A 143088-nucleotide genomic window follows, 5' to 3' on the forward strand; every position below is an offset into this window, starting at 1 on the left:
ACGTAGTATTGCAGCTTAATGTGTGAGCTCCATCCCTGGCCTTACAGCTATGTGTGTACATGGGGACATCTAGTGGTGGAAAGTAGTATTGCTACATAACAAAGCCTAAGGAAGAACCTACCATTCAGTAAGTGCTCCCTTCTCTTATTAGTGTACACTCCATACCTCAGACTTCCTTTACTGTGAGTCTTCTCTCATCCAGAGCTCTCACAAATTTCTCCACCCATGTTGAATATGGTTCATGTTGCCAATCAGTGGTGTAAGTAGGGGGGTAGCACCCAGACCCCCTCCCACCAATCCCAGGACACTCGCCAGGCACATTCTTCTATTCGGCCTTCGTGTTGCCATTGCAGTGTTTCTGGTGGGCCCTATGGGGACCAGAGAATCTTTCTTCCACCCACTAAAGCAGAGGAGCATCACGTTCCACAACCAGTGATGTAACTATAGAGAAAGTAATGGGGTTCAGGGGGTCCCCCGACTGCAGGTTCTGAGTTTCTTCTAGAACTGTAGAGATCCCCATCCCTGATTGTTCTTCTACCTGACAGCGAGTGGGTGAGTGGGGAAAGGAAGGTGGGTAGTGGGTTGTGGTGAGCCCCTCCAAAGATCTCTCTATGGGGGAGACCAAGCGACGAATAGTTATGGCACAATCCATATCTTCAAGATGAAGAAGGTGAGGGAGGGGCTAAATGACTGCCAGTCTAAGGCCTAAGCAGCAACTGCCAGCTCTAGAGTTAACTCATTACACAGGAGTCGTCTCCAATAGGCACCGCTCAGTACAGTTCCCTCTGTGTCTGACGTTGATTCTAAAGTGGGAAGGAAGATTTTTATCAGCAGTTTATTGGGCCCTGTCAGTAGTACAGACCCAGTATATAAATGTGATGAGTAACTTAGATAATAACCCCCTCCCCCATACTGACTTGCTCAGGAAGGGGAATCACAGACTGGGCCGATTATTGGACTAATGAGACTCTGGGCCATTGTTTCTTGTTCTGATCTGATGAGAAGAACCAGAGAAGGAAAGGGAAGGGCCCTGGATGTTTCTAATTCAGAGGGAAATTAAAGGCTTATGAGGCAACAGGATAAACCAGACTGGGAAGGTCGGTACCAAGAAGAGGAAGTGGAACACGATAAGGAGGAAATAAGTTTGGGTTCAACAAGGGGCGACACAATAATAATAATCCAGAGGCAAATGTATTGAATTGGGCCACAAAACTCCCATCTTCTTCTTCATCATCATCATCATTTATTTATATAGTGCCAACAAGTTACTCAGCGCTTTACATTAGTTTATAATGAACAGGCAACAAATGGTAAATAACAAACAAGGGGTTACAGATATAATAGGATTAAAGGGCACAACACAGGAGAGTTTACAAACTAAAGGTTAGGGTACAACTGAGACATAAGGATTTTAGATATAATTTTGAGATTAACGATACAGCGATGATTGATTAATTAAGGTACATGATTGTGGGGTTTGAGCAGACTAGACGTTTGTTAACTTGATCTAGAGTTGTGAGTGGACTGTAAGATCATCTGATATTCTTCTCTGAATGCACCGTATGTTCTGTCTGATGAGATCAGTTTTTTCTTTAAAGAAATTAATGGAATGGGCTGATGGAAATCTGATAGGGACTTTAGATTGTAACCTCACTGGGGCAGTGGCTGATAGCAATGTGATAGGGACTTTAGATTGTAAGCTCACTGGGGCAGTGGCTGATAGGAATGTGATAGGGACTTTAGATTGTAAACTCACTGGGGCAGGGACTGATAGGAATGTGATAGGGACTTTAGATTGTAAACTCACTGGGGCAGTGGCTGATAGGAATGTAATAGGGACTTTAGATTGTAAGCTCACTGGGGCAGTGGCTGATAGGAATGTGATAGGGACTTTAGATTGTAAACTCACTGGGGCAGTGGCTGATAGGAATGTGATAGGGACCTTAGATTGTAAGCTCACTGGGGCAGGGACTGATAGGAATGTGATAGGGACTTTAGATTGTAAACTCACTGGGGCAGTGGCTGATAGGAATGTAATAGGGACTTTAGATTGTAAGCTCACTGGGGCAGTGGCTGATAGGAATGTGATAGGGACTTTAGATTGTAAACTCACTGGGGCAGTGGCTGATAGGAATGTGATAGGGACCTTAGATTGTAAGATCACTGGGATAGGGGTTGATGGGACTGTGATAGGGACCTTAGATTGTAAACTCACTGGGGCAGGGAATGATGGGAATGTGATAGGGATATTAGATTGTAAACTCACTGGGACAGGGACTGATGGGAATGTGATAGGGACCTTAGATTGTAAGCTCCCTGGGGCAGGGGCTGATGGGAATGAGGTAGGGACCGGGATACAATGTAATAATTATTAATGTTATAAATCTGTGGTTAAAGGATAAGTAAACCTTTAAAATAAGTGAATATAAAACTGATGAGGGGTCTATTCTAAGCACTTTTACAATGTACACTCATTATTTATTTTGTTTTTATTCCAAGATATTAAGGGATACATGTGCTGTTAATATGAATGAATTGTGTTCCAACAGCGCCACCTGCTGGTCAGTTTCCCACCAGTCTGACCAGCAAGTAGTCAAGGAAGTTGTCAGGAGAAAGAAAGAGACTGATGTTCTTCTGCTTAGGAATAAAATTAGAAACCTTTCTCACATCTTTCCTAAGCAGAAGAACATCAGCCTCTTTCTTTCTCCTGACAGACCCAGGACGGGGCTCTTTGTTTTCTGGACATCGGCTGGACAGGTACAGATAGAGAGAGGGTCTCCAGACTCCTACTAAGAGGTAAGTACTAGGTACTTCAGATAGACAGGGATACTAGCATTGGTAGCCCAAACCCCAACGAGGAGACAGTGATCTAGAGGTCGTGGCTAAGCCAGAGACAGGACAGAAGTGATAGTTGAAGGACCAGTAGGACCAGCCTGAATCCGGGACGAGGACATTTCTCCCTACCTGGAGTAGCTGAGGGGTGTGAGGACCAGGAGGAGGTGTAAGGTCCTAGAAAGGGATGTCCATTGTACATGGGGATGTGAATACACTAGTGGAATGTTCTGGAAGCCTATCAGTGAATGTGTTTGATCCTGTATGTGAGAACCTGGATGTGAGTGAAGAATAAAGTGATTCTGGTTTCTGTTACTGGGAGCTGACTGTGCCTTTAAGGGAGTACTACCCCTGCAAGTGATTTACACAATGGACTGTAGAGGCAATGACTAATGGCTGAGATTGGAGCATTTGCAGCCGGTGATATGGACTGTGAAAGAGAAATTGGCAAACAGTGACTTTCCCTTTACACCAGGGACAGAGTTCAGTCACTATCTGGTGCCATTTCTAAAGGATTTAGATAAGATCTGGAACATGAGAACAGTTTTTCCCACAATGGTTAAAAGTAGCAATAACTGACTCTGTTTAACCTGGTCCCAGTCTATGTTTCTAATTAGGGGGGGACTAAAGACAAAAAAAAAAATACTCATACAGTGTCCTTTATTTATATTTTCTAAGAATTATACATTTACTATCAATATATTTGGCCTATATAAAGCTGGTGGGCCAACAGAGACAGCTGTGCATATTACTCTCTCCCTGCATGACTCCGAGCTCGTATAAATCTCTAATTTTCTATTTCATAACCTCTTGGATATCTGACCAGGACCCAGGGCTTTCAATGGTTGTGCAATACTTGTACCACAAGAAACAGTCTCTTCTATTATACATTCAGTACCCCAACAGATCATGGGAGCTCTGTGTCCATGAAGGAGAGACCTGTGAGGGTAGAGGAGCTCTGTGCCCATGAAGGAGAGACTTGTGAGGGTTGAGGAGCTCTGTGCCCATGAAGGAGAGACTTGTGAGGGTTGAGGAGCTCTGTGCCCATGAAGGAGAGACCTGTGAGGGTTGAGGAGCTCTGTGCCCATGAAGGAGAGACTTGTGAGGGTTGAGGAGCTCTGTGCCCATGAAGGAGAGACCTGTGAGGGTTGGGGAGCTCTGTGCCCATGAAGGAGAGACCTGTGAGGGTTGAGGAGCTCTGTACCCATGAAGGAGAGACCTGTGAGGGTTGAGGAGCTCTGTGCCCATGAAGGAGAGACCTGTGAGGGTTGGGGAGCTTTTCGCCCATGAAGGAGAGACCTGTGAGGGTTGGGGAGCTCTGTGCCCATGAAGGAGAGACCTGTGAGGGTTCAGGAGCTCTGTGTCCATGAAGGAGAGACCTGTGAGGGTTGGGAAAGTCTGTGCCCATGAAGGAGAGACCTGTGAGGGTTTGGGGAACTCTGTGTCCATGAAGGAGAGACCTGTGAGGGTAGAGGAGCTCTGTGTCCATAAAGGAGAGATCTGTGAGGGTTGGGGAGCTCTGTACTGGAACAAGGTAGAGCAAGCGTACACCCACGGCAACCTCCTGGAGATAACAGCCTGGTGCTCAGTAATAGAGGATACGGTAACCTCCAATTGAGCCGAGGAACAAAGATGTCGTAAAAAAAGGTGTGTGGTCAAAAATCTATTTGTCCCTCTTTCCGTTTCAAGAATATTGACAGGTATGTCTGCACCCACAAATATATGTTTTATTCATTATCTATAGTTGCATAGTGGGGTTTAGATCCTCAAGCTTTACATCCCAACCCACTTAAAAAGAAAATGACAACAAAAACAAAGCCAATTAAATGCTCCCCCCCCCCCCCCCCCAGGGCCTGATTCTCCGGGGATGAGAAATTCTTTCACAACTCAACATTACTGAAGCTGAACGTCAGAGTTCCCATCAGTCCATCGGTTTTGAACAGGAAGGGCCTGGTTAGTGCGCAACCTGTTTGGCCTTCAAAGCTCTGAATATGTACAGTATGTGACTTTCCCTTTCAATATCTTTATATGCACCAACCTTATGCTCAATAAGTGACTGCTCCAACGATTATTCACTAATATTGGGCCCCCTTCCCCCAGGTTTCTGGAGAGGATTATAAAGGGTGTGGGGTTAAACAGGGGGACAAATATTTGTCATTACATCACAGTGTCTGATCCTTTATTGCTTTACTTCCCCCTTTGTTCCCTCATCCCAGTATTGTCCAGTCTCTTGTTTTTATTACAAGCAATTAGACTGCTAGACATAGATACACATTGGACATAGATACACATTGTCTGCTCAGAGCCAATCAGAGAGCTGCTGATCATTATCCTGTAGGATATCTGGCTGGGGGTCACACAGAGGAAAGTTAATAATAACTCAAGATCAAGTTCCTATAACCTTGTCTGCCCTACACAGATGATTGGCTTTTATTATTGTTCTATAGGCCCGTGGCACACTGGGTGAGTCTCCTTGCCCACTAGGGAGGCTGAATGGCCATGAACAGACTAACATGACAAGGGTCCCCCAGTTCCATAACAAGGTGCTGCCACATGAAGGTACTTCAGTTACACACAATTAACAGCGCCCTGTGCTTAGTAGTTATCTGCATTACTTTCACCTCAGTATCTTCGTTACACAGGACAGGATAAATACAGGGCCAATTCCATGTATAATACCCAGAACCCACAGCAGATAAATACAGTGTCAATTCCATGTATAATACCCCAGAACACACAGCAGGATAAATACAGGGCCAATTCCATGTATAATACCCCAGAACACACAGCAGGATAAATACAGTGTCAATTCCATGTATAATACCCCAGAACCCACAGCAGATAAATACAGGGCCAATTCCATGTATAATACCCCAGAACACACAGCAGGATAAATACAGTGCCAATTCCATGTATAATACCCCAGAACACACAGCAGATAAATACAGGGCCAATTCCATGTATAATACCCCAGAACACACAGCAGATAAATACAGGGCCAATTCCATGTATAATACCCCAGAACACACAGCAGGATAAATACAGTGCCAATTCCATGTATAATACCCCAGAACACACAGCAGATAAATACAGGGCCAATTCCATGTATAATACCCCAGAACACACAGCAGATAAATACAGGGCCAATTCCATGTATAATACCCCAGAACACACAGCAGATAAATACAGGGCCAATTCCATGTATAATACCCCAGAACACACAGCAGATAAATACAGGGCCAATTCCATGTATAATACCCCAGAACACACAGCAGGATAAATACAGGGCCAATTCCATGTATAATACCCCAGAACACAAAGCAGATAAATACAGTGCCAATTCCATGTATAATACCCCAGAACACACAGCAGATTAATACAGGGCCAATTCCATGTATAATACCCCAGAACCCACAGCAGATAAATACAGGGCCAATTCCCATGTATAATACCCCAGAACACACAGCAGATAAATACAGGCCAATTCCATGTATAATACCCCAGAACACACAGCAGATAATACAGGGCCAATTCCATGTATAATACCCCAGAACACACAGCAGATAAATACAGGGCCAATTCCATGTAAATACCCCAGAACACACAGCAGATAAATACAGGCCAATTCCATGTATAATACCCCAGAACACACAGCAGATAAATACAGGGCCAATTCCATGTATAATACCCCAGAACACACAGCAGATAAATACAGGGCCAATTCCATGTATAATACCCCAGAACACACAGCAGATAATACAGGCCAATTCCATGTATAATACCCAGAACACACAGCAGATAAATACAGGGCCAATTCCATGTATAATACCCCAGAACCCACAGCAGATAAATACAGGGCCAATTCCATGTATAATACCCAGAACACACAGCAGATAATACAGTGTCAATTCCATGTATAATACCCCAGAACACACAGCAGATAAATACAGTGTCAATTCCATGTATAATACCCCAGAACACACAGCAGATAAATACAGTGCCAATTCCATGTATAATACCCAGAACACACAGCAGATAAATACAGTGCCAATTGCCATGTTATAATACCCCGAAACACCACAGCAGATAAATACAGGGCCCATTCCATGTATAATACCCCAGAACACACAGCAGATAAATACAGGGCCAATTCCATGTATAATACCCAGAACACACAGCAGATAAATACAGGGCCAATTCCATGTATAATACCCAGAACACACAGCAGATAAATACAGGGCCAATTCCATGTATAATACCCCAGAACACACAGCAGATAAATACAGGGCCAATTCCATGTATAATACCCCAGAACACACAGCAGATAAATACAGGACTAATTCCATGTATAATACCCAGAACACACAGCAGGATAAATACAGTGCCAATTCCATGTATAATACCCCAGAACCCACAGCAGATAAATACAGTGCCAATTCCATGTATAATACCCAGAACACACAGCAGATAAATACAGTGCCAATTCCATGTATAATACCCCAGAACACACAGCAGATAAATACAGTGCCAATTCCATGTATAATACCCAGAACACACAGCAGATAAATACAGGGCCAATTCCATGTATAATACCCCAGAACACACAGCAGATAAATACAGGGCCAATTCCATGTATAATACCCCAGAACACACAGCAGGATAAATACAGTGTCAATTCCATGTATAATACCCCAGAACACACAGCAGATAAATACAGGGCCAATTCCATGTATAATACCCCAGAACACACAGCAGATAAATACAGGGCCAATTCCATGTATAATACCCCAGAACACACAGCAGATAAATACAGTGCCAATTCCATGTATAATACCCCAGAACACACAGCAGATAAATACAGGGCCAATTCCATGTATAATACCCCAGAACACACAGCAGATAAATACAGGGCCAATTCCATGTATAATACCCCAGAACACACAGCAGATAAATACAGGGCCAATTCCATGTATAATACCCAGAACACACAGCAGATAAATACAGGGCCAATTCCATGTATAATACCCCAGAACACACAGCAGATAAATACAGTGCCAATTCCATGTATAATACCCCAGAACACACAGCAGATAAATACAGGGCCAATTCCATGTATAAATACCCCAGAACACACAGCAGGATAAATACAGGGCCAATTCCATGTATAATACCCAGAACACACAGCAGATAAATACATGGGCCAATTCCATGTGATAATACCCCCAGAACACACAGGCAGATAAATACAGGGCCAATTCCATGTATAATACCCCAGAACACACAGCAGATAAATACAGTGCCAATTCCATGTATAATACCCCAGAACACACAGCAGATAATACAGGGCCAATTCCATGTATAATACCCCAGAACACACGAGCAGATAATACAGGGCCAATTCCATGTATAATACCCCAGACACACAGCAGATAAATACAGGGCCAATTCCATGTATAATACCCCAGAACACACAGCAGGATAAATACAGTGTCAATTCCATGTATAATACCCCAGAACACACAGCAGATAAATACAGGGCCAATTCCATGTATAATACCCAGAACACACAGCAGGATAAATACAGGGCCAATTCCATGTATAATACCCCAGAACACACAGCAGATAAATACAGGGCCAATTCCATGTATAATACCCCAGAACACACAGCAGATAAATACAGTACCAATTCCATGTATAATACCCCAGAACACACAGCAGATAAATACAGGGCCAATTCCATGTATAATACCCCAGAACACACAGCAGATAAATACAGGGCCAATTCAATGTATAATACCCCAGAACACACAGCAGGATAAATACAGGGCCAATTCCATGTATAATACCCCAGAACACACAGCAGGATAAATACAGGGCCAATTCCATGTATAATACCCCAGAACACACAGCAGATAAATACAGGGCCAATTCCATGTATAATACCCCAGAACACACAGCAGATAAATACAGTGCCAATTCCATGTATAATACCCAGAACACACAGCAGATAAATAAAGGGCCAATTCCATGTATAATACCCCAGAACACACAGCAGATAAATACAGGACCAATTCCATGTATAATACCCCAGAACACACAGCAGATAAATACAGTGCCAATTCCATGTATAATACCCAGAACACACAGCAGGATAAATACAGTGCCAATTCCATGTATAATACCCAGAACTTGCCCCAGACTTGGGTGCTGAAATCCTGTTCTCTCTGTGATTTCCTAAAGGGGAAGCTGTTTCAGTAACATTTACAGTTAAATTCAAAATTGGAAATGAGTAATGAATGTATTTTGCAAAGTTGACAAAAAAAAACAGTTTTTGGGTGGAGTTCCCCCTTTAAAGCTGCCACCGACTTGTAAACGGGTTAATAAAAAGTACAAGTCAGATTTGGGACTGAGCAGGCCACACCCCCAGCCCCCCCCCCCTCCCATTGAGCTGCTTGTGTAGGAGACTCACTGGCTCATAAACCTGCAACTCTCACAGATTCCAGAATTGCAAGTCCTGGAGTGAGATTGGAGCCTGGACTCCCCGGGCCCCAGACACTGGCACCAGAGTGAGACTGTAAGTACCTGTCTCTTTTCTTATGGCCAGGGAGGGAGAGCTCATTGTAGATTGTGTGCTCTTGGGGTTCAGTCTGTAGATAAATGCCGCTGCATTGTGACGCTACAAAAACTCTCGCTATTTATGAGGAACAAATCAGTCAGACAGGTAGTGTCTGGGGCAGTAAGTACTGGTACTGGTTCTGATTTCTGGAGCAGCTCCAAATGTGACAAGAATCAGGGGGAGAGGTGATTCCTACTGGTTGTCCCTATATCTGGGTAAATGGCCTTTATGTTGGTGCTCACGTATCTGTGAATCAGCAACTTATCCCTTCCCTACTCATGTGTAATGTCTTCCATATGTCACTGGGTATTTATATATAATACATGTGTGTGTGGGTTGTGTTACCTTCCTCCATCACTTCCTTTATTATTTTTAGGAAATTACATACTTGTACTCTACACAGTATATAATTAGTCTCACCACCCCTGCTGGGAGTCTGTTCCCTGTATCTATCCCCCTTTCTGTAAATTATCACTTCCTTATGTTCCCTTTCCCTCTCCCTCCTATTCCTTTACTGTATTAGTCCTACCACCCCTGCTGGGAGTCTGTTCCCTGTATCTATCCCCCTTTCACTCTCCCTCCTATTCCTTTACTGTATTAGTCCTACCAACCCTGCTGGGAGTCTGTTCCCTGTATCTATCCCCCTTTCACTCTCCCTCCTATTCCTTTTACTGTATTAGTCCTACCACCCCTGCTGGGAGTCTGTTCCCTGTATCTATCCCCCTTTCACTCTCCCTCCTATTCCTTTACTGTATTAGTCCTACCACCCCTGCTGGGAGTCTGTTCCCTGTATCTACCCCCCTTTCACTCTCCCTCCTATTCCTTTACTGTATTAGTCCTACCAACCCTGCTGGGAGTCTGTTCCCTGTATCTACCCCCCTTTCACTCTCCCTCCTATTCCTTTACTGTATTAGTCCTACCACCCCTGCTGGGAGTCTGTTCCCTGTATCTATCCCCCTTTCACTCTCCCTCCTATTCCTTTACTGTATTAGTCCTACCACCCCTGCTGGGAGTCTGTTCCCTGTATCTATCCCCCTTTCACTCTCCCTCCTATTCCTTTACTGTATTAGTCCTACCACCCCTGCTGGGAGTCTGTTCCCTGTATCTATCCCCCTTTCTGTAAAGTATCACTTCCTTATATTCCCTTTCCCTCTCCCTCCTATTCCTTTACTGTATTAGTCCTACCAACCCTGCTGGGAGTCTGTTCCCTGTATCTACCCCCCTTTCACTCTCCCTCCTATTCCTTTACTGTATTAGTCCTACCAACCCCTGCTGGGAGTCTGTTCCCTGTATCTACCCCCCTTTCACTCTCCCTCCTATTCCTTTACTGTATTAGTCCTACCACCCCTGCTGGGAGTCTGTTCCCTGTATCTATCCCCCTTTCACTCTCCCTCCTATTCCTTTACTGTATTAGTCCTACCAACCCTGCTGGGAGTCTGTTCCCTGTATCTATCCCCCTTTCACTCTCCCTCCTATTCCTTTACTGTATTAGTCCTACCAACCCTGCTGGGAGTATGTTCCCTGTATCTACCCCCCTTTCCCTCTCCCTCCTATTCCTTTACTGTATTAGTCCTACCAACCCTGCTGGGAGTCTGTTCCCTGTATCTATCCCCCTTCCACTCTCCCTCCTATTCCTTTACTGTATTAGTCCCACCAACCCTGCTGGGAGTCTGTTACCTGTATCTATCCCCCTTTCACTCTCCCTCCTATTCCTTTACTGTATTAGTCCTACCAACCCTGCTGGGAGTATGTTCCCTGTATCTACCCCCCTTTCACTCTCCCTCCTATTCCTTTACTGTATTAGTCCTACCACCCCTGCTGGGAGTCTGTTCCCTGTATCTATCCCCCTTTCTGTAAAGTATCACTTCCTTATATTCCCTTTCCCTCTCCCTCCTATTCCTTTACTGTATTAGTCCTACCAACCCTGCTGGGAGTCTGTTCCCTGTATCTACCCCCCTTTCACTCTCCCTCCTATTCCTTTACTGTATTAGTCCTACCAACCCTGCTGGGAGTCTGTTCCCTGTATCTACCCCCCTTTCACTCTCCCTCCTATTCCTTTACTGTATTAGTCCTACCACCCCTGCTGGGAGTCTGTTCCCTGTATCTATCCCCCTTTCACTCTCCCTCCTATTCCTTTACTGTATTAGTCCCACCAACCCTGCTGGGAGTCTGTTACCTGTATCTATCCCCCTTTCACTCTCCCTCCTATTCCTTTACTGTATTAGTCCTACCACCCCTGCTGGGAGTATGTTCCCTGTATTTACCCCCCTTTCACTCTCCCTCCTATTCCTTTACTGTATTAGTCCTACCACCCCTGCTGGGAGTCTGTTCCCTGTATCTATCCCCCTTTCACTCTCCCTCCTATTCCTTTACTGTATTAGTCCTACCAACCCTGCTGGGAGTATGTTCCCTGTATCTACCCCCCTTTCACTCTCCCTCCTATTCCTTTACTGTATTAGTCCTACCACCCCTGCTGGGAGTCTGTTCCCTGTATCTATCCCCCTTTCACTCTCCCTCCTATTCCTTTACTGTATTAGTCCTACCAACCCTGCTGGGAGTCTGTTCCCTGTATCTATCCCCCTTTCACTCTCCCTCCTATTCCTTTACTGTATTAGTCCTACCACCCCTGCTGGGAGTCTGTTCCCTGTATCTATCCCCCTTTCTGTAAAGCAAAGGCATTTATGTGCTGAAATAATGGGGACACATATGAGGAATTCTGTGCTTTAGTCAGTTCCACCCTCGTAATGTTTGTGCATAATTAGTTCAGCGTGGGCCTCTTGCTCAGATTTTGGGGCATATTTGGGTTGTTCAAGCTGAATAATTAATGGAAAAAAGTGAAAAAGCAATGAATTCCACATTAAAAAAAAGGTTGTTGATACATGGAACTGCTTTCCAGGGGGGGAGGTCAAGGTGAAAGTGGAGGTGCAGCTCCATTATAAGACTAATTCGCTAGTTCTGAGTTTTTATTGGCTGCATAACCCACTGGGTGCAAATACGGCTTTACAGGACAGATATGGCTTGATCTTTAGCAGAATGGGGGGCTGAGGCTTCTGGGATATATTTAGTACATATCAGCCATCTAAGACCCCAGATTCCTGTACCTTCACTAGATCAGATGGGCTGCTGGGAGTTGTAGTCCCACACAGGTTAAACATCTCCAGTCTAAGGCCTTTCAATAGGAAACTGTATTGTATTAGTCACATGACCCACAACACCCTCTTGTTTCTCTCCTGTAGGTGCAGTGACCTGGATCAACATGAATTTGGGGTCCCTAACCCTACACAGCAGCCCCCCATCACTTAACGCTCTGACTGTGTTGGAGACGCTGCCCGGCTAGGTAAGTCTCTTATTTACCCACAATGCCCCGTTACCCACTCACCCAGAAGCACCGGCAGTTTTCGATTGGTCCATTGTTTACAACATGTCACTTTGGCTGATTTATATATTTGACTTTCCACCAGTCGCGCGGAACTTTTCTCTTCTTCCCAAATATTAACTGTTGACGGAACGAATTGTAGCGTTTCGGGCATCTGTCAGGGAAGGCTTTAATCATCTAAATCCAAACAGTTATCTGCAAGCACAATCTGTTTGTCCCTTTCTGCACTCCTGGTTCTGACTGTTGAAACAATGTAACACAGGCCTGTTAAAGGGATACTGTCATGGGAATAAAAATGTTTTTTTTTTTTTTCAAAACGCATCAGTTAATAGTGCTGCTCCAGCAGAATTCTGCACTGAAATCCATTTCTCAAAAGAGCAAACAGATTTTTTTATATTTAATTTTGAAATCTGACATGGGGCTAGACATATTGTCAGTTTCCCAGCTGCCCCATATCATGTGACTTGTGCTCTGATAAACTTCAGTCACTCTTTACTGCTGTACTGCAAGTTGGAGTGATATCTCCCCCTCCAGCAGCCTAACAACAGAACAATGGGAAGGTAACCAGATAGCAGCTCCCTAACACAAGATAACAGCTCCCTGGTAGATCTAAGAACAGCACTCAATAGTAAAATCCAGGTCCCACTGAGACACATTCAGTTACATTGAGTAGGAGAAACAACAGCCTGCCAGAAAGCAGTTCCATCCTAAAGTGCTGGCTCTTTGTGAAATCACATGACCAGGCAAAATGAGCTGAGATGCACCTACACACCAATATTACAACTAAATACACTTGCTGCTTCAGGAATGACATTTTATATTGTACAGTGAATTATTTGTATTGTAAACAGTGTCATTTAGAAATAAAAACTACATCATAAAAATCATGACAGTATCTCTTTAAGCAGCTGCCTTGTGCTAAATTGCAGTGAAAGTCAGACCCAGCCATGCAGAGAACAAACAGGTACAATTATTAACAGAAAACCCCAGGGAGAGGGTCGCTGGCAGGCTGTAAATTCAGCCCCAGGAGAAGGGATTGACTTGCTGTTGGAAACCAGAATGTTAGACAATAGGATGAAAGAAGCGCTCTAATGTTTCCTACTCTCTCTCAGCAGTCAGAAGACAGCAGTAAATCTCAATAAAAACACTTGTAACACTTAACAATGGGACCTTCACGCTCTCGACTGAGTCGCTAAGATACTAAGAGCAAGAACACAACATTGGACACATATCAGGAGTCATTTGTAAAGTGGACCAAACGGGTGCAACCCGCCATGTTTTCTGCACTTCAATGTCGAAACATTTGTTAAGCGAAGATATAGTGTAAAGAATGGGGGATGTATCATTGAGCTTTACACATGACCAGAGGGAGCGCGTTTGAACTAATCTGCGTAACGCCAAACGGCACGGTTAATTGTGGCACGCGGAGATCCTAGTGCCAAAAACAAATGCCCCGGGATATGCACAAACATTGGGGATAGTTACATATAAACTATAAGGCTATGTAGTGTACCTCTACTAATAGGGCATGGTCCAAAAGTCAATGTACAGTCGATGCCAAAAAAAATCATATTCCATGAAGTCAAAATCATTCACAGTAGTCTGATCCCAAATAGACCCCCAGTCCAAGGGCCATGTAATTAGATATAATCAAGAAACAACACAAGCCGGGGAGACTTACTGTTAGTTGAAAAAGGAGCCCAGATGATATAAAAAGTAGAAGATCTTTATTAGGACATATTCAAGCCTGACGTGTTTTGTGCCAAAGGTGGGCACTTACTCATGACTAAGTGCCCGCCTTTGGCACGAAACACGTCAGGCTTGACAACAGAATGACACTGCTTAGAATTAGACAACTTGTTATCTACAAAAATCCCCTCAGTTAAGGAAACTCCCAACACACTGCCATTTAGTGTATAACTTGCATTTATATTATTTTTGCCAAAGTGCATAACCTGCATTTATCAACATTGAACCTCATTTTCCAGTTTGCTGCCCAGTTTTCCAGTTTAGACAAATCACTGTGCAAAGTGTCAGCATCCTGCATGGAACCTATAGTTCTGCACAATTTAGTCTCATCTGCACAAATAGAAACAGTATTTTCAATGCTCACCTCCAGGTCATTAATAAACAAGTTGAAAAGCAAGGGACCTAGTACAGAGCCCTGCGGTACTCCACTAACAACACTGGTCCAATTAGAAAATGTTCCATTTACCACCACTCTTTGGGGCAAATTCACTAAGCGCCGAACACTAGCGTCAATTCGCTAGCGTTGGTCATTTTCGTTATTTCGCAAATTCACTAACGAACGCTGGCGTAAATTCGCTAGTGTTACTTCGCACCCTTACGCCTGGCGAATTTTCGCTACGGACGTAACTACGCAAATTCACTAACGCGCGCAGTGTACTGAACGCTACCTTTTACGCTAGACTTCCTTCGCCACCTCAGACCAGACGAAGCGCAATAGAGTAGATAGGGATTGCTTAAAAAAAAAAAGGTCAAATTTTTTCTAAGTCCCAAAAAATGCTGGCGTGTTTTCTATATTATGGGTGATAGGCTGAAAAAGATCGAAATTTTTTTTGGGGCTCCCGTCCTTCCCCCCTACAATTCCTGACTCATGGCAACTTAACTATACAGTGGGCACATGTGTAGGGCAAAATAAACATTTTTATTAGATGTTTTGAAGGTTTCTCAGGCTTGTGTAGTGATTCTACGTATTCCTCCATTGAAATTTGAATTTGGCGCCGTATGCAAATTAACCATCGCTAGCGTAACTTCGATTTGCTTAGCGAATTTACGCTAGCGCAACTTCGCAATCTTACGCTACCCCTGTGCGCAACTTCGGATTTTAGTGAATTTGCAGAGCGCTGGCGAAACTACGCCTGGCGAAGTGCGGCGAAGTTGCACCTGGCGCAACTACAAATCTTAGTGAATTTGCCCCTTTGTAGTCTATCTTTTAGCCAGTTCTCTATCCAGGTACAAATACTATGTTCCAGGCCAACATTCCTTCATTTAACCAGTAACCTTTTGTGTGACACAGTATCAAATGCTTTAGCAAAGTCTAAGTAAATCACATCCACTGCCATCCCAGAATCAAGGTCCCTGCTCACCTTCTCATAAAAAGAAATTATAACTATATGCTATCATCAATATTTTTGAAATCTCCAAATTGGGTGCAGCAATTGTACATTACAAATTGGGGCAACTATTCCTCATTTTGAGTGCCTTATTCATCAATTGAACAATATAACATTACACAAGCTAAAGGAGTAGGGTTTTCCAATTTGGATTCGGTACAATTTAAAGTGGGAATGGATTTATTCTAGGAGTTGGTAGTTCACATCCTAACCTCCAGTGTTTTTAATAGTTTCAAACAATCACGATGAACTTAAGTTATTTCAAAGGAAGGTTTGCCTGTTTTAAGTACCATAAAAGTACCATAAAAACAGTTGCACTTTTGCCGGTTCATGAAATTAATTAACTTATTTATATTGATTCATCATGAAATGGGTAAAATTATATGTAACTTATTAATGTATTCACGATGAATTTTTGTGGTTTGAGAATGAATGTAGGAGACGTAAAGTTAATAAAATTGATCTAATTAGAGATACTTTTTTGTATCAACACTTCTCACCAATGAACCATGAATCACTGGCCTTGTTTTAATTCCACTGGTGTCATCATGTTGTGCGGTTGGTTGAGTCACTGGCTTTATGTTCAACTGGAGGGCAGAATCATAATGAGAGATTGTACCCCCAGGGGGTAAGTGATGTTAAAGAATGTGTATCAAATCTCATAGACAATTAGTTTCATAGCCCTGTTATTGTCAACAAGTTCATGTGGGACGTTCCTTTGTTCTCCTTTAGGTTTAGAAGATGAGAAGAATATGGAGACTCTTCCACGCCATGAAAGACTGCTGATGTTTTGTATCTTGGTTCTCGGCCTTGTGGAGGGGACGCAGTGCCAAACCCCATGTGAAACCAATGGATTTTATGCCAACTGCAAAGGGAGGAGTCTTGCCGCAGTCCCGAAGGACCTTCCCACTGCACTTGAGGAACTAGATCTGTCCTACAATAGGCTTTTCCAAATAAAAATAGATGACTTTTCATCTTTCACTAATTTACGTGCCTTAAATTTGAGTTATAACAACATTTCCTTTATAGAAAATGGCTCTTTTGCCTCCAATACTCTTCTGATCAACCTCACCCTGTTCAACAACAGCTTAACAGAGATGCCTTCAGCCTTGTTTGAACCTCTACAGTTCCTGCAGGTTCTTGACATTTCCAATAATTTCTACAGTTGCCCTACTCTTGGGGCAGAATTCAGCAAGTTGGAGAATCTACAAAGTTTGTCTGTTGGAGGCCCATTAGTAAGTAAGGTCTTGAAAGGGGACTTTGCCCCCATAAAGAACATTAGCCTCCAGAAGTTTTCATTGAAGACCATGTCCAGCCTTGGGTTTTATGAAAAGGGGGCGTTTTCAGTTCTCAACACTCAAACGTTATGGTTGGATATTGCCCTTGATACAAACCCACAAGCTCTGCCTCTAATTTTAAAGGACCTGGCAGGCAAATCATTTAACAGCCTCCGTTTCCGAAACTTATTCGAGTTTACTTATTATATGGACGCCATGGATGTGTTCTCTGGCCTTGCGGACATTTTCATTGGGGAGTTGACCTTCTACCGTGGGAAATTTAATGAGAACCTGTTACGTCTGACCTTAAAAAATGTGGAGAAGTCCAATGTCCAAGACCTTTTACTGTTGTCTATTGACTATGCTCGCTCTCTGAGCACCAACAGGACAAGCGTAAGAATTAAAGATCTTGGTCTGCAAAATCTAGTCATCAAAGATGTGACTAATCCTGACATCTTGAGGTTTGACTGGACATTTACTTGGTTCAGTAGGGTGAGCCACCTCTACATCATCAACGTCAACTTTAATTTTGTGCCCTGCGATGCCTGGAGTCAGATGGTCAGTGTTGAGAGGTTGGATATATCCAGCAACCGCCTTTTGGCTTCGAACCTTTACAATCTCTTGTGCCAGTACAGTGAACTACCCAACCTCCATACGTTCATAGCTGCAAACAACAACATGCGCAGCCTGTATACAATCTCTTTATTGACATCAACTTGGCCAAAGCTGGACACTCTTGACCTGACGTCTAATTACCTAGGAGCTCGCGATGAGATTTGTACTTGGACTCCTAAGATAACAAAACTCATTTTAAAGGACAACACGCTTAAAGTGGAGGTATTCAAATGCTTGCCCGTGACAGTAGAACATCTAGACCTGTCCAACTCCCTGTTGGAACGACTAGACATGGATTATTTCAACAGAAATACAAACCTCAAAGAACTGATTCTCAGCCAAAACAAGCTTAAATTTATATCTAGAGACTGGAAGTGCCCAAACCTTCAGGTGCTGGCCTTAGAAGGCAACTCATTTGGTGTCATCGATACAGGATCTTTTAAAGATCTGCCAGAGCTCAGAAGGTTGACGGCAGGAGATAATCCCTATCATTGCACTTGTGACCTTTATGCATTTTTCACAGAAACTCTAAATGAGCGTAGAATCATACTTGCTGATTGGCCCCAAGCATATTATTGCTATCACCCACCACAGCTTCTGGACACCAAAGTGGAATTTTACACCCCTGGCCAAGTAGAGTGTGATGTGAGACTGGTGGTGGCTATTTCAGTATCTATTACAGCTGTGGTGGTTATTCTATGCATGCTAGTGTGCTGGAGGTTTGACATTCCATGGTATCTCCGGACAACATGCAGCATAGTGCAGTCCAAATACCGTTCTAGGAGTTTTCGTGATGGAGGAGAACACAACTATCACGCCTTCATCTCCTACAGCCACTCTGATGCTGACTGGGTGAGAGCGGAGCTGCTTTATCGGCTGGAGAACTGTAGCCCCCCGTACCGAATCTGCATTCACGAGAGAGACTTCCTCCCGGGCAAATGGATCATTGACAACATCATCGAGAACATCGAGAACAGCCGCAAGATCATCTTTGTTCTCTCCCACAACTTCGTCAACAGCGAGTGGTGCAATTATGAGCTGTACTTTGCCCACCAGAGGGCCATTGGCCATGCTTTTGAGGACGTCATCTTGGTGGTCAAGGAGAAGGTCACTATGGAAGACCTTCCGAAGAGGTTTCACAAGCTCAGGAAAATGCTGAGAACCAAGACCTACCTTGAGTGGCCTTCAGAGCAGAACAGACAGCATTTCTTTTGGATTCAGCTCAAGAGCATTTTGGGTAAGGTCAGCCCTCCTGTTACAAGCCAAGAGTCCCTGTCTGTGGTGAGTGAAACTGTTGCTTTCGGCTCAGGGACTCCATCTGTAGAACTCAGCAAGGTGACTCTACCGTGCAGCTGATCCTTAACTTGTTGAAGCGTATCTTGTCTTTATGGGGCTTCAGAGGTGACTCATGAGCATGAAACTATACATTAGTTTCCATTTTATATGGATTATAATGTTATGGTCCTATTCATCTTGTGGGATCATTCCGCAGCCTGACTGCACTTACAATAATGAAACCCTTCCTATGCTGATGGAGATATCTCAAGTAACTTCTGATCTCCTGCACCAGACCTGGAAACATGGAGCCTGATGTCTTCTCTCTGGTGTAAGAGTCTTCCCTCATGTTGTTGCTTTGAGTTGCTCCAAGTTACAAGGATTAAAGAGATTGGCCAAGCCCAGGTGGGTTCTTCTGCACCAATTACTTTAATGGACACAATATTCCTTATGGGTTAAAGCTAAGTTCACATTTTCTATTCACTGAGCACTTCGCAATATTGTCAGTCAATCATTCATGTAATGAGAATTTCATACTCACTTTTGTTTTAGGGTTTATTTGGCCAAATGGCAGCTCCAGTCCCTGAGAATATACAGTATTATTGGTTACAGCGCACTGGATGCTGAGGTTAATGGGAGTTATAGTTCTGGCCTCCCAGTCCTAAATCTGAAACCCAGTTAGGGTTGGGACATGTGAGGCTATCAAGGGATGCTGGGAATTGCAGTCCTGTCTATGCCTCCTAATATAAAGGATATGTGTATAGCTGGTTTATATACTCATGAGCCTGTTACATTTAACATTTCCACTTGTATTTATTTTTTTTATTAAAAAAGAAAAATTTATTAGGACCTTTTATTTGTGCTTTATGACTCAGCTCCTACATCCTGACGTTATTTCCTGCTGCAATCTGATTGCTCATGCTGCGACTCCCAGGCAGACAGCAGGAACAATGTGTGACATGGTACTGAGTATTTTCTTTATTTCGGCTATACGGTGCACATGCAGATCTGATGCCAAAGAGCCTAAAAGTCTTCGGGCCATAAGGTTAAAGTGATTAGGAACCCTCAGAGTCCATGTGCTGAGTTGACAAGGCAGGGTGGAGGAAGAAGCAAATACATCAGCAGTTTGTTTTTGTCCAGTAAATTACATGTTTTAATCACTATCAGCAAATAGGATGGTAGCTGCCATGTTGGTCATTTGCTCCTCCCCTTTTTATCTGATGGAGTTAGCAGCTACTGAACCTGCAACAGAATGTAGATCCGTGAGGCTGATAAAAGCTGATGAAACGGTCCCACAATGGGGGTTCAGCCCCCCATGATGCCCTGAGTCTACACCCTTGAGTCCTAGGCTTCCAACACACAACATTTTTCGGTGGAGCTTTATACTGTTTTCAATCTAAGCCCTGCCCCCCCCCACAACTGCTTTAGGCTCCCTCTCCCCAATGGTTATGGTGTCACGGTGGACCCTTGACTATTGATAAGCGAAAATGTCCAGTTTTGCAAAAAAATTCACAAACCTGCGAAAAAAAATTGGGAAACATCAAAAAAAAAATAGTAAAACACTTATCTGAAGTTATCAGATGTTAAATTTTTTTTATGCGCAACAATTTTTTAAGGCGTACGACAGTCAATGGCCGTTTTTCTTGTGGCGACTTTTTTGTCTCACCGACTTTCCCCCCCAAATGCTTTAAAGTCAACGGGCATTTTTGTTTTTCTTACGGTGACAATTTTGTTTTGGTGACAGCGATATTTTTCGTGGCAGATTTTTTTCCCCGTAGTTTCGCAAGATGGCGAAGTGTGGAATTTCGCCTCGAATCCATGGCTGGTGAAAACATTTGCTCACCTCTACCCTTGATTTCTCATGCACCGCTCGTTACCTGTGATTTTGGCCCAGGGGGTGGGGGTCTAGGTAAAAAATATATTGCTGAGGGGCCCAGACCCCCATAGTTCCAGCACTGCCCAATGGTTCCCCTTTAATTCGGCTTTCTGCTTTCCCCGTTCTGCCGCTTGTTTGCTTCCCCCTCTCTGTCAGTTACATTAACTTTCTGCCGCCTTTCTGCATGATCCTGTCTGTAGACCAGCTGTGATATTTGACAAGCACAAACAGAACCTTGTTTCCTTCCCCTTTAATCAGCTGTCAAGAATCCTCCCGTGCTGACGTCACAATGGAGGAAGGTCATGCTCTGGGCACTTACCCTGTTCTGTGTGTTTGCTTTGTGAAGTGCACTGTTGGCTGAAGAGCACACGCTCCTGTTATCAGCAGACCTTTAGCATGTTTTTCTCAATTGGATATTTTGTGCTTCTCGTCCGATATCTCTCTGAGTAAATAATACTCTGGGTGCAACGAAACCAACACATTCACAGGTGTAAATATTCTCACCGACTCTCTCTGTGACATCATCCAACACCTTTATCATGTTCTGGTGCGTTCAGATTATACTGCCTCCCTGTGGGGCAGTCTCTTTAACCCCTCGCTTACTGATCACCATGCTAGTGTTTCTCTACTTGCCATAAAGCAGGGCAAGTAGGCATTTTTTTGACTAGAGAAGAAGCGAGCACAGTCACATGAGTACCAGGAAATACACTCCCCCGTGCAAAGGAAGTAGAGACAGTCACACGAGTAGCAGGAAATACACTCCCCCATGCAAAGGAAGTAGAGACAGTCACATGAGTACCAGGAAATACACTCCCCCATGCAAAGGAAATAGAGACAGTCACACGAGTAGCAGGAAATACACTCCCCCGTGCAAAGGAAGTAGAGACAGTCACACGAGTACCAGGAAATACACTCCCCCGTGCACAGGAAGTAGAGACAGTCACATGAGTACCAGGAAATACACTCCCCCATGCAAAGGAAATAGAGACAGTCACACGAGTACCAGGAAATACACTCCCCCGTGCAAAGGAAGTAGACAGTCACATGAGTACCAGGAAATACACTCCCCCATGCAAAGGAAATAGAGACAGTCACACGAGTAGCAGGAAATACACTCCCCCATGCAAAGGAAGTAGAGACCGTCACATGAGTACCAGGAAATACACTCCCCCATGCAAAGGAAATAGAGACAGTCACACGAGTAGCAGGAAATACACTCCCCCGAGCAAAGGAAGTAGAGACAGTCACACGAGTACCAGGAAATACACTTCCCGTGCAAAGGAAGTAGACAGTCACATGAGTACCAGGAAATACACTCCCCCATGCAAAGGAAATAGAGACAGTCACACGAGTAGCAGGAAATACACTCCCCCATGCAAAGGAAGTAGAGACAGTCACATGAGTAGCAGGAAATACACTCCCCCAAGCAAAGAAAGTAGAGACAGTCACATGAGCACCAGGAAATACACTCCCCCATGCAAAGGAAGTAGACAATCACATGAGTACCAGGAAATACACTCCCCATACAAAGGAAGTAGAGACAGTCACATGAGTACCAGGAAATACACTCCCCCGTGCAAAGGAAGTAGAGACAGTCACATGAGTACCAGGAAATACACTCCCCCGTGCAAAGGAAGTAGAGACAGTCACACGAGTACCAGGAAATACACTCCCCCATGCAAAGGAAATAGAGACAGTCACACGAGTACCAGGAAATACATTCCCCCATGCAAAGGAAATAGAGACAGTCACACGAGTACCAGGAAATACACTCCCCCATGCAAAGGAAATAGAGACAATCACACGAGTACCAGGAAATACACTCCCGCATGCAAAGGAAGTAGAGACATTCACATGAGTACCAGGAAATACACTCCCCCATGCAAAGGAAGTAGACAGTCACATGAGTACCAAGAAATACACTCCCCCATGCAAAGGAAGTAGACAGTCACATGAGTACCAGGAAATACACTCCCCCATGCAAAGGAAATAGAGACAGTCACACGAGAAGCAGGAAATACACTCCCCCATGCAAAGGAAGTAGACAGTCACATGAGTAGCAGGAAATACACTCCCCCAAGCAAAGAAAGTAGAGACAGTCACATGAGCACCAGGAAATACACTCCCCCATGCAAAGGAAGTAGACAGTCACACGAGTACCAGGAAATACACTCCCCCGTGCAAAGGAAGTAGAGACAGTCACATGAGTAGGCAGGACTGCCATTTTTTTGACTAGAGAAGAAGCGAGCACAGTCACATGAGTACCAGGAAATACACTCCCCCGTGCAAAGGAAGTAGAGACAGTCACACGAGTACCAGGAAATACACTCCCCGTGCAAAGGAAGTAGACAGTCACATGAGTACCAGGAAATACACTCCCCCATGCAAAGGAAATAGAGACAGTCACACGAGTAGCAGGAAATACACTCCCCCATGCAAAGGAAGTAGAGACAGTCACATGAGTAGCAGGAAATACACTCCCCCAAGCAAAGAAAGTAGAGACAGTCACATGAGCACCAGGAAATACACTCCCCCATGCAAAGGAGGTAGAGACAGTCACATGAGCACCAGGAAATATACTCCCCCATGCAAAGGAAGTAGACAGTCACACGAGTACCAGGAAATACACTCCCCCGTGCAAAGGAAGTAGAGACAGTCACATGAGTACCAGGAAATATACTCCCCCATGCAAAGGAAGTAGACAGTCACACGAGTACCAGGAAATACACTCCCCCGTGCAAAGGAAGTAGAGACAGTCACATGAGTACCAGGAAATACACTCCCCCATTCAATGGAATTTGAGACAGTTACACGAGTACCAGGAAATACACTCCCCCGTGCAAAGAAAGTAGAGACAGTCACACGAGTACCAGGAAATACACTCCCCCATACAAGCACAACAAGTGACTACAAGGGTCATTTATAAGTGCAATGTTGTGTTGGACTAGTCTGGCTGGACATTGGGAGAAAAACCCAGCGAGCCGTGGACCCAGATCACCCCTGCAGACTGGGGCAACAATAAAGACTACAAGGATTGTAACATCTGTGACCTCACAATTGTGCTGAGAACCCTGTGGGTGGGGGCCCGGACCCCTTAGTCTGACATTGGGCAAACTGCAAAATTTGTTGAAGGAACCGAGTTGAGTTCAGGGCACAATAAGCAGCACAAAGTGCAACACAGAGGACACATTGCCCCCGGATTGTATTATAAAAATATTGGGACCATTACTGGTGCACCCCAGTGATCATCTCCAGCTGGTGCAGTTCCCTGTCAGGTCTGTGACTGGATGCCCAACCACCAACACTTATGGGGCCCGACCCCCTGCAAAATAATATTTTTAGGCCCCCCTACACATAATAAATAACGGATTACTCGCAATTCTTGGAAAATCGTGGGTTGTGTGGGTTATACGACTCATGCCCAAAATGACAGGTCACTGTGTTCTCCCCGGGCCCCTCACAGGGTCTGTCGTCTCTATGGTTACGCACTGACCAAGATGGGCATCAGTTGGCATCATACAAATGCTGAGTGGCACCTGCTGAACAGACGAGTGAAAAAGTTACATTTTTTTGTTTGAATAGGACAACACAACACCTAGAGACACCTGACACTAAACATCCACTAAGTGTTTATACAACATTCCTTACTGATTATACACTTGTTTCCTACAGACCAGAGACACTTTCCTGAAGGGCAGACGCCCAATGTTACAACACACAGAAGAGAAGACAAGAGATAACATTTCAGTTACGTTGGTTCTTTTACTGTATGTTTGGGAGTTACAGTGATTCAGCCTGAGATAAAGCCTAAAATATGTAACAGAACCACAAGCAGAGCTGTCTGAGAGGGGCAGTAGGGGTAAAATTGGGGTATGTACTGTACATAGTGAGCAATAGGGGGCTGCAGGTAACCAGCAAGATGGAATCAGTAAGCAAAGACAGAGACCAATAGAGAAAATAGAGTCAGCAGAGCAAGATGGAGACAACAGGGCAAGATGGAGACAGTAGGAAAAGATGGAGACAGTAGAACAAGATGGAGAAAGTAGAGCAAGATGGAGACAGTAGGACAAGATGGAGACAGTAGGACAAGATGGAGACAGTAAGACAAGATGGAGACATTGGAGCAAGATGGTGACAGTAGGACTAGATGGTGACAGTAGGACTAGATGGTGACAGTAGGACAAGATGGAGACAGTAGGACAAGATGGAGACAGTAGGACAAGATGGAGACAGTAAGACAAGATGGAGACATTGGAGCAAGATGGAGACAGTAGGACTAGATGGTGACAGTAAGAGAAGATGGAGACAGTAGGACAAGATGGAGACAGTAAGACAAGATAGTGACAGTAAGACAAGATGGAGACAGCAGGACAAGATGGAGAAAGAAGAGCAAGATGGAGACAGTAGAGGAAGATGGAGACAATAGGACAAGATGGAGACAGTAGGGCAAGATGGAGACAGTAGGACAAGATGGAGACAGTAGGACAAGATGGAGACAGTAGGACAAGATGGAGACAGTAGGGCAAGATGGAGACAGTAGGACAAGATGGAGACAGTAGGGCAAGATGGAGACAGTAGGGCAAGATGAAAACAGAAGGACAAGATGGAGACAGTAGGACAATATGGAGACAGAAGGACAAGATGGAGACAGTAGGACAAGATGGAGAAAAGTAGGCCAAGATGGAGAAAGTAGGACAAGATGGAGAAAGTAGGCCAAGATGGAGACAGTAGGATAAGATGGAGACATATTTAAATAATAACATTGTATCAGCTATGGTCCCTGTTCAGGAGATGAACTTAAAATTCACCTCTCCTAAGATCATGCTCAGGAATTGGGTATAATTAAGAAACTCTGGCCTTAGAATACCCCCTTAACACCCACTTTATGGTTCCTCCATCCCCTTCAAATAGCAATGCTGATAACAGATACTTGTAGATTGCTTGATGAATGCACCTTCCCTAACCCCCAGATGGATCACGTGATATTAATGGGGGAAAGGATTGTGAGCGACTCTGTTTGTTGATCCACATCCCGTTTGGAGCTGAGAAACCGCACATTCCCCCAGTGAACTTTGTGATACTCTGGAATTCTTTCTGCAAACAGACTCCTGACAGAGATGATTATTGAGCAACTCCCTGCCCCTGCAGGTGCAACATTTACTCTTTGTGTGCCTGGACTAAGCCAAGCCTTAAAGGGGCAGTTGTTATTATGGGTGACTTCAATTATCCAGACATTGACGAGGGTAATGGGATTGCAAGTCAGAAAAAGATAGTAGGTTTGTAAATATGATGAATGACAACTTTTTATTCCAGCTCGTTCAGGACCCTGCATATTTTTAATATATGTAACTAATAAAAAAAATGAAGCTGATTATTATCAATGGGGGGTTGATTGATGAAAACAGAGAGAAAGCAGAGATTCTCAACTGTTACTTTTAATCTGTCCACGCAAATGACGAACCAACTAATGTTACTTTTTTACTTATGTTTCTATTTAGGTCCCTCCTCTTTTTATATTCTTGTCTCTCTTTCAAACTACTGCCTGGTTGCTAGGTTAAATCGGTCCCTAGCAACCAGAAAGTGTAATCGCTGTAATTCCAAACTGGAGAGCTGCTGAACAAAAAGCTAAATAATTAAACTGCCACAAATAATACAAAAATGTAATCCAATTGCAATTTGTCCCAGAATAGCATTCTCTGCATCATACTAAAAGTTAATATAAAGACAACCCCTTGAAGGTTAATTTAATAACCAATTGATCATAGAGCTCAGCTTGTTTAATAGCCTGGGATGAATCCCACCCAGTCACAGAGCTTTAGTCTCTTTTAAATTTCCTCCTGAATGACCCATGCATCAGTAGATATATTACCAGAACTGGGACTAATAAGAAGGAAACCATCGATAACATTAAAATTATAGCCTCACAGAGCAATCATTTTTTGGCTGCTGAGGTCAGTGACCCCCATTTGAATGCTGGGAAAAGTCAGAGCATTCAAATGAAAGCAGATAATTAAGAATCAATGAAAAATAAAAAGATAAGACCAACTGAAAAGTTGCTAAGAACTGGCCATTCTATAACATAGTTCCAGGGGTACCCAGGGTACAAATATGCACTCACCCCAAATCTCCCCCTAACTGACCTTCAGACTGGGCCCCCTTAGCTCATAACAAGGTTACAGATATATAGAAACATTGGGGTAACAGTCACCCTGCTATAGTTCCAGGGGTACCCAGGGTACAAATAAACACTCACCCCAAATCTCCCCCTAACTGACCTTCAGACTGGGCCCCCTTAGCTCATAACAAGGTTACAGATATATAGAAACATTGGGGTGTCACCCTGCTATAGTTCCAGGGGTACCCAGGGTACAAATAATCACTCACCCCAAATCTCCCCCTAACTGACCTTCAGACTGGGCCCCCTTAGCTCATAACAAGGTTACAGATATATAGAAACATTGGGGTGTCACCCTGCTATAGTTCCAGGGGTACCCAGGGTACAAATAATCACTCACCCCAAATCTCCCCCTAACTGACCTTCAGACTGGGCCCCCTTAGCTCATAACAAGGTTACAGATATATAGAAACATTGGGGTAACAGTCACCCTGCTATAGTTCCAGGGGTACCCAGGGTACAAATAAACACTCACCCCAAATCTCCCCCTAACTGACCTTCAGACTGGGCCCCCTTAGCTCATAACAAGGTTACAGATATATAGAAACATTGGGGTGTCACCCTGCTATAGTTCCAGGGGTACCCAGGGTACAAATAAGCACTCACCCCAAATCTCCCCCTGACCTTCAGACTGGGTCCCCTTAGCTCATAACAAGGTTACAGATATATAGAAACATTGGGGTGTCACCCTGCTATAGTTCCAGGGGTACCCAGGGTACAAATAAACACTCACCCCAAATCTCCCCCTAACTGACCTTCAGACTGGGCCCCCTTAGCTCATAACAAGGTTACAGATATATAGAAACATTGGGGTAACAGTCACCCTGCTGTAGTTCCAGGGGTACCCAGGGTACAAATAAGCACTCACCCCAAATCTCCCCCTAACTGGCCTTCAGACTGGGCCCCCTTAGCTCATAATAAGGTTACAGATATATAGAAACATTGGGGTAACAGTCACCCTGCTATAGTTCCAGGGGTACACAGGGCACAAATAAGCACTCACCCCAAATCTCCCCCTAACTGGCCTTCAGACTGGGCCCCCTTAGCTCATAACAAGGTTACAGATATATAGAAACATTGGGGTGTCACCCTGCTATAGTTCCAGGGGTACCCAGGGTACAAATAAGCACTCACCCCAAATCTCCCCCTAACTGGCCTTCAGACTGGGCCCCCTTAGCTCATAACAAGGTTACAGATATATAGAAACATTGGGGTGTCACCCTGCTATAGTTCCAGGGGTACCCAGGGTACAAATAAGCACTCACCCCAAATCTCCCCCTAACTGACCTTCAGACTGGGCCCCCTTAGCTCATAACAAGGTTACAGATATATAGAAACATTGGGGGTAACAGTCACCCTGCTATAGTTCCAGGGGTACCCAGGGTACAAATAAGCACTCACCCCAAATCTCCCCCTAACTGACCTTCAGACTGGACCCCCTTAGCTCATAACAGGGTTACAGATATATAGAAACATTGGGGTAACAGTCACCCTGCTATAGTTCTAGGGTACAAATAAACACTCACCCCAAACCTCCCGCTCCCCTAATGATTAGGAAATATCAGTTATAGAGTCTCAGATCACACAGTCTATAAGTGCAGTGGTTTTGCTGACTCTGCCCAAGTCCAAGTTTTCTATTATATCTCTCAGACCAATCAGAGTCATTACAGGCAGCAGAGCTGTGGATGGTCATGAACCTGGAGTATATTGAATTGATCACACACTGTTTTACCCCACAGATCCATTATACAGACTGTTACCCCATATACAACGTGTCTGTGCACATCCGCTCTCCAGCAATGGCCTATGGCAGCTCCTACTTTCTCTCAGTGAGGAGGATCATTAGTGACAGTGTAAGACACAGGGGGGCTGCTGGGAATACACGGGGGGGGGGGCTGCTGGGAATACACAGGGGGTCGGATCGAGGGGCCAGTGGGTTTGGCTCAGGAATAGTTTGGCCCCAGCAGGTCAGGTCTATACTTGGGGGCCGATTCACTAAGCTCGAGTGAAGGATTCGAATGAAAAATACTTCGAATTTCGAAGTATTTTTTGGGTACTTCGACCATCGAATGGGCTACTTTGACCTTCGACTACGACCTTCGACTCGAACGATTCGAACGAAAAATCGTTCGACTATTCGACCATTCGATAGTCGAAGTACTTTCCCTTTAAAAAAAACTTCGACCCCCTAGTTCGGCATCTAAAACCTACCGAAGTCAATGTTAGCCTATGGGGAAGGTCCCCATAGGCTTGCTAAACTTTTTTTGATCGAAGGATTTTCCTTCGATCGTTGGATTAAAATCCTTCGATCGATCGAACGAACGTTTAGCGCTAAATCCTTCGACTTCGATATTCGAAGTCGAAGGATTTCAATTCGAGGGTCGAATTTCGAAGTATTTTTTACTTCGAAATTCGACCCTTAGTGAATCTGCCCCTTGGTGTTGGGTGCAGCTCAATGTTACTGGGCCCCACAGTAAATACATTTCAGCTTGTCCTGTTCTACTAATATATGTTGAAATTGCTCATTAATTAGATCCTCGTAGACCCCCCGGCAGCCGCAGGGTCTGCCTCCTCTGTAGTTACCCCCCCTGGTTGGAGCCACTGAATTGTTGATCTGAAGGTAAAAGATCAGTTGGTCACATTTCTGGGTGATCTGATAATTTTGGGGTGTCCCAGCTCACGGCTTCTCTTCTCTCCTTTCCAAAGGGCGAGTGTGTCCTGTCCGACCCAGAGACCCCCCCCCCTTCCACCCCGAGAATCTGCTGCAATGCGGTGAGTCCAACGTCCCCTCCCTGTAGTACAGAGTCAGTATAATATATATAGTGAATAAAGTGCCCCCTCTTGTAAAATATAAGGATATTATAAGTTACCGAGGAGTTTCATGACCATATAAAAACACGAGGCCGAGTTATACAGGTCATGGAACTCCGAGGTGACTTCTAATATCCTCATATTTTGCAACTGGGGGTACTTTATTTATTATAATACACAAGTTTCAGTGAGTCATGTGACAGAAATGACATCACTACTCACCGTTTATAAGGATATAATTTACAGGATATTCATGGCTTTTTTGTGAAATATATATATATATATATACGTATAGAATGGGGGCTATTCCTCACTAACTGTCTTTTCTCCCAGAACTGCAGCAACAGTTGGTACGAGACCATCACCTGTTTGTTCCACAACCTCCAGAGCAATGCGGAGCTCTCTGTAACTGTGATGCACCTCATTCATAATGAGAACTATGCACAGCACCCACCCTTCTATTGAGCACCCACCTCTCCTCTGCCCAGCACCCACCCTTCTATTGGGCACCCACCTCTCCTCTGCCCAGCACCCACCCTTCTGCCCAGCACCCACCTCACCCCAAATCTACATATGTTCCAGATGACAGAGATTCTGCACCCACCCATCATTCCCTGCCCCAGTGGAGCTTACAATCTAAGGGGCCAATCATAATCGCACACACAGGGGTCAGTTTTATCAGGAGCCAATGACTTCCATAAAAGAAAGGGGTGTGAATACTTTTGCACAGAGAGGGCGACGCATGGGGCAAATAAAGGCGTTACTGATCAAATAGATATTTATTATAAAGGTACAATCACAGGAAGTCCATTCACAGTCGCCAGCACCTCACTCTGGGCCCTGGGGGAGGGGCGGGGTCGTTCCGCAACTGTCACCCGCTGGTTGAGCAGAGCCATTGGTTTAGTCAGTGCTACTCAGTCCCATGAGAAGAGGAAGGGTTAAATAGTGGGATAAAAGAAGCCGTATATACAATTACATAGATATATTCTTTTAATTAATTAAATATGAAATTCAATTAAAAAAAAACAAAAAACAAACCAGCAATGAAAACAAGAAGGTGCCCCCAAATGAAACAAATGTGGCAATGATGGAGATTGGTTGTGATATGAAGGTGTAGGGGGGATCCAGGCAATGTCAGGTTGGGCGAGGGACCACCCACGGTTACAACACAAGGCACCGCCTGCAACACCCCACTACTGGCCACAAGAAGACTGCTCATTGGACAGAGGTTAAAGGGTAAGTATGAAGTACAGGCTGGTGGATAACCTGCAATTTGGCTTCATTATTGTGGGCTTGGAATGAAACCCTTTCCCCTCTGGTTTCGGCCAACATGATGCGCCGGGTTGCCGCCCGGAGAAATCAGACAGACAGAAATGGGTATGAAATTGGCCAATCCCTACACTTGTAGCTGAACCCTACAATCAACACAAGTGCCCGGGGCAGAATTCTTACCCATGGCAGATAAGTAGCAGCAGCCATGTCTGTGTGTGTGTGTCTGCCTGTGTCTATGTGTATATGTGTATCTGTGTGTATATATGTCTGTGTGTGTGTGTCTGTCTGTGTGTATATGTGTGCCTGCCTGTGTCTGTCCGTGTGTGCGCGTGTCTGTTTAAATCAATGGAAACAATGTGGTATGGATTTTAATGCTCATGAACCAACAAATATCCTAATGACAGTTGAAAGCAGAAACTGCCAACCTGCTTCTCTTCCTGATCTTTTCACTTAACGACCTAGAGGAGGTCACACAGGCCTAAGGATATAGAATATTTATATTCTGCCCCAGCTCAAGCTAAAGCAGTGCTCCCTCTGCTGGATAAACCTTGTTACTACTACTACTACTTCTACTACTACTCCTCACCCACAGTTCCATGATAGCAATAGATCATCTGTTCATCTGTGCTACTCCAGCTGTTTATTTTGCACCACAACTCCCAGAATCCTCCAACTGATCACTGGGAGTTGTAGGTTGGCAAAAACAAAACAGCCATCACACCCCATTTATATGTTACAGCTAAACTCCCAAGAAAGAGCAGCAGAGTCAATGGGACTTTAGGTCAGTTCTATCACCAGTAACTGGTCTGATTTGTAAGTTCATCCCTTGGGCAAACGACTGGATAGAACTGAAGCAGCAATGGAGCTCATCGACGACCCTCTACAGTCACAGGGAGTTGGGGAGTCACTTTGGTCCCATACACTGACCACTCAGCTGCCAATCCAGTTGTTTTTAGGGCAGCCAACACCCCACGTATATTCACCTTCACACATGACTAACGCTGGATGCAAAGACATTTCCAATCGGCCTCCAATTAAAATTATACAAACGTGATCATTAAGAGTTTGTTGTTGATTTTTCCGCTGGTTTTTACAGTTTCTGGTTTTTCAGATGCACAACCAAAGCAAAGGAGATGTGTCGTTTTTTGTTGTTGTTGCAGAATTAAGTGCAAGGTGTAAAAGTCTCGCTTACAACCAAACAATTCCCCCGTTTCAGTGGGTTTGGTGGAGCAAATGGATAGGAAACCAGCACTTGTTTAAACAGGCACCTTGAATCAAATGGCTGTACTAATTACACTACGAGATAATGACGAGGAGGAGAGCGGGGATGTTGAATTCACTGTGGTTTGCTGAAATTAATCTGCTGGATTTCTCTGCCCCAATCTTTTATTTTTGGTCTCTGAGGAGATGCCAAGATCAGAATGTGCCGGCACCTACTTCCTAATCCTTTCCGTAGCCTGCGACGGGTCACTGATTTATGGAACGATACTGTCTAGGAGCTCAATGGTGCTTTCCAAAGAGATAAAACAGCAGCTGATCGAGGCTCATGGGTAAGAAGGAAATACCGGGGACGTTAGAGCTACGCTGGATCCAGTCATTCTGCAGGAGGGTTTCATTTGTGCAGGGAGAGGGGTGTTCTGTAGTACTGGTGGCTGTTTCTCCCTCTCCCCATATTGAGCCAAAACAGGCTCCCCCTCTTCTCGTATAATATACATGCCTTAGAGCGAGGGCTTAGATGGGCAGATTTCAGAAGGTCCATCGGTCGGGGCTGTGGCTACTGAAGTTGTTACTACCAGTCGCCTCTGAATTGGGAGCTTGTCTCGTCGAGTCCTCACCATTCAGACTCTTTCTGCAAACGGGGCATGTGTCATGCTAAACAAAAAGAAAAGAAGGGTAAGTGGAGTAGACCTGTACAATATACACCCGAAGATATTATTTGTTCCAGATCGACTATTTTATATACATGCATATATATATATATATATATATATATATATCTGACAGCACTCCAAGGACGACTTTACAACGTAGTCCATTATGCAAAAAAAAAATGTGGAGGTTTATTAGTGATCCAACGTTTCGGTTCAGTACAGGAACCTTCCTCAGGGTAGTACGGAAACCAAAACGTTGGATCACTAATAAACCTCCACATTTTTTTTGCATAATGGACTACGTTGTAAAGTCGTCCTTGGAGTGCTGTCATTTTCTGCAGTCATTTCTACGGACTGGCACCCAGGCTTTTTACTCTTACGGTTGTGCATTCCATTTGCTTTGCACGTCAGGTCTGAAATATATAGAGACAAGTCTTAAAAGGAGGACTATCACAAAATGAACTTTTAATATAAGCTTCCTCATACTGAAGTGAAAAACTTTGTGAATACAATCAATTAAATATTCTGCATTGTTTCTGAAATAATCAAGTTTATCTTCACTATTCCTCTCTCAGCATCTGTTTCTCTTCATTCTCTCTTCATGCAGCAGTTGGGTGTCAGATATTCACTGACAGTTAGATCCAATATATCTTATAGGGGGCTCCTTTCCTAGCAGATGTATTAGAGGTCACTCAAATAACTGATTCCAGTACAAACGTATCCTTTCAGAGGGCACATAGAGAGAAGGAGGGGAAAGGATTCTTACCAGTTCAAGCCAAGGCACGATGCAGTCTCCGTGGAAGAAATGGTTGCAGGGTAACTGCCTTACTTGTTCTTCTACGGTGTAATCCTCTTTGCACACCGGGCACTCGAGGCCCATCGCTTAGAGAAAAGGAGACGCATAGTTAATACAGAGACTGAAACTCTGAATACAATAAACCTAACTAACAATGCTGTGCACGTGCAATAAGGTAATATGTTAATAACATACATACATTGCCCCCTGAGTGAGCAAATACCACCTCTACAAGTACAAGGTACAGAGCTCTGATTCCATGTTCTATTCCTGTGCTGCTTCTCTTTCCCATGATCAGACCCAACTCCTGCTAAGCCATGGCCTGACAGCACAATATATAGAGAATCAGACCTCTACCTGGGTTAGTAGAGACGGCAGGTCTCGGAATAAAATGTTACCAAGGTTAATGGAATAGACCCCGGGCTTAACCCAGCTGAACTTCATTAATACGCAGAGATTCTTGTATAGAAGAGAATTAAAAGAAAAAAGGTATGACCGAAGGAAGGGGTGGATCGGGTGTTGCTCATTGTTACCTACCCACTTGCTCTCGGGTAACGGTGACAGTTGGGAGAGACACAATCTTGTCTTTGTCGGCTGGAGGAGGACCACTGTTCTCAAGCTGACCCAATAGCTGAAGGAAAAAAAAAAGCAGATTTGAGCTTTTGAAATTCAGAATTTAATGGCAGGGTCAGTAGCCAGAACAAAGGGGACTGTTAGGGGGCTCTTTGCCCTGATAAGATTCTGTATATATTTATTATGCGATATATTTATTATGTGAGATTGTACTTTTATGCACACTAGGGTCAGACACAAACATTACCTGTGTGACAATGGAATCCAGGCCGCTCTGTCCCCAGGCGTAGTCTCCAGGATTCGAGTGTAACATCCCACTCCTTCAAACAATAACAAATGTGGTCATGCTACTAACACGGCCAGCACTGTCCAACACAAAACCTCTGGCGTGGGGTAGGGCAAAATAACAAACAGTTCTGGTTACCACTTGATTGTAAATCCCTCTGTGTTGCTGCACTCACGTTGGTTACATTATATTAAAGGGATTCTGTCATGATGTCGATTTTATTTCTAAATGACACTGTTTACACTGCAGATAATTCACTGTACAATATAAAATGTCATTCCTGAAGCAGCAAGTGTATTTAGTTGTAATATTGGTGTGTAGGTGCATCTCAGGTCATTTTGCCTGGTCATGTGATTTCAGAAAGAGCCAGCACTTTAGGATGGAACTGCTTTCTGGCAGGCTGTTGTTTCTCCTTCTCAATGTAACTGAATGTGTCTCAGTGGGACCTGGATTTTACTATTGAGTGCTGTTCTTAGATCTACCAGGCAGCTGTTATCTTGTGTTAGGGAGCTGCTATCTGGTTACCTTCCCATTGTTCTGTTGTTAGGCTGCTGGCGGGGAAGGGAGGGGGTGATATCACTCCAACTTGCAGTACAGCAGTAAAGAGTGATTGAAGTTTATCAGAGCACAAGTCACATGACTGGGGGCAGCTGGGAAAGTAACAATAAGTCTAGCCCCATGTCAGATTTCAAAATTAAATATAAAAAAATCTGTTTGCTCTTTTGAGAAATGGATTTCAGTGCAGAATTCTGCTGGAGCAGCCCTATTAACTGATTCTTTAGCTTGGGAAGGACTGACTGTCATTAGTGCACTTTGGGCCTAGAAGGGCCTGACCCATAAACAGGTCACGACTATGGACAATCTGACCACCCCGTCAGCCAGGCTCATAGTCAAAGCAAACAGAGCAGTGTCTGTATTGTGTAGTTATATAAAGCAGGGGTCCTTCCATATCTATTACACGGACTACTGAAATAAGAACATGCTGGAGGTGTAATGGGAGACAGTATCACCTCCATCTGGGCCTCCTATTGACAGCAGTGAGTATACACCAGCTGTGAGTTGTACAAATACTGGTCTTACTAGTAAGGTATTAATTACAGGCATTGTAACCGTCCTTACCTGCTCAGCTCTACCAACGTCTCTAGAAAAGGCAGCGGTGTAACAGAAGGAATATGTATAGAAAGTCGCCAGAAATACTCACCAAGAGAGGGGATGCGGGGACCCTGGAAAGGGTGGGTTTGCGAATACTCCGGCAAAGATCTGTTGGATGATGCTGTTGGCAAATCAAATACATTATAGGTTGACATTGCAGCCAAACATAAGGCTTTAAATGACACAACTGAAGTGCTGGAATTGGGGAGGGACACACAGGGACTCCATCCCTCACGTCTTTATTTCTGTGAAATAAAATCCCCTCACTGGGGATGCAAGAGGTTTGAATCCCGGAACTTTATTTTGCTCCTCTCCACTTCTGCATGCAAATAAAATGCAGAAGTAAAATACAATATAGTTAAATATATAGATGATAAAAGGAGAGAACTAGAAAAGTGTAAAGAAGGTGGAGGCATCAGAAAGGGTTATAGCAAAAAGGAAACAAGAAGAAAACAGGGAAAACAAAAAGCAGCAGATTAAAAGGCAAGTAAAGGCAAAAAATAAAATCCTAGTTTTACTTTCTTTAATGAAATAGAAACCCATCTCCAAAATGTGCACCGTTTTTATAAGATACCCGACTGTATGCAGTGAAATTTCCCTTTCATTTATTGCTCTGACTGCTGCACATAGGAAACAGAGGGTCCCTAACTGCTCTGCAGGGAAACGATACTTTCAAACGACAGGGGGAGCTCCCCACCTTACTTCCCAGAACTCAAGCAGCTGTTTCTTTCCCTGTAAAGCAGCCGGCGACCGTGTAGAGATTCATATCCCCGGACTCAGCACAGTCTGTATATTGTGATTATGGCTTTTATGGCAGATATTAATCGACTTGTGCTGTTTTGATCATTTATGACGATCCCTAAGCTTAACCTCCCAACTGAAGCCCAGACCACACTGAGCATGTGCACAGTCTTGGTCTTGCAAAGATGTATAACAAAGTTACAAGATGGTGACCCCCTGTGGCCAACTTTGAAAGCATAAATCATTTGTTTGATTAGACTTGTGGTGCAGTAAGTTCATGTTTATGTTTAGTATACAAAATACAGCATTTCTAGCCTTTAGTCTATTTTACACTTTACTTCCCCTTTAAGGAATAGCGAGAGAATGATATATATGAAATCATCTTGGGTGATATAGAAAACGATGGGGTTGTGCTACGGTATGACACACAATACACAGAAAAGGCGCTGTGTTTGCAGAAGCTGAATTGTCATTTTGGGGTCCGTACAGGTCACATAGGTAAATCTATGCTTACTGGGCATCAAATTGTGCATTAGAAGGAAATACGAAAAAAAAAAAAAAAAGGAAATAGCAAAATGGCTTTGCTTTAAAGTGGGTGAAACCAGAAAGTATTGGTGCGCGAGGCTTTCTATAACAATGGGTGTGGCTTACGGTTGTGGGAGCGGCTTGTTTTTTGCATGCCATGTTACGTTCAGCACACAGAGCTTCCCTCCACTTTTTTCTAGCGATGCACCAAATCTAGGATTCGGTTTGAGATTAGGCCTTTTTCAGCAGGATACAGACGAACTGAATCTGAATCCTAATTTGCATATGCAAATTACGGGCAGGGAGGGAAATCTCATGACTTTTGGTCACAAAACAAGGAAGTACATTTTTTCCCCTTCCCACCCCTCGGTACTCGGACGAATCTTTTGCAAAGGATTCGGGGGTTCGGCAGAATCTAAAATAGAGGATTCGGTGCATCCCTACTTTTTTTTAAGCACTGCAGATCTATAAAAGCCCCCCCCCCCAAGAGCAGATTCCCAGGGCATGACACTTTGAATCTCAAAAATAGCCCCTAAATGCATCGCTGACACTTTACATAGAACCTTCCAGTTCTTCATCCACAGCTGTATTTTTGCCACGTATCTAATAAGTATACGTTATTCTATCCACCATGCTAGAGTCCTGCAGCGGGTCAGTACCCGCGGGGTATATATATTTTACTCCTTTTAAAATTTTACAAAACTTGTTCCTGTCCCCGCCCACTTTTGATGACATCACTTCCAGTTTGCAGCACCATCACTTCCTGTTTGATGGTGCTCGGCGGGTTGCGGATAAGGCAGTTGCGGGTCCGGGTCGCGGGACTCTACAGACTGAACAAGAGCCAATCATAATACAGGGTCTTAGAAATTGGTTCCGCGCAGTAATCTACCCCATGCAAACATAAGGAATGGATTGGGGGCATGGCTTCCAACTTACCCTTCAATGGCCGGTGACCGGTCAGGGCGTGAACTGACCCGAGATCTATACCTCGTCATTGGCTGCCTGGGAGGTCTGCGCGTCAGTCTGAGCTCTGTATGGGCCTGGTGGCCCCGTTCCTGGTCTCTGCCATCTTGATCTAAAGAACTGCTGGCGCTTAGGAAATGCCGGAAGTCAGGGATGAACATCGCTTGATCTAAATGGTCCCAGAGCTGGAGAGACAAACCCATAAGGTGCCTGCATGTAACATCAGGTATTATTTATATACCCCACAAAAGCAAGCAGAGCAATGAAATTGAGAGTACTTTCATCTCAGATCCCAACTCCTTAGCTCACAATAAATGCTACGGGGGACTTACCTCTGTAAACTGCGCGGGGGAACTGTCATCGAGGGAACTTCCACCAGAATCTAGGAAACTGAAGCAGCACACGAGTGAATTATAGAGAGAACCCCCTCCCTGGACAAAGTGCAAGCTCTTTAGCACCACTTCTATATGAGAGCAGGGTCCTATAGGGCAGGTCTGTAGACTAAACTAAAAGTTCCGTGCCTCCTTTATAGGTTAAACCTTTAAAATATGTGAGTGCAAAATTGATGAGGAAGCATTTTTGTAATGTACATTCATTTATTTTTAATTCCAAGATATTAAGGGATACATGTACTGTTAAAGGATAAGTAAACCTTTAAAATAAGCGTATGCAAAACTGACTAGGGTGCTATTCTAAGAATTTTTGTAATTTACATTCATTATTTTATTTTAATTCCAAGATATTAAGGGATACATGTACTGTTAGTATGAATGAATTTTGTTCATCAGAGCAGCCTCTTTCTTTCTCCTGACAACTTCCTTGACTACTTGCTGGTCAGACTGGTGGGAAACTGACCAGCAGGTGGCGATGTTGTAACAAAATTCATTCATATTAACAGTACATGTATCCCTTAATATCTTGGAATTAAAAGAAAATAATTAATGAATGTAAATTGCAAAAGTGCATTGAATAGCCCCCTCATCAATTTTACACTCACTTATTTTAAAGGTTACTTATCCATAAGTTAGGGGAACCTTTTACTTTTTTTTTTTTAAAATAAGAATGGGGTAATTGAAATAAGAGCAGGGAGGCTCTTCACAGCTTCCATGGGAATAAATCGCTAGGGTCAAAGTTCTATCTTTTCTGGGTGACAAACAGATCGGGTTCACATATTTATATGACTCTGGATTTAATCAGCGATTGATAGCACTGTCAGCTGCAACATGGCTCATTTAACTCTTAAAGGGCCGGTTAGAGAGCAAGTCCATCAGGATCCATTGATAAAACTTGGAATAATCAGCTTTCAGCCTTTATTTAAAAGGTTACTCCAGTAAAGAAACTGGAATATTGAATGATGTAAGATATCCCGCGTGAGAATTTACTAATTCAGAGGCGGAAATACCAAGACCCCCAAAAACTAACATTCGTTAGCAAATATGGTAACCAGAGTCAAAAAATAGAGATGATTATTAAACAATTTTGGCCTCTACTACAGATGGATAAAGAGACCCTATCCCTATACCTTTCGGTAGGCTTTCTCCAGCAGTATTTGGGATTCGCCAGGGATAGGAATAAGAAATGAAATTTCCCTGCTATGGACAACAAATAGACTTGTAAATAACACAATGGATGGATCACACGGACACACAAAAATTGGACTTGATTCAAACTATATAAAAAAGGTTTTGTATTATTTTGTACTACTATGTATAAAGTGTGTTTGTCACTTTAAGAGGTGAATGGGGGAGGTTCCTGGCTATTGGGGAGGGTATTTATTCCCATAACACCCTGCACACTTGAAAAAGGGTTCTACCCGAAACATGTAGTGTTTTACACTGCTAAAATAAATGAAAATTTGCAGTTTGAAAATAAAAGCTGTTTATTCCAAGTTCTACCATTATTCATGAATATTTTTTGGGGTTACACAGACGCCTGGAATTGCTACAACTGCACGAACTTTAATGATTGGTACGTTTGAGACAACATTTCGTTCTTCAGCCATTGCTAAAACCCCATGAAGGACCTGTGAGTAGTTATAACTGATCCAGGTACAGAGCATTAGTCATTGCACTCACTGTTCCCAGGCTGCTCTCTTTCCCATGGTGAAGTGGGAGACACAGGACCACAGGAATGAGAGCAGCAAAGGAACAGGAAAACACTTGGGGGGTGAAGTTGACTTTGCATATCGGGGGGGGGGGGGATTTAAACATTTATTTTGAGTCGCCTCAATTCAAAGCACAGCCTAAAGCTGGCCATATACAGGATTATCTCTCATACAGTGAGGACGACAACCCCGCTGATGTTGTGGACTTACCTGGATTCTTCTGTCACCTCTTCAATGAAACCGGAGTCGCATCTGGGGCAAATATACTCCTGCAACAAACAAGGTGAGTTAGAGAAAAGGTGAGAATGGTGCTCCCATGGTTATAAAGGGAAACTAAACCCCACTGTGAAATACTCAGGTAAAGTTCTCTCCAACAAAAATGTATTTCTACTGCAAACCTGTTTCAATGGAGCACAGGATATTTTGGTGGGGAGGAATCTCCCACCCACACCCAGGACACAAATAAGCAGTCACCCCAAATCTCCCCCTAACTAGCCTTCAGACTGGGCCCCCTTAGCTCATAACAAGGTTACAGATATATAGAAACATTGGGGTGTCACCCTGCAATAGTTCCAGGGGTACCCAGGGTACAAATAAGCACTCACCCCAAATCTCCCCCTAACTGACCTTCAGGATGGGCCCCCTTAGCTCATAACAAGGTTACAGATATATAGAAACATTGGGGTGTCACCCTGCTATAGTTCCAGGGGTACCCAGGGTACAAATAAACACTCACCCCAAATCTCCCCCTAACTGACCTTCAGACTGGGCCCCCTTAGCTCATAACAAGGTTACAGATATATAGAAACATTGGGGTGTCACCCTGCTATAGTTCCAGGGGTACCCAGGGTACAAATAAACACTCACCCCAAATCTCCCCCTAACTGACCTTCAGACTGGGCCCCATTAGCTCATAACAAGGTTACAGATATATATAGAAACATTGGGGTTTCATCCTGCTATAGTTCCAGGGGTACCCAGGGCACAAATAAACACTCACCCCAAATCTCCCCCTAACTGACCTTCAGACTGGGCCCATTAGCTCATAACAAGGTTACAGATATATAGAAACATTGGGGTCTCACCCTGCTATAGTTCCAGGGGTACCCAGGGCACAAATAAACACTCACCCCAAATCTCCCCCTAACTGACCTTCTGACTGGGCCCCTTAGCTCATAACAAGGTTACAGATATATAGAAACATTGGGGTCTCACCCTGCTATAGTTCCAGGGGTACCCAGGGTACAAATAATCCCTCACCCCAAATCCCCCCCTAACTGACCTTCAGACTGGGCCCCCTTAGCTCATAACAAGGTTACAGATATATAGAAACATTGGGGTCTCACCCTGCTATAGTTCCAGGGGTACCCAGGGTACAAATAAACACTCACCCCAAATCTCCCCCTAACTGACCTTCAGACTGGGCCCCCTTAGCTCATAACAAGGTTACAGATATATAGAAACATTGGGGTCTCACCCTGCTATAGTTCCAGGGGTACCCAGGGTACATAAGGTTACAGATATAAGCAGTGGTTCATAGTGAGACTGGACACATCGCCCGCATGTTTCTGTGCGTATAATCACACTGAGTATCTTTTGTTCTATTCCGTATCCTCATGTAATGCTGAATAATACAGCCATTGTCCCACATGGTTTATAATGGCCACAGATTTAACTGGGTGCTCACAATCCTTACTGTCAGTAAAACATTTATGTAAGGGGGAAAAAGAACGCAGGCAGAACGATATAGATACAGGCCCTAATGGGGGAACACCAACCAGGTAAATATAAATAACGACGAAGACAGAAATGGTACCCCAAGTCATCCTGAATGTAGAGATGATCATCTCCTAGGAGCAGGGGCCACCTACAGTATACAGCCATTCATAGCCACCCACGGGCAGCCTATCAGCCTCCAGGTACAAGGCCCAAGGGTCAAACATGTATGGCTGTTGCCTGGAAACAAGGGGGGGTATACAAGTAGCTGCTACTCCTACACTCTACTGTGATACAAGGAGCTCAGTATCATCTGTCCCCTCGTGAATAGTCATTAGCAATGCATGGGAGATCCCTCCTCCTGTTTCACTTCCCTACACACCACTTCCCTACACATCACATTTCTTCCCTATAGATCACTTCCCTATAGATCACATTACTTCCCTATACGTCGCTTCCCTATGCATCACATTGCTTCCCTATAGATCACATTAGTTCCCTATATGTCACTTCCCTACACATTGCTTCCCTATAGATCACATCACTTCCCTACACATCGCTTCCTTATACATCGCTTCCCTATAGATCACATCACTTTCCTATAGATCACTTCCGTATACATCACATTGCTTCCCTATACATTGCTTCCCTATAGATCACATCACTTCCCTACACATCGCTTCCTTATACATCGCTTCCCTATAGATCACATCACTTTCCTATAGATCACTTCCGTATACATCACATTGCTTCCCTATACATTGCTTCCCTATAGATCACATCACTTCCCTGCACATCACATCACTCTCCTATAGATCACTACCCTATACATCACATTGCTTCCCTATAGATCACTTCGCTTTCCTATAGATCACTTCCCTATACATCACATTGCTTCCCTATACGTCTCTTCCTTATAGATTCAAAATAAATCGCTGTATACCTCAAAAACATACTTGAGGGGGGAAAAAAACAGAAAACCAATATAGTGTAGTATTCTTAGTTTGCCACCAACAGGTGTTTAGAGTCACTTGACTTAGTGCACCCCAAAGATTGAATAGAATAGAATGGTGCAGATTCAGGAGTTGTGATGGTTTACACATAGAATATCGTATATATATTATATATATATATATATATATATATATATATATATATATATATATATATATATATATATATATATATATATATATATATATATATATATATATTTTCACACTGATCCCTTACAGTTAACCTGCAAACATACATCATTTCTTCGTGTCACCTTGAAGGAACGCCGAGTCATGTGCCGGATGTTAACCGTACACTAAATGCACTGCTTTTCACATGACGTCAATAATGACACTTTATACACAGACTAAAGAGTCATTAACTGCCCTACTGCACCCGCGTCTCTCCTGCATCAGACACACACTCACAAACACTGTGCCAGTCTCTGTTGCTAAGGTGTCGGCCCTAAGCGACTGCTTATTGGCAAATCCCAGCATCCTTAGCTAGCCTAAAACTTTCCTATAATGGCTTTTAACCCCCATACCCCCTTCTCCAGGAGTCAGGTTACCCCAAAGAGGAAATTAGCCACACCCCCTGTCCTAATTGCTGTGGTTCAAGGGGGATTAAAAGGGTGGCTCATCTTAAAGGGGATGCTCATCTTCCAAACACTTTTTCAGTTCAGTTGTTTTAAGATTATTTCCCAGAAATAAAGACTTTTCTCTATTGCTTTTCATTATTTATTCTTAACGTTTTTTTCCAAAATCTAAGTGTAAAGTTGAATGTTTGTGTCTCTGGTGTTTGAGTCTGACAGCTCAGTATTTCAGGTACAGACTCTGAACTGCTACAATTTTGCAACATTTAGTTGATACAATTATTTAATACATTTAGTTGATCCATTTCTCAGCAGCATCTCTGGAGTATTAGCAACTATTGTATCAATTCTAACCGCTGCCTTTATTAAAACCCAGAGAAACTGCTCAGCAGGGACATAGATAAATGTATCAATTAAGAGCCAGCACTTTAGGATGGAACCGCTGTTGTTTCTTCTACTCAATGTAACTGAATGTGTCTCAGTGGGACCTGGATTTTACTATTGAGTGCTGTTCTTAGATCTACCAGGCAGTTGTTATCTTGTGTTAGGGAGCTGCTATCTGGTTACATTCCCATTGTTCTTTTGTTTGGCTGCTGGAGGGAAAAAGGGAGGGGGTGATATCAGTCCAACTTGCAGTACAGCAGTAAAGAGAGACTGAAGTTTATCAGAGCACAAGTCACATGACTGGAGGCACCTGGGAAATTGACAAAATGTCTAGCCTCATGTCAGATTTCAAAATCAAATATAAAAAATCTGTTTGCTCTTTTGAGAAACGGATTTCAGTGCAGAATTCTGCTGGAGCAGCTCTATTAACTTATGTGTTTTTAAACTAAACTCCTCTCTCACCCTCAGCTATGTAAACACAACACAATGGGGAGGATTAGATAAACTGCAGGTACATTTGCCAATACAAAATGAAAGTGAAATATTTAATGTGAAGTACCAGTGTTCCAACCATTAATAAAGGAAAAATAGGTTTATTGTGGGGAACGGTTTCCCTTTAATAAAAGCTGGCATGCAGCATGGCAGGATTATGTAGAAATGCCAGTGTAGTTGCCCGCTGAGCACAGGGGCCCGGGGGAGCCTGCCAGTAAGTGATACGGAGCTTATCACTGGAAAATGAGCTGATAAATTAGCCAGGCAGAACCCAAAGATCAGGGAATTAAGTCTCCAGTATTGTAGGAGCCGCAAAGTCTGACGGGTGCAGATAATTCCATTATGGGACTGATAATTATCAGGCTTATAGGAGTATTCAGAGGCTTATACTAAGGTTAGGGTGTCCCATAATGCTCGGAGGCAGACATAGCATTTATATCAGACCCAGAACATATTACAGCCATGTGTACTTTTCCCACTGAATCAGAAATGCCCGTGTATATACAGTATATATATATATATATATATATATATATATATATTGTCATATATGATATTTCTATGGTATATCTCTGCTGCACAAAGAACAATGTGGTCATACAAAGCCGCTTGAGTCACAGGCTTTCAGTCCCTCCTATATAAGCTTCCATCAGAGTGTTCTAGTCCCACCCACTGCTTGAGTCACAGGCTTTCTGTCCCTCCTCTATAAGCTTCCATCAGAGTGTTCTAGTCCCACCCACTGCTTGAGTCACAGGCTTTCTGCCCCTCCTCTATAAGTTACCATCAGAGTGTTCTAGTCCCACCCACTGCTTGAGTCACAGGCTTTCTGTCCCTCTTTAAGTTATCATCAGTGTTCTAGTCCCACTGCTTGAATGAATGGCTACCCGCCCTTCCGCTGTCATGAGCCATTAGTAATTTCCCACAGCTTTCAACCCTGTTGTCCAGTTCTGCAGCAGGCCCTGTACTAGCAAAAATATGGGTGTGGGGTAGGTGGCGAATAGGAAATATAGGGGTGAGTCATGTTGCAAAATGACCCATATGATGCCACATTCAGGATGATGATGGGTTAATTTCTTGTTTACAATGAAGTGACACATTTATGGCCGGCATGAGGTCAGGTTTATTTTCCCTTTCATTTTCAGTTAGTATAACCTACCCCTCCTCTCTGGAGCAGAATAGATTCTGTAGATGTAAAAAAAAAAAAAAAAAGTTGGGTGATCACTCCCTCACAAAGTATGCACAGCACCTTCTAAAAGAATTCACGGGGCACCCATAAGTAACCAGCACCTTACATCCTACACATCTTCACCAATAGCTGGTCTATATAACACATACCTATCTGTGTCCCTGCTGGAGCTTCTGCCTTATGTAGTAACATGGGTACAGCCTCCAATCACAACTTCCAGCACTGGCCAAACCAAAGCTCAATGCTGATTGGCTGATGGCCTTTTAACACTACTCACCAATTTACATCTCTACAGGAGCATCAACAGGAAAAGTACTTCCCTCGAGACTTCATAAAAACATAGACAAGTAGCATCAGAAAAGAACCAGTTGGCCGACCCATTAAAGACTTAATTCTAGAATATAAAAACATTTTATTTGGTTGTAACTACTGGAGGAAAGAGCGGCCCAACTCCAAGGCTTCCTGAGACAGATCAGACACTGGAGGGGAAGGAAGTCTCATGACTCACTGATAAAAATACAGCCCAGAGAGTATTGGCCAGTGCTGGGAGAATGTAGGTAGCCACTGCTGTTGGAATTGGAGTTATTTCTAACAAATTATTGGAGTTATTTCTACATCTGCATATAAATCAGCCCCAAAGAATGTACAAACCAGGGCAGAGATCCCAGCAACCCACGCTCAGTCCTTGTCCAAAGAATAAGAGGCTTAGGCCAACAGGCTGGAAAACTCAGATTATGCACAAGGTTCCGACTCCTGCTCTATCTGATCAGGTCAGGTTTTTAAGCAGGGACAATGCAGTGACAGTTTGACCTTACTGCGTGTATGCCAGCTCTCGGGAGAGGTTCCAGAGGCCACGCTCCAAGGTTGCAAACAAAGAAGGGTCTTTTAAAATAGGAAGAAATTACGTACGAACCCCAATACAGGCAGCCGGACCCCCATACAGGCAGCCGAATGAAACCCCATACAGGCAGCTCTGGGGCAGCCGGACGGACCCCCAGGCAGCCGGACGGACCCCCCATACAGGCAGCCGGACGGACCCCCCATACAGGCAGCCGGACGGACCCCCCATACAGGCAGCCGGACGGACCCCCCATACAGGCAGCCGGACGGACCCCCCATACAGGCAGCCGGACGGACCCCCCATACAGGCAGCCGGACGGACCCCCCATACAGGCAGCCGGACGGACCCCCCATACAGGCAGCCGGACGGACCCCCCATACAGGCAGCCGGACGGACCCCCCATACAGGCAGCCGGACGGACCCCCCATACAGGCAGCCGGACGGACCCCCCATACAGGCAGCCGGACCCCCATACAGGCAGCCGGACCCTCATACAGGCAGCCGGACGGACCCCCATACAGGCAGCCGGACGGACCATCATACAGGCAGCTGTGGATAAGGCTGGCAGCATTATTATAAGCCACAATCTCAAACCGGCCAACCGCCAGTCTCCAAAAATATTTGAAGTGGATCCTGACATGTTTGCCAACGGTCCCTGCTGGATTTAAACCTCACCCCCCTCTCAACTGCCAGTAGCACTGTGCTACACCTCACCCCCCTCTCAACTGCCAGTAGCACTGTGCTACACCTCAACTGGGCCCAGATATTAACCCTGTCGCTTCCAGATCCACTGCGGAGGTCTGTATCATTGTTACAAACACAGGACTGACACCTTCATTTAACTGTGCCAATTACATGTGCAGCAGTGGGAGCAGTGGGCAGTGCCAAGGATAGACCTCAGTAGGAAAATGGGCGGTACAAATCACTTGGAGGCGTGGCTTTTTCATAAATAAACGCTGAATTTCCACTGGACGTGTGCCAGGCTGGTACAATCAGGGGAGAGATCATTGAGATTGCAGTTAAAGGGGTGGTTCACCTTTCAATTATCTTTTAGTATGTTATAGAATGGTAATTGGTCTTAATTATTTACAGCTTTTTAATAATTTGCCTTCTTCTTCTGACCCTTTCCAGCTTTTAAATTGGGGCCAATGACCCCATCTAAACAAGCAAGAAGGCTACAAATATATTTATAGCTACTTTTTATTACTCATCTTTCTATTCAGGCCTCTCCTATTTATATTCCAGTCTCTTATTCAAATCAGTGCATGTTGCTAGGGGAATTATGACCCTAGCAACCAGATTGCAGAAACTGCAAACTGGGGAGCTACTGAATAAACAGCTAAATAACTCAAAAACCACAAATAATGAAGACGGTTTAGGAGCTGAAACGTTGAAATAAACCAGTGAATTTTTCATGAAAGATCTGTGAGTGCGGTTCCTTCTTTTTTTGTACCTTTACATTCATTTATTACCAGCACCCAGGCTCTGCTCCAGCCCAAATCACCTATAAATAAATATTTATCAGCATTTACTCAGCAGACACATTAACCTTTATCAGCCTCGATGTCAAACAGGAGACTCGAAAAGTGAAAGTAAAAATGTTTTTGTAACTCACTGCAGAAATTTGAAACCACTAACTACATATATGTCTGTCTGTGTGTATATTATATATATATCTGTATGAGTATGTGTGTGTATATATACAGGGCTGGGACACAGGGGACCTATAAAGGGAAAGTAAAGGTGCATTTAAATAAGAGGATTCCCAGTGTGTGCAGGTGCCAGTCCAGGGGCCCCAGTCTGATCGATAGTGCCGCCCGCCCCCCACATTCCCCTGTCACCCCCAGTCCTTCTCCCCCGCCCCCCACATTCCCCTGTCACCCCCCAGTCCTTCTCCCCCGCCCCCCCACATTCCCCTGTCACCCCCAGTCCTTCTCCCCCACCCCCCACATTCCCCTGTCACCCCCCAGTCCTTCTCCCCCGCCCCCCACATTCCCCTGTCACCCCCAGTCCTTCTCCCCCGCCCCCCCACATTCCCCTGTCACCCCCAGTCCTTCTCCCCCACCCCCCACATTCCCCTGTCACCCCCAGATCTTCTCCCCCGCCCCCCACATTCCCCTGTCACCCCCAGTCCTTCTCCCCCACCCCCCACATTCCCCTGTCACCCCCAGTCCTTCTCCCCCGCCCCCCACATTCCCCTGTCACCCCCAGATCTTCTCCCCCGCCCCCCACATTCCCCTGTCACCCCCAGTCCTTGTCCCCCGCACCCACATTCCCCTCACAGACTGTCAGTGTCTCTAACCCCAGGGCCAGACGTACAAACACTGTTTACATTCTCCTTCCCCCCATTACGCCCCACCCCCTACATTCCTCCCCAACTGTCACCCCTGTAGGCGGCAGAGACTCACCGGCAGTTTGGGGTTGACCTCGCCCTTACAGTGATGACAGAAGAACCGATGCTGAGACACCGCCGCCGCCTCCGCCATGTTCCCTGCCGCTCTCACCCAGGTCCGGCTACTGCTGAGAACCGCGTCACGTCAGTCCTCCCAACACCACCGACTCTCATACAGGAACGTCGCTTATCGTTCGGCGGCGCTCTATCCCCTCCCAACACCAGCGAGTCTTCCAATCAACTTCATCCACCCCTCCCAGCACCGGGGATTTTTAGGCAAGAAGGTCCTCCCCAAGCCAGCGGCGCTCTATCACATGTGAATACCAGCAAGCCTACCAATCAGCTTCTTCCACTGCCGCCCCCTCAGCTCGATCAAAATTCAAGAAGAAGAGGGGCGGGTCGCTAACACCGGAAGTTGCTATGATGTTACCAAGGTGACGTCCGAACGGTGTCAGCTGACAGGAAGCGGAAGCCATGTGAGTCCTATTGGTAGAAGTCTGGTTTTCTGGTGTGTTATTTTTATTCCTTTATTACTGTGTGTTTTATTACACGGGACCCCAGTGCAGTGAGGGGTTAGTAGTGGATTGTGGGGCCTGTAGTTCATCACTAATCCCTCATGATGAATAGAATGAGACCAGTGCAAGGGACAGTTGTCTGTTTGTCAGGCTTAGCCCAGGGGCATTGGGTGCTGCCATAATTCTGCTCGCCCAGCCCATTTCTACCCTACTGAGATACTGGGCATGTGGGGTCACAGGGGTAGTGGCAGGTGAGGAATGAAGGGGCCACAGCTCCTCTACACACCCTGTGGCCCTGATCATTCAGCCTGTTGGGACAATAGATTATGGGGGTGTAGTGTAACTGTAACTCTTCCCCTGTCCTCCTTCAGACTGCGCTAGGAGATGAGTGTGTTTGAGAGCAAGCTGTGCTCCCTGCTGCTGGAGGAACATTATGGGGAGATTGTGGCACGTGTGGGGACCTTTCTGATACGGACGGGCAACCAGCCGCTGAGAGTGATCGTCAACGAGACCGGGACGTCCTTGGATCAGGCAAGTTTAACCCTTTTAATTCCTGCTCATTGGCCCCACTTATCTTGTCCCTGTCGCTCGCGATTAACCATCTTTTTGTTCCCTGTAACAGGTGAAGAAGGCCCTGTGTGTCCTCATACAGCACAACCTGGTGACCTACCAGCTGAACAAACGCGGCTTTGTGGAGTACAGGGCCCACTGCGACCGTTTCTTGCACATCCTCCGATACCCGCGCTACATCTACACGGCAAAGACTTTATATGGGGACACCGGGGAGCTGATTGTGGAGGAGCTGCAGCTCAACGGCAAAATGACACTCAGCGCGGTGGTTAAGAAAGTGGCCGACAGATTGACAGAGACCATGGAAGGTAATGGATGCCTCTTTGGAGGAGCCTTAAAGGAGAAGGAAACCCTTGAAATAAATAGGACTAAAAATGTCCTATTTTATATAGTGAACTTCTTGCACGAGGCTAAAGTTTGAGCTTGTCAATAGCAGCAATGATCCAGGACTTCAAACTTGTCACAGGGGGTCACCATCTTGGAAAGTGTCTGTGACACTCACATGCTCAGTGGGCTCTGATTGGCTGTTGAGAAGCTAAGCTTAGGGCTCGTCACTAATTATCCAGCAGAAAATGAGCTTCCCTGGCTGTAATATAAGCTGATGCTACAGGTTTGCTGATTATTCAATTCTGATGCTAATTGCACTGGTTTCTGTGCTGCCATGTAGTAATAATGTGTATTAATTACTAATCAGCCTTATATTGTGACATTTCTATTCTATGTGTACTGTATATTGTGAGTGGGTCCCTAAGCTCAGTAAGTGACAGCAGCACAGAGCATGTGCAGTGAATCAGCAGAAAAGAAGATGGGGAGCTACTGGGGCATCTTTAGAGACACAGATCTTTACTGCTAAAGGGCTGTGGTTGCCTTGGGCTGGTACAGAAGCACAAAACATCATGTACAACATTTCTACCCACTTCTTTAGTTTAACTTTCCTTGTCCTTTAAGGCAACCGTCTGTGGCCATAATATGCGGCCCAGTAACATGATCACCAATTCAGCTGCACTGGTTTATATTGTAAGTGTCCCTCATAGCCAACAAATTAGCTGGTATTATTGAGATCCAGCCCCAAGGAGCTTACAGTCTAGTGGTAGAAGGGGAGCCTTTGTGATGGCCATAAGGAGAGTACAATCTAGCGGTATTATATGTGCAAACGCTAGTTATATAATTGAAAGCCCTGTGGCTGTCCCAGGAAATACAATCTAGTTAATGTATATCATAGTGGTATAAAGAAATATCCACCACCAAGGAGCTTACAGTCTAGTGAAATAAAGGGAAGACCTGAAGTTGTCACAAAGAGCTTAATGTTTATTTGTATAATGGGACACTTATATCAAAGGAGAAGGAAAGATTAAAACTAAGTAAGCTTTATCAGAAAGGTCTATATAAATACACCAGTAACCCCTCAAAGTAATGCTGCTCTGAGTCCTCTGTCAAAAGAGACATCACATTTCTTTCCTTCTATTGTGTACTCATGGGCTTCTGTATCAGACTTCCTGTTTTCAGCTTAAACCTCCAGGGCTAGGGCTTGAGCATGCTCAGTTTGCTCCTCTCTCCCTCCCTGCTGTAATCTGAGCCCAGAGCTATGAGTGAGCAGGGAGAGACTCAGTCAGGAAGTGATGTCACACCAAGCTAATATGGCAGCTGCTATCCTAAACAAACAGAGAGCGATTCTAGAGCTGTTTACACAGGTACGGTAAATCATTCTGCAGAATAAACATAGTGTTATAGCTTGTACTATTGTGGCTAATCTATTGGCAATACCTCTAGTGGTATAATGGGGAAACTCTTGAAAGCCCAAGCCCATTGCTTTCAAAGCTTGGAATTCTTTCTAGATCAACCCGTATGTATTTTTCTTCCCCCACGCAGACAGCAAAAGCATGGAGTACAGCGAAGTGTCTGCCACCTTTACTCACCTGGCAGACACACACTTTGTGCAGCGGTGCCCGGGTCTGCAGGAGAAAGATGCCACAGAAGGCCGCCCGCCGCTTGCCCCAACTCTGCAGATGGATGAGAAGGAGATGTACATCATCCCTAAAGTAAACCTGACAGGTGAGTGAAAGCATCTCCTGCTCATTTAGGTGTTGCAGAGAGTTGTGTACAACATAGGGAGACATTTTATATCCCACATTATCCTGTTCCTCTAGGGAGGGGCAAACGCCGCAGATCATCTGACGATGATGATGGAGGCAGTCAGGCGAAGAGACAAAAAAAGGACACGGAGGTGGGTATCAGAGGTGTTAGTAAGGATACAGTTACTGAGATGGCTCTACATTCTTCTCTTGCATATACCCTACACTGTCCTGCTCTGTCTCCCGGCACAGGTTAGCCAAGACGATGGCATCTACTGGCAAGTCAACACCGAGCGGTTCCACCAGCATTTCCGAGATCAGGCTATTATCAGCGCTGTTTCCAATAAAATGGATCAGGTACCATGTGACAAAACCCCTTGTCTCTTCTTGCGGGCAGTATTTGCTGTACGATTGTGCATCACCTGTTCTCTTATTCGTTCAGTACAGGGAGAATCCTGTTTTACAGAAATTTAATTTTGGATAAAAGCAATAACCTTCTATTAAAGGTGGCCTGAGGCTGAAAAAGGCTGCAGTTCAGCTTCACTGTGGATTCTATTGCAGATCATATCTATGGTGTTTACTTTTTCAAAATGGACTTTTACAGACCAGCAGTGAGATAGTCCGGACCATGCTGAGAATGAGCGAAGTCACCACTTCATCTAGTGCTGCGTATACACAGCCGCTGTCATCCAATGAGGTCAGTATCCGTCCTTTATTATTTAGAGACGTGCCATGCGACTGTTTCCATGTAGCGGCTTACTGTGCTACACGGTCAGGGGTCAGATTATAATTAAAGGATTGGCATCCAAAGTGACAAACTATAGGTCAGTGGAGCTCTTGAGCAATCGGAGAGTTGGGGGAGTTCTAAAATCTTATGGAGGGCTGATTCATCAGCCTTTAGTTGGACAGCTCTGCTATTAGGACTGTCCAACTGGAAACCTGTGGGCCGGATGTAACCCTCCATTGAAATGCTTGGCACCACCCAGATTGCTAAAGTGCTCCACTGAGCTATAGTTTTTGAAAATGAATATTATAGGACAGTGCAGTGCCCGTGTGTTTGCACCTTTGCACTAGGGATACACCAAATCCAGGATTCGGTTCGGGATTCGGCCAGGATTCAGCCTTTTACAGCAGGATTCGGCCGAATCCTACTGCCTGGACGAACGGAATCCAAAGCCTAATTTGCATATGCAAATTAGGGACAGAGGGAAATCGCGTGACTTTTTGTCACAATACAAGGTAGTAAAAAATGTTTGCATATGCAAATTAGGATTCGGTTTGGTATTCGGCCTAATCTTTCGCAAAGGATTGGGGGGTTCGGCCGAATCCAAAATAGTGAATTCGGTGCATCCCCTACTGCACCAAGCCCAGGGTGTTGGAGTGGGGAAATGAATCATACAGCTCAGAAGCAGGAGACTGAATTTAAGCTGAATTAGAAGGGAAAGAAAAAAAATATTGGTTCTTTTACTCCATTTAACATTTCTTTTTTTATCAGATTTTCAGGTCGCTCCCTACTGGCTACAATGTCTCCAAGCAAGTGTTGGATCAGTATCTGACTCTGTTAGCGGATGATCCAGTAAGTGACATGGAATTTTACAGAGCGCCTGAACCTCCTTCTCATCGATCCTTACAAAGCATTGGCTGCGACTCTTATTAAATGGGGCTCAAATGCAGCTTGTGTGATAATGAATATGAACACTTGATTTATCAAAGGTCAAGGTGAATTTTCGAATTAAAAAAAAAAAAAGTGGAATTTCAAGCTATTTTTGTGTATCTCGACTAGGGAATAGTCCAAATTCGATTTGAACTTGAAAAAAATTAGAAAATTCGAATATCAAAATTTATCATGTACTGTTTATTTAAAAATTTGACTTCGACCATTCGCCATCTAAAACCTGCCGAATTGCTGTTTTAGCCTACGGGGGACCTCCCAGAACCCATTTGGAGTCAATTGGTGGACTTTGAAAAACATCGATTCGAATTCGATCTAATGCGTTATTACTTTGATTCATATGATTCTAATTTGGCCGAATACAGACCTATTCGATTGAAAACTAAAAAAACCTTTGAATTTCTAAGTTTTTCAAATCCGAAATTCGACCCTTGATAAATCTGCCCCGTATTGTACGTAGCACCCGGCAGAACGTTATTGCACCTCTTTATTAGCTGCCTTGGGGGGATATCTTTGCTTTGCTCTTATTGTGTTAAAGGGGTGGTTCACCTTTAAGTTAACTTTTAGTATGTTTTAGAATGGCCAATTCCAAGCAACTTTTCAATTATTTCTGACTCTTTCCAGCTTTTTATGGTCACCGACTCCATATTAAAAATAAATGCTCTAAAAGGCTACACATTTATTTGTTATTGCTGCTTTTTATTCCTCATCTTTCAATTCTGGCCTTTCCTATTTATATTCCAGTCTCTTATTCAAATCAGTGCATGGTTGCTAGAGGAATTCGGATCCTAGCAACCAGATAGCTGAACTTGTAAACCAGAGAGCTGCTGAATAACTAAATAACTCCGAAACCAGAATATCACTCTCTACATTGTACTAAAAGTTAATGGGGTTGTTTACCTTTAAATTAACTGTTAGTATGATGTAGAGAGGGAGATTCTGAGACAATAAGCAAGTTGCTTTCATTTTGTTATTATTTGTGGTTCTTGAGTTATTTAGCTTTTTATTTGGCAGCTCTCCAGTTTGCAATTTCTTTTTCTTTTTTTGAAAAATCTTTTTTTGAAAAATCTTTTTTTTATTGGATTCTTCGACAAAAAATCAGGGATACAGAAAAGAATGGGGATATTGGGGACCAGAATAGAATAAAGTTACATTCATATTTGCTGCATAGTACAGATATAAGCAGTAGAATGATGATAATTCACAGTGGTTTATCAGAAATGTAACGGGAAAGAGGGGATGATTCTAGGAGGGAGAGAGATAGTTTGCAATTTCAGCAGTCTGGTTGCTAGGGCTCATATTCCCCTAGCAACCATGCACTGATTTGAATAAGAGACTGGAATATGAATAGGAGAGGCCTGAATAGAAAAAAGGAGTAATAACAACACATTTGTAGCCTTACAGAACATTTGTTTTGAAGATGGGGTCAGTGACCCCCCATTTGAAAGAAAAAGTCAGACAAAGGCAGCAAATAATTAAAAACGATAAAAAATAAATAATGAAGACCAATTTGAAGTTGCTTAGAATTGGCCATTCTATAACATACTAAACATTCATTTGAAGGTGAACCTCCCCTTTAGCTACAAGGAGGACATGGGCCCAATTTAATCAGTGGATTTGCCTTTGTTTCCTCACAGTTGGAATATGTTGGACGGTCCGGTGACAGCGGTGGAGGAATGTTTGTGATCAGTATCTTTTATATGTCCAGTCCTTTTTTTTTTGTTTTCATCTTTCTTTCTTTCTTTCTTTCTTTCTTTCTTTCTTTCTTTCTTTCTTTCTTTCTTTCTTTCTTTCTTTCTTTCTTTCTTTCTTTTTTTCTTTCTCTCTCTCTCTCTCTCTCTCTCTCTCTCTCTCTTTCTCTCTCTCTCTCTCTCTTTCTTTCTCTCTCTCTCTCTTTTTCTCTCTCTCTCTCTTTTTCTCTCTCTCTCTCTCTCTCTCTCTCTCTCTCTCTCTCTCTCTCTCTCTCTCTCTCGCTCTCGCTCTCGCTCTCGCTCTCGCTCTCGCTCTCGCTCTCGCTCTCTCTCTCTCTCTCTCTCTCTCTCTCTCTCTGTGTTTTGCCTCTCCCATTGTTCTGTGACTTAACCAGGACTTGTAGATCTGCACAAAGCTGTCGCTTCATTGGCCACCGCAACGTTGGAATCTCTCGTACAGGAGAGGTAAGAAAATTTGAGGCGTCCGTAATCTGGGGGCAGTCTATAAGGTAGAAATGGGGGGACTGGTTTCTACTTCTTCCTATGCAGAAACTACAAGCAAATATTGGAATATTGGGTTAGTCGGATCCTAGCAACCAGACTGCTGAAATTACAAACTGGAGAGCTGCTGAATATAAATCTAAATAGCTCAAAAAACACAAATAATAAAAAATGAAAACCAATTGTAAATTGTCTCAGAATATCCCTCTGTGCATCATACTAACTGGTAATTTAAAGGAGAACACTCCCTTTAATATGGTTCTCACTACCAGTATCTCTGCAACTGCTGGACTAATACTAAGAGTTTTAGTTGTACAAGACCCGGAGTTTGCCCAGACTAATGCGCTACTCCCTGTCCACTTACTCTGTACAGGTTTGGCTCTCGCTCTGCCAGAATCTTCCGCCTCCTCCTTCGCAAGAGGCACCTGGAGCAGAAGCAAGTGGAAGATTTGGCTATGGTTCCCGCCAAAGAGGCCAAGGAAATGCTCTACAAAATGCTGTCTCAGAATCTGGTGTCCCTGCAAGTCAGTACTGACTGTCAGCTAGTTCTCCCCATGCTTAGACTAGAATTGTATGCTGATATAGTTACTAAAGCTAAAGTGATATGGCAGTTATAGGGCAGTTATAGGGCAGTTATAGGGCAGTTATAGGGCAGTTTCCCGTGGGCAGGATGTAAGTGACCCACCAGGATCCTAGGAGATTTCTCAGGGTCCCTAGACTTCAGCTGGCCATAGATGTAAAGATTTTTAAAAGATCCAATCGTTATCGTGAGACCATGATTATCTCGAAATGATCGATTAAATGTACGATGTGTCCATCAACTAAAAAGACAATTTCAGGTGATATTGCCAACAAAACTGAAGAGTATCTGTCTGCTTGTCCCTGCAAACGTACATACATTGCACTGGGACCGATAAAGATTTTTAAATCTGGCCGATCAATTTTCTGACAGATGTCGGGCAAAAAAATCGTAAGATGTGCAATCGATCGAATCCCACTAACGGCGCGATAATTTGGTCGGACTGCACTGAAATCGGTCGTTCACCAAAGAAGAATCGTCGCGTCTATGCGGACCTTTCTGTGGACCCTTTAGTTGACAGCACTAGCTGAGCATAACCAATTTCAATGCCAAAGCTCTCTCCCCTTATCCTAAGCCTCTGCTGAACCTTCTATCCAATCACAGCACTGGATTTTCCTGTTTACGCATAACACATTGTGCCCTGAAATCATATCTGTTTTTAGCCTCAATATTATAAAACTGTTTGTGTTTATATGGTCTGCTGGGATGATGGACCTGCCAGACCCAAGGGGTTAATGATATGAAATCTCCCTCCTATTAAACTTTCTTCTTTTATATGCAGGAAATTCCAAAGACACCAGATCATGCCCCTTCTAGAACCTTCTACTTGTACACGGTGAACACCCTTCCCTGTGCACGAATGTTACTACAGAGATGTTACAAGGTACAAAAGAAAGTAGCCTGTTCCTGCTGAATTGTGCTTAGTACAGGGAATACCTATGCTGCCATAGTTTTATGGGATCTCTCTGTACAGACTATGAGCAAACTTAGGGACTGTTCCTGCTGAATTGTGCTTAGTACAGGGAATACCTATGCTGCCATAGTTTTATGGGATCTCTCTGTACAGACTATGAGCAAACTTAGGGACTGTTCCTGCTGAATTGTGCTTAGTACAGGGAATACCTATGTACCATAGTTTTATGGGATCTCTCTGTACAGACTATGAGCAAACTTAGGGACTGTTCCTGCTGAATTGTGCTTAGTACAGGGAATACCTATGCTGCCATAGTTTTATGGGATCTCTCTGTACAGACTATGAGCAAACTTAGGGACTGTTCCTGCTGAATTGTGCTTAGTACAGGGAATACCTATGCTGCCATAGTTTTATGGGATCTCTCTGTACAGACTATGAGCAAACTTAGGGACTGTTCCTGCTGAATTGTGCTTAGTACAGGGAATACCTATGTACCATAGTTTTATGGGATCTCTCTGTACAGACTATGAGCAAACTTAGGGACTGTTCCTGCTGAATTGTGCTTAGTACAGGGGAATACCTATGCTGCCATAGTTTTATGGGATCTCTCTGTACAGACTATGAGCAAACTTAGGGGCTGTTCCTGCTGAATTGTGCTTAGTACAGGGAATACCTATGCTGCCACAAAAAGGAAGGCATTGTTGCTCTTGATGATAAACGTTACACAGCAGAGAGATATAAAGTCCATATAATTTAGGAGTACGTAGGTCTGTCTGGGATAAAGGGGAATCTACTGCTGACACATTCTACCCACAATTCTCTCCACCCAACAGACTGTGGCCAACCTGATAGAGCGCAGGCAGTTTGATACCAAGGAGAACAAGTGAGTTGGGCCGTGTGTTTGAGATTGTGCTGCTGAGTGAGGCCCAAGTCTGAATTAGACTCTAAAACCATTCAACTTCTGTCCAATCCAGGCGCTTGCTGGAGAAATCCCAAAGAATTGAAGCCATCATTGCCTCCATGCAAGCTACGGGGGCTGAGGAGGGACAACTGCAGGAGATCGAGGAGATGATCACAGCCCCTGAGCGGCAGCAGCTTGAAAACCTGAAACGCAATGTCAACAAGTGAGTGCTGGGTTTCTGGGGGTCCTTTAGTTTTAGCTTTGCCTTTAATGAGAGAGACGAGGGACAGTGCACAGCTAATGACGTATCTATGTGCTTTGTGCCAGGTTGGACGCCAGCGAAATTCAGGTGGATGAAACCATCTTTATTTTGGAATCCTACATAAACAGCACCAAGACCAAAGTCTGAGGAGACCCCCTGTCTTCTTTCATCCCACCGCAGGGCTACTTGCTGGGCACGTAATCCATATTGGAAAGAAGGGAAACACTGGCACGTTGGCTTTCTGGAGGAATAACGGGCTTGCAGTTGGTCCATTACAGTGACCAGTCCCTGGGCTTCTGTAGGACGTCTGAAGGCCAAATAGGACTTTGAAATGAGCTCAAGTGTGTGCAAAAAATAATAAATGTTAAACGCAAAACAATATTTGGCCTTTTGTGTGTTTGTGTAATATATGGACCTAAAGGGTACAATTTATAGGGATCCATTGGGGGGAGGGCATAAATAGACTTAAAGGGATACTGTCATGGGGAAAAAAATGTTTTTTTCCAAAAAGCATCAGTTAATAGTGCTGCTCCAGCAGAATTCTGCACTGAAATCCATTTCTCAAAAGAGCAAACTGATTTTTTTATATTCAATTTTGAAATCTGACATGGGGTTAGACATATTGTCCGTTTCCCAGCTGCCCCCAGTCATGTGACTTGTGCTTCGAGAAACTTCAGTCTCTCTTTCCTGCAAGTTGGAGTGATATCACCCCTCCTTTCCCCCCAGCAGCCTAACAACAGAACAATGGGAAGGTAACCAGATAGCAGCTCCCTAACACAAGATAACAGCTGCCTGGTAGATCTAAGAACAGCACTCAATAGTAAAATCCAGGTCCCACTGAGACACATTCAGTTACATTGAGTAGGAGAAACAACAGGCTGCCAGAAAGCAGTTCCATCCTAAAGTGCTGGCTCTTTCTGAAATCACATGACCAGGCAAAATGACCTGAGATGCACCTACACACCAATATTACAACTAAATACACTTGCTGGTTCAGGAATGACATTTTACATTGTACAGTGAATTATTTGCAGTGTAAACAGTGTCATTTAGAAATAAAAACAATTCCAAATATTAAATACCTGTAAACTCCTAATAGCTAGAAACTGGAAAAAAGAGGATGTTCCAAATATACACCAAATACAACAAGAAGTTACAAATAATCTAGAATATGAATATGAAAAAGCAGTACCAAGAGGTTTTAGAGAGAAAATAATAATACAAGAAGCACATAATATTTGGCTATCTAAGACCAAAACATAAAACCTACATTGTATTGGACCTTTTTATTATTATTTTTTTCTTTTTGTTTTGTCTGTTGTTTTGTTTCGTTAGATTTATGGAAAATACTAGATCTTACTCCTTAGAGAAATATATGATGATACTATGTATGTATTTGTTGAAAAAACACAATAAATAATAAGATTTAAAAAAAAAGAAATAAAAACAAAATCTTGACCGAATCCCTTTAAGACATGGAAAAGATATCAGGCAGGCAATATGTGTTTGGGTGGGACACTGTTAGAATGAATAGTGTGAGAAAGGAGCTGCAGTGTATCGAGGAGCATGGGAGTGAAGCATTCTGGGTAAATGTTCATCAAACTGCATTGTCCTAAAAGGAGAACTAGGTCTTCTAGGAGACACAAGATTGAGTGATGAGAATCAGAAGAAACCTCCTCCTGCTTTACCCACATCTAAAGAGAAGATCACTGGGTTGTTGGGTAATTGATTAACTGTTACCCTATTTTGACAGCCTTCTAAATATCAAATGCCCCAGCCTGGGGTACTTTGCAGCAGAGGGGGCAAAATCAGGAATATGATTCATTCCAATTAGAATATGTGTATATATATATATATATATATATATATATATATATATATATATATGTCTAGTGATATCAATTAACAGACGGTCTGCCCTTATATGTACAATAAAAGGTAAGACATGACATCAACTTCACTGGAATTCCAAAAAAAAGAGTCGACTGAACACCAAGCTGCTCCTGGCTTCCAGTGCACACGCTCCTCAGCATTGGAAGCTCTAAGATGATGTGACGTGGCCATTGTCCACCTTGCTGCCTGGTTGCCAGGGTAAATAAGCCTTAGTAACCACATAGCAGGGATATTTCTGAGCCCCTTTCTGCTTAATGGGGTGGTTCACCCTTAAGTTTACTTTTAGTATCTTATAGAACTGCCAAATTTAAGCAACTTTTGATTATTTCTTTTTTTTTTTATAGTTTTTTCATTATTTGCCTTTTTTTTCTGACTCTCTCCAGCTTTTAAATGGGGGTCACTGACCCCATCTAAAAAGAAATGCTCAGTAAGGCTACTCACATACTGTTATTGCTTCTTTTTATTCCTCATCTTTCTGTTCAGGCCTCTCCTATTCATATTCCAGTCTCTTATTCAAATCAATGCATGGTTGCTAGGGGAATGTTGGACCGTGGCAACCAGATAACTGACATTTCAAACTGGAGAGCTGCTGAATAAAAAGCTAAATAAGTCAAAAACCACAAATAAAAAACAATGAAAACCAATTGCAAATTGTCTCATAATATCCCTGTCTACATCATACTAACAGTTAATTTAAAGATGAACAACCCCTTTAAGGTTTATTTCCCCAATACAAACAAAAAAATCTTCCCCAGAAGACATCTGGGGGACATTCATCTCTTCTTTCTCAGTTGGACAAGTTGAGCAAGGAGAGCAGGTGAGTTGGGTCACGGATAGAGTTGCCACCTTTTCTGGAGAAAAATACCGGCCTTCCTATATATTTATCTTTATTCCCTATTAATAACATTGGGATGACTGGCCTTCCTATATATTTATCTTTATTCCATATTAATAACATTGGGATCACTGACCTTCCTATATATTTATCTTTATTCCCTATTAATAACATTGGGATCACTGACCTTCCTATATATTTATCTTTATTCCCTATTAATAACATTGGGATGACTGGCCTTCCTATATATTTATCTTTATTCCCTATTAATAACATTGGGATCACTGACCTTCCTATATATTTATCTTTATTCCCTATTAATAACATTGGGATCACTGACCTTCCTATATATTTATCTTTATTCCCTATTAATAACATTGGGATCACTGACCTTCCTATATATTTCTCTTTATTCCCTATTAATAACATTGGGATCACTGACCTTCCTATATATTTCTCTTTATTCCCTATTAATAACATTGGGATCACTGACCTTCCTATATATTTATCTTTATTCCCTATTAATAACATTGGGATCACTGACCTTCCTTTATATTTATCTTTATTCCCTATTAATAACATTGGGATCACTGACCTTCCTATATATTTATCTTTATTCCCTATTAATAACATTGGGATCACCGACCTTCCTTTATATTTATCTTTATTCCCTATTAATAACATTGGGATCACTGACCTTCCTATATATTTATCTTTATTCCCTATTAATAACATTGGGATCACTGACCTTCCTATATATTTCTCTTTATTCCCTATTAATAACATTGGGATCACTGACCTTCCTATATATTTATCTTTATTCCCTATTAATAACATTGGGATCACTGACCTTCCTATATATTTATCTTTATTCCCTGTGTCTGGCTGGATACAGACACAGCCAATCATATTGTCGCTTCGGAGGATGGTGCAAAGGATTCTGGGAATCTGCGTGGCCTTGTACCTGCCAAGTAACAGGGATGTGATGTGTTTCTGTGCTGAAAATACTGTACATTTGTGTTAAGCTCTGTTGCTGCCGCTACCCAGTAAGACCATTGTTTATTTAAGGGGGCAGATAGTCCTTACTGGTTTCTATTGGTTACTAGACCCTGTGTTTAATTCAGTATAAAATCCTTAGAACTACCCAGAATACCTTGATCCTATGTTGGAGGCTGCTGGGAATTGTAGTTTAGCAACCTCTAGGGACCCAAGTATAAAAAAACAGAGTATATAGGTGACCTGTCTCCGCCCCCTCCCTGTAGGGTCCTGGAATTAATAAGTGGATCTGTGAGCCAATCAGATCGCAGCATTCCTGATGTAGCCTGGATCAGCACCGGCACTAAATATACCCTTAGCCTGTGGCTGGAGGCCATACCTGAGAACTCCGCCCCCTGTACATAAATATGATGAAACGGACACGTTCTGAATAAATAAGTTTTATTTGCGGTAACACATTTTTTTCCTAATCTGTGGTTTTCTGGCTGGAAGAAGGATACAGGTTTAACCCTCTAAACTCTGGCTACAAAATAAAAAAAGGAAACATAATACACTGTGGCTTTAAATACATTAAATATGTGCATTGGCTGCTCTAGTATCCCAGCAGCCACGGCACTCGGAGAGACCCCCAGAAGCACAATATGGGGGTCTTTATCCAGCGCCTAAACATGAGACCTTCATATGTTTGTCAGACAATATTGGGAAGGGGGGATCTTTGGAGTTCATATTAAAAAAAAAAAAAACACAGACGTTAACCAACATGGCAGCGCTGAGATATTAATGCCTCAATCATGGAAATAATGGTGGGAAGTAATGGTGGGATTTACAAGTGGAAGTAGATCAGGCCATGGGTGGAGGATATCAAAGGATATCATGTTTGTAGTTCAACTACAACTCCCAGCATCTGAAGGATGTTGAGTGAAGTCTCCAGGTTGCTGTTCTCCTTCCCATGGTCACGTTAGGAACATGAAAGCACCAACAACTGGTTTCTGCACCGACGCCCCCTACATGGCCATGAACAAAACAGGAGCAGGCAGTGTGGAGAATTAGAGCTCTGTACCTGGGTAAGTACTGAGGGAAGACTGGATTTATGTTCCCCTCCAGCCTGACCATGGGAAAGAGAGCAACCCAAAAGCAGGAAACTACAGAGATTTGGGGCTCTGTACCTGGGTCAGTACTGGGGTGGGAGGTTCCTGTCTGACCATGGGAAAGAGAGCAGCCCAGGAGCAGGAAGTACAGAGAATCAGAGCTCTGTACCTGGGTAAGTACTGGGGGAGATTGGATTCATTTACCCAGGGGGAGGCTCCTGTCTGACCATGGGAAAGAGAACAGCCCAGGAGCAGGAAGTACAGAGAATAGAGCTCTGTACCTGGGTAAGTACTGGGGGAGATTGGATTCACTTACCCAGGGGGAGGTTCCTGTCTGACCATGGGAAAGAGAACAGCCCAGGAGCAGGAAGTAGAGAGAATCAGAGCTCTGTTCCTGGGTAAGTACTGGGGGAGATTGGATTCACTTACCCAGGGGGAGGTTCCTGTCTGACCATGGGAAAGAGAGCAGCCCAGGAGCAGGAAGTACAGAGAATCAGAGCTCTGTACCTGGGTAAGTACTGGGGGAGATTGGATTCACTTACCCAGGGGGAGGTTCCTGTCTGACCATGGGAAAGAGAGCAGCCCAGGAGCAGGAAGTACAGAGAATCAGAGCTCTGTACCTGGGTAAGTACTGGGGGAGATTAGATTCACTTACCCAGGGGGAGGTTCCTGTCTGACCATGGGAAAGAGAACAGCCCAGGAGCAGGAAGTACAGAGAATCAGAGCTCTGTACCTGGGTAAGTACTGGGGGAGATTGGATTCACTTAACCAGGGGGAGGTTCCTGTCTGACCATGGGAAAGAGAACAGCCCAGGAGTAGGAAGTACAGAGAATCAGAGTTCTGTACCTGGGTAAGTACTGGGGGAGATTGGATTCACTTACCCAGAGGAAGGTTCCTGTCTGACCATGGGAAAGAGAGCAGCCCAGGAGCAAAAAGTGCTCTGTACTGATGGGAGGAGATTGGGGCCAATGTTTCAGGCCACTGATATGCACCCTGTATATACATTAGAGGTATATGGCGGTTGTGTTGCCGTTATTAAAGGCAACGGAGTCTTGTGCTATAAAACTGGAGGGGTGTGTGTAATGGCTGTTGCTACGGAGCCCAAGGGCTAAGTAACCAATATATTATATTACACCCCTATTTATAGTCGTTTCTTTGCTTTTCATGGGGTCAGGAGGAGTTTATGGCTTATTATGTGCACAGAAAAGGGGCTAAACCATTTGACCTCTTCTTAAACAACAATGACCTCTAGGTGGGGCTGTCCTGCAATCTGCTCAGGATACGCCCACAAACAATATGGCAGCTCCACTTTCATACAGACGTAAAGAGGCAGAAAATCTGACTGAATAAAAGGGCAAAAAATTGTTTCCCTTTGTGCATAAATACCGTATATGGTATCGCTAGCGCACCTATTTATGAGTCCGAATTCCCCTGGAATTTAAAGCATCATGATACACCACAATGGAATTCATGAAGAGGACTATCGGGATATTGTTGACCTGACAAAAAGTGCTTTTTTTGTTGATTTGGAGTCATGAAATGGCTTCTAAATCCAGACTATTTCATGGCAGTCATGTGACGGTCTCTACTTCCTTTCTAGCTGAGGGCAGCAGCACAGTCTTGCTTTGTGGCAGGGATTCAAGATATCAACTAAGAAGCAGAAGAAACAACAGTCGTCGCAGGCTGATGTGTCAAAACAGTCACAAGTGGAAGCTGCCATATCGTTTCCTTTAGACAGGACAGTATATGGGTGTGAGGATGCTGGAATTTTCCATACACCCCAACTCCTTGTACAACACTGCGGCTTTAATGGGCCTGGCCTATATATTATATATCAGACACTGATTATTACAATATACCTCTGACTTAATACAGAGGTAAAATCCCTATTAAAAAAGTAAAAAAAAAGACGATCTGCACGGATTCCCTCCAATCTGATGGCATTTACTTTCTGCTGGAAAAACACCTTTTAAAAAAAGAAAAATAGGACTGTTTTCATGTTGTAAGTATCGGCCTTCCCTCGAGTCACATGGGGGAAAAACACAGAAAAAAGAAATATTCTCCCATGTTTAACAACAATTTTTTTTAAAAACAGTTTCCTTCAGTATAAAAAAAAGTGTTTTTCTAGTCGTGGGATAAGGAGGCAGGGGTGGGAGTAATTAATACTAAAACTGTTTCTAGGTAAGAATTCCCTGCATATCTCCCATTATTAAAAGTTAAAAAACGATCTGGACAGATTCCCTCCAATCTGACGACATTTACTTTCTGCTGGAAAAACAGAAAACATCTTTTTAAAAAAAAAAAAGTTTTCTTCCCCTTTAAAAAAAAATAGAGCCTTCACATTGGGTAAAAACACAGAAAAAGCAAATATTCTCAGAGGCAGAGACGGCACCAGGATTCCTAGTGGAGTTCACAAGTGCAGGGGGGCCCCTGGCCAAAATGTTGCTCTTCTGTTTCCTCCTGCCGCTTCGTCCAAGGATATGATGTCTGTCAGTCCAAGGATATGATGTCCGGCCGGCAGCCCGGCAGCGCTGAAGAGTTGTTCTGTGATGTGTTGTGACTGTGACTCTCCCTCATGGAACTGGTGGACACGATGCTGCTGATCCGACTGGCACTAGTGGGAGTAGAGTGGCTTCCAGTTATGGTCTGAGAGAGTGGACTCATGTAGTGAGCAGGAGGGCCCCGATACTGGAAGAAATGACTCAGGGTGTCCTGTTCATCCAGGGAAGTGATGACGGATGGGCTATAATGCTGATTAGGAAGAAACAGTGACATAAAACTGCTGACCCCTACAAATGAAAACTTGTGTGTACTTCCCATTCACCGGGGTTGTTCTCTTTCCCATGGTCAGGGAGGGGCGGGGCTTTCCAAAGCAGCATGAAGCAGGTTAAAGGAGCTTTTGCTGCTATAGAAAACTTGCTCAATCCAACTGCTTTACACTTCTTTTCCCTGGATCATACATATTCATGTAATGGGGGGGGGGGAATAAAACAACCATTTGGAACTAGCCCCACCCCCCACATGACCATGGGAAAGAGAACAACCCAGGAGGAAGAAGAGATAAATCACAGTTGTGTAAGTTAAATGTGTTTATTAAAGGGTGTTAACAGGTGATCATGTATAAAATAAAAGGAGCACTCACCGTACTGTCGGCCTGGAGGAAGGAGAACAGATCCAGACCTGGGGAAGGAAAGTAATTGTCATTTATCAGTTCAGATCCTTTCTCACCTATTGATTCCCACCTGCTGAGGTGAGTGAGCGGAATATAAGCACTAGCCCCCTATATACTCCCCTCGGTTACCTTGCATATCAGGTGGGACAGTGTAGGAGCGGTGATAATCCTGCAGAGGTAGGCTGGACAGGTAGTCGCTGCTGATCGTTGCCATGGGTGGGCTCCTTAATACAGAAGATGGCTGGTGGTCAACGCTGATTACCCTGAATGAAATAAATAGTAGCCTTACTTTGGTTGCCATCAGGTCTGTGCTTTGCGCCCAATCCCTTCGGATCTCTTACCCTTTGAGTCCTGCAGCAGATGGGATAGCCGCAGACGTAACAGGACACTGCTTCTTGCTGGGAGGCTCATCATCGTCCGACGAACTGTCCAAAGTCAGATCAATCACCTCCACCTTCTTCTTGGTCTCGGGCTTGTGCTTGAGTTCGGGGGTCATGCTATAGATGGAGCTGGCTGTAATGTAAAGGGAGGAGAAGGTGAATGAGACATTTCATTAATGAGGAGATTTCTGGCATTTGCATGGGTTGCTCTAACCGTCACCTCCCTGTGCCACACAGCTCACCCTCAATGCCTCCATATTGGGTCGGCTGACAAATGTCCTGCTTCTCTTTCTTTGGTCTCATGGGGCACCAGGATCCGTCTTCCACGAACTGGATCTCGTCGCAGTCTGTGCAGGAGTTGAGGATATCCATGAAAAGGCTGCGAGAGGAAAGGAGCCATTGGGTTATACAGCTCTAGGAGATGACCCCCAGTATACAAGGTGCACAAGGTGCTCACCCATCAATGATCAGCATGTCGTACGGCGCCTTCTTGTCACACACGGGGCACGTCCACGTCGGCTTCTTCTCGTTCATCTGCAGGTAGAGCGCTGCGTCGAAGCACTGCAAGTGGGTGCAAGTAATGGCTCTGCAGGGGACCGTCAAGCGCATCTTCCCCAGCTGCAACAGCAGAGAAATCGCAGTCAGTCACTAGAAAGGGTTAATCCAGCTCGGCTCAAGCTTTACCTGTAATATAAGGGGGTATAATGTGCCAGATTAATGCTATTCCACTACAACTCCCAGAATCCTCTGTCAGCCAGTGCTGGGGCTCAGTGAATGTAACGCAGGGCGTAGCTTGGAATAGGCGGCAGGAATCCACTCACCGGGCACATGAGCGACACACGCAGGCTCGTTGTGGCAATTTCACTGTCAGGATCCGCCGTCAGCTTTTCCTTTACTGTTACATGAAAAGAAACAGCGTTAAGCACAGCGCCCCTTGGGAGGGAACCGGGTAGTGCGGCTCAGGGGAGAGGTGGGAGCCAGTACTTCAGGACAGTACCATAAACATGTGGAAGGGGTGGGAGCCAGTACCTCAGGACAGTACCATAAACATGTGGAAGGGGTGGGAGCCAGTACCTCAGGACAGAACCATAAACATGTGGAAGGGGTGGGAGCCAGTACCTCAGGACAGAACCATAAACATGTGGAAGGGGTGGGAGCCAGTACCTCAGGACAGTACCATAAACATGTTGAAGGGGTGGGAGCCAGTACATCAGGACAGTACCAGAAACATGTGGAAGGAGTGGGAGCCAGTACCATAAGCACGTGGAAGGGGTGGGAGCCAGTACATCAGGACAGTACCATAAACATGTGGAAAGTCTTAATTTGGTACCTCAGGACAGTACCATAAACATGTGGAAGGGGTGGGAGCCAGTACCTCAGGACAGTACCAAAAGCACATGGAAGGGAGAGATTTGGCACCTCAAGAGTCAGGACAGTACCATAAACATGTGGGAATTTGGTTCCTCAGGAAAATAATGTAAACACATGAAAAGATATTAACAAAACACAGAAGAGAGGGATTTGGTACCTCAGGATAGTACCATAAGCACACGGAAAGTGGGAAATTAGGAAAATACCATAAACACATGGAAACATAGTAACAAAAACACAGAAGAGAGGGGTTTGGTACCTCAGGACAGAACCATAAACACGTGGAAAGGGGAAATTCGGTACCTCAGGACAATTACAGTACGATAAACACATGGAAAGATAGTAACAAAAACACACAGAAGAGAGGGATTTGGTACATCTCAAGAGTAACAAAAACACATGGAAGCGAGGGATTTATTACCTCAGGAAAGTGCCATAAATACAGTACATGGAAAGATAGTAACAAAAACACAGAAGAGAGGGGTTTGGTACCTCAGGACAGAACCATAAACACGTGGAAAGGGGAAATTTGGTACCTCAGGACAGTTACAGTATCATAAACACATGAAAAGACAGTAACAAAAACATGGAAGAGGGATTTTATACCTCAGGAAAGTACCATAAATAAAGTACATGGAAAGGGGAAATTGTGTACATCAGGTAGTAAATAAAACACATGGAATGAAGGGATCTGCTACCTCAGGACAGTACCATAAACACAAAGGGATGGGGGGAGTCTGGGCCCTCAGGATGGCGCCACACTTACTCAAGGCTCTGGAATGGTCTGGGTTGCGGATTCCCTTTGCTCGGAGTTTCTGCAGTAACGTGACAGACGTGAGCTGTTTCACCAGGTATAAGGACAGAGAATAATTCTGTGGGGGGTAAAAAGCAGAGGGGTGAGAATATACAAATTATCTATGCGGCTGGAGAATTGTAGCAGTTTCCTTTCTGAGTAAAGCAAGTTGTGCCCTGTATCTAAGGGAGAATAAGATTTATGGCAATAGTGAGACCTGTGTTTAGAGGCCCGTGCCCAGCTGTACCCGATTACCCCTAATCTGACCCACCTGTTTACCTGTATTATTTTCCCTATCCTGAATCCCCCAACACCCCCAGGTAAAATACACGTAACCCGGAAGTGACGTCAACTTGGTGCACCATTTTCGCGGGTATTCCATGGGCACCTGATCCGCTGCAGGACTCGAACTTCTCCTCTCAGCCCAGGATAGACATACAATGTCCCAGCGATGTTATTAATAGAGCAGCAGAGGCCACAAAGCTACACACACTACACAATGGTTTGGCGCACACACACAGTTTATTCCTGTACACAGACCAAGTGCATGAGTGCTGTTGCGCTGCACTGGAACGAACCACGTGTTTACCCTGAATATTGAGGCCTTTGATCTGCAGCTCTTACCCGGCCAAACTCCGAGGACCAGTTCACCACAATAGTGTTGGGCACCGTTGATGTCAGTCGGATGAGCGGCGTAATGTTGATTGGTCTGTTCGGTCTTTTGGGCTCAGCACCATTCTTTGTGGGGGGTAAATAGCCCTAGAAACATACAATAAATTGTTTTACTAAACTCTGGCAGATATTTAAATATATATGTGATTGTGTTACAAGTGAATACCTGTGCTGCCATAGTTTTATGGGATCTCGCTGTCAAGGGAGTCAGAAAAGAAATTACCCTAGCACACCCTGGCCTTCCCAATCAAATCGGATCCCAGGTGCTCAGTGAAGGAGGCGTTTGGCTACCTCAAGATCCACATGAAAGGTAAGAAAACACTGGCACAGCATGGGTTGCTTCTAGCAGGGAAATCTTGTCTTGTCTTTGACAAGATTTCCCTGCTAGAAGCAACCCATGCTGTGCCAGTGTTTTCTTATCTTTCTGTCAAGACTATGAGCAAACTTAGGGACTGTTCCTGCTGAATTGTGCTTAGTACAGGGAATACCTATGCTGCTATAGTTTTATGGGATCTCTCTGTACAGACTATGAGCAAATTTAGGGACTGTTCCTGCTGAATTGTGCTTAGTACAGGGAATACCTATGCTGCTATAGTTTTATGGGATCTCTCTGTCAAGACTATGAGCAAACTTAGTGGACTGTTCCTGCTGAATTGTGCTTAGTACAGGGGAATACCTATGCTGCCATAGTTTTATGGGATCTCTCTGTACAGACTATGAGCAAACTTAGGGATTGTTCCTGCTGAATTGTGCTTAGTACGGGGAATACCTATGCTGCTATAGTTTTATGGGATCTCTCTGTACAGACTATGAGCAAACTTAGGGATTGTTCCTGCTGAATTGTGCTTAGTACAGGGAATACCTATGTACCATAGTTTTATGGGATCTCTCTGTACAGACTATGAGCAAACTTAGGGGCTGTTCCTGCTGAATTGTGCTTAGTACAGGGAATACCTTTGCTGCCATAGTTTTATGGGATCTCTCTGTACAGACTATAAGCAAACTTAGGGACTGTTCCTGCTGAATTGTGCTTAGTACAGGGGGATACTTATGCTGCCATAGTTTTATGGGATCTCTCTGTACAGACTATGAACAAACTTAGGGACTGTTCCCCTGTACTAAGCACAATTCAGCAGGAACAGTCCCTAAGTTTGTTCATAGTCTGTACAGAGAGATCCATAAAACTATGGCAGCATAGGTATTCCTCTGTACTAAGCACAATTCAGCAGGAATACCTATACTGCCATAGTTTTATGGGATCTCTCTGTACAGACTATGAGCAAACTTAGGGATTGTTCCTGCTGAATTGTGCTTAGTACAGGGAATACCTTTGCTGCCATAGTTTTATGGGATCTCTCTGTACAGACTATAAGCAAACTTAGGGACTGTTCCTGCTGAATTGTGCTTAGTACAGGGGGATACTTATGCTGCCATAGTTTTATGGGATCTCTCTGTACAGACTATGAACAAACTTAGGGACTGTTCCCCTGTACTAAGCACAATTCAGCAGGAACAGTCCCTAAGTTTGTTCATAGTCTGTACAGAGAGATCCATAAAACTATGGCAGCATAGGTATTCCCTGTACTAAGCACAATTCAGCAGGAATACCTATACTGCCATAGTTTTATGGGATCTCTTTGTACAGACTATGAGCAAACTTAGGGGCTGTTCCTGCTGAATTGTGCTTAGTACAGGGAATACCTATGCTGCCATAGTTTTATGGGATCTCTCTGTAAAGACTATGAGCAAACTTAGGGGACTGTTCCTGCTGAATTGTGCTTAGTACAGGGAATACCTATGTTGCCAGATTTTCTATACAGCCGAGCAGAGTTTATGTTACTCACGGGCAGGGGGCACAGTTTTTGATTCACTTTCACAAACAGGTTGGGGGGGAAATAGTCTTCCTGGGGGCAGCTGGTCTCACACAAGCAGAACCTGTGCAGGGGAGAGCACACACGGGGTTACATACAATCGCTGATACACATCCTCACTGGATACAACAGAATGTAGTTGTGTAGAAGTGCAGGAGCTACCATACTGAGAGGTGTTGCTTTACCTTAGCTGTACTTGAACTGTATAATCACACTTTGCTCCAGGCAATAGATCTCTGCAAGACAAAGCAAGAATAATTATGTAAATGAGCTGGAGATATAAGTGTGTTGCTAGGCAACACAAGGTACCCATAGCATAACCATAAACCCAGAAATGCAGGCAAAATGGCATTGGCAGAACACCACTTCCCTTGCCAACAATGTAGTAACTAATTTATTGGTGGTAAAGGTCAATTTAAAGGGAGACAATGAGCTCTGTTTAAACAAATCCTAACCAGTGGCCTTTGTTAGGAATTTCTAGGAGCTAGTAATTGTTTTTACTACCCACACACTTACTCAAACAGTGACTCAGCAGATCCCACTGGCTGAAGGACTAATCTATTTCAGGGATGGGACCTTACTATCCAACCGGTGGTCATTCTGATTGGCCAACTTCTATCAAGACTGGCAGAGCCCAAAACTATAGTGTGTGATTTTAATGAACAGTAGGGTAAGTTCTGATGGGATGGTAATAAATTGGGATGCACCGAATCCAGGATTCGGTTCGGGATTCGGCCTTTTTCAGCAGGATTCGGAGTCGGCCGAATCCTTCTGTCCGGCCAAACGCATCCGAATCCTAATTTGCATATGCAAATTAGGGGCGGGGAGGGAAATTGCGTGACTTTTTGTCAGAAAACAAGGAAGAAAAATTTTTTTCCCCTTCCCACCCCTAATTGCATATGCAAATTAGGGTTCGGATTCGGTTCGGTATTCGGCCGAATCCTTCGTGAAGGATTCGGGGGTTCGGCCGAATCCAGAAAAGTGGATTCGGTGCATCCCTAGTAATAAAACTTCTTTGCTTTGTCCCTACCCTTGGAGAAGTGAATCCACTTCCCTCCAGCTGGATTCTCTTACCAGGAAGAGGTTCCTGCCTGACCATGGGAAAGAGAGCAGCCCAGGAGCAGGAAGTATAGAAAAATCAGGCAGACTCCTTGTGGGGCTAATATAATAGGGCCCCAGTTTTCTCCCAAGAGTTGTTACTTATTCTTTAAAAGAGAACATGGTACCTACAATTGAAAGAGCCGCCCCTTCCCAGAGTGCTATAGTTCTGCAACGCTTCTTACAAGTTGAGATGAACACAGGTATCTTACCTGGAACTGAGGATCTGGTGGACCTGCTGGGGGGTTAATGCAAAGTTAAAGTGCGCCTCTTCAAATCTCTGGGTGTTGGTGGAGGCTGGAAATAGAAAAGAAGCAGAAAAGTCCTGTGTTATGTACATACAGCAAAACATTGCGGGACTGCTTAAAGGGGATGTTCACCTTCTGACACTTGTTTCACTTCAGTTGGTGTCAGACAGATCACAAGAAACAAAGACTTTTTCCAATTACTTTCCTTTTTCTGTGTGTGACCCTTTTTCTAATAATGAAGTGTAAAATTTCATTTTCACCCGCTAAAGCAGCTCTGGGAGGGTGGTCGCCGACCCTGTAAACTGTTCTAAATTGAAGTTGATACATTTGTTTCATTTAAAGGCAGCTGTTAGAATTGATACAATAGTTCCTGATATTCCACAGATACTGCTGAGAAATGGATCAACTAAATGTTGCAAAACAGTTCAGAGTCTGCACCTGAATTACTGAGCTGCCAGACTCAAACACCAGACACAGACAGGGACATTTAAAGGGCATGTAAAGGCAAAAAAATAAAATCCCATTTTTACTTTCTTTAATGAAAAAGAAACCTATCTCCAATATACTTCAATTAAAAAATGTGTACTGTTTTATAAGAAACCTGACTGTATGCAGTAAAATTCTCCCTTCATTTACTGCTGTGGATAGGAATTGTCAGACGGTCCCTAACTGCTCTGCAGGGAAACAATCATACTTATGTACAGCAGGGGGAGCCCTCGCCTTACTTCCCAGCCATGCAGAACTCAAGCAGCTTTGTTTGTTTCCCTGTAGAGCAGTCGGCAACTGTGTAGAGATTTGTATTGGATTTTATTTTTGCCTTTACATCCCCTTTACTGTTTCCAACTCCAGCTGCAGGGACAAAGATCATGGAGCCAGATTTAAACAGATAAACTGGGATTCTATTTGGAGGATTATTTTGCTGCAGCCACTGGTTCTGCAGAGTTGGAGAAAGTTTGTATTAAACAATACAAAAACTATAAAATCCACATTAGATGACATGACAACACAGGACCCAGTGCAGTCTGTATATTCTGATTATTAATCAGTCTCGCTGTATCGGCTTCTGGCAGATATTATTTGACTTGTGCTGTTTTGATCATTTATGACGATCCCTAAGCAGCCCAGACCCCACTGAGCATGTGCACAGTCTTGGTCTTGCAAAGATGGTGACCCCCTGTGGCCAACTTTGAAAGCATAAATCATTTGTTTGATTAGGCTTGTGTTGCAATAAGTTCATGTTTATGTTTAGTATACAAAATACAGCATTTCTAGCCTTATTCTATTGTACACTTTACTTCCCCTTTAAACTTTACTTTACTTCCCTTTCAATTAACTTTACTTCCCTTTTATTTAGATATTGGAAAAATATCTAAATATGTTTCTGGAGAACAAGCTGAAAACAACTTAACTGAAAAATTGTTTGGAAGGTGAACATCCCCTTTAACACAGTTAATCGAGTATTTTCATCCCAATGGTACCCCTGATAAAAGATAAAACCATTAAACTCATAAAATAAACCTGCTTTTGGGCTGCTACCTTTCCCCATCGTCAAACAGGAATCCCAGTTTGGTAAGTGAATTTGGTCACCCCCAATACTTGCCCAGATACAGAGCTCTAGTTCCTGGGCTGCTCTCTTTCCTATGGTCTGGCAAGGGGCGGGGCTTGTCTTCATTGAAAGGGTCGAGTTTTCCTCATTCATAAAGAAGGAGGCAGTGCGGTGAACTTTGATGGAACGAAAGCGGACTACAGAGATGTAATAGTCAATAAGGTAACACACTGACTTGCTTCTGAATCCAGGCCAAGCCCCGCCCTCACCTGATCATGGGGAGGAGAGCAGCAAGCACAGGAATGTTCCAACCTGGACTCTATGCTATGTATTAATAACAAACTCACCTAAAGTGGTGGGCTTAATGAGCTCATCATATACATCATAGAAGGGCAGCCTCTTCATCTTGACGTCCGGGTGCACTGGGTGAATGGGTGGGGTGAGGTGGGAGAGGTCAGTCTCGTGTTTAGGGCCCAGCATTGGTACAGGGGGTAACATTGAGGAGGACACGGTGGGGGAGGCAGAGCTGGTGTCATAACCCATGTGGCACACGGATCCCTGAGCCAGAGAATTGGCGGAGGGCAGAGCTCCCCCCTGCATGTGCAACATGGTTAAGTCCGTAGAGCTGACGACCTTGCGGGGGAACCTTCTCCGGTACAACTCCTTGATCTTCATCTGGACGGCCGGGATGCAGCCGGATCTGAGCAGGAGGAGAGTCTTGGTGAGGAGCTCGTGCTTCCGGCCACTCTTATTCCTGCCAGCGAATCCCAATAGAACCTGCAGCTCTGACACTCTAAAGCTCAGAACCATGTGCTGGAGGGACAAGGAACAAGGTTAGACAGTCACATGGGCCACAGGGGGCGCAGTTACAGCAAAACATCTCATTTGCTACATAGTTTGGGCCTGGGAAGTGCAGCAGTGATATTTAGCAAACACCATAGAATATCCTACTAGACATTATACCACTAGAGTGTAAGATCCTTGGACATGGTCTCCCATTATACCACTAGAGTGTAAGCTCCCTGGGGCAGAGTCTTCCGTTGTACCACTAGAGTGTAAGCTCCTTGTGACAGAGTCTTCCATTGTACCACTAGAGTGTAAGCTCCTTGTGGCAGGGTCTCCCATTATACCACTAGAGTGTAAGCTCCTTGTGGCAGGGTCTCCCATTGTACCACTAGAGTGTAAGCTCCTTGGGGCAGAGTCTTCCATTGTACAACTAGAGTGTAAGCTCCTTAGGGCAGAGTCTTCCGTTGTACCACTAGAGTGTAAGCTCCTTGTGACAGGGTCTCCCATTATACCACTAGAGTGTAAGCTCCTTGGGGTAGAGTCTTCCATTGTACCACTAGAGTGTAAGCTCCTTGTGGCAGGGTCTCCCATTATACCACTAGAGTGTAAGCTCCTTGTGGCAGGGTCTCCCATTGTACCACTAGAGTGTAAGCTCCTTGGGGCAGAGTCTTCCATTGTACAACTAGAGTGTAAGCTCCTTAGGGCAGAGTCTTCCGTTGTACCACTAGAGTGTAAGCTCCTTGTGACAGGGTCTCCCATTATACCACTAGAGTGTAAGCTCCTTGGGGTAGAGTCTTCCATTGTAGCACTAGAGTGTAAGCTCCTTGTGGCAGGGTCTCCCATTATACCACTAGAGTGTAAGCTCCTTGTGGCAGGGTCTCCCATTGTACCACTAGAGTGTAAGCTCCTTGGGGCAGAGTCTTCCATTGTACAACTAGAGTGTAAGCTCCTTAGGGCAGAGTCTTCCATTGTACCACTAGAGTGTAAGCTCCTTGTGGCAGAGTCTTCCATTGTACCACTAGAGTGTAAGCTCCTTGGGGCAGGGTCTCCCATTATACCACTAGAGTGTAAGCTCCTTGGGGCAGAGTCTTCTATTATACCACTAGAGTGTAAGCTCCTTGGGGCAGGGTCTCCCATTATACCACTAGAGTGTAAGCTCCTTGGGGCAGGGTCCCCATTATACCTCTAGAATGTAAGCTCCTTGGGGCAGAGTCTCCCATTATACCACAAGAGTGTAAGCTCCTTCGGGCAGAGTCTCCCATTATACCACTAGAGTGTAAGCTCCTTGGGGCAGGGTCTCCTATTATACCTCTAGAGTGTAAGCTCCTTGGGGCAGAGTCTTCCATTGTACCACTAGAGTGTAAGCTCCTTGGGGCAGGGTCTCCCATTATACTTCTAGAATGTAAGCTCCTTGGGGCAGAGTCTCCCATTATCCCACTAGAGTGTAAGCTCCTTGGGGCAGAGTCTCCCATTATCCCACTAGAGTGTAAGCTCCTTGGGGCAGGGTCTCCCATTATACCTCTAGAATGTAAGCTCCTTGGGGCAAAGTCTCCCATTATCCCACTAGAGTGTAAGCTACTTGGGGCAAGGTCTCCTATTATACCAGTAGAGTGTAAGCTCACTGGGGCCAGGCCTCAATTCTACCACTAGATTGTACATATTATTGAAGCAGAGGACTGCTATTTATGAGCAGAGCTGAAATGAGCCAGACGGGGGGATCACGAGGGACTGACACATGGGGGGCCAGTGGGTTCAGCATTATTGAGATATTTGGCCTGTGTCCCATGAAATGTCCCATCTCAGAGTCTCTATAAGGAGACAAGAAAGTCAAGATCAAGCTCTGCCTGTGCCATGATATAGAGAGCAGCGAGTGCTGTGGGAGAGCTGGAAGGAGTCAGAGAGGCACAGGGTGGGTTATACTGAGGCTACTCAGAATTGTGACTCAAAACAGCCCCCCCTCCAGGATTACAAATGTCACAAGACCCAGAGCAGAGGCTCATTCACTAGTAAGTGTGCAGGATGTCTGTGGGTGCTGGGAGTTGTACTTAGCCAACAGCAGGAGGGCCGCAGGCTATAAAGTCACGTTCCCTACAGGTGGCACATGCCAGGCCGGCTATTAATCTGATTCCTCACCCCCAGCTGTCTCCCTGTGTGTAACCTGAGGTCTCTGTGCTGGAGGGCTGCACCCTGGTCACTATTGAGCACTCACACCTGCAGCACATGCAGTCTAATCATTATTAACTGAGGGAAGCAGAGAATGTTTATACATAAACATGTATGTAAGTGTAAGTGTGTATATATATAATACACAAAAGCCATGAATATCCTGTAAATTATATCCTTATAAACGGTGAGTTCTGATGTCATCAGTTATAAACGGTGAGTAGTGATGTCATTTCTGTCACATGACTCACTAAAATTTGTGTATTATAATAAATAAAGTACCCCCAGTTGTAAAATATGAGGATATTAGAAGTTACCTCGGAGTTCCATGACCTGTATAACTCGGCCTTCGGCCTCGTACTTTTATATGGTCATGAAACTCCTCGGTAACTTATAATATCCTTATATTTTACAAGAGGGGGTACTTTATTCACTATATATAGATCAATAGAGAGAGAACATGTTCCCCTGCAACTGCTGGACTCCATCCCTGGTATCTCAGGTACAGAGCAAGGCTGAGGGAGGGGTGAGGGGAGTTGTGGGAGGGGAGTTGCAGCTGAGGGAGGGGTGAGGGGAGTTGTGGGAGGGGTGAGGGGAGTTGCAGCTGTGGGAGGGGAGTTGCAGCTGAGGGAGGGGTGAGGGGAGTTGTGGGAGGGGAGAGGGGAGTTGTGGGAGGGGACTTGTGGGAGGGGTGAGGGGAGTTGTGGGAGGGGAGAGGGGAGTTGTGGGAGGGGACTTGTGGGAGGGGTGAGGGGAGTTGTGGGAGGGGTGAGGGGAGTTGTGGGAGAGGAGTTGTGGGAGCGGTGAGGGGAGTTGTGGGAGGGGAGTTGCAGCTGAGGGAGGGGTGAGGGGAGTTGTGGGAGGGGTGAGGGGAGTTGCAGCTGTGGGAGGGGAGTTGCAGTTGTGGGAGGGGTGAGGGGAGTTGTGGGAGGGGTGAGGGGAGTTGTGGGAGGGGAGAGGGGAGTTGTGGGAGGGGACTTGTGGGAGGGGTGAGGGGAGTTGTGGGAGGGGAGAGGGGAGTTGTGGGAGGGGAGTTGCAGCTGAGGGAGGGGTGAGGGGAGTTGTGGGAGAGGTGAGGGGAGTTGTGGGAGGGGAGTTGCAACTGAGGGAGGGGTGAGGGGAGTTGTGGGAGAGGTGAGGGGAGTTGTGGGAGGGGTGAGGGGAGTTGTGGGAGGGGAGTTGCAACTGAGGGAGGGGTGAGGGGAGTTGTGGGAGCGGTGAGGGGAGTTGTGGGAGGGGAGTTGGAGCTGTGGGAGGGGTGAGGGGAGTGATAGGAGGAGAGACATTACAATAAGGAGCTGATTACACACAGACAATACAGTTACACACAGTATGATGATAGAGAGACAATACACAGACACTGACACACACTCGGTGCCGACCTCACACTTTCTCCCCTCCCCCCATAGGCCGGATCCGCTCCCCGGGGCCCCGGTACCTTCAGCTCCGCTACTTCCGCCATCTTGGGACCTGGCACTGAGACTGGAGAGATCCAGGGAGCGGGGGGAAAGAGCCAACCCGGCGGGGAGCGGAGGGACAGAGACTGGGAGACCACGGAACTTTGGGGTCACTATATGGGGTCACGGGTGTATTGGGGCCGCGCTGCGGAGATCTCATATGCGGAGTCTGGGGCTGTCACTTTACTGTCCCATTACTGTCAGTGTAGCGGAGTCACAGCCCCGGGGAACTGTCACTTACTGGGGCCCCACAGTTCTGACACTTAGTGATCCCACTAAATCCACATCAGACTGAGACTATTGATTTATTATTATTATTAATTGTTATTATATTATTATTATTCTAGTTTGCCTGGGAAATACACTATTACATTGGGCAACAGATGGAAAAATAAAACGCACTGTATATTTAGGGTTCTATTATATTTAGGGGGGTCTCATACACATTCCTGTGTATTAACAACAGTATTAAATCAGCAACACATTGTAGCCTTGTGGGGTAACCCCATTAAACACAAGTTCCACCCCAGTACTGACAGCCACAGAGCTTACAATCTAGAGGTAGAAGAGAGTAGGACAAATAAGAGAAGATGCTGTAAAGCCATTAGAGTATTAATTCCATGTTGAGTCAAATCCAGCCCATAATCCTCTACAACTGCCCAATCCCAGTTATTCTGCAATTCATCTATAAGGTCTGGTCCCCTTTAAGTCAACTTTAGTGTGATACACAATGGCCATTTATGAAGAAACTTTTCAATTTATTATTTTTGTTTTATACTTTTTTTTTTTTTTTTTTAATTATATACCTTCTTCTTCGAACTCATCCCAGATTTTAAATCGGGGTCACTGACCCCCATCTAAAAACATGCTCTGAAAGGCTTACTCGTCTTTCTATTTAGTCCTCTCCTATTCATATTTCAACCTCCCATTTAAATAATGCATGGTTGCTAGGGGAATTGGGACCCTAGCAACCAGATTGCTGACTGCAAACTGGAGAGGCTCTCTTAAAAAAGAAAAATAACTCAAAAACTACAAAAAAAAGTTGCTGGCAGGGCTTGCTGGGAGTTGTTGCTGGTAGATGTTGCTAGAAGTTCTTGCTGGGAGTTGTTGCTGGGAGATGTTGCTGGGAGATGTTGCTGGGAGATGTTGCTGGGAGTTGTTGCTGGGAGATGTTGCTGGGAGATGTTGCTAGAAGTTCTTGCTGGGAGTTCTTGCTGGCAGGGGTTGCTGGGAGTTGTTGCTGGCAGGGGTTGCTGGGAGATGTTGCTGGCAAGGGTTGGTGGGAGATGTTGCTGGGAGTTGTTGCTGGCAGATGTTGCTGGCAAGGGTTGGTGGGAGATGTTGCTGGCAGGGGTTGCTAGGAGATGTTGCTGGCAGGGGTTACTGGGAGTTGTTGTTGGCAGGGGTTGCTGGGAGTTGTTGCTGGCAGGGGTTGCTGGGAGATTTTGCTGGCAGGGGTTGCTGGGAGTTGTTGCTGGCAGGGGTTGCTGGGAGTTGTTGCTGGCAGGGGTTGCTGGGAGTTGTTGCTGGCAGGGGTTGCTGGGAGATTTTGCTGGCAGGGGTTGCTGGGAGATTTTGCTGGCAGGGGTTGCTGGGAGATTTTGCTGGCAGGGGTTGCTGGGAGTTGTTGCTGGCAGGGGTTGCTGGGAGTTGTTGCTGGCAGGGGTTGCTGGAAGATGTTGCCGGCAAGGGTTGCTGGGAGTTGTTGCCGGCAGGGGTTCCTGGGAGTTGTTGCCGGCAGGGGTTGACGGGAGTTGTTGCTGGGCAGGGGTGAGCTCCACACTGCTTACTCTAGGATATATCCATGTATATAGATAATAGTATCTAGACTAGAGGAACAGCAGTGGCAGTCGGGCTGGTCACGTGGTGTGAAGGTGATACAATGTAACCGCGGAGGGATCCGGTGTGAGTGATACAAATAACCGGATGCGGCTCTGTTAGCGCAGTGATACAATGTGACAGTCGCTCTCTCCCGCCTGACACTCACAGCGCTGCACCAAACACGGGGTTAAGCCGGACCCGGGAGGTGCCTTTGTCAGCGGACGGAGCGGAAGCCGCTTAGAATTTAAAGAGCCAGGGCCCATTTAAACGTCCAAAAAGCCTATTCCCGTCTCCTCTAGCCGCAAATACAGCCGGCGCCTCCCTAGCAGTTTCCCTGGCGCAGGGAGTTGAGGGGTGATTAGAGGACAGTGTAATTAAGTAAGTATTGTACTCACCCACAGCTTCAGTCAGCAGCAGAACATCCCCCCTCCCCCACACGCTCCAGGACTGGGCTCTATAATCCCGACTGCTCCCGACTTTCACTTTATGGGACTGAGTCTGAACCAGGAAATAGACATTGCGCTCACACTGCCCCTGGCGGACACTGGTGGGACTGCACGAGGCAATGGCGCTCTCACGCTGCAACTGATTATTTAAAGGACAACTATACCCCCTGAACAATGTAGGTCTCTATAAAAAGATATTGTATAAAACAGCTTATATGTAAAACCCTGCTTCATGTAAATAAACCATTTTCATAATAATTTACTTTTCTAGTAGTATGTGCCATTGGGTAATCATAAATAGAAAATTGCCATTTTAAAAAATAAGCGCCGCCCCCTGGGATCCTACGCTTCACTGTGCACGCAAACATACCAACAAACCATACTTGTTAGGTCACATGAGCCAATGAACAGACAGAGTTGTGTCTTTTGCTTCCACACTTCTTCCTGTTACAGTTAGAGCTGCAGTATTTCTGGTCAGGTGATCTCTTCCTGTTACAGTTAGAGCTGCAGTATTTCTGCTCAGGTGATCTCTTCCTGTTACAGTTAGAGCTGCAGTATTTCTGGTCAGGTGATCTCTTCCTGTTACAGTTGAGCTGCAGTATTTCTGCTCAGGTGATCTCTTCCTGTTACAGTTAGAGCTGCAGTATTTCTGGTCAGGTGATCTCTTCCTGTTACAGTTAGAGTTGCAGTATTTCTGGTCAGGTGATCTCTTCCTGTTACAATTAGAGCTGCAGTATTTCTGGTCAGGTGATCTCTGAGGCAGCACACAGACCATCACAAAGTGGTGGTTCAAGGCAAGAGATGTAAAAAGACAATATTTACTTAAATATATATTTATATTACAGTTTGGTAAGATTCTTTATTATGCCACTTAATATGATATAAATTATCTGCTGCTTAAATATATATTTTGGGGGTGTAGTTTAACACAGTATAACACTTTTATACTGCCCCAAAGGCATGCAATTGTCTATGTGGGACCCTCTCATTTATACAGATATCCAGCTGCTGAAGTATTACTAGGCAACAAGACGTGAAGGCTGCAGGGTACTCTCTCTCTCTTTGACATATGATCTGGTGGTGACACAAAGGTATATGGTTCCATATTCCCCTGTGCAGAAGAGCTTACAATCTAAGAACACTTGAGATTCTGTCAGATGCTGAATGCATAGTGAATATAGGGGATAAAGGTCACAATCCGGCCTGCTGTTTTTCATTAACTAATTATATTAAAGGGGTTGTTCAACTTTAAATGAACTGTTAGTATGATGTAGAGAGGGATATTCTGAGACAATTTGCAATTGGTTTTCATTTTTTATTATTTGTGGTTTTTGACTTATTTAGCTTTTTATTCAGTAGCTCTCCAGTTTGTAATTTCAGCCATCTGGTTTCTAGGGCCCAACCCCTAGCAACCATGCACTGATTTGAGTAAAAGACTGGAATATGAATAGGAGCGGACTTGAACAGAAAGGCAAGTAATATAGAGTAGCAATGACAGTGAATTTTTAGCCTTACAGAGCATTTGTTTTTTAGATGGGGTCAGTGACCCTCCATCATGAAAGATTCAGAAGACTATAAAAACTATATAAAAATGAAAAATTCTAAGCAATGGAAAAGTTGTTCACAGTGTTCACATCTACAGTATTTAACTTTTACAGCTTGGCATCCACACGCAGCAATTAAAGGGCTGTTAACTTTTTGAATGTTATAGAATGGCCAATTATAAGCAACTTTTCCATTGGTCTTCATTTTTTTTTATAGTTTTTGAATTATTTGCCTCATTCTTCTGATTCTTTTCAGCTTTCAAATGGGGGTCACTGACCCCATCTAAAAAACAAATGCTCTGTAAAGCTACAAATGTATTGTTATTGTTACTTTTTATTACTCCTCTTTCTATTCAGGCCTCTCCTATTCATATTCCAGTCTTTTATTCAAATCAGTGCATCGTTGCTAGGGTCATTTGGACCATAGTAACCAGACTGCTGAAATTACAAACTGGAGAGCTGCTGAATAAAAAGCTAAATAACTCAAAAACCACAAATAATAAAAAATGAAAACCAATTGCAAATTGTCTCAGAACATCACTCTGGACCTGATGGGGCCCCCCTGTACATATTGGGGCCCCCTGCAGCCGCAGGGTCTGCTTCCTCTGTAGTTAAGCATCTGGGTACAGGGGCTGCACTTGTACAAAATATACATAATACTGGGAGTTGTAGTCAAAGACTACTACAGCACCACCTGTTGTTTTAATGGATCATGGGAAATAATGTTAGCACCAATGCCCCTGGGTGTTTTACCAACCATCTTGGGGACTGAAGCCATGTACCCACCACCCTATCAGCTCAATACTTGTTACCCCCCACCAGCTACAGACTGCGCCTCTCAATGACCCCCTCTGTCTCTGGAGCCTTTTCCTTTACTCAAACTCATTATTTCACCCCAGGGCCCACACTGATTTCTGTTCATTCATTCATTGCCTGGAATAACCTCTATACGTTTGCTTTCTGGCTTTACTATTTTCCCTCAGTCCCTAAACTAAGGGAACAAAAAAAATATATATAGCTCCACCCTGTGATCTCCAAGGCAACAGCTGCCTGGGGTCTGGCCAAGCATTCTGGGAGTGGGCCAAGGCTTTGCTCTGGGGGATGTGCCTGGGGCCAGTCCATGTGTATCTGGGGGAAGGGGAGACCCAGGAGCTCGGGGACAACAGGAAAACCTGATACAATGTCTCAAGGTGATCTGCTCTGACAGTGTGTGATGCCCGACACTTGTACAATTTGGTTGCTTTTCCTGTCATTCTTATATATACAGTTTTTGGGTTGAGTTCCTCTTTAAAAGTTCTGCCCCAGGAGGGAGGGAAATTCTGCCCCAGGAGGGAGGGTGATTCTGCCCCAGGAGGGAGGGTGATTTTGCCCCAGGTGGGAGGGGTGATTCTGCCCCAGGAGGGAGGGTGATTCTGCCCCAGGAGGGAGGGTAATTCTGCCCCAGGAGGGAAGGAAATTCTGCCCCAGGGGGGAGGGAAATTCTGCCCCAGGAGGGAGGGAAATTCTGCCCCAGGAGGGAGGGAAATTCTGCCCCAGGAGGGAGGATAAATCTGCCCCAGGAGGGAAGGAAATTCTGCCCCAGGAGGGAAGGAAATTCTGCCCCAGGGGGGAGGGAAATTCTGCCCCAGGAGGGAAGGAAATTCTGCCCCAGGAGGGAGGGTAATTCTGCCCCAGGAGGGAAGGAAATTCTGCCCCAGGAGGGAAGGAAATTCTGCCCCAGGAGGGAACGATATTCTGCCCCAGGAGGGAGGGAGGAAAATTCTGCCCCAGGAGGGAGGGTAATTCTGCCCCAGGAGGGAGGAAAATTCTGCCCCAGGAGGGAAGGAAAATTCTGCCCCAGGAGGGAAGGAAATTCTGCCCCAGGAGGGAGGGTAATTCTGCCCCAGGAGGGAAGGAAATTCTGCCCCAGGAGGGAGGGAAGGAAATTCTGCCCCAGGAGGGAGGGTAATTCTGCCCCAGGAGGGAAGGAAATTCTGCCCCAGGAGGGCGGTTGTAACGGGGAAATGGGGAGTCTCAGCCTGAAAATGCTCTAATAGCCACTTGGGCTTATGACTGTGGCATGAAATGCATTGCTGAAAAGTCCTGTCTCCCCTATAGAATCAAAGGTTTCGATTTTACTCAAATGAGCATTTGTTAATGTGTAACATGACATTATATCTTTGCCAGTGTTTTCACTAGGGGGCACCAGTGCAAATGCAATAATTTAAACCTTTCCAAGAATATAAATGGTTCAATGGTGCCACCTGCTGAGCTGTAACAAACTGCCACTTACAAATACATTGGCTCTGACTGTCGCCTCTCACTGTGTTGCACAGCAAAGTCCGGCCCCCGAGGAGCTAAAGTGTCAGTGGCACCGTGTTTCACTAATAAACTGCAGTTAGGGCCCCAGACAGATACATCAGGAGCCTGTGCTGTAAACTCTACTTCTTGCCCCCCCCTCTTCATCTCACTGCAGGAGCTGCCATACTGACTGCACTAAAGCTCACTGGCAGAAGAGCTTAACATCTACGTGATTGTGTCTAACTGTAGGCGGGATTCCTGAGTCCTTGGCCCATTCTGCCGGGGCCAGTTTTTCCAAAGGGTCAGTTTTTACCTGCTCGAGAAATTAAAGTGTCTGTCCAGCTTTTCCTTGTTTTTTTTATACTTCTTCATCTTCAATGAAGAGTTTTTAGAGAACACAACACACACACACACACAACACACACAAAGCACAAATTCTTGATAAAATAGTATTTATTGAACCAATAAGAAATCTCTATAACTTATATCCATTAAATATAAAATGTATTCAGTAGTATAGAATTTAGGGGTGTTGGATATTACAGTGGTCTAGTGATTGTCATTCAGTGCCCCCCTCCCCCAGTGACACTAAAGCCTCCTGGAACCTTAATGTTTTGTCTTTTCCTCTCTGTCCCTCTAAACCAGGGCCCCATCTAGAGCTCACAGGGCCCCAAGTTGACAAGGCCTGTTGAAAGATCAGAATGTTTAGTGTCCCGTTATTTCATAAATTAGCACTGTCCAAACTATGACCCTTCAGCCATTGATTGTCAGTAGGTGCTGGGGGCTCAAGTGTTCCTGCAATTATTCCCACTGTCATCTTCTCCTACTGTCACAATCTACCCCACAGTCTCCATCTTTACCCCACAGTCTCCATCATTACCCTGCCATCTCCATCTTTACTCCACAGTCTCCATCATTACCCTGCCATCTCCATCTTTACGCCACAGTCTCCATCATTACTCTGCCATCTCCATCTTTACTCCACAGTCTCCATCATTACCCTGCCATCTCCATCTTTACTCCACAGTCTCCATCATTACTCTGCCATCTCCATCTTTACTCCACAGTCTCCATCATTACCCTGCCATCTCCATCTTCACTCCACAGTCTCCATCATTACCCTGCCATCTCCATCTTCACTCCACAGTCTCCATCATTACCCTGCCATCTCCATCTTCACTCCACAGTCTCCATCATTACTCTGCCATCTCCATCTTTACCCCACAGTCTCCATCATTACTCTGCCATCTCCATCTTTACCCCACCGTCTCCATCTTTACCTTCCATCTCCATCATTACCCTACTTACTTATACTCTGGTTGGCTCCTAACTGAATTTTCCAACACCTTATTGGCTGCAGGTATTTATAGCTCTACCCACTTCAGAGGTGAAGACCCACAACAGAAATCTGACAACAATAGCACCAGCATAATTGAATTACATTTGGTTGTTTTGTCAAATTAACTCAAGTACAGAAAATAACCAGGATCACAAAATATCAGAAAGAACTTCAACTCCCAAATTCTTTTAAGGGGTATGCTGGGAGATCAGATGCAGATGCAAATTGCTGAATCAGTATATTGGTATGGTATGGCATTTAGACCTTAAATTGGGACTCTATCCTTGCAAGTGGTTCTTCTTAGTGTTCTTTGGGTGCAGTGAAGGAGGGAGCACTGGCACCACAAGGCACTTTTTCACGCACTTAGAGAACATATTGTCATGGCGACCGTTTCCAATCAATAAACAACTTCTTTTTGCATCTTTAGGATCCAGTGCAAAGTCAAATGGACATCTTCATCCATCAAGCCCTACAGGAAAGATTATATATATTATAGCAAGAGCTCCCTCTAGTGGACAAAGGTCAATCTGATTTCTGTTGCCCATAGAGAACGATGTAGTCCTAACCAACTTGGGAACAACCCCTGCATCTTGCTTGACCATGGGAAAGAGAGCAGCCCAGGAGTAGGAAGCCCAGAGAATCTGTGCTGTGTACCAGGTACGTATATGGAGATGATTGAATCACAACAAGTTCCTAATGGGAATAATGACCATCGCCCAATTCCTAATGTAAAGTGGACATTATGATTCATAATAACAATTTTCAAAACCTACAGTGAGCTGAGAGGCCTAGCACATTCCAAACAATCAGCTCCACTCGTTGCATGGACATAATATGGAACATGGGGTGCCCTTACCTGAGCTGCATTCAGCAGGTGGGCTCTGTAGACATTGACAATGTCTTGATGCTGTTTATTGGATTCCTGCAAGAAGAAAAAGGACAGCGGTGATGATTATTTGATTTAAAGTTCAATGAAGTTAAACTTCCCCTTTAATTTTTTAGGTGAACGTTGACCTTACTCTTTGGTTACTGGGTCTCACCTCAAGCTGAAGAGCCAGAGTCTCACTCTTCTTGTGCTGCCCAACGATCTCCTTGGTTAAAGATTCCAACTCTGTCATCAGTTCCGCTACCTAACAAGGGAAGATTTCAGAGGAAACTATGAAAGGAAACCCAACATCCCCTGGTGCTGCTTCATTCTTTTGGCCAGATTCACCCGAGATATAGTATAGAATGCCTGTCAATGTATATGTACCAACACTAGGGGGCAGACAAAGACTTCATGAGGACAAGAATACATGAAACTAGTAGAGGAGAACATTCAGCAGAGTTGGACTGGCCCATAAGGAGACTAGAAGAACAAAGAAGAGAAACAGAGGGAAACAGAGATGATAGAGAAGATGATAGAGAAGATGAAAGCTAGTTTGGAGAGTGGGGCACATTTACCTGCTCATTTAGCCCCTAGGCCACTGGTGTTTTCTGTTTGGAATGGTTTGGTATGGTATTTGTATGGTTTGTGGCAGAGGAACATTATGATGGAATCTACAAATTTTTGCTCTAAACAAATCCAAAATGTCTCAAAGGAGACAGAAAGAATATAAATAAAAAGGGCATGGAATCAAAAAGGCATTGAAGCACAAAGAAAGGCACAAAAAGATCTCATGCTCTTCATAGTGGCCAATTTATCTTTTATCTGGTGCCAGAGCGAATGGGATCATCAGGCATCTTCTAGGAAAGTTATAGAGATGTTACATGGTGAAATTGTGTTCTACACAATAGAGGGTGTGTGTGTGGCTTGTGTATCTAAGTCAAACAATGTTAGGTATTTGTTTGGTCATGTTCTTATGTATGACTTGGACACATATCAGAAGAATACATTTCCTACAAATGTGGCCTATTGCATGTGCTGGTACCAGATGGTATCCTCATCTGTCTAGCAGCAGCTGGGAATGGGCTAGAGACAGCTGAAAGCCCCCCTATAGGTAATGTTTATTTTGTCATACCTTTTTCTCTTTTTCCAGGGAAATCTGCTGAAGACTGTTGTATTTCTCAGTAAGAAGGATATTTTCATCCTGATAGTCCTGTGATTTGCCCCCTAGTTCCTCTGCCTCTTCTTCTAGCTGGGTTATTCGGTCTTCTAAGTTCTTAACCTTTTCCCTCTCCAATGCTAGGGTGTCCCTAAAATTAGATACTTCTCTGGAAGCCTCATTGTGCTTCCCAGAGAGAATCTGGACCTCTTCATGTAGTGCCTGGACTTGAGTGTCCAGAGATTGCCTGACTCTCTCCTTCTCTTGCGACTCTTGTGTTTCTCTGGAGCTTATCACTTGCCTTTCCTCCACCTCCTGTTCTAGGAGCTGTTTCAAGACAATGGCCTCCTCACATTTGCCTTCTAAGGCCACCTGGCATGCCTCATTCTCCTCCTTCAGGGTGGTGACCTCCCTTTGGAGGGTAAAAATTTGACGCTCATGCTCTTCTTTGGACATAAAGTCTATGGATTGGCTGTCAAGTTGTCCTTTGAGCTCTACCACACTCCCCATTGCTTGGGAGAGTCTTTGTCTAAGTTCTTCTGTTTCTTTCTTTTGCGTCTCTGACTTGCTTTTCATTTCATTGAGTGTATTGTTGTGCTCTGTGAGGGATACACTCAGTGCCTGGTTGTCTAACAATTTCTGAACCTCTTTCTGCCACATTGTCTTTTGGTTCTCCACCTCATTATATTTCCTCACTAATGTTCCTACATTCCAGTAGAGCTCCTCCAAGACATCAGAACTGAACATCTCCAGTGCTTTGGGGCTTCCTTCTTTAACGATTTCAGGTGGGAAACTGTCCCTTAGCATGACCATTTCACTCTGCAAGGACTCAAGCCTTTCCCTAAACCTTGTCACTTTCTCTTGCTCTCCTAACAACTCATCTGATAGAAGCAGGTTTTGTTGAACGAGTTCCTTGTATTTCTTCTCAGTGTTTTGCTTAATGACAAACTCTGCCTGTAGCCTATCCTGCAAAGTAAGGAGCCCTTCTTCCAAATTCTGCTTCTCCTGGTTGGCCATCATCACTTGACTGAGCAATCTATCGTTGGTAAGTTTAAGAGAATCCAACATAGCTTCGTGATCCAAAACTTTCCGGCTTAACGCATCAATAGACTTTTGGGTTTCAGTGTTTTTCTTAGTGGCTTCCCTGGTAAGATCGTTCATGTTTCCACAAGTATTGACCAGTTCTTCTTGTTCACAAGTAATACAAGCTTCCACCACTGGCAAACTTTGAAGATGGGGTGCTGCATCCTTGTACTCACTTACTGATCCATTCACAAGAAGGTTAGACTGGGATGGCACGAGGTTCACAAGATGTGTTTCCATGGCAGAGCTGATCTTCTTCCAACTTTCTGCACTTTGTTCTAAGACACCTACTGGCACAAACCCAGTGAGGGATTCTCTTCTATGCACATCCCATGCTTTTGTCTGTACTTTAATGCAATCACTCTTTAAGCTATTTAGAAACTCCTTTAAGACTCTGACATCGGTTTGTAGAGTATTTTGGTCATCGTTAAGCTCCCCAGTCTTGGATTTATTATCCTCTTGTTTCTGAAATCTTTTCAATAGTTCATTCCTTTCCCGAGTAAGTTCATTGATCTGTTCCTGCAGATCTTCCACCACTGTACTGTCAATGCGCTTCCTCATTTCAAACTGAGACATCATCAATCTCATGTTCTCCAAGTGTCCTTCAAGCTCAGCTACTCTACTCTGTGCAACACCTTCTCTTTCATTTGCTGCAATCAACTCATCCTGAAGGTGTCTCATTGCTTCTTGATGGCTCTCTTGGAATTTTTTTTCTTCGAGAGTCATGTCAGCAAAGCTGTTAAGCTTTTTCTCCTGTAGATCTTGTGCCTTTAGCTTCTGTTCTTTTATTGCTTGTATTTGCTCCACAGCACAGCTTAGGGAAAGGAAAATATCAGATGTCTGAAAGTCATCGCCTGTATTATTCTGGTCCTCTGAGGGTCCATCTAGAAGATCCTTCAACTTTTCCACCATTTCTCGCATCCTCCTCTTCTCTGAATGGTTTTCTTCCAAGAGTTCCTCAATTTCATGAGTCTTCCTCATTAAGTCTCCCTGAAGCCATAATCCCTTCTTGTGCTCTTCCTCGTATCGTTTCTTCCATATGTTTACCATCTCATCTTCCTTACCTCTGACATGATGATGACCCTGTAGGTACAATTTCAGACTTAGTCACATTTTGTATACATACCTAAATAAACAAGCACAACCAGGCTTCACATTATGCATATTAATTTATGTTTTATATCCTACTTAGTTAGGTCTTTGCACAATGATCCTAGCTGAGGGACACATGTGGCCCTCTAAGAATTGTTGTGGATCCTAGCCTCTTTAGAGGTCCATACTGATTTATAACATCACAAAATCTGAACTGTAAATATGTTTGTGTGAAAGATAACTATCCAGCTACAAAACAGAAGTTGAAATGGGGTGCAGTGGGCACCTATCTCAAGCCTGGACCTAAGCCTTGATGGTAATACACTCAAGACTAGAATGTGGTGTGTTATTTCAGTCTCTGAGCCCTGAATTAGAAGTTGCAACTGGCAGCCTGCTGGAGTTGAACCCAGAGCACTGTGTTCCATGGTTCTTTAGCTTTAGGTCTATATTACGGAGACATGCTTGTAGCTTTACTAATGGGGCTCATAAAAACATCAGTCCTTCTTTCTGCCCTTGCCTAGAAGTCTTAGTTTTGTAGCTTTTGTATGTTCTGTTCCAGGACATTGGCTCTGTGCTTGTTGGCATTAGATCCTCTATGTCCTTGTAGTAAAACAAAAATCAATTATGGGGTAGCTGCTGTCTATACAGCGAGTACTGTGCACAGGTCCAATTAAACCAAGGTAAATATCAAAGACATGCACAGTTTCTCACTTAAAAACATTTATTGGTGCATATTAACCACAAAAACTAACATGTCAATGTACAATTCACACACACCACAAAGCAGTGTCTCCCCCCCAGTCTGTCTACCTGTTGTTAGCCACACCCTCCTGACGCATTTCGCGCTATTGGGCGCTTCATCAGAGGATGAAGCGCCCAATAGCGCGAAACGCGTCAGGAGGGTGTGGCTAACAACAGGTAGGCAGACTGGGGGGAGACACTGCTTTGTGGTGTGTGTGAATTGTACATTGACATGTTAGTTTTTGTGGTTAATATGCACCAATAAATGTTTTTAAGCGAGAAACTGTGCATGTCTTTGATATTTATCCTCTATGTCCTGCCTCATCCTTGTGTGCACCATACCTTTGGTCTGTAGAAGGTCTCCAGACACCCCCTAGAACTTTTATAAGTCCAGCACCCTTGCTGGCCCTAGTAGATGCTTAGGGAACCTCATGGTGGCAACTGGTTAGCAACTGTTAGAAGCAGAAGACTATGCTGAGCTTGTGTTCCTTGATTACCCTCCTGGGGGTTTGGGGCATTTCACAGAAATTTGATTTACTGTTGGCGGGTATTGTGGGATTTCATTTTGATCATGTTGGATCGGTCTACACAGGACCTGATGTTATCCCCTAGTGATATTCATGAGAATGTCAGTGGATCCAAACAGATCCCTCCTTGACCACCAACCCTTAGTATCCAGGGGCTCCAACCTTCAGAGCTTTGGAGACTGGATATTGATGGCTTCAATGACTGAATTTACAAACTGGATATTGTACCTTGGCCAAGTGTTGATTTTCTTGGCCCGTTCCTCGCTCTAGAAATGAAAAAAAAAAATTAAAACTTAGAATAAATCAGTAGTAAATTTGTCCAATCTTTGTCATGAAACCAACGTGCATCACTACCTGCTCTCTAATTGGGATAAAGGCTTCAACAGTCCCTCCCCACTGCTCACCAATTTTCCTCTTGTCTAGGGTTGCCTGCACCAGCCTACAGAGAGACTCATCCCGAGACTGGTTGGCATAGTGTTGGGCATCAAAGCCCCTGTTATCCTTCAGCACCAGGTCAGCCCCCCGGGTTATCAGCACCTCCGCCGCCTGTATGTTGCTTCTCTCACATGCCAGCATTAGGGCCGTCCTGAGAAATAGGGCACAGATATATCATATGTTGCACCCAGTCATGCAGGGAATCTCACCGTTGCCCTTTATAGAGAATAAAGTGAGTTACTTTGCATCTTTGTCGTGCAGGTCAATCTGAGCCCCCCGTTCCAGCAGCAAAGCACAAACTGTGGGGTGATTCCTTATAGCGGCTGTCATCAGTGGCGTCCGGCTGTCCTGAGGGAGATGGCAAATTAGTGACCCACAGTGACCCCATTCTCATCAGCCCCTAGTGGCCTAACATGGAATTACATGGCAAATTCTTGTCTAGGGAAGCAAAAAAAAAACACCATTTTAGTTTCAGTTTCCTTGTATTTTGGCTGCCGCCAGGGATCCGTAATTCATCAGCTGCTTATTTTATGTGTGCAGTCAAGCGCCACTAATCTCCTGGATTATATGGGGGAAGAAAGAAAGCTACTCATAGAAGCTCCTGTGTTCATGTATTGCTCCAGGGTTTTAAAGGAGAAGGAAAGCTACCGCGGCAGTTTATTGCCAATAGATTAACCACACTAGAGCAAGCTATAAAACTATATTTATTCTTCAGAATGCTTTACCATATCTGAGTAATCAGCTCTAGAAGCGATCTCTGTTTGTTTAGGATAGCAGCTGTCGTATTAGCTTGGTGTGACATCACTTCCTGACTGAGTCTCTCCCTGCTCACTCATAGCTCTGGGCTCAGATTACAGCAGGGAGGGAGATAGAAGCAAACTGAGCATGCTCAAGCCCTAGCCCTGGAGGTTTAAGCTGAAAACAGTTAGTCTGATACAGAAGCCCATGAGTACACAATAGAAGGAAAGAAATGTGATGTTTCTTTTGACAGAGGACTCAGAGCAGCATTACTTTGAGGGGTTACTGGTGTATTTATATAGAGCTTTCTGATAAAGCTTACTTACTTTTAGCCTTTCCTTCTCCTTTAAGGGGAAATATACCCTATTGATAGAAATTGCAGATCTTCTAATTACTTGGCCTTAGAGGGGAACAAACCAATGTCAAATCACTGATAGGTGCCAAGTTGTTAACTACCCCAGACTTCCACTTGTTCAAAAATACTATGACCCAGGGGACTTTTCTTGTATTGTGTCAGTGTCTCAGGAATCCCCTGTGCTGCCCAGAGTATGAGCGAGCACCCATTTCTTTCATGGTAGGTGTCCATCTTCAGTAGGAGCAGGGGGTGCCTGGGAAACTGAAATAATAGGGCAGCATGGCACCCTAAGAAAAATGACTGCACCCTGGGGTAGGAAATAGGCAACTAGTGACTGTCAGTTTTCCCCAGGTACATCCAGAAGCTGCTGAGCGGTTACAGTGTAGGTGGGACACAACTATGTGACCAGTCTATAATCCAGAAGAAGACCCCCGGGCTAGGATTATGGGCGAATGGACTTACATCATCAGCCGCGTCGAGGGAGCAATCCTCCGCATCGCACAGGAACCGCGCACTGGAAACACAACCCGAGGCAGCTGAAATGGAAGAGAAAACTCAAACAAGGTGTTGATGAACTATAACTCCCACACCCCAAAGCCTGTATCTTTATCTCTGTGTTTATCTGTGTGTCTGCCTTTTGTCGGGACATTAGTGCTCCTTCTGCCCCCAAGTCCCCTTATTGAGGGGTGACATTCATATCCCCCCAAGCCAGCGAGACTAATAGAACAAATAAGTAACGTGGGGCCGTGAGTCACCCCTGTAACCAGGAGTAATTGTGGTTTATGGCTGCCAGTTTTATATTGCTTCTCCCAGTCCTCCGTGATATTCACCTGCGCAGTGTAGAGGCGTCCGACTGTGGAAATCTATGGAATCTTCATGAGCCCCTCGCTGCAAAGATACATATGTGTTACCTCTTGCCCTGTAAGCTGCCATCATTGTGTTCTAATCCCTCCCACTGCATTTTATGCTCCTCCCCCTACTGACATCAGAGTTCCAGTACAACCCACTTCTTGACTTACAGACTCCCCTTCAACCCAAGTGATGGCCCTCAGGTGCCTGCATGGTGGGTCAGTGTCATCAATAGGCCATTGTGCTGCAGGGGTTAGTGATTACGGACCCCCCCCCCCCCGAGGGATCTTACCTGCAGGAGAAGCTTCACACATTCCGGATGGCAATGACTGGCAGCCAAGTGTAACGCCGTGCAACCTACAACAAAGCCATTAATTCATTGAGAGGAAGAGAACTTAAAGGAAAACTATACCCCCCAAACAATGTAGGTCTCTATTAAAAGATACTGAGTAAAACAGCATATGTGTAAAACCCTGCTTCATGTAAATGAACCATTATCACAATAATATACTTTTTTAGTAGTATGTGCCATTGGGTAATCATAAATAGAAAATTGCCATTTTAAAAAATAAGGGCCGCCCCCTGAGATCGTAAGATTCACTGTGCACACATACAAACCACATGTTAGGTCACATGAGCCAATTAACAGACAGAGTTCTGCCTTTTGCTTCCTCACTTCTTCCTGTTACAGTTAGAGTTGTAGTATTTCTGGTCAGGTGATCTGAGGCAGCACAGATAGAGTCACGAAATGGTGGTTCAAGGCAAGAGATGTAAAAGGGCAATATTTATGTAAATATATATTCCAGTTTGGTAAGATTCTTTAATATGTCATTCAATTTGATATAAACTATCTGTTGCTTAAGTATTCATTTTGGGGGTATAGTTTTCCTTTAAAGGGACTTATACAGACCAAGTCCAAATTGAGCAGCAACTCAATCAAAGTTTGGGAGTCACAGTAAAACAAAGAAATCAAATCCATCGAATGAGTTACCTTCATCTGACTTGGCATTGACTTCCACTTTATAGGAAATGATGATATTTAATATATCTGTAAGGCCTCGGGCGGCGGCCAAGTGGAAGCTGGAGAGGAACAGAACAATGTCAGGGAAAGGGGACGGAATCCATCAGCTTAAAGAGGAGCAATTTTCCATTTTGTGTAAAGCATGAAAAATGCAACAAGTACTAGAAATTTCAATTTTTCTAAGTGTAACTGTATAAAGTCTTCTCCCCAACTGTTTGGCTTACTCTTCCTCATCCTCCCTCTTCTCTCCCCTTCTATATTTCTCCTCTCCCCCATTTGTCTCTCTACTCCTGAACCCCCTTTCCCTTCTCTCCTTCTGTCTCTCATCCCCTCTCCTTTCCTTTTCTCCCCCAACTGTTTGTCCTTACTCTCCCCCATCCTCCCTCTTCTCTCCCCTTCTATATTTCTCCTCTCCCCCATTTGTCTCTCTACTCCCTAACCCTCTTTCCCTTCTCTCCTTCTGTCTCTCATCCCCTCTCCTTTCCTTTTCTCCCCCAACTGTTTGGCCTTACTCTCCCCCATCCTCCCTCTTCTCTCCCCTTCTATATTTCTCCTCTCCCCCATTTGTCTCTCTACTCCCTAACCCTCTTTCCCTTCTCTCCTTCTGTCTCTCATCCCCTCTCCTTTCCTTTTCTCCCCCAACTGTTTGGCCTTACTCTCCCCCATCCTCCCTCTTCTCTCCCCTTCTATATTTCTCCTCTCCCCCATCGGTCTCTCTACTCCCTAACCCCCTTTCCCTTCTCTCCTTCTGTCTCTCATCCCCTCTCCTTTCCTTTTCTCCCCCAACTGTTTGGCCTTACTCTCTCCCATCCTCCCTCTTCTCTCCCCTTCTATATTTCTCCTCTCCCCCATTTGTCTCTCTACTCCCTAACCCCCTTTCCCTTCTCTCCTTCTGTCTCTCATCCCCTCTCCTTTCCTTTTCTCCCCAAACTGTTTGGCCTTACTCTCCCCCATCCTCCCTCTTCTCTCCCCTTCTATTTGTCTTCTCTCCTTCTGTCTCTCATCCCCTCTCCTTTTCTCCTTTTTCACCCCCAACTGTGTGGCCTCCTCCTTCGATATTTCTAATCTCTTCCCCATTTGTCATGTTACGTCCTAACCATATTTTCCTTTCTCCTCTATTCTCTTCCCCGTGTCCACTGTCCCCAATAATTATTCACCCCTTTCTCTTCCCCATTGGACTTTTCTCTGCCTCCATCATATTTCTCAGGCTTTAGGGCATAATCCTATACACCTGTTCTCTTGAGCCACAACAAACTCTTTATGTTACATCCGTGCTCTGCAGGACATGCAAATCCCTCATATACATATATTTATATACAGACATCATGTTCATTCCAGACAAACAGACATGCACTTTCCTCTTAACCAGAGACAGAACATGAAAAGACTTACGAGGATATTCCCCTGGGGCCCGGCGTGGTGGGTCTGAGGAACCTCTTGGAGAGAATAGAAGAGACCTTCTTCGTGTCCCCTTTCTCCACCGCTTCAAAGAGCTTTTGGTCATGTTTGCTCCACTTGTCCACCTGTCGGAGGAATATTACAGATGTTGGGTATTTATTAGGAAGTTGAGGTTTATTTTCCATACAGAGACAGATACAGAGGCTTCTCCACTGGCTGAGAATGTACCTTGAGCCGACATTTTATTGGGAATTTGGAATATTGTTATGGAATGAGCTCTGAATTCATCTCTATAAGTGGCGGTGCTGTTAAAGAGGGGAAATTATATCAATATAAAGTTTATTTAAGGCCCTTATGAAATGTGCCATAGAAACGCTATCCCTAGTTACAGACATACATGGGATCATGGGAGTAGCAGGATATAGTTCAACCTGCGGCAGTGGGATACTGGGTGCAGGGGATATGGGCGTGTCTTGCCATGTGCCGAGGGTGCGGATACACAGTTCATATTTTAGGATTATTTATGCTAATTAGTGAAGGTGATTTGGTGCTACATTTCCTAGTTATATAATAATAGAAGGGTTTGGCCCACACAGCTATAGATGACTGCTGCATATTTATATTATATATAAGAGCACACAATGGCTCTCCTATGGGGAACACCCTGCCTGATCTGTTCTGCTTCTATTGTGAAACCTGAATGATAATAATCAGTAAAATTAAACCTTTAACCCCAAACTCACCTGCCAGCAATACATTCTCACAATATAGCCAATATTCTGGAAATTAAAACAGTTACTAGGGTAAGTTTCTGTAGAAACCAGATAAATCACACCTTCTAAGCTGGAATATTATTATTATTATTTAGGGGATGATCTATGAAAAGTCGAGAAATGTCGTGTTTGATGAAAAATGTGCCGGCATTCATTCAAACCAATGGACATGTCATGGTTTGTCATTCTAACCCTAAGATAAATTTGGGTGTTTTCATGCTTGAAAATGTTCAAGCAGCTAATCATTAATACCCAAGAATGAGAAATACATGAGAATTTTTCTGCAAATTCCTAGAAAAAAAAAAATAGAATTGTTGAAACGTGGAGAGAGTTAAGCCAAACACCTTTTGTAAACAAAAACAATGCACATACAACTTTACAACCTCTGGTGTGTGTGTGTGTATATAAAACTTGCTTAGAAAACATTTTCTTTCATTATCCTTTAAACCTTATGAGAACACAGAAAACAAGTTTCACATGAATGAGTTAAAAAAAATGTTTAGTTCCCCTTTAATTACAGCCCTCTATAGTTATGGTTGCCACCTGCCTCTGTAATCTTTTCTCCTCATTAATAACATTGGGATCATGTGGTCAGGAGACAACCCTATGCATTATCCCGGCTGTGTCAGAGGTCAGGCTTGCAGGCATGTGGTTTCCTGGCTGAGAGCAATTTGACTTTTTTTTTTAACTTTGACACTACATCTGCATTTCAGTCCTGTGACATTGTACAGACATCAAAGAGACCTTGAAGATTAAAGGGATGCAAAAAAAAAAAATCCCCTTGGTTTCAATGCAAAGCAAAGCCAATGATTTGGTGCATGTGTGGCCCCCATAGTACCCCCCAAAGCAGCTATGAGTAATGCATGAAATGCAGTCTCCTACAGGCCAGGGGAACTCTACTCAAAGACCACCCATTACAAAAAGGCTGGTTTAATATCACAGTTTAATTAACTGCACTAGCGCATAGTGGCCAATCAACAATTAGTTTTGGTCAGTCTACTATGAGTTAGAAGATGAAAGAAAAGATCTGATTGGATGTAAAGGGCAACTGCACAGAAGCATTTCAGCAGCCTTGTTAGTAAATCAGTCACAGAGTCTTTTGCTCAATGCTCTGCTGGAGGCTGAACCAATAGCAACTGGGGGATCTTCCCTGGGCTTCAGTTGCACCCGTTGTACCTGCCCCACATAACTTTTTATGGGTGCAGAAAAACGACACCCCTATTTTATGAAGCAGCCCGCTTAATACCCCCCTCCCCGAGGCAAATCCCATGCAAACACCCAGAGCTGAAAGGTTTTCTAATTCTGCACTTTGTATTTACCAACAGAGATGCACAGACTGACCTTGGCATTGGCAGTTCCCCCTAAAGCTAATATTTACTCCTATCGATCAGCAGTTACAGTCTGAGGTGTGTAAATAACTTCTACTGAGTCAGAATCCACAGGCACTGGACTGTTCCATTATATAGCGGGTACCTCCAACTACAACTCTCAACTCCCTGGTCCCCACAATGCCACCTGCTTTCCCAGTTCTACATTTCCTACATTGACTCTATTGGCAGAACCGGTGGTTCCTGTATCTTTCAAAGGCTCCCGAGATGCAAAGTGCTGGAGCGGAGACCCCCAGAGCCAAATTCCTGATCCTCCCTGATTCTGAGCTGCAGCCTGTCTGGGCTCAATAGTATAAAAAGTACATCTCTGTACTTCTAGTGAATAGTATACAACGTATTAGTACCTCTAGTGAATAGTATACAAAGTATTAGTACCTCTAGTGAATAGTATACAACGTATTAGTACCTCTAGTGAATAGTATACGAAGTATTAGTACCTCTAGTGAATAGTATGCAACGTATTAGTACCTCTAGTGAATAGTATACGAAGTATTAGTACCTCTAGTGAATAGTATACAACGTATTAGTACCTCTAGTGAATAGTATACAACGTATTAGTACCTCTAGTGAATAGTATACAACGTATTAGTACCTCTAGTGAATAGTATACAAAGTATTAGTACCTCTAGTGAATAGTATACAACGTATTAGTACCTCTAGTGAATAGTATACAAAGTATTAGTACCTCTAGTGAATAGTATGCAACGTATTAGTACCTCTAGTGAATAGTATACAACGTATGATCCCTGTACCTCTAGTGAATAGTATACAAAGTATTAGTACCTCTAGTGAATAGTATACAAAGTATTAGTACCTCTAGTGAATAGTATACAAAGTATTAGTACCTCTAGTGAATAGTATACAAAGTATTAGTACCTCTAGTGAATAGTATACAAAGTATTAGTACCTCTAGTGAATAGTATACAAAGTATTAGTACCTCTAGTGAATAGTATACAAAGTATTAGTACCTCTAGTGAATAGTATGCAACGTATTAGTACCTCCAGTGAATAGTATACAACGTATGATCCCTGTACCTCTAGTGAATATAAAAGTATTAGTACCTCTAGTGAATAGTATACAAAGTATTAGTACCTCTAGTGAATAGTATACAAAGTATTAGTACCTCTAGTGAATAGTATACAAAGTATTAGTACCTCTAGTGAATAGTATACAAAGTATTAGTACCTCTAGTGAATAGTATACAAAGTATTAGTACCTCTAGTGAATAGTATACAAAGTATTAGTACCTCTAGTGAATAGTATACAAAGTATTAGTACCTCTAGTGAATAGTATACAAAGTATTAGTACCTCTAGTGAATAGTATGCAACGTATTAGTACCACCAGTGAATAGTATACAACGTATGATCCCTGTACCTCTAGTGAATAGTATACAAAGTATTAGTACCTCTAGTGAATAGTATACAAAGTATTAGTACCTCTAGTGAATAGTATACAAAGTATTAGTACCTCTAGTGAATAGTATACAAAGTATTAGTACCTCTAGTGAATAGTATACAAAGTATTAGTACCTCTAGTGAATAGTATACAAAGTATTAGTACCTCTAGTGAATAGTATACAAAGTATTAGTACCTCTAGTGAATAGTATACAAAGTATTAGTACCTCTAGTGAATAGTATGCAACGTATTAGTACCACCAGTGAATAGTATACAACGTATGATCCCTGTACCTCTAGTGAATAGTATACAAAGTATTAGTACCTCTAGTGAATAGTATACAAAGTATTAGTACCTCTAGTGAATAGTATACAACGTATTAGTACCTCTAGTGAATAGTATACAAAGTATTAGTACCTCTAGTGAATAGTATACAAAGTATTAGTACCTCTAGTGAATAGTATACAAAGTATTAGTACCTCTAGTGAATAGTGTACAAAGTATTAGTACCTCTAGTGAATAGTGTACAAAGTATTAGTACCTCTAGTGAATAGTGTACAAAGTATTAGTACCTCTAGTGAATAGTGTACAAAGTATTAGTACCTCTAGTGAATAGTGTACAAAGTATTAGTACCTCTAGTGAATAGTATACAACGTATTAGTACCTCTAGTGAATAGTATACAAAGTATTAGTACCTCTAGTGAATAGTGTACAAAGTATTAGTACCTCTAGTGAATAGTGTACAAAGTATTAGTACCTCTAGTGAATAGTGTACAAAGTATTAGTACCTCTAGTGAATAGTATACAAAGTATTAGTACCTCTAGTGAATAGTGTACAAAGTATTAGTACCTCTAGTGAATAGTATACAAAGTATTAGTACCTCTAGTGAATATAATACAAGGTCCAATACATAAATAACGTACAAAGTCTCTGCTCCCCCTACACTGGAGAGAGTCACACTCAGTTGCTAAACATTCCGTACTTCATAGCACTCAAAGTCTAAATTCAGCATGAAACGTCTTAAGCAGTGAGGATTATAAACCTGGTTGTATATATTGTCTGCACTGCTGGTTGTGACTCCTGAAACAATGTAGCGGAAGGCAGCTGATTTACACTACAGGCAACGAAAACCACTCCCAGTTAAACCAACAAGCAGACAGGAGATTTTGTTTAGTGGCCCCCGGGGCTGTACACAGCATAATAAACAAACATGAAGTGGCCTGCAGAATAATGCTCAGCCCCAGAGGCTTCTGGGATAAAGCCGAGTGCAATACAAAGTAGTTTAATAGCCAAACGAGAAGCCAGTTTTATTCAGAGAAGATCCTTATATCACAATTATATCTATGGGGCCGCACCGTGGAGCTGCTAAGCACAAGTCTGCAGTCACCAATATAATATATAAAGGGGAAGTAAACTTCACAACGACTTCCCATTTTGATTTATTTGCCTTTCTATTACATTAGTCTCCAGCCTGCAATCTAACATCAGGTTGCTAGGGAAAGGGACTCGGCAACCATGAAGCAGTCACTTTACTGTTATTTGCTCCTGGGGGTCTGCTCAGCCCAATATAATTGATCCCCAGACTCTTGGGGGGTACATGCGCCAATTTGTCGGGTTTTTAATTTTTTTTGCTTAGCAGTGGGCCATCCTGTTGCTATGCACACTGCTCCTAGCAACCAGAACTAAACGTTAGTTTAAGGGCCAAGGGGGGTGATTTGGTACACGGTGCACTTTAATGGCAGTGTTGGGTGCCAAGGGGCGGGAGAGAGGGGAACACACTGTATCATTGGGGGGGACGTAAATCCTTCATCTCCTACTGATTTAAAGACACATGCGCCTGTAACCTGAAATACTGGTTGTGAGTGGTCGCTGCAGGCTACAATGATAGATCTGGGATGAAACACATTCCCCGGTGTAGGCAGCAGCCAAAAACATGGGCAATTAGGGAATGGGCAGGAGCCGGGGAATAAATCCACAGCCTTGGAGAACAGTCGCCTCTATATAAATAGGAAAGACATTGGATAGAATACAAATTGTGCCTGCTGGGGCCCCGCGGGGCCACTCTCTCTCTCTATATCTATATCTATATATATATATATATATATACACACACACACACACTGGCAACCAGGAGATACAATAAATTGTCCTTCCCCCCCCCAGCAATATCCACATCTGTACTACAACTCCCAGAATTCACAGCTGATTATAAAACATGCCCAACTGTCAATAGGGAGCAGAGGATGAAGTTTGGGAAGCGAAAGAACAAGGATCCCCCACCCAGGCTGATAAAATAGCAGCAATAATACATTTTAATCAATTAAATGCAGCCCTCCAGCCGTTACTTCATCCACCTGGCGCCTGCAGCTTAAAGGGCAACTTCACCCAAACTTTTTTTTTTTGCACAGTGAAAGAATATATCATCTATCTTCCTATAATCAATGAATTAAACACGGTCACTGGGTTGAAAGTTCCCTGTCACTGCCACTGTCAGGATGTGACTCCTGAAACAATGTAGCACAAGCAGCTGCTTATTATCAGACCAGGAGGAGGACCGACGTCTGATGCTTTGTATGAAGAGAACACAACGGGACACACAACCCTGTGCAAGTTACACAATATCTGACAAACGACACAAGTCCATCCCAATGAAGCCTGAGCTGAACAAGTGACAGTCGGACACGACCCCCCACCCACAGCTTCTGCCCATGATGTACCTGGTGTCCTGTCGCTTGGCTACCAGACCTACTAAATGTAAAGGGGGCAAGTAGTAAATACCCACATGGACTTGTGACGAGGAGCAAGAGAAAATCTTCTTCATCCCAAGTTCAGTCTCTTCCCACCAGGGAGTCAGGTGAGGGGTCCCCCAAGTTCAGAGAGGTGCTGGGTCCCAGAATTCAGGGCTGAGCCCAAGGGGAGCTGCTGCTGCTGCTGCCTGTGGGGAATGTGACATGTCCTGTAACAAGGAGGATCAGCAGGAGATTCCTCCCAGGGAAAGGGAAGTGGCCTATTGAGTGCGGCAGCTCAGACTCTAGTGCAACTCCCCCTGCCCTGCGCCTGTCTGTGTATATTCCACTCATTAACCCTTTCACTTCCAACCCCAAATGGATAAGGGGAATGTTAGTTCTGTGGAATGCGGAGGGGGGGGGTATGAGGAAAAGTAAGGAAGAAATATTGGGGACAGGGACACACGGGACTGGGGGGAAATCGGCCGGCAAGGGAATGTGGGGGCACTAATAGAGAACAGAATAAGGGGATGATATTGGGGAGAATTTAGGGGTGAGTAAGGGAATATGGGGGTACTTAGAGAGAAGGGAGTAATATTGGGGAGAATGTAGGGGGTAAGGGAATATGGGGGTATTTAGAGAGAAGGGAGTAATATTGGGGAGAATTTAGGGGTGAGTAAGGGAATATGGGGGTACTTAGAGAGAAGGGAGTAATATTGGGGGGAATTTAGGGGTGAGTAAGGGAATATGGGGGTACTTAGAGAGAAGGGAGTAATATTGGGGAGAATGTAGGGGGTGAGTAAGGGAATATGGGGGTACTTAGAGAGAAGGCTAAGGGGATATTGGGGAGAATATGGGGTGGGTAAGACCATAGAGAATCCATACACCTGAGTTGATCGGGGTGATCCAGGGCCACATTATGATAGAACTACAGCAGAATTCTGTGAGTCAGGGCTGTGGGGGCTGCTGGGAGCTGTAGTTCAATGCACTGTGGGAGGACTCCAGGCTGCACATTGAGTGTCACATGTAAAGGAGAGAATATGCAAATAAAGGAGCCGGGGGTTTCATTACCAACTCCCTGCGCAGCTTCCTTTGCAGATTTGAATAGACAAACGGGGACAGAGGGACCAGACTGGGGATAAAGTAAATAGTAAATAGCCGGGAGCCCAAACTGAAGCCCCGTGCAACTCCCAGCACCACAGTGTCCCACCCTCTAACTTTCCTTCATTGCCAGGGTCCCTCTTATCTCTCTATATAAGTATATGTGAGGGGGGTCCCAGGCTTAAAGGGGTTAAACACGGCCTGATGATGATGATGATGGGAAGACCACTCCCTGTCCCCTCCTCTCAGGCAGCAGCTGGTTTTGCCCCCACAGGTGATGCCAAACACTTTATTAGAGATAATAGAGAATGAGGCGTCAGACAAAACTCTCGGGGCCCCAGAGACCGAAACTGAGCGGCTCAGGTTGAGACTTGTCGGGAGCAGGTGAGTTGGGTCGACTCCCAGTGTCTGGGCCTTCCCACAATGCACAGCTTCACCCCGGCCTCACGTCTTTCACTAAATCTGCTTCAGGCTACACAGGTCACTATTAACTTAAATCCAGGGGAGACCAATATTGTACTACAACTCCCTGCACCCCTGTCAGGCAAAGGCTGCCCAACTCCTTCCATATATATATATATGTACCCATACGCACAATCATGTCTATACAATATGCAGCTTTCTCTGTTGACTAACACAAGGGGCTTGCACCACCAAGCAAACAATATGGCAGCTCCAACCTATAACCATTCCTCATACAAGATTCCATTTATGATTTTCAAGTCAGCACATTTTTAGATACAACACACAAGTCATGCCAGTTAAACACCGACACTAAACTCCACCGACTTTTGGGTTCACTCTGAGACAGTGGGGAAAAGATGGAACTAGAGATGGACAGGCAGCCCTGAAACCCAAAGCTTGGCAGGGTTGGCAGAAGGCACCAGAAGAAAATGAAGGATGCACCAGAAGAGATGGATGGAGAGGGCATCAGAAGAAGATGAAGGAGGCACTAGAAGAAGATGGATGGAGGGGGCATCATAAGTATATGGAGGGGGCATTAGAAGAAGATGGAGAAGACACTAGAAGAAGATGGATGGAGGAGGCACTAGAAGAAAATGGAGAAGACACTAGAAGAAGATGGATGGAGGAGGCACTAGAAAAAAATGAAGGAGGCACTAGAAGACGATGGATGGAGGAGGCATCATAAGTATATGGAGGGGGCATTAGATGAATATGGAGGAGGCACTAGAAGAGGATGGATGGAAGGAGGCATCAGAACAAGATGGAGGATGCACTAGAAGAAGATGGATGGAGGGGCATCAGAAGAATATGGAGTAGGCACTAGAAGAGGATGGATAGATAGAAGGAGGCATCAGAAGAATATGGAGGAGGCACTAGAAGAGGATGGAGGAGGCACTAGAAGAGGATGGAGAAGACACTAGAAGAAGATGGATGGAGGAGGCACTAGAAGAAGATGAAGGAGGCACTAGAAGAAGATGGATGGAGGAGGCATAAGTATATGGAGGGGGCATTAGAAGAATATGGAGGAGGCACTAGAAGAGGATGGATGGAAGGAGGCATCAGAACAAGATGGAGGATGCACTAGAAGAAGATGAATGGAGGGACATCAGAAGAATATGGAGTAGGCACTAGAAGAGGATGGATAGATGGAAGGAGGCATCAGAAGAATATGGAGGAGGCACTAGAAGAGGATGGAGAAGACACTAGAAGAAGATGGATGGAGGAGGCACTAGAAGAAGATGAAGGATGCACCAGAAGAGATGGATGGAGGGGGCATCAGAAGAAGTTGGAGGAGGCATCAGAAGTATATGGAGGGGGCATCAGAAGACTATGGAGGAGGCACTAGAAGAGGATGGATGGAAGGAGGCATCAGAAGAAGATGGAGGAGGCACTAGAAGAAGATGGATGGAGGGGGCATCAGAAGTATATGTAGGGGCATCAGAAGAATATGGAGGAAGTCCTAGAAGAAGAAGGATGGATGGGCATCAGAAGAAGATGGAGGAGGCACTGGAAGTAGGTGGATAAAGGGAGCATCAGAAGAAGATGGACAGAGGGGGCATCAGAAGAAGATGGAGGAGGCACTGGAAGAAGGTGGATGAGGCATGAGAGGAAGATGGGAGTGAATAGGAAGATAATGGCAGTATCATTTATATGTGTTGCTCTTCTGGGGGCTGACTGTTGTAGCACAATGACAGCAGAAAGACTGGAATGTGTTGGCCTGGAATAGACTGACCAAGGCCCTCTCATCACTGCTCTTCATTGTCTCAGTTATTTAGGGGCCATTCCCATTTTATATTTCTGAATTTCCCCTTTAGTCAGGCACACAGTGGCTGCACTGCTCTTGCTTCCCTCACCCACATACAATAAATATAGCAACATATGTCACCCAGTGAGGTGAGCCCAACACGCCCTGGGTTTATAGGGTTGGCATTGTTTCCTCCCCTATCTAATGTAATGAGCCGGCCCAGAAGGAAGGAACATTCCGTAATTACAATGGAATTTCTCCTAAAATATGATCTAGAACAATAAATCTAGGACTTCATATAACCTTGCCCTGTACAGCCGGGTCCTGGCCTGTTCTCTTTCCCATGGTCAGGAATGGAATGGGCCATACCAAGCGTAGGTACCCACCAGTTTGCACCATTGCAAGGACCTCTACTGTCTAAAGCTCCATCGTCTTGGCTCCTGGATTCTCAGTCTGGGTTAAGCTCCACCCTCCTGCCTGATCATGGGAAAGAGAGCAGCCCAGGAGCATTCTGAATTCTGTACCCGGCTGTACTGGGGCTGGTACTGAATTCATTTAGCAGAGGGTTTCTGCCTGATCACTGGAAAGAGAGACAGGCTGTATAGAGGTACAGAAAGGATCACATTCAGGGTGAGAACTGCTGGTTTTGACTCCTGAAACAATGCAGACAAAGCCAGCTGATGAACCTCCATGAGCCCAACATACACCGACACTGGTGAGTATGTCTCCACCTAGTGGCAGCTACAGGATATTCAGCATTATGAATGGTTGGGAAGGCTTCTGCAGGTGCTAAAGAGTTAAATGATATCACTTCTCCAAGACCAGGGTGTGGGCACTTAGTTCTACTTGTACCGAGGCCGTCACCTCCCTGTTCCCTCTTATCAAAGTGACTTGAGTAGTCGAAATCTGAAAAACTACCTGCATACTATTACCATATGTACTACAGGAGCCTCTGATTGGCTAGACTGCAATTCTGTATAGAGTAGATGAATCTGCGCTCAGCCAATTCCAGGCAGTAAATGAGTGCTTCTATCCTCTAGGAGTAGATGTACCGGCCATCTGTTGCATATGTAATTAGTTGTAAAAGAGGAGAGCACTACAGACGCAGATTAACTGCTAGTGGTTGATGTTTATTTTAAAGCTGCTGTGCACGACATGTTTCGGGCTATTAATTGCCCTTTCTCAAGTGCACTTGAGAAAGGGCAATTAATAGCCCGAAACATGTCGTGCACAGCAGCTTTAAAATAAACATCAACCACTAGCAGTTAATCTGCGTCTGTAGTGCTCTCCTCTTTTACAACTAATTAGACTGCAATTCTGTAGGGTTATGGACTCTTTAACCAGCAGACTGTTCCTGCTGAATTGTGCTTAGTACAGGGAATACCTATGCTGCCATAGTTTTATGGGATCTCTCTGTACAGACTATGAGCAAACTTAGGGGACTGTTCCTGCTGAATTGTGCTTAGTACAGAGGAATACCTATGCTGCCATAGTTTTATGGGATCTCTCTGTACAGACTATGAGCAAACTTAGGGACTGTTCCTGCTGAATTGTGCTTAGTACAGGGAATACCTATGCTGCCATAGTTTTATGGGATCTCTCTGTACAGACTATGAGCAAATTTAGGGACTGTTCCTGCTGAATTGTGCTTAGTACAGAATTAACAGAATTATCTATACAGCCAATGGGCAATAGTAAGACTATTTTCTGAACAATAGCTGGTATCTTCCACGAAGGGCTTGACCATGCTTCCTGATTTGTTGGGTCACTAATAATAATACTTATTGATTTGTTGGGTCACTAATAATAATACTTATTGATTTGTTGGTTCACTAATACTATTGATTTGTTGGGTCACTAATAATAATACTTATTGATTTGTTGGGTCACTAATACTATTGATTTGTTGGGTCACTAATACTATTGATTTGTTGGGTCACTAATACTATTGATTTGTTGGGTCACTAATAATAATACTTATTGATTTGTTGGGTCACTAATACTATTGATTTGTTGGGTCACTAATACTATTGATTTGTTGGGTCACTAATACTATTGATTTGTTGGGTCACTAATACTATTGATTTGTTGGGTCACTAATACTATTGATTTGTTGGGTCACTAATACTATTGATTTGTTGGGTCACTAATACTATTGATTTGTTGGGTCACTAATACTATTGATTTGTTGGGTCACTAATAATAATACTTATTGATTTGTTGGGTCACTAATACTATTGATTTGTTGGGTCACTAATACTATTGATTTGTTGGGTCACTAATACTATTGATTTGTTGGGTCACTAATACTATTGATTTGTTGGGTCACTAATACTATTGATTTGTTGGGTCACTAATACTATTGATTTGTTGGGTCACTAATAATAATACTTATTGATTTGTTGGGTCACTAATACTATTGATTTGTTGGGTCACTAATACTATTGATTTGTTGGGTCACTAATACTATTGATTTGTTGGGTCACTAATACTATTGATTTGTTGGGTCACTAATAATATTACTTATTGATTTGTTGGGTCACTAATACTAATGATTTGTTGGGTCACTAATACTATTGATTTGTTGGGTCACTAATACTAATACTATTAATTTGTTTGGCCAGTAATTGCTAATAAGGGGTAAGTAACAGTAAAGCTTGTATGGGGGTGTTTCAGCCTTGCACAAGACTTCATTGTTCAGGTCTCAGACTTGTAGTATTAAATACAGACAGTGACAGTCATGTGATCAGGCAGGGAGAAACAATGGAGACTTGTGCAAGGCTGAAACATCCTAATAGCAGCTATAGGTAAAGAACCTTTTATACAGAGACTTGTCTTCCCCCAGTGACACACACACACACACACACACACACAGTGACACACACACACACACACACACATAGTGACACACACATGATTCCAGCAGGTTGGTGTGGGGGGGGGGGGGTGAGGGTACAACTGTACCTTGTAAGGAGCGGAACTCTCTCTCTCTTTCTCTCTCTCTCGGGCAGAGACATTTATTCTGTTATTCACCAGGAATCTCCCCCCCCCATCCCTGCTCTGTAATATTTACACAATCAGTCACTTGGGCAAGTTAACCCCTCGTGCCCTGCACAACTTATACCACTGGGTATTACACCTCCCCCTGCCCATGTAATGGTGATGCCCAAGCGGGGGGGGGGGGGGGCTGCAGCTCCAATGTGGGGAGCAGAGAAGGGGCCCCCCAATGTCTCTAGTTCCTACTGTGTGATCTGCAGGTGCTAATGATACAACTGAGCAATTCACACAGCTGGAGGGAGAACCAACAGTGCAAAGAGAATTAATTTTGACACTAACTACAATTATTATTATTAGTAGTAGTATTAGTATTATCATTATTATTATTATTATTAACAGTATTGTTATTAATATTATTAGTATTATTGTTATTAATATTATTAGTATTATTGTTATTATTAACAGTATTGTTATTATTATTAGTATTATTGTTATAATTAACAGTATTGTTAATATTAATCGATTCAGACCAAGGGCAACCGACTGTTGATTGTGTACAGGGCCCCCTTTATTGGTGGAAGAACCCAATGCAAATCCCTATGTGTAGCCCCCCAGTATATCTGATCCATCCTGCAACTCCCTGACTGCTGTCAAACAACTCCCAGCAGCACCCTCCCCAGCTGCTCTGTGGTCCCATCAGAAAGTGTGCAGCCCTGTTTACCTTCCCTGAGGCCCCCCAATTAAATGTACTGGAGTCTCCTGCTTTATTAATGGAGTCATTTATTTGTATAAATCACTATATCTGGGTCAGGAGTCGGGTTGTGACAGTTCAGACCTTGGGGTGGGTATTGGGCAGCTCAGTTCCAGTCCCAGGGCAGGGCCTCTGGTTGTGTCGGGTCATTCTGGCAGAGGATCATGGGAGGAACTGTAGTCCTCATGTAGCTAAATGGGGAGGAGACATTGGGGTTCTATTTATAGACACAGGTGCTGGGAGTTACCCAGTTAGGGGTGCAAAGGAGTTTCCCTAAAAAGCAGACTCAGTGATATGATCCCAATGTTATTAATAGGGAATAAAGATAAATATATAGGAAGGTCAGTGATATGATCCCAATGTTATTAATAGAGAATAAAGATAAATATATAGGAAGGCCAGAGATCCCAATGTTATTAATAGGGAATAAAGATAAATATATAGGAAGGTCAGTGATCCCAATGTTATTAATAGGGAATAAAGATAAATATATAGGAAGGTCAGTGATCCCAATGTTATTAATAGGGAATAAAGATAAATATATAGGAAGGCCAGTGATCCCAATGTTATTAATAGGGAATAAAGATAAATATATAGGAAGGTCAGTGATCCCAATGTTATTAATAGGGAATAAAGATAAATATATAGGAAGGTCAGTGATCCCAATGTTATTAATAGGGAATAAAGATAAATATATAGGAAGGCCAGTGATCCCAATGTTATTAATAGGGAATAAAGATAAATATATAGGAAGGTCAGTGATCCCAATGTTATTAATAGGGAATAAAGATAAATAAATAGGAAGGCCAGTATTTTGTTCCAGACAACCCTAGCTCCGCCCCTAAGCGACATTACACAGGGGCATCATGGGGCCCCACACACAATGACAATAAAAAGGATGTGGTGAGACAGAGGAGTAACAAAGAGAAGATTATTTGCCCTTTATTAGCGGCGCAGACACCGGGACACTTACGCAAAGGCTTCGGGGTTTGTTTGTTCTGATCCACAGAATTGATTTGAATGGGAGTGGGCGTGGCCTCGCGTGTGTAGACTCAGCTGCAGTGACAATGGGAGGATCAGCGTCACAATAGCGGAGAGAAACCTTTGTCTTGCGCTGCAAATACGAGTGGGCGGGGCCATCTTTAACCCTCTCACACCCATGTTACTATACACACAGCTCTTCCATACAAGCCTGGGAAACAGTGAGGCTTGTAGTTCAGCAACATTCAGGCGCCTTCCATCATCCAAAAACCTAAAATCATCATCTGCCTGTTCTCTGGTTCTGACTCCGCAAACAATGTAGCAGAAGTCACTCCCCCCAGTCTGCTAATCAGCTGCCTCCTGCTACATTGTTTCGGGAGTCAGAACCAGAGAACAGCAAGTAATATTAGTTTATATTCTGTGCACTTAGGGTTGTCACCTTTTCTGGAAAAAATATACCGACCTTCCTATATATCCTATATATTTACCTATTTATCTATATATTTAGCATTTTTCCCGGCCAGGTCAGTTAAATACCGGCCAGGTGGCAACCCTATATGCACTGCATGCTCTGACTCCAGAAACAAAGTAGCCGAAATCACTTCTCTTCTACATCTGTTAATCAGCTGCTACTGCTGCATCATTTCAGGAGAACAGCAAGTTCTATTTTATATGCTGTGCACTGCTTGCACTGACTCCAGAAACAATGTAGCAGAAGTCACTCCCCCCTAGTCAGCTAATCAGCTGCCTCCTACTACATTGTGCACTGCTTCCTTAGACTCCAGAAACAAAGTAGCAGAAATTACTTCTCTTCCACATCTGTGCTGCCTTCCGCTACATAATGTCAGGAGTTAGAACCAGATATATATATATTAGTTTATATTCTGTGCACTGCTTGTTCTGACTCCAGAAACAATTAAGCAGAAGTCCCTTCTCCTCCTGCTCTGTTAATCAGCTGCCTTCTGATACCTCATTTTAGGAGGTAGAACCACAGAACAGCAAGTTGTAATTTGTATTCTGTGCACTGCTTAAACTGACTCCAAAAACAATGTAGCAGAAGTCAGTTTCCTCCAGTTCTGTTAAGCGCCTGCCTCCAGCTACATTTTTTCAGGAGTTAGAAACAGAGATCAACAAATAATGCTTTATATTCTCTGCGCTGCTTGCTCTGACTCTTAAAACAATGTAGCTTAGAAATGTAACTGCCCATTGGTTGCTAAGTTAAGTTCCCTAGCAACCAAGGCTCTGTATGAGTCTGGATATCACATATTCCTTATCTGCCCCTCCTATGGTGCAACTTCATGGAATCTCCTGCTCATTGGAACCATCCATTGCTTATGCACCCCCAGACTGCCCAATCGCCTCTCTACACAACCCTACATTCCCACGTCCATGGGCTGCTCCTGCTCAGTGGAGGGAAGGAGATTTAAACATCAACAAAGAAAGGGGCCTTTTAAAGTGAGGTAAATAAAGTTACCCAAGGGAGGGGCAAAGGCTGATTCTGTGATTGACAGCAATTGTTAGATGGGGGCGAGTAGTTGATGTTTGCGTCCTTGGGTGCTAAATTGCCCAGCACCTTTAGGTGTTAGAGATACTGGGAGCTGCTGACACAAATTAGTCCCAAGCGTGGCCCGACCCAGAGCAAACAAACTCCCAGCACTTTCTGGATTCCCTGTACCTGCTGCTGCTGGGGGCAAATACCCTGGGAAATGGGAGGGGGGAATCAGCACCAAACAGAAGGGGCCGTGTGTAAGTGATGGCACCCAATGCCCATGTCATGATGAAGTCCCAGGCAGAGCTAAAAGTTGTCAGAAGTCATCCAGTGCAAGTATGTGGGTTTGGATGGGAAAGGGTTAATGGTGCAGCAAGTTGCCCCCTCCTCCAGTAATTCACCCCCCCCCCCGCCAGTCCTATGGCTAACACTTGCCCCTGGGCAACCTACTCACCACTGACGGCCTGTAAGTCTGCTTGGCAAACAACGACTGCCACCTCTTCATGGCTGGCACTTTGGGGACGAGAGAGAGAGAGATGCCCCTCAGTTACAGCCGCTCTCATGTGAGACTCCCCAGCAACAGGTTAACCATATCCTCCCCGCAGCGCTCAGGAGTCGGACACAGCAGTGAGTGATTGTCCCCAGAGGAGTCTGCTCACATTACAAAGCCACTCCCCTGCCTCACACTGTCCCCTATTGTCCCGTGTGTGTGTGACGCACTTGGGCACGCCCGACTAGAGTGCAAGCTCTTCAGGGCAGGGAATCCATTGTTCATGTTTTTTGTGTTTGTCACAGTCAGTTCCTGTTGGCCGTCATGCAGTTTGGCAATGCAAGAGTCGTGCGGTTTAGGGAGGGGCAGACAGGTGTCTCACGGCTCCGCCCCCAGCACAAACCACTCAGACGCTTGTTAAAGAGGTTGTTCACCTTTAAATTAACTCTTAGTATGATGTAAAGAATGATATTCGGAAACAATTTGCAATTGGTTTTCATTTTTTTATTATTTGTGGTTTTTGAGTTATTTAGCTTTTTATTCAGCAGCTCTCCAGTTTGCAGTCTCGTTGCTAGGGTCCAAATTCCCCTAGCAACCATGCATTGATATGAATAAGAGACTGGGATATGAATAGAGAGGCCTGAATAGAAAGATAAGGAATAAAAAGTAGCAATAACAATACATTTGTAGCCTTACAGAGCATTTGTTTTTTAGATGGGGTCAGTGACCCCCATTTGAAAGCTGGAATGAGTTGGAATAAGAGAGCAAATCATTCAAAAACAATAAAAAATTAATAATGTAGACCAACTGAAAAATTGCTTAGAATTGGCCATTCTATAACATACTAAAAGTTAATTTAAAGGTGAACCACCCCTTTTACGTGCTATTTAATCAGTAACGTCTGTTTAAAGGGGTAGTTCTACTATAACTTTTATTATGAAGGGCACAGTGATATTATGAGGAAATCTGCCATTGGTCTTCATTTTTTATGGCATATGAATGATTAAAGCTTTTGGTTCAGCAGCTTTCCAGTTTTGGCATTTCAGCAGCTATTCGGTCACTAGGGTGAAATGTATCTTAGCAACCAGAGAGTGGCGTGAATAACAGAGTGCAATATGAATAGCGGGGGTCGATCACCTCCACTGGAGAGCTGGAAAGAGTCAGACGAGGAAGACAAATCATTCAGAAACTGGAACAATGAAGACCAATTGAAAAGCTGCTAAGAATAGGCTATTTTATAATATACTAACATTTACTGTCCCTCCCCTACACATCCCTGTATAATGTACTGTCCCCTCCCCTACACTCCCCTGTATAATGTACTGTCCCCTCCCCTACACTCCCCTGTATAATGTACTGTCCCTCCCCTACGCACTCCTGTATAATGTATTGTCCCTCCCCTACACTCCCCTGTATAATGTACTGTCCCTCCCCTACACACCCCTGTATAATGTACTGTCCCATCCCTACACACCCCTGTATAATGTACTGTCCCTCCCCTACACTCCTTTGTATAATGTACTGTCCCTCCCCTACACTCCCCTGTATAATGTACTGTCCCTCCCCTACACTCCCCTGTATAATGTACTGTCCCTCCCCTACACTCCCCTGTATAATGTACTGTCCCTCCCCTACACACCCCTGTATAATGTACTGTCCCTCCCCTACACACCCCTGTATAATGTACTTTCCCTCCACTACACACCCCTGTATAATGTACTGTCCCTCCCCTACACTCCCCTGTATAATGTACTGTCCCTCCCCTACACCCCTGTATAATGTACTGTCCCTCCCCTACACTCCCCTGTATAATGTACTGTCCCTCCCCTACACACCCCTGTATAATGTACTGTCCCTCCCCTACACTCCCCTGTATAATGTACTGTCCCTCCCCTACACACTCCTGTATAATGTACTGTCCCTCCCCTACACGCCCCTGTATAATGTACTGTCCCTCCCCTACACTCCCTGTATATGTACTGTCCCTCCCCTACACGCCCCTGTATAATGTAACTGTCCTCCCCTACACGCCCCTGTATAATGTACTTTCCCTCCCCTACACGCCCCTGTATAATGTACTGTCCCTCCCCTACACTCCCCTGTATAATGTACTGTCCCTCCCCTACACCCCTGTATAATGTACTGTCCCTCCCCTACACTCCCCTGTATAATGTACTTTCCCTCCCCTACACTCCCCTGTATAATGTACTGTCCCTCCCCTACACACCCCTGTATAATGTACTGTCCCTCCCCTACACTCCCCTGTATAATGTACTGTCCCTCCCCTACACACTCCTGTATAATGTACTGTCCCTCCCCTACACGCCCCTGTATAATGTACTGTCCCTCCCCTACACTCCCCTGTATAATGTACTGTCCCTCCCCTACACTCCCCTGTATAATGTACTGTCGCTCCCCTACACTCCCCTGTATAATGTACTGTCCCTCCCCTACACTCCCCTGTATAATGTACTGTCCCTCCCCTACACTCCCCTGTATAATGTACTGTCCCTCCCCTACACTCCCCTGTCCCTCCCCTGTATAATGTACTGTCCCTCCCCTACACACCCCTGTATAATGTACTGTCCTTCCCCTAAACACCCCTGTTTAATGTACTGTCCCTCCCCTACACACCCCTGTATAATGTACTGTCCCTCCCCTACACTCCCCTGTATAATGTACTGTCCCTCCCCTACACTCCCCTGTATAATGTACTGTCCCTCCCCTACACTCCCCTGTATAATGTACTGTCCCTCCCCTACACGCCCCTGTATAATGTACTTCCCCTCCCCTACCACGCCCCGTATAATGTACTGTCCCTCCCCTACACTCCCCTGTATAGGATGTACTGTCCCTCCCCTAACACCCTGTATAATGTACTGTCCTCCCCTACACCCCTGTATAACTGTCCTCCTACCACCCGCTGTTCCCTCCCACTACATATGTACTGTCCCTCCCCTACACACTCCGTATAATGTACTGTCCCATCCCCCTACACACCCCTGTCATAATGTACTGTCCCTCCCCTAGCGCACTCCTGTATAATGTATTGTCCCTCCCCTACCTCCCCTGTATAATGTACTGTCCGCCCCTCCCCTACACACCCTCTGTATAATGTACTGTCCCATCCGTACACTCGCCTTTTAATAATGTTACTGTCCCTCCCTACACACCCTTGTATAATGTACTGTCCATCCCTCACGACCCGCTGTATAATGTACTGTCCTCCCCTACACCCCTGTAATAATGTAGTGTCCTCCCTTACACACCCCTGTTATAATGTACTGTCCTCCCCTACCATAATGTACTGTCCCTCCCCTACACACTCTGTTAATGTAGCTGTCCCTCCCCCTACACACCCCTGTATAATGTACTGTCCTCCAGCCTACGCACTCCTGTATAATGTATTGTTCCCTCCCCTACACTCCCCTGTATAATGTACTTGTCCCTCCCTACACACCCTGTATAATGTACTGTCCCTCCCCTAACGCCTCCTTGTATAGATGGTATTGTCCCTCCCCTACACTCCCTGTATAATGTACTGTCCCATCCCTACACTCCCCTGTATAATGTAGCTGTCGCCTCCCACTTACACACCCCTGTATAAGTGACTGTCCCCTCCCCTAACACCCACCCTGTAATAATGTAACTGTTCCCTCCCCTACACCCTCTTTATAATATACTGTCAACTCCCCTACACTCCTTATAATGTACTGTCCCTCCCCTACACTCCCCTGTATAATGTACTGGTCCCATCCCTACACTCCCCTGTATAATGTACTGTCCCTCCCCTACACACACCCCTGTATAATGTCTGTCCCTCCCCCTAACACTCCCCTGTATAATGTACTGTCGCCTCCCCTTTACACTCGCCCTTATAATGTACTGTCCCATCCCTACACACCCTGTATAATGTAACTGTCCCTCACTCTACACACCGCCTGTAATAATGTACTGTCGCCTCCCTACACACCCTGTTATGTACTGTCCTCCCCTCACTCCCCTGTATAATGTACTGTCCTCCCTACACTCCTCTGTATAATGTAGCTGTCGGCCTTCCCCTACACACCCCTGTATAATGTACTGTCCGGCTCCCCTACACTCCCCTGTATAATGTACTGTCCCTCCCCTACACATCCTCTGTATAATGTCTGTCCCTGCCCCCTACACACCCCTGTATAATGTACTGTCCTCCCCTGACACTCCCCTGTATAATGTACTGTCCTCCCTACACAACCCTGTTAATGTAAACTGTTCCTCCCACTACACTCCCTGTATAATGTAGCTGTCCCTCCCTACACTCCCCTGTACATAATGTACTGTCTCCCCTACACACTCCTTTGTATTATATGTTGTGTTACACACTCCTGTATAATGTACTGTCCCTCCCTGACACTCTCTGTATAATGTACTGTCCATCCCTACAGCTCCCCTTGTATAATGTTATGTCCCATCCCTACACTCCCTGTATAATGTACTGTCCCTCACCTACAATCCCCTGTATAATGTACTGTTCTCCCTACACTCCCTCTGTATAATGTACTGTCCCTCCCTACACTCCCCTGTATAATGTACTTTCTCCCTACACTCCCCTGTATAATGACTGTCTCCCCTACACTAGCCCCTGTATAATGTAATGTCCGCCCCTACACTCCCCCTTTTATAATGTACTGTCCGCTCCCGCTACACACTCCTGTATAATGTACTGTCCCTCCCCTACACGCCCCTGTATAATGTACTGGTCCCTCCCTACACTCCCCCTTATAATGTACTGTCGCCTCCCCTAACACTCCCCTGTATAATGTACTGTCGCTCCCCTACACTCCCCTGGTATAATGTACTGTCCTCCCACCTACACTCCCCTGTATAATGTACTGTCCTGCCCCTACACTCCCTGTATAATGTACTTGGTCGCCTCGCCCTACACTCCCCTGTCCTCCCTGTATAATGTACTGTCCGCCTCCCCTACAACACCCCTGTAATAAATGTACTGGTCCTTGCCCCTAAACACCCTGTTTAATGTACTGTCGCCTCCCCTACACACCCCTGTAGTAATGTAACTGTCCCTCCCTAAACTCCCCTGTATAGATGTACTGTCCCTCCCCTAGCACTCCCCTGTATAAATGTAACTGTCCCTCCCCTACACTCGCCGCTGTATAATGTACTGTCCTCCCTAGCACGCTCCCTGTATAATGTAACTTCCCCTCCCCTACACGCCCCTGTAATATGTTAACTGTCTCCTTAGCATCCCCTGTATAATGTAGCTGTCTCCCCTACACCCCTGTATAATGTACTGTGCCTCCCTGACACACCCTGTATTAATGTACTGTCCTCCCCTACATAATGTTACTGTCCTCCCTTACACACTCCTGTATAATGTACTGTCCTTCCCTAACACACCCCTGTATAATGTACTGTTCCCCTCCCTACGCACATCCTGTTTATAATGTATTGTCCTCCCCTACACTCCCCTGTATAATGTACTGTCCCTCCCCTACACACCCCTGTATAATGTACTGTCCCATCCGTGACACTCCCCTGTATAATGTAACATGTCCCTCCCCTACACACTCCCTGTAGTAAATGTACTGTCCCATCCCTAACACCCGCTGTATAATTGTACTGTCCCTCCTCCTACACCCCTGTATAATGTACTGTCCCTCCCCTACACACCCCTGTATAATGTAGCTGTCCCTCCCACTACACTAAATGTAACTGTCCGCTCCCCATACAACACTCCTGTATAATGTACTGGTTCCCTCCCTACACACCCTGTATCAATGTACTGTTCCCTCCCCTACGCATCCTGTATAATGTTATTGTCCCTCCCCTACACTTCCCCTGTAATAATGTACTGGTCCCTCCCCTATACACACCCTGTATAATGTACTGTCTCCGCTACGGCACTCCTGTAATAATGTATTGTTCCTCCCCCTACACTCCCTGTATAAGTACTGTCGCGCATCCCTAAACTCCCCTGTATAATGTAACTGTCCCTTCCCCTACACAACCTGTATAATGTACGTCCCTCCCCTACACACCCCTGTATAATGTACTGTCCCTCCCTACACTCCTCTGTATAATATACTGTCCTCCCCTACACTCCCCTGTATAATGTACTGTCCCTCCCCTACAAACTCCCCTGTATAATGTACGTCCTCCCTACACTCCCCTGTATAATGTTTACTACACCCCTGTATAATGTACTGTCCCTCCCCTACACTCCCTGTATAATGTAACTGTCCTCCCCTACACTCCGCTGTATAATGTACTGTCCCATCCCTACAACACACCCTGTATAATGTAGCTGTCCTCCCTACCACACCCCTGTATAGATGTACGTCCCTCCCTAACACACCCCTGTATTAATGTACTGTCTCCCTACACTCCCTCTGTATAATGTTACTGTTCCCTGCCCTACACTTCCTCTGTATATGTACTGTCCTTCCCCTACATCACCCCTGTATAATGTACTGCCCTCCCTAACCTCCCCTATGTACTGTCCCTCCCCTACACTCCCTGTATAATGTACTGTCCCGCCTCCCCTACACACCCTGTATAATGTAACTGGTCCTCCCTACACTCCCCTGTATAATGTACTGTCCCTCCCCTACACCTCCCCTGTATAATGTTACTGTCCCTCCCCCATCCGTGTATAATGTATACACTCCCCTTGTAATGTACTGTCCCTCCCTACACACCATGTACTGTCCCTCGCTGCCCTAATGTACTGTCCCTCCCCTACAACTCCCCTGTTATAATGTACTGTCCCTCCCCTACACACTGTATAATGTACTGTCCCTCCCCCTACACCTCCTGTATAATGTACTGACTCCTCTGTATTAATGTACTGTCCCATCCCTACACTCCCTGTATAATGTACTGTCCCATCCTACACCTCCCCTGTATAATGTACTGCCTCCGCATGTACTTCCCTCCCCTACACAATCAGCCGCCAGCCCCGCGTACAACTCATTTCACCGGCTGCCGCCTCTGTTTCCACTTCCGGCTTATCACATGACCTGTCAGCTGACTGAGGAGCCCGTGACTTCAGCTCCCATGATGCATCGGTGAGTGATGCCGCTGTTGTTGGCGCTCCGGAAGCGGACAGTAACTGTATACAGGAAGTGCCTCCCCCTGCCCATGTGACCTGCAGCCCTGTACTTCCTGCCTCAGACTAACAAGTGATGTAAAGGAGCAGCGCAAAGGGGAAGAAGTAGGGGATTTGGTAACTCGCTACTTCACATTTAAGTCAACTTTTAGTTTGTTATAGAATGGCAAGTTCTAAGCAACTTTTCCATTGGTCTTTTTTATTTTAGTTTTTAAAAATGATTTGCCTTTTTCTTCTTTCAAATGGGGGGGGGGGTCACTGACCCCATCTAAAAACATATGCTCTGTAAGGCTACAAATGTTTTGTTAATTTTTATTTCTTCCTATCTCTCCTATTCATATTCCAGTCTCTTATTCACATTAGTGCATGGTTGCTAGGGGAATCTGGACCTTAGCAACCAGATGAAGGAGATTACAAACTGGAGAGCTAAAAAGCTAAATAAGTCAAAAACCACAAATAATAAAAAATGAAAACCAATTACAAATTGTCTCAGAATGTCCCTCTCTACGTCATACTAACAGTTAATTTAAAGGTGACTGACCCCTCCCTATTGGTGAGTTTAGGTCCAGACTGACATTCTAAATAGGAATTTGAACTCCACTCCCTGCCCCAGGGATTTGCTACAATATAGAGATTGTCCTTAGGTCTTGGCACACCCCATTATTGGCTCAGTCCATGTTTTATACTGTATAGTTATATGGGGGAATGTGATTGGCGTGCCACAACTAAGAATGTGGGGTACATGAGATAAGGAAAGTGCCTCTGTTGTACGGGCCATTAACATGGGCCAGCGATTCCCCTCAGGTGGATATTAGGAGTATAAAGTAGTAATTAGCCCATAAAAGGGTTAAATGAAGGTCCGGCTACATATTTGTCAGGCTTTGGGGTTTACTGCCCCAGAACGCTCCAAAAGAAGTGGAACACTGCCAATATAAGTCCTTATTTAAAATAACAACTGGTGTCCCAACATAATGTCCATCATGCTGCCTCCCCCCTACCCCCGAAAACCAAAGCACCTCCTGAGTGTGGAAAGGTACGGCCGCAGGCCGTGCAGGAAAGCCCATAGATCTCAGTACTCATGTTATCAGCAGCTAGCCTGACCTGAAGGGGAACTACTTTCCCTGTGTCAGTGGCTTCTCATATCCGCTGCCTCTGGGGTCGGCCATTAGGCTGCAGCTTCACTGAATTCATTCTGAATTGTTTACGATTTAAAGAGGAACTAGAGGCACATTGAATTTTACCCCTCTGATTGCAATCGGCAATACCTAATGAGGGGAGTTATTGGCTGCACTTATAGTTATCACTTATTTAAGGACTCCCCATAAATGAGACACACACACCCGAGTGGAATCCAAATGAAGTTTTATTGTCTGTAGCAGATCGTTATATAAACAGAGATGTTTTTGCTTTCTATATCTCCCCTAAGCCTCCCGTCATGCTTCTCCCAGACCTTAATAAATAGAAATGTCTCCACCCCTCCAATTCACGGTACAGAGGCTGAGGGTGGAGTTAACCGCTTAAAAAAAAACCAAACAGCTGTTGAAGTGCTTGTGGGATGTTTGCGCCAATCCGTTCTATAGCTGCACCCCTCATTCTGCTTTGTTGGGGGTGCCTCTGGGGCTGCCTGCTGGCTGTCTGCCATGGTCTTTCTCCTTTTTCTTGTGGCCGGATACAATGTCATCAATGCGGAGCAGCAGAATGGCCGTCTGTGGGGGGGAAGGAAACCAGAGCAGGTTTAAATACAGAGCCCACAGCACAAGTTACTGACACTTGTATGACTGACATGTAAGTGCTAGATGTGCCCATCTAAAAGCTGACAGTTTCACTGTGACTATTTCAGGTTGTGCTCAGATCTTGAAAAAACACTTTACAGGAAGTGGTCGCTGATCCATTAACCCTTTATGTGCCGGGAAACTGAGAATCAACATTTCCTGGTTTGACTTTAATCAGCGCAATGCCACCTGTCTGGTAACATGGAAAGGGTTAAAACACAGTCGCTGATTATTACATTCAGTCCTCTCACCTCCACTGCAGTTTTGTAGGTTTGCAGTTTTGACAGCCAGTGGGCTCCCAGATGCCCAGCTCCTTCATGTCGGCCAGTACTCCAGCCTCCCCATCCACTCCCCAGGTCTGGCAACCTTCCTGAGGTGTTGGCCTGAGATAAAAAAGGCAACGGTTTCATTAGCAGCAAGGGATTGGCAGCCAATGCTCCGAATGCAGCTCCATGTGAGTTTCCAGCCCAGCTTTAAAGGACCAGTAACAACTTTTTAATGTAAACAATTAATTTCACCCCCTCCAATAACATCTATCTTGGACGACTTTCATTTTTTTTATTATTGTTTTATACATAAATACCCAGATAAAATCCCTCTTCTGGTTGTGTGCTGCATTGAAAAGGCGATGGGCGACACATACATTCTCTTTCTTTATAACTGGAAGTTAGTGGCTTCTTGCTTCAGGAGGATTTGTCATATTTCTGTTTCTTTCAGTTTGTATCAGGAGAGAGTGTGTGGGAGCAACTACCCCTTAGCAAGATTTATTTTCTATAAAGGGTTAGATAGTGGCAGAAGATTTAGGGCTGACCTGTGCGCTCCCATACGTCTCTCAGCCGGTACTGAAGTAAATCAAGGGAAAGATACAGAGCGTCAGAAACCTTTAGTCAGTTGCCTCTGCTTCACAATTGGTTTCAACAAGCCCAAGAAGCTTAGAATGCATGTCGCCCTATCGCCTTTTTTTGAAATGTAAAGCAATAAAAATAATTAACTTTGTCCAAGATACATTTGTTATTTGAAGGGGATGGAATTCATTATTTACATTAAAATTTTTAGTGTTTCTGTTCCTTTAAAGTGTTTACTGCTTTTGAATAGCTGTACTGTGCAGTTTCAGACTTACCCTCAGAGAAGTGAGTATACGGATGGTGCTGGCACCACAATTCTGGATGAGAGTCCTGGGAATGACCTCGAGGGCCTGCGCCACTGCACGGTACGGCCACTGCTCCACCCCAGTCATAGTCTTGGATTTCTCAGTGAGTATATGAGCCACGCTCATCTCAGAGGCTCCGCCCCCTGGCACCAGGTAAGGGTCGATCACCACATTACGACAGACTTGCATGGCGTCCTGCAGGTTACGCTCCACCTCCTGCGGGAAAGGGATAACTGGGTAAATGGTTGAGGGAAAGAGGCGGAGCAAAGCAGAGGATGCTGGGAGCCACTTACTGCCAGAATCTCTTTGCTGGCTCCACGCAAGACAATGGTGCAGGCTTTGGGATCCTTGCAGTCAGTGATGAAGGTGAAATACTCATCTCCAATCTTCTTAATTTCAAAAAGACCAGCGCCAGTGCCAACGTCTTCTTCACGCAGTTCATCTGTGCGGCTGGCTATGCGAGCTCCGCAGGCTCTGCGGTTAATGGAAGAGAAGAAAGGCCAAAATAAGCACAAATACATTTTAGGGCTTCCACAGTGTAGATTAGTGAAGGGGTTAATTCCCCAGCAATTTACTTTTGCAAACTTAAAATTGTTTGCCTTTAAAACAGAGATCTGATCCCCTGCAAGCAACTGATGGGTTAATCAGCTATTCCCTAAAGTTCTTAATATTTATGGATGCCGATACTTGAAGCATGTCCTAACGCTAAAAGGATCAGTTGTGCTCACCAAATCCAATCTAACTGGGGGAGCTGCTTGTAAGAATTTTGAAGCAGCTGAAAAAAAAAAACCCTAAAAAAAGTGTCGCTGCTCCTCAGCACTATCCAGCTGCTTCAAGATGTTCCACTGCTCCGTAACCAATAGTTTGTCCCGAATGAGTGAATTGGGGCAAAGGGAAGTATTGAGAATAGGAGCAGCCCCTCACCTGGCTATTCTGTTGTTGTCAGTCTTGCGGACTCTGCGTACGGCTGTGATGTTGGCTTTTACCAGGTAATGCTGAGCCAGATCTGAAAAAGAAAAGACATTTTTATTACAAGGATGAAGGGCCGAGTCCTGTGGGAGCTGGTTTTTTGGTTGTAAAACACTAAGGCCGTATTTGGATTTAGAAGTAGATTTTATTAAAGGGTAAAAACTGGGAAAGGTAAAGCAATAGCTGTCGCAGGGATTTAAGGCTTTGCATTTCATTTGGCTGTAACACTTTGAATACGGCCTAAATCTTGCAAAAACTGTACAGATTTGGCTGAATCGCTAAACTAATCCTGACTTCTGTACAAACCTATTGAACTGTTACTTTAATAAACATGGGCCCAGGCAAATGCCAGAGGAGCTGCTATAGGTAGTCACGGGGGTGGCTATAAAAAGCCACGGGGGCCACTATAAAGCGACGCTATAGGAAGCCATAGGCAGTCAATTTATTGGGCCAGTGAGTACTAAATATCAGGGCCTGTTTGACTCCCAGTCCAGGCTTGTATGGCCCATAGGCTTGTAATGCTAAATATCCAACAGCTCACAGACTTCTGGAGGCACAAGTATTACCAGAGATTCCCTTCTCTGTGATCACAACGTCGGGCTTGAGTCGGATGATGTCCTCGCACACCTGCTGGATATATTCCTCTTCCATCTGGAGAATGCGGGCAAAGTCCTCCTCACGTGTGATCTCAATCTCTGTCTGTGGTGGGGGGAAATGATGTGATGATAAATCTCCATACAAGCTCATGAGACCAGACTTTCTTTCAAGCACAATCGACAGTTTACTATAGGGGAGCCCAATGTACAGGAGTTGCTATGGTTACTGCTTTCACCTCATACCTGGCTCTCTCCCTTCTTGTACTCCAAGGAACAATCCAGGAGAATGATACGAGGGTTCTTGATCAACCGCCGCATTTTGGGGTGAGTGACGTCTTTGTTGACCATGACGCCTCGTAGCACACAGGAGTCTTCAATGATCCCTCCAGGAATCTAAACACAAGAGAAGGGGTAACAGGAGAGGGTTAAAAAGGGGCAGTGAAAGGATGGAGGGGGTTACACATCACATGTTCATTGTTCTCCCCCCGCACACAGCAGAGTCTCACCTTCTCCACTTTGGCGTATTTCTTGATGTCAATCTCCTTTCGGCCGTTCTCCTCCAATTCGACGGTTTTCACAGCATCCAGGGCGATGCCACAGGCCATATCTGCCCAGAGCTTGATCGCTTTGGTATTGATGGCGCTGTTAATGATCTTTAACATCAGCTCACGGTCGTTTGTATCGACTGGGGTGCTGGGGGGGAATAGAAGAGGGACGTGTAACGACACAATGCACCGGGCGTTCCCTACACAATTATAATCAATTGGGATTCTCCCAGGCAGCGGTACAACAGGATCCATTACCTGATCTCCTTCAGAGTATTGACCATATCATCCAGGGCTTTCCTATAGGCGCTGATAATCACAGTCGGGTGCATTTGTTGCTCCAGAAACTGTTCAGCGACAGACAACATCTCTCCGGCTGGGACAAAGGGATAGAGAGTTACATATACTGTGCCAGAGCCAAGCCACATAACCAATCATTTGACTGGGATTCAGTGCAGAGCAGGAACTCACCCAGAATGATAACAGAAGTGGTTCCATCACCGACCTCCTCGTCCTGGGTACGACTGATTTCTATCATGGACTTGGCAGCCGGGTGCTGCACCTGGATCTGTGGAGGGGAGAGAGATATAATGTTCCTACAGGGGAGGGTGAGCTGCACCCTGAACTAAATGAGGGAACAGCATCTACGTGGGGTCTACAAAGCTTAACCCCCTAAAAAAGTATCACTGATGCACTGGATAGTGAAATTTATTTTAAACCAATATATGCTACAGAAATGAGTGCTCTAAACATGGTAAGTTAGCTTGAAAAAAAGACACACATCCATCAAGTCCAACCTTATATCAGACTGATTCAGGGAGACAATTCCACATCTTCACAGCTCTCACTGTAACAAACCCCTTCCCAAATATTAGCTGGAGCCTCCTTGCTTATTCTAAAACAATGTATAAAGATCTTGTAAGTCTATTCTGTAGGGTTCTTGTGTTGCGTTTATCTGGTTGCTAACATTTCTGCCCTTAGCAACCAGGCCTCAGTCTCAACAGATTGGAAGCTGCATAGAAAAGACCATTACATACCTCTCTAAGAATTGCATTGCCATCGTTGGTCATTACAATGCCACCCATGGGATCCAGCAGCATCTGGAGAGGAAGCAAATGTGACATTAATAAGAATACTGACCCGTTATAATGCCCAAGCGATAGCAGATCATTCCTACAGTTAAAGCAGCTTTTCAACCACACGCCACCCCTTGTAACCCATAGCAACCACTTGTTTTAACTACATTCTGATTGGTTGCTATGGGTTACCTATTGGATATAAAGGGTTGCATTTCTTCTGCTATTATCCTAAGAGGGTCCTATACAAGCCCTGAGTTGCCCCTGGGGGTTACCTTCATCATTGCCCTTGGCCCAAGGCATGTTCGAATGATGTCTGCGATGGTCTGAAAGAGAGAGGGAGATGCAGTTCAGTTGTGCAATGTGCAACACAGCCGGGGAGCTAGATAACAAGGTGTAGTAGGGAGGTACCTTTGCAGCGTTGATATTCCCGCTCTGGACTTTCCTCCCAGACTCCCGTTTCATGTTCTGGCCTGAAACACAACATTTATGTATATAAACGTTATATACAAACAGAGGGGTACAAGCTGCGCCCCCAGATATCATTTGAAGAATGGATTCATCCCTGTGTGTAACTGTTAATGTACAACTTACAGCACTGCTGCCTGCAGATACCCCACACTGATTTAACTAGGAGCACGAGAGAGACAAGAGCCCCTAAGCCAATGAAATGGGAATCTCGGAAATAACAAAAGCAATTGCCTCAACACACGCACTATTACTTTATTCACTGGGAATGACATTCGGCAGGTATTGCTCCTTACAAATCCCTTCCACCCAATGTTAACTGCCCCATTTCCCTGTGTTGTACCCAACAACCAATCACAACAGGCAACAGTCAACCTGCTTTTGGATTCTGCTGGTTCTGAACACCTGGTGTATATGACAACAAAGCTTGTGGGGTCAGGTATTCTGGGAGTTCCTCCAATGTAACGTGTTCCTTCCACCCCTCAAACTAGACTGCAGTTTTTAAGGGGTTGTTCACCTTTAAATTAACCATTGGTATGATGTAGAGAGGGATATTATGAGACAATTTGCAATTGGTTTTCATTTTTTATTACTTGTGGTTTTTGACTTATTTAGCTTTTTATTCAGCAGCTCTCCAGTTTCCAGTCTGGTTGCTAGGGTCAAAATTCCACTAGCATTGGACCCTAGCAACCATGCACTGAACAAAAGGCTGTGATAGGAATAGGAGAGGCCAGAATAGAAAGATGAGGAATAAAAAGTAGCAATAACAATACATTTGTAGCCTTACAGAGCATTTGTTTTTTTTAGATGGGGTCAGGAAAAAAAAATAAATCAAAAACTATCACAAAAGAAAAAAATTAGGGCCAATTAAAAAGTTGACCATTCTATAACATACTAAAAGTTAACTTAAAGGAGAACTAAAGAAGAAGAAGAAGAAGAAGAAGAAGGTTGTACATGATGTTTTGTGCTTCTGTACCAGCCCAAGGCAACCACAGCCCTTTAGCAGTAAAGATCTGTGTCTCCAAAGATGCCCCAGTAGCTCCCCATCTTCTTTTCTGCTGATTCACTGATTCACATGCTCTGTGCTGCTGTCACTTACTGAGCTTAGGGAGCCACTCACAATATACAGTACACATAGAATAGAAATGTCACAATATAAGGCTGATTAGTAATTAATACACATAATTACTACATGGCAGCACAGAAACCAGTGCAATTAGCATCAGAATTGAATAATCAGCAAACCTGTAGCATCAGCTTATATTACAGCCAGGGAAGCTCATTTTCTGCTGGATAATTAGTGACGAGCCCTAAGCTTAGCTTCTCAACAGCCAATCAGAGCCCACTGAGCATGTGAGTGTCACAGACACTTTCCAAGATGGTGACCCCCTGTGACAAGTTTGAAGTCCTGGATCATTGCTGCTATTGACAAGCTCAAACTTTAGCCTCGTGCAATAAGTTCACTATATAAAATATGGGATTTTTAGCCACATTCATTTTTAGGGTTTAGTTCTCCTTTAAATGTGAAGCACCCCTTTAAGCCTAGACAGCCCCTGTAACTGTGCTTTAGTCAGTCCTCTCAGGCCTTAGACCCAGGGAGCAGCACGTAGAGTCTTCCACAATAATAAAAAGTCTCAATACTTTATTCTTCCATTAAGTACAAAAAAAAAACAAAGAAGCAAGTCGCTGGACGCGTTTCGTAGCCCTGCGGCCACTTTCTCTAAAGCTTAACGGCTCCTCCTAAACCAACATTTTTAAAGCCCAAAAAATCATTTTGACATCCACACCCCTCTATTATGAAGCACCGAACTAGAGCGTGTGAAGTAAGTGTATCACAATGTATCAAGTATTTAAACATTATGATATATATATACAATGTTACAGACCAATTTAAACTCATAACAAAAAGAAACCATAACTGTATCATTAATAGCAACAAACCTCCCACTCTCTATTCCTCCCCCCCATAATTCTGTTGTTTTGAGATGATAAATCCAATCCTCCTCTCTGTCTGATAATCTCCTATTTACGTCTCCTCCCTAATCCCAAATCTGGGTTTGTGTAGAATCTGAAAAGGAAGTTTAGTCAGATCTCAATGTTCCATGTGTTTCTGTTTGGCTCTAGCAGACTTTATATCCCCCTCTCTCTCAGCAGCTGAAAGATGTTCCAGAATCCGCACCCCTACAGGGCGAGTGGTCTGACCTACATATTGGGCTCCCCATTGGACAAATACATCCCCCCCTTTAGATTTGAGAAATAGTGAGAAATGTTACATTTCTTATTGGACCCAGGGAGCGGCTGCAGGTGACCAATAGCGTGCCAGGGAAACTGTGATGCCACCGGCCAATGGGCTGTCAATTTCCAGCTTTGGTGGAGGGGTGGAGCCTCTCCTGATTGGGCAGCTTCTAAACCCAGACACTTTTACAGGCTACGGGGTCTTTAAAAGATAACTTTTAACATGGATAATCCTAAACAACTTTTCCATTGGCCTTCATTATTTTATTTTTTTTTAAATAGGTTTTCAATTATTTGCCGTGTTGTTCGGAGTTTCTTCAGCTTTCAAATGGGGGTCACTGACCCCATCTAAAAACAAATGCTCTGTAAGGCTACAAATTTATAGTTATTTCTACTTTTTATTCCTCCTCTTTCTATTCAGGCCTCTCCTATTCATATTCCAGTCTCTTATTCAAATGAATTAGGGATGCACCGGATTCGGCCAAACCCCCGAATCCTTCGGCCGAACACCGAACCGAATCCTAATTTGTATATGGAAATTAGGGGTGGGAAGGGAGAAACATTTTTTACTTCCTTGTTTTGTGACAAAAAGTCACACAATTTCCCTCCCCAACATATGCAAATTAGGATTCAGACCCTAGCAACTACATGACTGAAATTACAAACTGGAGAGCTGCTGAATAAAAAGCTAAATAACAAAAACCACAATTAATAAAAAAAAAAAATATCAACCTATTCATTTTCAGTGTCTAGTCAAATCAATGCATGGTTGCTAGGGGGAATTTGGTTTCTAGCAACCAGATTTCTGAAATTGCAAACTGGAGAGCTGCTGAATAAAAAGGCCCTCATTTTTTTCTTTTGTGATAGTTTTTGATTTATTTTCCTTCTTCTGACCCCATCTAAAAAACAAATGCTCTGTAAGGCTACAAATGTATTGTTATTACTACTTTCTATTCCTCATCTTTCTATTCAGGCCTCTCCTATTCCCATCACTGCCTATTGTTCAGTGCATGGTTGCTAGGGTCCAATGCTAGGGGAATTTGGACCCTAGCAACCAGAGTGGAAACCAGAGAGCTGCTGAATAAAAAGCTAAATAAGTCAAAAACCAGGAATAATAAAAAATGAAAACCCAATAGGAAAGGGTCTCAGAATCTCCCTCTCTACATTATACTAACAGTTAATTTAGAGGTGAGTGACCCCTCATTGGACATTGTATAAATGGGGAGGGGCTTCAGAGAGCTGCTCCCTGGGGCACAAGGAGGGAGGAGCTGATTGACAGAAGCAGGTCTCAGCCAATCATAACAGGGGCTCTCACTGACTAGAATTCAGGGGCTTCACTTGGTCTTGAGGTACAGGGGGCGGAGTCACAAAGGCCATACCATTTGCTGCTTAGGAGGGGGGATCCCATGACTAGGGAATAAAAGCTTCTCCCACAGTGGGGGTGGGGTTGAGGGATGTCATTAATTGGGGGCCAGTGGGGTTTCTAATCAGTCACTACAACTCCCAGCAGCCCCTCCCAGCTCACAGCCAAATCAACACCTTGTTCCCAACATGCTGTGCAGTTCCATTATTGTATCAGCACCGAGGACTCCAGGTCACATGACAGAGCAAGTTCCCGCTACCCTGGAGCCTTCCCACCCGCCCTACCCTGGCAGCTTACTCAGCACGAGCACCGGGCGGCCCATCATCTTGGCGGCAGGAGGGTATTACAGAGCCGGCTTCAGGGAAGAAGATTCTGGAGAAAGAAAGAAACGACCGCCTACTTAGCGCGCAACCTAACTGCCAGTTCATCACCTCTGGCCAATAAGGGATGCGCTCAGCGCACTGTAACCAATCACGGCTCGCGGGGCGGGGATAACAGGGCAGGGATAATCAAGTTTGATGGGCAGCTCGCCGTCAGTTACGAGCCGCATGGCGACGGTTGGGCGTGTGCGCATGTGCGGCCGCGACGCATACAGGGAATTGTAGTTGTATTTATGGTAACGGGAAGTACAGTGAGCATGCGTACAGCTACAGAGTCTAAAAGAGGCGCTGTAGCGCTTGAATCGCAAAGTGCGCATGCGTCCTTCCATATACGGCCTATGACGACTTAAACGTTCCAGTTGCATTATGGGAATTGTGGTTTTCAGGCGCACTCATTCTAGTCACTACCTCAGATGACTATATTAGGTAAAGCGCCTATTTCAGTCAAGCAGAGCTGTGAGGAAACAGATTCCTGTAGTGATGGAAACCTCTGTCAGTGTTTCTCTCTGTCTAAACCAGTGGGGCCTCAGCTCATCTCTGAATAAACAACTAATAGTCTTACACTGTGGCCTCTGTTTTACTGAGGGGTTGAACTAGGGTTGTCACATGGCCGGTATTTTACTGACCGGGCTACTAAACATGATGGATCCCAATGTTATTAATAGGGAATAAAGATAAATATATAGGAAGGTCAGTGATCCCAATGTTATTAATAGGGAATAAAGATAAATATATAGGAAGGTCAGTGATCCCAATGTTATTAATAGGGAATAAAGATAAATATATAGGAAGGTCAGTGATCCCAATGTTATTAATAGAGGAAAAAGTTAAATGTATAGGAAGGCCGGTATTTTTTTCCAGAAAAGGTGACAATCCTACTTCTACCGCCGGCAGTGCCACAGGTTATAAGGTTATAGCATGTTGCAGATGGTCAGCGTTTCCTCATGATTGTACTCAATAGGAACCTTGCTCTCCCACACCCTTATCCAAATGAGTTCAGTGATGTCTGGTGCACAATGGTAGAGGTCCGGCAACCTCAAATCCAATATCTAGAAAAAATGATCCAAAGGCACAGAACTAATGCAAGCAAGGAACACCGTGTACGTTTAATGTGGAAGTGCACTGCAGTCATCAATACAATACATTCAGCCACGTGCCAGACCAACTTTGACTATACCTGTCTAATTATATTCCTCTTTCCTTCTTTTGGTTCCAGTGCATCATCCCACGGACCAAGTGAAGGGCCACGCTGGCATTTAGAGGACAGTAACCCTTTAATAGCTTGTACCTTATTTATATTTGTATTGTTTATTATAAATATGTTTCCAATTAAAGAATATTTGAATACTTATTTGCTTTTTCGTTTTTTTGATGTAGAGCAGGCAATAATGATATTTATGCTACACTTAAACAGAGTTTGGGAAATTGCATAATTGCATAAGCATGGCTACAGGACACATTCTGTGCTTGCAGTAAGGTTCTTAGTGGAGTCCCAGAGGATTTTGTATTTGGGCCACTTTTATTAACTCGTTCATTAATGGGAGGGAATTGTAAGTAATGTATCAGTGTCTTCAGATGGCACAAAGCTGGCAAACTGGCAGTTATATAGTTATAAGGGGGATATGATCACTATATATAAATATATAAGGGGATATGATCACTATATATAAATATATAAAGGGATATGATCACTATATATAAATATATAAGGGGATATGATCACTATATATAAATATATAAGGGGGGATATGATCACTATATATAAATATATAAGGGGGATATGATCACTATATATAAATATATAAGGGGATATGATCACTATATAAATATATAAGGGGATATGATCACTATATAAATATATAAAGGGATATGATCACTATATATAAATATATAAAGGGATATGATCACTATATATAAATATATAAGGGGGATATGATCACTATATATAAATATATAAGGGGATATGATCACTATATATAAATATATAAGGGGATATGATCACTATATATAAATATATAAGGGGGATATGATCACTATATATAAATATATAAGGGGATATGATCACTATATATAAATATATAAGGGGATATGATCACTATATATAAATATATAAGGAGGGACAGTGATGAAATAGAGAAAGTACAGAGAAGAGCGACTAAGCTGATAAAGGGAATGGAAGGGATCAGTTATTGGGAAAGACAAGTTGGAGAAGAGGCGCTTAAGGGGTGATATGATAACTATGTATAAATATATAAGGGGATCATATAATAATCTCTCTAATACTTTATTTACCAGAAGGTCTTTCCAGCTGACACGAGGTCACCCATTGCGATTAGAAGAAAAGAGGTTCTGCCTAAATATTGGGAAGGGGTTTGTTACAGTGAGAGCTGTGAAGATGTGGAATTGTCTCCCTGAATCAGTGGTACAGGCTGATACATTAGATAGGTACAAGGAAGGGTCGGATGCTTTATTCACCAGTAGCTCCTCCCAGCAGACAGGAGGGAGCCAATGAGATTAGAGGAGGGAAAGGGGTGTTACAGGGAGAGCTGGGAAGTGAATCAGGGGTACAGGCTGATACATTAGATAGGTATAAGAAGGGGTTGGATGGTGTTTAGCAAGTGAGGGAATACAGGGATATGGGAGATAGCTCATAGTACAAGTTGATCCAGGGACTGGTCCCATTGCATCTTGGAGTCAGGAAGGAATGTTTTCCCCTGAGGCAAATAAAGAGGCTTCAGATGGGGTTTTGTGTTGCTCTGGTTTAAAAGAGTTGGTTTTGCTTAAGTCAACTTTAAGTTGAGAGTAGGGTTGCCACCTTCTTTTAGAAAAAAATACCGGCCTTCCTATGTTTTTTATAGTTTTTCCCTATACTTAACATTGCAATCATGTATCATTTTTACCAGCCAGGTCAGTAAAATACCGGCCAGGTGGCAACCCTAGTTGAGAGGCATTTTCTGAGACAATTTCCAGTTGGTTTTCATTTTCTATTATTTGTGGTTTTTTTTACTTATTTAGCTTTTTATTCAGCAGCTCTCCAGTTTGCAATTTCATCAATCTGGTTGCTAGGGTCCAAATTCCCCTAGCAACCATGCACTGATGTGAATAAGAGACTGGAATATGAATAGGAGAGGCCTGAATAGAATACAAAATAACAATACATTTGTAGCCTTACAGAGCATTTGTTTGAAGACGGGGCTAGTGAACCCATGTGAACTCCTGAACACATAAAAAAACTATAAAAAATAAAGACCAATTGAAAAGCTGTTTAGAAGTATCCGATGTATAACACAGTACACGTTTCAGTTGAGGTAAAGCAGCTGTGTATGTAACCAGTAGTTAGACATGACAGTTATTATGTTAGAGATTCATTCTCGTACAAGATTTAATCCTTTCAGAGCGGTCGGCCTGTTGAAAGAGAGAGACAGTTAGGGAAAATGGCTGCTTGACACTGAACTCTCTCAGTCACCCCCTTTCCTCTTGCGCCACGTGCAAAAGACTACATTTCCCGACGCACTTCGCGGTGGCCAGAGCGGATATCCGGCGCAGGGTGTAGTTGACGTGTCCTTTGCGCTTCTGGGAGAGAGGAGGCTGCTGGGTGATTAGTTGAGCTGTGGAAGCCGGCGGGGTAAGTCGGGGCTATAGTGCTGGGTGTAATGGTTCGGATTTGTCTCTGTTGTGTCTGTGAGGGATTCTGCAGCTCTGTCTTTGGCTTTATTGGGGGATTGAGGTTCCGGGAGTCACTAGAGCTTGGGCAGGACCCCGGGGTGATGGGAGTTGCAGATTTGTAGTAAGTGGGACTGTCTCTCCCCCTCTGTCTCTTATTTACCTGCTATTTAGCCCTGGCCTGGGAATGGGACCAAATACAGCTGCTTCATTCATTGGCTTGTGCAGGAGGAACTCCCTGTAGCCTCACAACTCCCTGCAACCCTTCTTCTGTCCACTCTCAATGCTACTCCCTCATACACAGCCCCCTGGGTTAGTACTGGCCATGGAGGTTTTCTAGAGCTTCAGTGCAGAGAGGATGCTGGGAGTTGTAATTCAGCAACAGCCGGAGGGTCACATGTGACAGAGCCCTGGCTTCTCATTGGGCGCAGCGGCATTACATGTAGGTGCAACTTTATAGAGGGAAGAGTAGATTGTAAGCTCTGCAGGTGACAGGACCTCGTTCCAATCAGGTTTGTGAGTCGGACGGATATTGGTCGCTGCCTCCCCCACCTTTCATCAGAGTTAGGGACACAATGGCCGCCAGTTAGGGACACATCATCCCTAGTGAGCGTTAAAGGGCAACTCAACCCTGTCCTGATAAAAGCAAATCCAACGCTGGCTGAGTGTCCAATATACATTTTAACTTTATTTGTAAATGACGAAAGAAGTTCCTTGGTTGTGACTGTTGAACTAATGTAGCAGCAGTGAGTTGATGGGCCGGCGGCAGCTGCTCCAGTGTTTCACTCACGTCTCAACCTTCTCTCTCCTTTAGATGAAGTCCATATTTGTGGCGCTCTTGGGCCTGTTGGTGGTGGTGAGGTGCGAGGAGGGGGCCCGCTTGCTGGCGTCTAAATCTCTGCTGAACAGATTCGCCGTGGAAGGGAAAGACCTGACTCTGCAGTACAACATCTACAATGTCGGCTCCAGGTAGGACGGAGTCTGTCTCTTGGGACTTTAGTCTTAATGGGGATGTTCACCTTCCAAACAGATTTTTCACTTTTGTTTTCAGATTATTCACCAGAAACATCATTTTATTTTTTATTGTTTCCCCAACATTGAAGTTTAATGTTCTGGTGTTTCAGTCTGGCAGCTCAGTGACCCAAGAGCAGATTCTGAACGGTTACGATTTGCGCCGATCCATTTCTCAGCAGTATCTGTGGAATATCAACATCTATTGTATCAAGTCTAACAGCTGCCTGTAATGAAACTCAGGGATTCTGCTCAGCAGGGACAAATAACAAATGTATCAATTTAGAACAGTTAAAAAGTCGCCGACCCCCCCCCCCCCCCAGAGCTGCTTTAGAAGGTGAAAAATGAAAACTTTACACTTCACTTCAATATTGGAAAATCCATCACAAGTAGAAAATAGAAAGTCTTTTATTTCAAGTGATCTGAAACCAACTAAACTGAAAAAAAAGTGTTTGAAGGTGAACAACCCTTTTAATTATTGATTAACTTTTATTAATTAAAACTCCCCTCCCATGATGCTTTGTTCTTTCGCTAGTGCCGCGCTGGAAGTGGAGCTGTCGGACGACTCCTTCCCCCCTGAGGATTTTGGGATTGTGTCTGGAATGCTGAGTGTGAAGTGGGACCGGATTGCTCCGTATCCTTTCTGCTGCCGGTCTCCTGTCTGTATCACTGGCACTGCCAGTCTGTGCCCCCCTAGTGATACACCAGGTATAATTGTACCTCCCTGTTTCAGCCCATCCTGCTGCTGCTGTTTATATAGCTCTGTCTGACCCTCCCATCTATGATGTCACATGAAGGGTGGGGCTATAAAATGTAGTACCTGAGACATTGGGTCTGGGAAAACTCAAGAGAATGAGATTTGGCCTGGGGGTGATCCTGTGTATATTTAAAGGGATTCTGTCATGATTTTCATGGTGTAGTTTTTATTTCTAAATGACACTGTTTATACTGCAAATAATTCACTGTACAATATAAAATGTCATTCCTGAACCAGCAAGTGTATTTAGTTGTAATATTGGTGTGTAGGTGCATCTCAGCTCATTTTGCCTGGTCATGTGCTTTCAGAAAGAGCCAGCACTTTAGGATGGAACTGCTTTCTGGCAGCCTGTTGTTTCTCCTACTCAATGTAACTGAATGTGTCTCAGTGGGACCTGGATTTTACTATTGAGTGCTGTTCTTAGATCTACCAGGCAGCTGTTATCTTGTGTTAGGGAGCTGCTATCTGGTTACCTTCCCCTTGTTCTGTTGTTTGGCTGCTGGGGGGAAAGGGGTGATATCACTCCAACTTGCAGTACAGCAGTAAAGAGTGACTGAAGTTTATCAGAGCATAAGTCACATGACTGGGGCAGCTGGGAAACTGACAATATGTCTAGCCCTAGGTCAGATTTTAAAATTAAATATAAAAAAATCTGTTTGCTCTTTTGAGAAACTTATTTCAGTGCAGAATTCTGCTGGAGCAGCACTATTAACCAACAGTATCCCTTTAAGGTCTAATTCTGGGTCTCTGGCCACCCAAAGCCCTTCTACCCCACATGTCCTTTCCTTAACCCTTTGCCTTCCAGCGCCAGCAATGTCTCCCACACCGTAGTTCTCAGGCCGCTGAAAGCCGGATACTTTAACTTCACCTCGGCCACAGTCGCATACCTGGCTCAGGAAGGTGGAGAAGTAGTGGTAAGTCTCTTGGTCTCCCCTGATACTGAGCTGTAAAGCCTTTGGTTGGTGGAATTTGAGCTGGCGGGTTGTTCACCTTTAAATTAACCTTTAGTGTGATGTAGAGAGGGATATTCGGAGGCAATTTGTTTCATTTTTTTATCACTTGTGGTTTTTGAGTTTTTTTTTTTTTTAGCTTTTTATTCAGCAGCTCTCCAGTTTGCAGTTTCAGCCATTTGGTTGCTAGTGTCTAAATAACCCTAGCAACCATGCATTGATTTGAATAAGAGACTGGAATATGAATAGGAGAGGCCTGAATAGAAAGATGAGTAATAAAAAGTAACAATAACATTTGGAGCCTTACAGAACATGTGTTTATAGACAAGGTCAGTGTCCCCCATTTGAAAGCTGGAAAGAGTCATAAGAAAACGGCAAATAATTCCCAAACATGTGCAGAATAAAGAAGACCAATTGAAAAGTTGCTTATAATTGGCCATTCTATAACATACTAAAAATTAACTGAAAGGTGAACCAATAAACTTCCCCAAGCCACGTCTCATTGGATTGAATCCAATATTCCATCAGTATTTGCCCAGAGTTTCTCTGTACTTGCTGCTCTCTTTCCCATGGTCAGACAGGAACCTCCCCCTGATTAACCATATGAAAGAGAGCAGCCCCGGAGCAGGAAGTACAGGAAACTGCAGATCTGTACCTGGCTAAATATAAAAGGGTGGAGCTGTTTAGGTTTATAAAGATGGGCCAATTTTCATGCCTATAGGACTTTCTCTTTAAAGGATAAGTAAACCTTTAAAATAAGTGAGTGTAAAACTTACGAGGGGGCTATTCTAAGCATTTTTGCAATGTACATTCATTATTTTATTTATTTTCTCATTACAAGATATTAAAGGATACATACACTACACTACTAGATGTATCTCTTAATATCTTGTAATGAGCAAAAAATAAATAATGAATGTAAATTACAAAAATGCTTAGAATAGCCCCCCCATATCAATTTTACATTCACTTATTCTAAAGGTTTACTTATTCTTTAAAACTTAAAAACATTTTAGATCTGTCCCCTTCTTCTTCTTCAAGACTTTTGGTTATCTGTGGGTTCTGGCAAATGCCACTCGGGCTGCTGTAAGTTGCCATAGACTAGTGATCCCCAACCAGTGGCCGGTGGGCAACATGTTACTCTCTAACCCCCCAGGAACATTTTTCATGCTTGTGTTGCTCCCTAACGCTTTTATATATAAATGTTGCTCATGGGTAGAAAAGGGTCGGCGACCCCTGCCCGTCTGCAAGTTTGTTTCCTGTGTGTGAGTAAGTGTGAATATATTGTTACAGGTGGGATACACCAGCGCACCCGGACAAGGAGGAATTCTAGCCCAGCGGGAATTCGACAGGCGTTTCTCCCCACATTTCGTAAGTCATGTGTTTCCCCCAGTAAGGGGGTGGGGCTTCTTAAAGTGAGAGTCCACTGCACTATGGACTGTATTTAAGGGGTACATTTCCCACTTGTAGCACTGGATTCATTTACATATTTCCTTGATCCCTTTGACTCCCAGACAGACTCCAGGGGCCACAGACATAACAATTCTGATCTTTCCCTATTGGTCAATACAGACATTTAGCGCTGAATGGTCAGATATTTACAGGGAGAAACGATAGAAATCGACCTGTATCTTATGATTTAGTGATAACTGTGACTGATCAACCAGCCGACCAATCGCCAAGCCCCTGCCAATATCAGTTGGCTCCTCCCACCATACACACAATTTAGAATTCAAATGATATTATGTGTGGCCATTTATCATTGTGTGCAAATAGCCTATGGCTACCTGAGATGGGCCTATTTAATCACCTCCAGGACTAGTCCAGGGACTGAGCTCTGATTCTGAGCTGCTCTCTTTCCTATGGTCAGGCAAGGGGTGGAGCTTAGTCCCAGATGAAAGGGTTGAATAGGGTTTTGCATTGATCTTTATGGCTGTAGAAAAGCCAGGGTTTAGCAGTTTAATGGAGCAAATGCTCCGTCTCATGTCCAAAGCTGCACAACCTGCTTTTTACCCCAACTGAAAATCCTCTCCTAGTGTTGAGCTAAACACAAAGGGCTACTAAACATGAACTTTTAGCATGAGAGAGTAAGATTTAGGACCAGTTGCAGTTGGTCTGCATTTATTATTTGTGGCTCTTGGATTATTTAGCTTTTGATTCAGCAGCTCTATAGTTTGGAATTCAGCAGCTTTGTGGTTGCTAGGGACTATATTACCATAGCAACGAGGAAGTGGTTTGAAATAAAACTGGAAGATGAATAGGAGAGGCCTGAATAGAAAGGTGAGTAATAAAAAGTAACAATACATGTGTAGCAATATAGAGCATTTATTTTTTAGATGGGGTCAGCGACTGCCATTTAAAGGCTGGAAAGAATCAGAAGAAAAAGGCAAATTCAAAAACTATATAAATAAAACCTAATGAAGACCAATTGTAAAGTTGCTTAGAATTGACCATTCTATAACATTTTAAGAGTTAACTTAAAGGTGAACCGCCCCTTTAAGTTAACATTTAGTATGTTCTAGAATGGCCCCTTCTAAGAATCTTATCAATTGGTCTTCGTTGTATATTGTATTATAGTTTTATAATTATTTTCCTTTTCTTTTGAGCTTTCAAATGGAGGTCACTGACCCCGTATAAAAACCAATGCTCTGTATTGCTACTAATATATTGTTGTTGCTACTATTTATTACTCCTCTTTCTATTCTGGCCTCTCATTCATTTGCCAGTCTTATTCAAATCAGTGCATGGTTGCTAATGTAATGTGAAGCATAGCAACCAGATGGCTGAAATTGCAAACTGGAGAGCTGTTGAATAAAAAGCTAAATAACGAACTAAAAAACTTCAAATGATACAAAAATTAAAACCAGTTGCAAATTGTCAGATTCAGCCCCGAATTAGTGAAATGAATTAAAAGCAGGAAGTAGAGAGAATCCAATCTGTGTATTGGGGTAAACACTAACAATTAACCCCCATGTCTCTTGTTCATTTAGTTGGACTGGGCAGCTTTTGGGGTGATGACTCTTCCTTCCATCGGAATCCCCCTCCTCCTGTGGTTTTCGAGCAAGAGAAAGTACGACACTCCCAAACCCAAGAAGAACTAAGGCCAATCCACTGACCGGAACCTCAGTCACAGCAGAATTGACTCCGCCTCTGCGCATTGAAACAAATTGTCGTCCCATAATCTGAACCCCCCGGGTAGGGCAAGTGGGGTGCGGCGCCTACAACTGCCTTGTCCTTCCCAAATCTCTTTCATGCCACGTTCTGATTGGTCGATCAAATCACGGGTTACCCAGGTTGGGTGGGAAGAAGTCAGACCCTCGGCTATGGATCCCTGAGTTCTATTTTTAATCTTCTTCTCATTGGTGGCTGATTACACAGCCGACGCCTCCCAAGCTGTGATTGGTTGGACTGTATTTCTTATGCAAATGAATTCATATCGACACGTCTCCCAGTGGCACCCGTGTTACACCCCAGAGCAGAGACTGCACCCGAGTCATGAGCCTTTATCTGAGTTGTACCTGGCCCACAGCATTCCTCTTACTGTACAGAGCCACAACATGTCACCTTTGTATGTTCTCACGGTTGGACAGTCATGGGCCATAAGGGACTGGTTTTGTAATAAAAAATAAAAAAATCAACTTGCTTTGCCTTTATTCATGGGCTTGTCACAATGTTGCTGCTAGTGACCGGGATTTATACAAATTTGACAAGAAGATAAAATTAATGGTAAACTTACCCTTTACGGAGTCATGTGACGCAGACTGTCCATTATCTGAGCTTAGGGACCTGCTCAAAATATACAATATATACGTGATTTAAATCTCTGTATTTCAGCTGCACTTTCTGCTAAAGCTTCGCTAATTTCCCACAACCCCTGAACTTCGATTCTCAACTGCAGCCCAGAGACCATTGAGCATGTGCAGTTTTTAAGATGGGGGGCAACTTTTTTTTTTTTTTTATACTCGTGAACCACATTCAAATCTAAAAAAAAAAAGATGGAGTAAAAAGTTCCTGGGGATGCCAAGTATGGGCTGTGATTGGCTGTTTGCTATTCCCTATGTGGACTGGCACCTTCAAGAGTCTATTTCTGACAGTGTGTAACTCAATTTTGCCTTCAAGCCTGGATTAAAAAAAATTAAAAAAAAAGCACCTCCTTTGAGGCCCTGGGAGCCACCTCCAAGGGGTTAAAGACCAATTTGTTGCTCACGAGCCACTGATTGAGGGCCTAGATTGTAAGTTCAGCGTCTCACTGGTTTTCTAGTGATGCTAATTACAAGCAGTGTCTCTATTATGTGCATCAGTCTAGCAGAAACCAGCGGATTAACCGACCCAATGACTTGGGCTACGTTGTATCTGGAGTTAGAACAAGACAAGCGCAAGTGTCAGAGAGAGAGAGATGGCTAATGAGGATTTTAGGAAATGCTAATAAAAGGCCGGTTATTAAAGGAAAACTATACCCCCCAAATAATGTAGGTCTCTATAAAAAGATATTGCATAAAACAGCTCATACGTAAAACCTTGCTTCATGTAAATAAACAATTTTCATAATAATATACTTTTCTAGTAGTACGTGCCATTGGGTAATCAAATAGAAAATTGCCATTTTAAAAAATTAGAGCCGCCCCCTGGGATCGTAGGATTCACTGTACTCACAAACATACCAACAAACCATACATGTTAGGTCACGTGAGCCAATTAACAGACAGAATTGTGTCTTTTGCTTCCTCACTTCTCCCAGTTCCAGTTAGAGCTGCAGTATTTCTGGTCAGGTGATCTCTTCCTGTTACAGTTAGAGCTGCAGCATTTCTGGTCAGGTGATCTCTTCCTGTTACAGTTAGAGCTGCAGTATTTCTGGTCAGGTGATCTCTTCCTGTTACAGTTAGAGCTGCAGTATTTCTGGTCAGGTGATCTCTTCCTGTTCCAGTTAGAGCTGCAGTATTTCTGGTCAGCTGATCTCTTCCTGTTACAGTTAGAGCTGCAGTATTTCTGGTCAGGTGATCTCTTCCTGTTACAGTTAGAGCTGCAGTATTTCTGGTCAGGTGATCTCTTCCTGTTACAGTTAGAGCTGCAGTATTTCTGGTCAGGTGATCTCTTCCTGTTACAGTTAGAGCTGCAGTATTTCTGGTCAGGTGATCTCTTCCTGTTACAGTTAGAGCTGTAGTATTTCTGGTCAGGTGATCTCTTCCTGTTACAGTTAGAGCTGCAGTATTTCTGGTCAGGTGATCTCTTCCTGTTCCAGTTAGAGCTGCAGTATTTCTGGTCAGGTGATCTCTTCCTGTTACAGTTAGAGCTGCAGTATTTCTGGTCATTTGATCTCTTCCTGTTACAGTTAGAGCTGCAGTATTTCTGGTCAGATCTCTTCCTGTTACATTTAGAGCTGCAATATTTCTGGTCGGGTGATCTCTTCCTGTTACAGTTAGAGCTGCAGTATTTCTGGTCAGGTGATCTCTGAGGCAGCACACAGGCCATCACAAAATGTGGCTTCAAGGCAAGAGATGTAAAATGGCAATATTTACTTAAATATATAGACCAGTTCGGTAAGATTCTTTAATATGCCACTTAATATGATATAAAATATCTGTTGCTTAAGTGTTCATTTTGGGGGTATAGTTTTCCTAAAGGAATTTAAAGGGATAGTAAACCTTTAAAGGAATTGTTCAGTGTAAAAATAAAAACTGGGTAAAAAGATAGTCTGTGCAAAATAAAAAATGTTTCTAATATAGTTAGTTAGGCAAAAATGTATCTAATAGAGTTAGACACAAATGTAATGTATAAAGGCTGGAGTGAGTGGATGTGTAACATAATAGCCAGAACACTACTTCCTGCTTTTCAGCTCTCTTGCTTTCCACTGATTGGTTACCAGGCAGTAACTAATCAGAGACTTGAGGGGAGGCCACATGGGACATAACTGTTGCTTTTGAATCTGAGCTGAATGCTGAGGATCAATTACAAACGCACTGAACACTTATGTCCCATGTGGCCCCCCTTATAGTCACTGACTAACTCATAGTCAAAAGCAGGAAGTAGTGTTCTGGCTATTATGTTACACATCCACTCACTCCAGCCTTTATACATTACATTTTTGCCTAACTAACTATATTAGATTATTATATTTTATTTTGCA

General features: G+C 44.1%; 7 protein-coding genes and 2 long non-coding RNA genes across 15 annotated transcripts; 3 read left to right on the top strand and 6 right to left on the bottom strand.

Moving 5' to 3' along the window:
• Positions 1–9287: 9287 nt before the first annotated feature.
• Positions 9288–19977, top strand: LOC108700396 (toll-like receptor 2). Of its 2 annotated transcripts, XM_018233540.2 has the most exons (3): positions 9288–9406; positions 12685–12785; positions 16694–19977. In XM_018233540.2, the coding sequence occupies exon 3, from the start codon at positions 16714–16716 to the stop codon at positions 19207–19209; it is 2496 nt and encodes an 831-aa protein (XP_018089029.1). In that variant the 5' UTR covers positions 9288–9406; positions 12685–12785; positions 16694–16713; the 3' UTR covers positions 19210–19977. The 2 variants fall into 2 exon arrangements, with proteins under 2 accessions (XP_018089029.1, XP_041430470.1); XM_041574536.1 differs by lacking the exons at positions 9288–9406; positions 12685–12785 and adding an exon at positions 15887–16589.
• Positions 19978–32618: 12641 nt separating this feature from the next.
• Positions 32619–48992, bottom strand: rnf115.S (ring finger protein 115 S homeolog). Its single transcript, NM_001093907.1, is given in 9 exon segments — positions 32619–33134; positions 33900–34015; positions 34467–34560; positions 34750–34822; positions 35990–36061; positions 38143–38354; positions 38502–38559; positions 40484–40542; positions 48889–48992. Coding segments are annotated over 9 exon segments (888 nt in total). The 5' UTR covers positions 48967–48992; the 3' UTR covers positions 32619–33008.
• Positions 48993–49252: 260 nt separating this feature from the next.
• Positions 49253–58928, top strand: polr3c.S (polymerase (RNA) III (DNA directed) polypeptide C (62kD) S homeolog). 2 transcript variants are annotated; one of them, XM_018232017.2, is made up of 15 exons: positions 49253–49380; positions 49759–49918; positions 50010–50265; positions 51827–52009; positions 52105–52181; positions 52282–52386; positions 52634–52726; positions 53525–53605; positions 55339–55390; positions 55797–55857; positions 56267–56417; positions 57255–57356; positions 58220–58269; positions 58361–58510; positions 58615–58928. In XM_018232017.2, the coding sequence occupies exons 2-15, from the start codon at positions 49772–49774 to the stop codon at positions 58694–58696; spliced, it is 1590 nt and encodes a 529-aa protein (XP_018087506.1). In that variant the 5' UTR covers positions 49253–49380; positions 49759–49771; the 3' UTR covers positions 58697–58928.
• A 5338-nt stretch (positions 58929–64266) lies between these two features.
• Positions 64267–81298, bottom strand: pias3.S (protein inhibitor of activated STAT 3 S homeolog). Its single transcript, XM_041574537.1, has 14 exons — positions 81135–81298; positions 74860–75325; positions 72931–73015; positions 71806–71856; positions 71594–71684; positions 69702–69836; positions 69051–69156; positions 67735–67808; positions 67371–67531; positions 67156–67292; positions 66875–67046; positions 66663–66796; positions 66504–66541; positions 64267–66112 (listed from the first exon to the last, which is right to left on the bottom strand). The coding sequence occupies exons 2-14, from the start codon at positions 75320–75322 to the stop codon at positions 65852–65854; spliced, it is 1908 nt and encodes a 635-aa protein (XP_041430471.1). The 5' UTR covers positions 75323–75325; positions 81135–81298; the 3' UTR covers positions 64267–65851.
• A 4146-nt stretch (positions 81299–85444) lies between these two features.
• Positions 85445–113204, bottom strand: ankrd35.S (ankyrin repeat domain 35 S homeolog). Of its 3 annotated transcripts, none has more exons than XM_018233541.2 (13): positions 112883–113204; positions 96606–96736; positions 95184–95272; positions 94485–94549; positions 94174–94231; positions 93806–93879; positions 92492–92598; positions 92220–92401; positions 92044–92081; positions 88349–90538; positions 87389–87478; positions 87205–87270; positions 85445–86817 (listed from the first exon to the last, which is right to left on the bottom strand). In XM_018233541.2, the coding sequence occupies exons 1-13, from the start codon at positions 112931–112933 to the stop codon at positions 86746–86748; spliced, it is 3213 nt and encodes a 1070-aa protein (XP_018089030.1). In that variant the 5' UTR covers positions 112934–113204; the 3' UTR covers positions 85445–86745. The 3 variants fall into 3 exon arrangements, with proteins under 3 accessions (XP_018089030.1, XP_018089031.1, XP_018089032.1); XM_018233542.2 differs by lacking the exon at positions 112883–113204 and adding an exon at positions 102957–103219; XM_018233543.2 differs by lacking the exons at positions 95184–95272; positions 96606–96736; positions 112883–113204 and having other exon boundaries at positions 92492–92593.
• On the bottom strand, positions 96751–102939 carry LOC108700398. 2 transcript variants are annotated; one of them, XR_005963778.1, is made up of 4 exons: positions 100151–102936; positions 99836–100083; positions 99525–99741; positions 96751–99457 (listed from the first exon to the last, which is right to left on the bottom strand). It is a non-coding gene; the product is annotated as an uncharacterized LOC108700398 (long non-coding RNA). The 2 variants fall into 2 exon arrangements; XR_005963777.1 differs by having other exon boundaries at positions 99836–102939.
• Positions 113205–121374: 8170 nt separating the features above from the next.
• Positions 121375–122168, bottom strand: LOC121397592. Its single transcript, XR_005963779.1, has 2 exons — positions 122053–122168; positions 121375–121735 (listed from the first exon to the last, which is right to left on the bottom strand). It is a non-coding gene; the product is annotated as an uncharacterized LOC121397592 (long non-coding RNA).
• A 696-nt stretch (positions 122169–122864) lies between these two features.
• On the bottom strand, positions 122865–130657 carry LOC108700399 (T-complex protein 1 subunit gamma-like). The gene is made up of 12 exons (XM_041574539.1): positions 130501–130657; positions 126549–126610; positions 126413–126463; positions 126099–126161; positions 125533–125629; positions 125320–125437; positions 125023–125209; positions 124760–124909; positions 124487–124619; positions 123876–123957; positions 123245–123425; positions 122865–123167 (listed from the first exon to the last, which is right to left on the bottom strand). The coding sequence occupies exons 1-12, from the start codon at positions 130526–130528 to the stop codon at positions 122880–122882; spliced, it is 1440 nt and encodes a 479-aa protein (XP_041430473.1). The 5' UTR covers positions 130529–130657; the 3' UTR covers positions 122865–122879.
• Positions 130658–134062: 3405 nt separating this feature from the next.
• On the top strand, positions 134063–140602 carry LOC121397593 (translocon-associated protein subunit beta). Of its 2 annotated transcripts, none has more exons than XM_041574540.1 (6): positions 134063–134208; positions 135061–135215; positions 135793–135891; positions 136820–136928; positions 138258–138335; positions 139955–140602. In XM_041574540.1, exons 2-6 carry the CDS (start codon positions 135061–135063, stop codon positions 140063–140065), a joined length of 552 nt encoding a protein of 183 aa, XP_041430474.1. In that variant the 5' UTR covers positions 134063–134208; the 3' UTR covers positions 140066–140602. The 2 variants fall into 2 exon arrangements, with proteins under 2 accessions (XP_041430474.1, XP_041430475.1); XM_041574541.1 differs by lacking the exon at positions 134063–134208 and adding an exon at positions 134254–134370.
• Positions 140603–143088: the final 2486 nt, after the last annotated feature.

Source organism: Xenopus laevis, chromosome 8S (genome assembly GCF_017654675.1).
Source record: "Xenopus laevis strain J_2021 chromosome 8S, Xenopus_laevis_v10.1, whole genome shotgun sequence".
NCBI classification, from domain to species: domain Eukaryota; kingdom Metazoa; phylum Chordata; class Amphibia; order Anura; family Pipidae; genus Xenopus; species Xenopus laevis.

Bases quoted from the DNA above. Each gene is read 5' to 3' on its own strand.
- LOC108700396 (XM_018233540.2), top strand. From the start codon at position 16,714: ATGGAGACTCTTCCACGCCATGAAAGACTGCTGATGTTTTGTATCTTG.
- polr3c.S (XM_018232017.2), top strand. From the start codon at position 49,772: ATGAGTGTGTTTGAGAGCAAGCTGTGCTCCCTGCTGCTGGAGGAACAT. The intron at 50,266-51,826 runs GTAATGGATGCC...TCCCCCACGCAG, and splicing joins ATTGACAGAGACCATGGAAG to ACAGCAAAAGCATGGAGTAC. The intron at 58,511-58,614 runs GTGAGTGCTGGG...GCTTTGTGCCAG, and splicing joins CTGAAACGCAATGTCAACAA to GTTGGACGCCAGCGAAATTC.
- pias3.S (XM_041574537.1), bottom strand. From the start codon at position 75,322: ATGGTTCTGAGCTTTAGAGTGTCAGAGCTGCAGGTTCTATTGGGATTC. The intron at 71,685-71,805 runs GTAAAGCAACAC...TCCCCTGCACAG, and splicing joins ACAGTTCAAGTACAGCTAAG to GTTCTGCTTGTGTGAGACCA. The intron at 67,293-67,370 runs GTGAGCACCTTG...TTCCTCTCGCAG, and splicing joins GACATGCTGATCATTGATGG to CCTTTTCATGGATATCCTCA.
- ankrd35.S (XM_018233541.2), bottom strand. From the start codon at position 112,933: ATGAAGAGGTGGCAGTCGTTGTTTGCCAAGCAGACTTACAGGCCGTCA. The intron at 94,550-95,183 runs GTAACTCATTCG...GCTTTGTTGTAG, and splicing joins CAATGCCAAGTCAGATGAAG to GTTGCACGGCGTTACACTTG. The intron at 86,818-87,204 runs GTAAGGGCACCC...TCTTTCCTGTAG, and splicing joins ACCTGCTGAATGCAGCTCAG to GGCTTGATGGATGAAGATGT.
- LOC108700399 (XM_041574539.1), bottom strand. From the start codon at position 130,528: ATGATGGGCCGCCCGGTGCTCGTGCTGA. The intron at 125,438-125,532 runs GTGAGTTCCTGC...CCTTTGTCCCAG, and splicing joins CACTTCTGTTATCATTCTGG to CCGGAGAGATGTTGTCTGTC. The intron at 124,910-125,022 runs GTGAGACTCTGC...TCTTGTGTTTAG, and splicing joins AATACGCCAAAGTGGAGAAG to ATTCCTGGAGGGATCATTGA.
- LOC121397593 (XM_041574540.1), top strand. From the start codon at position 135,061: ATGAAGTCCATATTTGTGGCGCTCTTGGGCCTGTTGGTGGTGGTGAGG. The intron at 135,216-135,792 runs GTAGGACGGAGT...TTCTTTCGCTAG, and splicing joins ATCTACAATGTCGGCTCCAG to TGCCGCGCTGGAAGTGGAGC. The intron at 138,336-139,954 runs GTAAGTCATGTG...TTGTTCATTTAG, and splicing joins GGCGTTTCTCCCCACATTTC to TTGGACTGGGCAGCTTTTGG.